This window comes from Tamandua tetradactyla, chromosome 14 (genome assembly GCF_023851605.1).
Source record: "Tamandua tetradactyla isolate mTamTet1 chromosome 14, mTamTet1.pri, whole genome shotgun sequence".
Taxonomy (NCBI): domain Eukaryota; kingdom Metazoa; phylum Chordata; class Mammalia; order Pilosa; family Myrmecophagidae; genus Tamandua; species Tamandua tetradactyla.
The window spans coordinates 39,267,771-39,411,949 of record NC_135340.1 but is presented as its reverse complement, the minus strand read 5'-3'; the positions used below and the strand labels follow the sequence as shown (position 1 = coordinate 39,411,949).

At 34.6% G+C, this 144,179-nt stretch overlaps 2 protein-coding genes and 4 pseudogenes across 2 annotated transcripts; 5 read left to right on the top strand and 1 right to left on the bottom strand.

Moving 5' to 3' along the window:
• Positions 1-11,957: 11,957 nt before the first annotated feature.
• On the bottom strand, positions 11,958-12,896 carry LOC143654978 (olfactory receptor 4F6-like). Its single transcript, XM_077126569.1, has one exon. The coding sequence runs from the start codon at positions 12,894-12,896 to the stop codon at positions 11,958-11,960; it is 939 nt and encodes a 312-aa protein (XP_076982684.1).
• A 21,501-nt stretch (positions 12,897-34,397) lies between these two features.
• Positions 34,398-35,297, top strand: LOC143654977 (olfactory receptor 4F15-like; annotated as a pseudogene).
• A 14,458-nt stretch (positions 35,298-49,755) lies between these two features.
• On the top strand, positions 49,756-50,691 carry LOC143655341 (olfactory receptor 4F17-like; annotated as a pseudogene).
• Positions 50,692-53,057: 2,366 nt separating this feature from the next.
• Positions 53,058-98,955, top strand: LOC143655340 (olfactory receptor 4F15-like; annotated as a pseudogene).
• A 21,711-nt stretch (positions 98,956-120,666) lies between these two features.
• Positions 120,667-130,250, top strand: LOC143655339 (importin subunit alpha-4 pseudogene; annotated as a pseudogene).
• Positions 122,565-123,500, top strand: LOC143654976 (olfactory receptor 4F15-like). The gene has a single exon (XM_077126568.1). The coding sequence runs from the start codon at positions 122,565-122,567 to the stop codon at positions 123,498-123,500; it is 936 nt and encodes a 311-aa protein (XP_076982683.1).
• Positions 130,251-144,179: the final 13,929 nt, after the last annotated feature.

Sequence of the window (144,179 nt, the reverse complement as noted above, 5' to 3'; positions counted from 1 at the left end):
GAGTTAGGAGTCTTCCATTTTCCTCAAATATTTGGGAAAGTTTGAGCAGGTTTTGTATTAGGGTTTTTTGGAATGGTTGATAAAATTCTCCTGTGAAGCCATCTGGCCCTGGGCTTTCTTTGTAGAAGTATTTTTGATGACTGCTTGAATCTCTTTTCTTATGATTGCTTCATTCAGATCTTGAATGAAGATCTTCTTGAGTCTCACTTCTTCTTGAGTCAGTGTAGCTTGTTTGTGTGTTTCCAGGAATTTTTCCAGTTGTTCATATTTATCCATTTATGATTTTTTTAATTCTTCAAGATATGTGGTAATGACCTCTCTCTCATTTCTGATTTTCTTTGTTTGCATACTCTATCTTTTCTTCTTTGTCAGCCTTGCTAGTGGTCCATCAATTTTATTGAATCTCTCAAAGAACCAACTTTTGGTTTTACTGATTCTTTCTGTTATTCTTTCTTAAGTTCCTGTAGGTAAGCATTAATGCCTGTATTACTGATTGCTCTTTCTTTCTTTCTTTTTTTCTTTTGCATGGGCAGGCCCCGGGAATCGAACCCAGGTCTCTGACATGGCAGGCGAGTACTCTTCCACTGAGTCATGGTTGCCCACTGTTCTAGTTTGCTAGCTGCCAGAATGCAGCACACCAGAGACGGATTGGCTTTTAATAAAAGGGGATTTATTTTGTTGGTTCTTCAGAGAAAAGGCAGCTAACTTTCCACTGAGGTTCTTTCTTACGTGGAAGGCACAAGATGGTCTCTGCTGATCTTCTCTCCAGGCCCTTGGGTTCCAACAACTTTCCCCGGGGTGATTTTTTTCTCCATCTCCAAAGGCATGGGCTGAGCTGCAAGTGCTGAGATGAGGAATGCCAAGCGGCTAGCTGTGCTACGTTGCGATCTCTCATTTAAGCACCAGCCAATGAAGTCAAATGCCACTCATTGCAGCAGACACGCCTCCTAGCTGACTGCAGATGTAATTAGCAGCAGATGAGGTTCATGTACCATTGGCTTGTGTCCAGAGCAACAGAACTAGGTATGCTCACCTGGCCAAGTTGACAACTGAATCTAACTAACACATGTCCATCCCTTGTCAACTTGGCAACTTCAAGCATCACCTTAAGCAGATGCAAAAAGTAATTCTGTTCTTGCTGTGGACCTGTGAATCTCAAAACAAGTTGTCTGGTGTCAAGATGCAAAGGAGGATATTTGCAGGATATAGATTGTCATTTCCATAGGGAGAAATTGGAAGAAACACAGATGTAAAACCTGCAGGGCAAGCACCATGGGATCTCAAAGTCTGAAAGTCATTTATCCTTTGGCTTTAGAAAGTGGCAGTCCCACCCCTTCCAAGGGCCTATGCAGTGGCCTGCCTCTTTCCAAATCAACCTTGGGGAACATCGAGAAGACCACCTCTGGGCTCCACTCTCTCCAGGCATCAGGGCGACCCCTGGGCTCTCTGCCATTTCTGGGGCACATGCTCAACCCCTCCACATGGTGGCAGCCAGGCTCTCCCAGTCCCCCAGGGAGCGTGCTATGCCTTTTCAAAGGCCTGAGGCTGCACAACTCTTCCACTGCAATGAGAGGGGAGACTCATCCTCGCCCTTCACGGTAAACTCACCCTCTCCATGTTTATGGGTGGGTCCACTCTCCTGGCCTGAGGCTTCTTGACTTCAGACCTGAGCTTCCATGGTTCTTACTCTGAAAACTTCAATTTTTCCCTTTTGTGTCCTTCTTTGCCAAGATTGGCAGTGGTTCCATTTACACCAACAGTCCCTTCATGCACTCCAGGTCTTCTCCATCATTCTCTTCACAATTCCTCCAAAATCTTCCCCTTAGCCATCCAAAACATTGTTCAAACATATCTGGCTTTTGCAAACCACAGCAGCACCCCACGTTCTGGTACCAAAATCTGTTCTAGTTTGTTAGCTGCCAGAATGCAACACACCAAAGATGGATTGGCTTTTAATAAAAAGGGGATTTATTTTGTTAGTTCTTCAGAGGAAAGGCAGCTAACTTTCCACTGAGGTTCTTTCTTACGTGGAATGCACAAGATGGTCTCTGCTGATCTTCTCTCCAGGCCCTTGGATTCCAACAACTTTCCCCAGGGTGATTTTTTTCTCCATCTCCAAAGGCCTGGACTGAGCTGCATGTGCTGAGATGAGGAATGCCAAGCGGCTAGCTGTGCTATGTTGTGATCTCTCATTTAAGCACCAGCCAATTAAGTCAAACATCACTCATTGCAGCAGACACGCCTCCTAGCTGACTGCAGATGTAAATAGCAACAGATGAGGTTCACGTACCATTGGCTTGTGTCCAGAGCAACAGAACTAGGTATGCTCACCTGGCCAAGTTGACAACTGAGTCTAACTAACACACCCACCCTCTTCTTTTGTTAATATAGACATTCAGGGCAATAAATTTCCCTCTTATCACAGTCTTTTCTGCATTCTATAAGTTCTGATATGCTGTATTCTCATTTTCATTCATCTCTTGATAGATACTGATTTCCCCAGCAATTTTTTCTTTGATCCACTGGTTATTTAAGAGTGTGTTATGTAATCTCCATATATTTGTGAAAGTTTTCATTCTTTGGTAGGTGTTGATTTCCAGCTTCATTCCATTGTGATCAGAGAAAATTATTTGAATAATTTCAGTTTTTTAAATTTATAGAGACCTGTTTTCTTTCCCAGCATATGATCTATCTTGGAGAATGTCTCATGAGCACTAAAGAAGCATGTATAACCTGAAGTTTTGGGGATATAATGACCTATATATGTCTGTTAGGTTAGGTCTAATTAATTTTCCAAGTTGTCAAATTCTCTATTTTCTATTTGATCCTCTCTCTGTTTGTTCTATCTATAGAGGACAATGATGTATTGGTGAATCCTACCATTGTTGTTGAAACATCCATTGCTCTCTTCAGTTTTGCCAGTGGCTGCCTTATGTACTTTGGAGCTCCCTTATTGGGAGCAGAAACTTTTATGATTGTTATTTCTTTTTGGTTAATTGTTCCTTTTACAAGTATATAGTGCCCTTCTTTGTCACTTATGTCTTTACATGTAAAGTCTATTTTGTCTGATATTAGTATTGGTACCCCTGCTTTCTTTTGGTTACAGCTTTCTTGGAACATCTTATTCCATCTGTATTTTGAAAGCAAAATAAAGAGTGCAGTAAAAAGAATTTTAAATTTTTTTCAAATTACTTTAAATATGGCTTAATAGAGGCAGTTGAGTTCTCTTAATCTATTTCAGGAGCAGTTTGTTGCATAATGTTGTTTTGATAGAAGTATATGAAGATCATCTAGGCTTAAAAATATATGTAGGTGAATAAGATCTGAGCATTTTGATTTTGATGTATTAGCAATGGTGATAAAACTTCAGAAACTGCTTAGCAAAAATCTAGGCATTGCCATCAAATGGCTGTAGTTATGGTATTCCTTATCACTACAAACTCACACAACAAAATGAAAAGGTAAAAAATTACTAACTTTTTCAATCATTACTGCAAACATTAAAACACTATAATTTATTGTCTTTTTTGTTGTTATTGTATATGTTGTCTTAAACATCAATATTCTTTTATATTAATCCTTTTTGGAAATTTTCATTCTTTATTCAATCTGGGATGTTTTTTTTTCCAGGCTGAAGATCATTCCCTGGATTTCTTGTGATAACAGTACTCTCAGCTGTTGTTTATCTGCAAACATCTTCATTTTTTCTTCACATTAAATTTGTATTTTTGCTGGATATAAAATTCTAGAAAGCAATTTTTTCTCCGTACCTTAAGCTATTATATTATTGTCTTATGGCTTTCACATTGTCTGTTGATTATTCAGGCATCAGTCATGTAGTTCCTTTTAAGATAATGTTTCTTTTCTCTATTTTATTGATGATATTCTCTTTATTGTTCAACAAAATGACTTTGATGTATCTATAATCACGCTTTCTCTATGTTTATCCTTTTTTCTGTTAACTGCATTGTGTGAATTCCTAGATCAAAGACTTTCAACAATTTTGGAAAATCTGCAAACACCATTTTTCATTTGATGCCCCAATCCTTTCTGTGGAGTTCATTTACACATGTGTTCCAGAATGTCATATTGTCCCATCTGTCTCACACACTCATATTCTGTTCTCTTAATTACTGTTACTATCATTATTGTTACTCTGATCAGTACTACTGAAATATATCTCTGTGCTTCAGTTTTGATAATTTTAATGATCTACCTTATCAGTCCACAGATCCTTTCTTATGTTCTCTTCTGTATGCCTTTAAGCCTATCCTAAATTAATATTTTCATATTTTTCAGTTGTAAAATATCTCTGGGTACCTTCTTTCAGTTTCCATTTCCAATTAAAATTATTCACCTTTACATCCATTTACTCAATTTTTCCTCTTAAAAACCTTTCCTTATTTTAAAATGCATGATGCGTGTTTTAAATTTGTTAATTTCAAAAATGAATCATCTGAAAAAAATGAGTCATCTGTGACCTGATTCTCTCACAATTTGAATTATTGGTCATATATTACTGATTATTATTATCTTTCATATTTTATGTGTATTACACATCTTGTATAAAGGGGATTTTACCTCATATATTTCTGTAGCGGTTATTTCTTTTTCTGTTAGGCACATAGGAATAACAACACAATCTAATCAGATATGGGCTGATTTGAATTTGGATTGCCATTTTTATAAAACTCAATTCACTTCTGTTAGATGCTGCCCTCTGATTATATATATTGGGTTCTGATTGTGGCTCTGACAGCTCTATTTCTTCTCAGCTTGAAAGATTGTGGAATTTAATTTTGTCATTCAGAATTTTTGAGCTTGAAACTCTAAGTATCTCATCTCTTCTTTCCCTTAGTTTTGAAAATATGGTGTATTCCTCAAATAGAAAATGAGTGCTATGTTTGTAACTGATATTTTAATACAAATAACTAAAATCCTTTACAATTAAAAATTTCAAGCAACAAAATAATCATGAACTGGGAAAAAATATAAAATATTGCTGAACATATAATCCAGAAAGAATTTCAGATTATAGATACTCAGGTCAAAGAGTCATCTCAATGTTAGCCAGTGATTTGTCCCAGTTTTCCAGATACAAAGCAAAAGATAAATCAAATTATTTTCCTAATGTATATGGATGAACTATTATCATATACAGGCTTACTTCATTTTATTGTGCTTTACTTCATTGCACTTTGCAGGTACTGTGTTTACAAATTAAAGATTTTGTGGCAAACCTGCATCAAGGAAGTCTTTGGCACCCTTTTTCCAATAGCACATGTGCTCACCTCATGTCTCTGTTATATTTTGGTAATTCTCACATTTCAAACTTTTTCATTATTATTATATCTCCAATGGCGATCTGTGATCTTTGCAGTTACTTTGTTTTGGGAAGCCATAAAGTGCTCCCATATAAGATAGAAGACAATCAGTAAATGTGTGCATTCTGACTGTTCCACCAATCAGCCATTTCCCCATCTCTCTCCCTCTTCTCAGGCCCCCGTTCCCAAAATACAGCAATATTTTAATTAGTCTAATCAATAATCCTACAATGGCTTCTAAGTGTTCATGTGAAGGGATGACTTATACATCTCAAACTTTAAATCAAAAGGAAGAAATGATTAAGCTTAGTGAGAAAGGCACATCAAAAGCAAAGATAAGGCAAAAAGTAGGCTTCTTGTGCCAAACAGGTAGCCAAGATGTGAATGCAAAGTAAAAGTTTTTGAAGGAAATTAAAAGTGCTATACTAGTGAACACATAAATTATTAGAAAATGAAACAGCCTTATTGCTAATATGGAGGATGTTTTTGTTGACTGGGTAGATCAAACCAGCTATGACATCTCCATAAGCCAAAGCCTAATCCACAACAAGGCCCTAACTCTATTTAATTTTATGAAGGCTAAGAGAGGGGAGGAAGCTTCAGAAGAAAATTCTGAATCTAGAAACATTTTTTTCATGAGACTTAAAGAAAAACCCACTTCCATAACACAAAAATGCAAGATTAAGCAGCAAGTGCTGATGTAGAAGCTGCAAGAGGTTATTCTGAGGACCTAGCTAAGATAGTTAATGAAGGTGGCTACACTAAACAACAGGCTTTCAGTGTTGAGAAAACAGTCTTCTTTCCTTTTGATAATGTGTCTGGTCACCCAAGAGCTCTGACGGGGATGTACACTGAGATGAATGTTGTTTTCATGACTACTAACACTATAACCATTATGCAGCTTATGGATTAAGGAGTCATTTGTACTTCTAAGTTCAAATCTTTAAGAAACACAATTTGTAAGACTATAGCTACCTTAGATACTGATTCCTCTCATGAATCTTTCCAAAGTAAATTGAAAACCTTAAAAAGAATTCAGTCTTCTTGATGCCGTTAAGAACCTCTGTGATTCATGGGAGTAGGTCAAAATATCATCATTAAGAGGAATTTGGAAGAAATTGATTCCAGCCCTCTTGGATGAATTTGGGGGCTTCAAAATTTCAATAGAAGAAGTAACTGCAGATGTGGTATAAATAGGAGGAGAACTAGAATAAGAAGTGGAGCCTAAAGACATGACTGAATTTTTGCAGTCTCATGATAAAACTTTCACAGATGAGAGATTGCTTTTTATAGATGAAAAAGAAAGTGGTTTCTTGAAATGGAAACTATTCCTGGTGAAGATGCTGTGAACATTGCTGAAATGAGAACAAAGGATTTAAAATGTTAATGAAATTTAGTTGTTAAAACAGCAGCAGAATTTGAGAGTATTGGTTACAACTTTGTAAAAAGTTCTACCGTGGGTAAAATGCTATCAAACAGCACATCATGTGAGAGAGAAATTAGGCGAATTTCACTGTTGTCTTATTTTCTGAAATAGCCACAGCCACCTCAACCTTCAGCAACAACCATCCTGATCAACCAGCAGCCATCAAATCAAGGAAAGACCCTGCACTAGTAAAAGGTTATGAGCCTCCACTAGCAAAAAGTTTATCTCTGAAAGCTCAGATGATGGTTAGCATTTTTAAGCAACAAAATATTTTTAATTAAGGGATAAGCATTGTTTTTTAAGACATGATGCTAATGCACACTTAATAAACTACAGTGTAGCATAAACATAACTTTTATATGCACTGGGAAACAAAAAATTCACATGACCCAATTTATTGTGATAACCACTTCATTGTGCTAGTCCAGAAGAGAAGCCAGAAGTAAGGATTCTGATGTATGCCATTTATCACATGATAAATGTTTGGAACACATATCATGAGAAATAAGAGAGATATGCTCTATAGTTGAGAAAACTAAAGTAAACAGTTGGGTACTGTAGTTTCTGGATAATAATAATACCATGAAATGATCAAAGATCTAAACCCAAGTTCAAAGAATATTCATTAATGAATTAATTTATAAGCATTTGGTCACAATTTCAAAAGTAGTGAAACAAGTCACAGAAATGTAAATATGGCTATAGCCCTGCTCCAGATTAACTGGGTAAAGGTCCTGAGTCAAGTAGAAATAAGACAAGGAAAAGTGAGAGCATTAGTCATCCATCAAACACAGGAAATACACTGTCTCTGCAGCTCTTCTTGTTTCTTCTCCTACCATTAGTCAAACTCCCCTCATACATCACTATCAACGTCTGTTTACTCTTCTCCTACTGATCTCTGCTCTTCCTTCCTCCAGGTTTTAAGTCCTTCTCTTGCAATTCTTTATTTGAAAATTTCTGTACAATATATGTGTTTAAATTATTCACACATAGGTTTAAATAGGAGGGTTGAATATTTTATAGTGTCATCTAAGATTGAATACATTGCTTTTTTTCTATACAAGGCATTTATTTGAAATGCCAGCAATATGTAGAACATAATCAGTGTTACATGTGACTCAGCAACAATAGAAAAATAGAAACAGTGAAAACCTTTGTACAACTGTAATGGTACACAAACAGAAATGTACCATTTTACAATGCTTCACACAGAGGAACTCAAGTTTGGAGGTACCTTAATAAAAATACTATATATTTCTTTAAAAAACTCTATGGACAATTGAAGATAAACAAGTTTTATAAAGTACTTTTCATGCAGGTACATGCAGGTAGAAAACACTCGCATAGGACATGATATCAGTTTAAGAAAAAATTTTGCACCTTTAGCATTGAAGGCACTTGATTTTAGACCAGTAACAGCACAACCACAAGAAATGTAGTGTTGTAGAAGATACCACCTCTCTTTAGTACAGATGTGATACATAAACAGCAAGTAGAGTTCAGGAATATTTATCTTCCATTTAAAGATTCGATCCAAGAGCAGGATGCCCAGTCATGTGCAGGTGTACACAATAAAGCTTCTAAAACTTTTCTGATCTCTTAAACAAAATCCACGTAAGCTCACAAACACAAAAGGTTACTTTCAAGTCACATGCTTGTAAGTGTTCTTTCTATAGAAACAGCCACAGTATTTATAATATTCAAGAAATGGAAAGTTGATACACAGTCTTAGGATTTTCTAGAGAAAAAAAATCAAGAATTGCCAATATATAGGACAAAAAGACAACTTAACATTTCATAAAACATTGTTTGCTAATGGAAAACAGTAAAATACCTTTTAACAGCATGCACAGTAACTTTTAGTTATGATTAGCTGAAATAATGTTTGAAAGTAAATTACTTAGCAGACAGTGTAAACAACTGCAGAGCAAGGAATAGCACCTGTTGCTGCTATTTTAATAACTTAAGAAAGTTGGAAGTTAACCAAATAATTTAAACAGTGAAATAAATCAAATTTAAATTTGATTTAATTTTGGTTCTAAGATAACTTTGTGCTAAAATAAAAATTTGGCACTTTAAATTTGGTCCTAAGATAAAAACATTAATACCTTACAACTGCAAAACAAGTGTCCTACAAGTGTTTCGTGAAATGAGTTTTTCCCTAAAAAGCAAAAAAAAAATTATGAAAATGCATCTTTTGCCTTGTATAGTTACTGAGAAATGTTTCTCCTTCCCCTCTAAAGAACACATGGAATGTCAGGTCTGAGTTTCATTCTGCTACTGCATTCGTGGTTTTCCCCTTTACATTCTGCATCACCATCTTAATTCAAGCGCATATGTAGTTTGTCCATTGCTAGAACTTCAACATAGAATCAAAGGAAAAGCCAATAAAGGATGAAAATTGTAATTTAAAAAAAAAGATTTTTTAGGAAGCTCAAATAAAAACACAAACACAGCTGAAGCATTTAGAAATAAAAGACTTTTTGAATATGTTCTCATATGAAAGATGTTTGGAAAGTCTTTCCCATGTCAATATATATAAATATGGTCACTCACATTCACTCTGAAACTATACAGGTCCAGGAGCCTTTACAAGCTACTATATAAATTAGTTACATGCACTTTTTTTTTTGCATGGACAGGCTCCAGCAATCAAACCACGTCTTCGGCATGGCAGGCAACAACTCCACCAGCTGAGTCACTGTGGCCTGCCTCATGCATTTTTAAACAAATAGATTTCTTTTAGGTGTCAACATCCTTGTTTTCTCACGAAATGGTAATTTCTCGTACAGTCTTTTCCTACTTTACCCTGTGGATATGGAATCAAGGATAATCTGGCATTAAAAAAAAACCGAACAGTAGATAGTCTCAAAAATGGAAAACGTCAGTATATCTATGCACACGGCAAACTGCTTGCTGACTGATTAGCTGCTGCTAGTGCATCTGTTGACATGGATGATGCTGTTGCTATGGGTGATGCTGCATGCTGAGCTCCAGTCTCTGTAAATGAACCCTGATCACTGCAAGGTGGCTATGCATTGCCTTCAAGACCCCCTTTTTAAAGATTTTATAACTGGATGGGCCATGATAGCAGGCAGAGTTCCTGGTGCCTGCCCATGCCAAAAAAAAAAGGAAAAAGCATAGGACTCTGCTCTTTTTTAGGAGGTTTGACTCTTATAATAGGTGATGGTATCTTCTGAAGCTCAATTGCAGTCTGTTTCTCTTCAGAAACAAGTCATTAATTCATGATGTTCCTTAATGTGAAATTACGTGCTAACATGGATTATTTTGATATAGTTTTAAATTTCTGTCCTGAATCAGACTATACTATCCTGATATTGCAAATAAGAATGAAAGATAATTCAAGTGAGGGAAAAAAAGTTCTCATCTCTGACCTGTTTTTTTAAAATGTTAGAATAGAGCTATTGATCCCACACATTATTTTGTCAGAAATTTCATTGAATATTCTTCATGTCCCCAAAACCTTATAAAAATGGGTGGCCACTGTTCATATTTTCTTTAATTTGTACATTTGCTTTTAATAATTTTGTAGCTTGCCTTTCTAAACTATGTGTGTAAAAGGCAACGGCTTTTATTCATGGGATTGTGGACCAATGTGATTTGCAGAAGGTAAAAATGTGTTTTTGTGGTGTGTGTTAAGGTAGGTGTTAGTGGATTTAAAATATCTTGTGGAGTATGGTTCATATAGGGTAAGTTGAACAGTTATGTGCCTTTGCTTCTTGAACCCATTTAGTAAATCTTTTTTAATGCTGTTAACACAAATCTGAAGACTAAGATTTTTCTCAAAAAAAATCATGTGTAAAATAAAATTTAGGCCACAGGAATTGGCATCTTAACAGGTATAGCCCTTTGATGAGCACCAAATGAGCAAAATACCAGAATTTCTTCTGAGACATTGGACAAACAGGCCATTCAGACAATCACCACTTTTGTGCCCACTGTGTGTTGAGAGAACTACCTTTTAAGTTTCTTAAAGACGCTGTGGTTCCTTTTCTTGCATTTTTGTTTTAGCAGTGTGATTTTGATGAGTAATTTTAAGTTCAAAATCCCCTGTGCCTCCTAATGAAAAAACACAGAAGCATGAAAAGTAAATGTGGTGGTTTGAATTTTTCATGTAACAGCTTTTCTCACAGCCTCACTTTTCATGGGCACAAGGCCCTAGGCCTAAACTATCCTGACAATTTGATAAATAGATTTTAAGGATTTTTAGTGAGAGTTCTGGGTATTTAAGTCTTTCTGCAGAACTCTCTGTAAATAAACTTCAGCTAATTTTTATTTGAGTACAGTACTTCAAAATTAATTAATTTTAATACAGGTTTTCTGACATCTGGCACCATATTTACATCAGATTCAAAAGGTATAGAATCTACACATTTAATCTATTTACATGAACAACTATGGGGAATTGAGTGCAGCTGCCAAAAAGTTTTTAGAATGTTAATGTGATAAACTTGTGCAAGCTAATATTAAACAACCTAGTTTGAAAATTGGAAACTTTTGAAATTTGACAAAAAATATTTAAACCAGCAAAAGTCATTCTTTTGCAATTATTGATTAAAAAATCTTCCAATGTAGGTCATAAGGCAATGGACATGAAACCTAAAATAACATGGAGCATGAAGCTATATTGGCTTGAAGTCAAAATCAAAAGTTAATTTACTTTTCTTTATGATAGAGTTTTCTAACCTACAAAATGAGTAATCTATCAACATACAATATTGTTTTTGTCTTTTTTTTCGCATGGGCAGGTACCAGAAAATGAACGGGGTCTCCGGCATGACAGGTGAGAACTCTGCCTGCTGAGACACAGTGGTCTGCCGCCAATATTATTTTGTGACTGAAATAATTTTGTCTGGAGTTCTAAAATTGTGAGGGATTCCATGATATTTGAAAATCAAAACCACAAAAATAAAATGTTCTCTAAGAATTTAAACTCCTAAGTACATTAAAATATTCCATAAATGGACAATTAAACTATCTAAACATATAAATCATGATTCACTTCCTATGAAATTATAAAAGATTGGTGACTTCCCCAAAGTACAACTATTACCACACTTATTTCAGTAACATGGTCTATATTTCAAGAACGTTGACTGTCTGGGGTAAACTCCTATTTTTGTATAGTTATTTAAGAAATTGTCCTACTTGAAGTGGTTCGGACATGCAACAAGTAACAAAATTACTTAGGAGATGTTCTTCAAGCTCATGAATTGAGTACTCAGTCCCTTCATTGCCATCTTAATGTCCTTGTTCCTTAATGTATAAATGGTAGGATTCAGAATAGGTGTGATCATAAAGTCCAAAATAACAAGAAACTTATCTACTGGCACTGTAGGAAATGGCCACACATAGACAAAGAGGCAGGGTCCAAGGAACAAAACCACTACAGTGATGTGAGCTGACAGAGTAGAGAAGGCCTTAGACAAACTTGCTGAAGAGCATTTCCATACACTGAGCAGGATGAAGATGTAGGAGATAATCAATAAGAAGAAGGTGCCCATGGAAATGAACCCACTATTGGCAGTGACCATGAACTCCAGGGTGCAGTTGTCTGTGCAGGCAAGTTTGATAAACCATGGAAGATCACAGTAAAAGCTGTCTATCTCATTGGGGCCACAAAAAGGCAAATGAACAACAAAAGCTAATTGTGCCATGGAGTGAATGAGACCAATAAGCCAAGCACCAGATAAAAGCAAAATGCACATCTGTGGGTTCATGATGGTCAGATAGTGGAGGGACTTACAGATGGCCACATAACGGACCAAAGCCATGGCTATGAGCAGTACCATCTCAGATCCACCCAGGACATGAAGGACAAATATCTGCAGGACACACCCCTGGAATGATATGGTTCTGTGCCCAGAGTACAAGTTATAAATCATCTTCAGAACTGCTAAAGTAGAAAAACACAAATCAATAAATGAGAGATTAGCTAAGAAGAAGTACATGGGGGTATGTAAATAAGGATCTAAAGTCATTGTAAACCCAACAAGGAGGTTTCCTAGGACAATTGATACATATAATATAGTAGATAAGGCAAGGAGTAAATGCTGCATTGGTCTATAGGAAGAAAGTCCCAAGAACTCAAATTCGGAGATCTCAGAATAATTTTCTTCTTTCATTGGATTTGTGTTATCTGTGGAAGGAACAAAGAAAAGTAATTTTAAGGGAATGTACCACAGATCTGAAGTAAAAAACAACATTTCCAAAATGGAACCAGTAGTATGATTTGGTGTGTGTGTGTATATATATATAAAAACACCATAAAGAAAATGTCCAAACTTTTGAGAATTATTAATCTAGTAAAACATGATAACAGGTAATTTAAACCCGAGAAAGTTATTATTTTTGAATTTTAGTGCATTTTAAAAACCAACATTTATTAATAAAATATATGTATTTTCATATAAAAAGTATATATTCAAGATGGACAGCATGTTACATTAAAAAATACCACACATGCTTGAAGAAAATGAAAGGATGATGTAGTAGGAGGAGAATTACTCTTATTTAAACAAAAATCAAAAGTACCAGAATAGAAACAATTCCCAGAAGGTGTATACCTGAAGGTACAGTCTTCATATTTTTTATTACCATCTTTTTTGTTGTTTTATATAAAAAATGATTGATATATTTCACAGTTGATTAAGGACAGGGTTGGTAAAAAATAGAGGAAAAAGGAGAGAAGAGACAGATACATAAAAATGGGAGAAAAGAAAAATAGAGTAAGCAATTGATAAATTCAAAGAGAGAAGAGAAGGCAGGTAGTCTTTTTGAGAGTAATGATTTTAGTGACAACTCTCTTTAAACTCTCTTGATCTCTACAAATTCAAAACAAAAGTTCACACTCCTTAATATGCATAAGTAATCTGTCCTCTATTTCTCTAGTCTCATATCTTGCTTCTCCCCTACACCACAAAAGTCCAAATTCTAAGTGGGTAATCCAGAGATATCTTTTTGCTTACATGGAGTTTTTTGGTTTCTTTTATATAATTTAACAAAAGTGTGAATTCCTTATGTTCTGCTGAATACCTTTAATTTTATGTCAGATATCATGCATTAATTCTTCAAAGACAGCTTCTTTTTTTCAGTATTTATTTGACCTTTATTTTTATATCTTCTCATGTATATTGTGCCAAAAAGTATCATAATACTTATGATACTACTTTGCAACTGGCATTTGAATGCACTATCTGTCCTACTGAGTTTATGAGCTGCATGAAGACAGAAATATTTTATTCATAGATTCTGAGAAATAGTAAATGTTTAACAAACTGATCAATGGATGATGGAATGGTTAACTAATTGTATATTTTTTCACTTATGTCTGTCCATAGAATGGCTAATTAAATTTGTCAAAAATTAGTTTAGATTAGCAAGGTGAATGAGCCCATCACAATATGCCGGTCACTTAGTCCAAAGCCAAAAAAAGAAAATCCAAAATTTTAAGGAAGTTTCATCCTAAAGCACAATATGAATCCAAAATTTGCTTTTGAAGAATACATGTATCTTTTAAAAAATTCTTTTGAATAACAGATAGCAGCTAATAGTTATTTCTCATTGAATCATGTACAATGATAAATTAGAAAACAAAGAGATGTAACTGTGTGTAGAGCTGTTGAGACACACTCTGCTAAGGCAACTGCCCTCAGGGTCCACTGAATAATTTCTTATGTCTTGGGGGTTTAGGGGGAAAAGAGAATGGGGTTGGACTCTTGGGCCTTGTTACTGATAGTCCATGCAGAAATCTCACTGTCTTGGAGGGGTTTCTTCCATTCCTTATCAGCTACATGTTTGTTTATATAAACATCCAAGTTTTCCCCAAAGTTTTTCTTAGAGCATATACCCCATTGACTTTCTGATCTTTTCACAACAAGTATAATTCTTATTTTACTTCCTAATACAAATGCCATTCTGTAACACTGGAAAATGAGGCTGTTGACACATGAAGTGTGATCTATTCATCTAAAAACATATTTCTTTCAAGTGAGATTCATGCTAAATCATTTTTTTTTTATTTCTGGAGGACTATTTGCTAAACTTGCAAAATCATTGTATTATTCCTTTTAATTCCTTCATGCATTACAATACTCATCATCCACCAATCTTGAAATCCAGAATAGCTCTTGAATCACATTTAAACTGTCTTTCTGACATTAATAATGTCAAGCCTGGTGCAGAAACTGAAGTACTAATTTGAAAATGCCTTAAACAAAAATCGTACTAACAAGCTGGAGAAATCATCGAAATCAAATGGGTGGAAGTAAAAGAAAACATAAAGCTGTAGACTTAATGAGTGTTTGAAAACCTTGAAGGCAAAGACCAATGAGTGCACTTGATAATCAGTAGTACATGTCTCTCTACTTCCTCCTAGAGCACAATATAACCAGACATAGATTGTCCCCCATGAATCAGGATACAACCTAGATATATAAAACAATGTATGGGATCTGAAGTCATACGTTCTTACTTTCCTATGCCAAAAGTTAAAACAAGAAGGTTTTCAGTAAATGTCTGTACAATTGAAGAAGAGAGAAAACCTTATATTACTGTCACTTTCGTAAATGACCAATTTCAGTTTCAACTTATCCACTTACCTGACTTAAAAAGGAAGAGGATAAAAAGATATCAGAAAGAAATGCTTCAGCTATGCTCAGATGCTTATATACTTCAGCTATGCTTAGTGAATAGCCATGCCTGGATCACTTAAAAAATGTTTCCATTCTGATACTCTCTTGTAATTATTTGGATATAGCTAAGGGAAATAATTCTTGCTCCAGCACTAACATCAGTTCTCAGTGTCCACTTGAAGCCTCAGTGACCTAATAGTTCTCAGTATATTTATCTGGGGAATACTCTCTTGTAATCCCCAAGGCCTAGAGAAGAAATGAATACTAGAAGTTTTGTTCAGAGTAAATTTAGGTAAAGGAAAACAAAAAAAATGTTTATAATATAGCAATTCAGAGAAATCTCTTCAAGAAGAATCAACTCTGCCCTCTTTGTCCGCCGGCCTGCCGCGTGGTGCCCACGTCCCACAGCGGCCAACCTGCCCGCACTCCTCTCCCCTCTTCCACCTTCACCGGCTCCTCCACCACTGGCCTCGACAGCCTTGCCACCCTCACCTTTCCTCCTCCAGAACAGCTACTGGGGGAGTGGAGACAATACAGAGCAGCTCCCGGAGCCACGACAGAGATCAAAGGGATGGTGTACCCCATCCTGGAATGACTGACTGTCTAGGAGAACCAGCTCTGGTGAGATCACCGAGGGGCATGGGCTTTCCTGGGTGGGACGGCAAGTGGCTGGAGTCCCTCCCTTCCTCCTTCCCAGGCCAGCTGGCAGAATTGAACAGGCGGTCCCCTTGGGCCACAGTGGCTGGTGCCCCCACCACAAGAGGCCCCCTGGACCAACTGAGAGAGTTGGGTCAGAAATCCCCAGACTGCGGAGAACAGTGACCCAGGGGTCCCTTCCAAACATGTGACTCCCCGGTCCGGCTGGGAACAGTGCACTCTCCCAGGCTGCGACAGTTGGCACCCTCCTGCCACGCTTGGCACCCCGGGCTGATTAGGTAATTCAGCTGGACGCTCTCCCATGCTGCGGCGGCCAGCGACCCTCCCCACGTTTGGAACCCCGGGCTGACTGGCACTCTTCCAAGATGCTTCGGCTGCCAAACCTCCCCTACGGCGAGAATTTTCCAGAGTTAAAGGACCCATAGCAACTTTCACTGGTGGAACCCGTAGACAAACGTGTGCCACCAGCGCCACCTACTGGGCAGGATAAGAAAAACAGAACCCAGAGATTTCACAGAAAAATCTTTCAACCTGTGGGGTCCAACACCCAGGGAAATCTGACTAAATGCCCAGATGCCAGCAGAAGATTGAAAATTGAAAATATGGCCCAGTCAAAGGAACAAACCAATAGTTCAAATGAGATACAGGAGCTGAAACAACTAATGCTGAATATACGAACAGAAATGGAAAACCGCTTCAAAAACGAAATTGATAAATTGAAGGAGGACATGAAGAAGACATGGGCTGATCAAAAAGAAGAAATAGAAAAACTGAAAAAACAAATCACAGAGCTTATGGAAGTGAAGGATAAAGTAGAAAAGATGGAAAAAACAATGGATACCTACAATGACAGATTTAAAGAGACAGAAGATAGAATTAGTGATTTGGAGGATGGAACATCTGAATTCCAAAAAGAAACAGAAACTATCCAGAAAAGAATGGAAAAATTTGAACAGGGTATCAGGGAACTCAAGCACAATGTGAACCGCACAAATATACATGTTGTCGGTGTCCCAGAAGGAGAAGAGAAGGGAAAAGGAGGAGAAAAACTAATGGAAGAAATTATCACTGAAAATTTCCCAACTCTTAGGAAAGACCTAAAATTACAGATCCAAGAAGTGCAGTGCACCCCAAAGAGATTAGACCCAAATAGGCGTTCCCCAAGACACTTACTGTTAGAATGTCAGAGGTCAAAGAGAAAGAGAGGATCTTGAAAGCAGTGAGAGAGAAACAATCCATCACATACAAGGGAAACCCAATAAGACTATGTGTAGATTTCTCAGCAGAAACCATGGAAGCTAGAAGACAGTGGGATGATATATTTAAGTTACTAAAAGAGAAAAACTACCAACCAAGACTCCTATATCCAGAAAAATTGTCCTCCAAAAATGAGGGCGAAATTAAAACATTCTCAGACAAAAAGTCACTCAGAGAATTTGTGACCAAGAGACCAGCTCTGCAAGAAATACTAAAGGGAGCACTAGAGTCAGATACAAAAAGACAGAAGAGAGAGGAATGGAGAAGAGTGTAGAAAGAAGGAAAGTCAGATATGATATATATAATACAAAAGGCAAAATGGTAGAGGAAAATATTATCCAAACAGTAATAACTCTAAATGTTAATGGATTGAATTCCCCAATCAAAAGACATAGATTGGCAGAATGGATGAAAAAACAGGATCCTTCTATATGCTGTCTACAGGAAACACATCTTAGACCCAAAGATAAATATAGGTTGAAAGTGAAAGGTTAGGAAAAGATATTTCATGCAAATAACAACCAGAAAAGAGCAGGAGTGGCTATACTAATATCCAACAAATTAGACTTCAAATGTAAAACAGTTAAAAGAGACAAAGAAGGACACTATATACTAATAAAAGGAACAATTAAACAAGAAGACATAACAATCATAAATATTTATTCACCAAACCAGAATGCCCCAAAATATGTGACGAATACACTGCAAACACTGAAAAGGGAAATAGACACATCTACCATAATAGTTGGAGACTTCAATTCACCACTCTCATCAATGGACAGAACATCTACACAGAGGATCAATAAAGAAATAGAGAATCTGAATATTACTATAAATGAGCTTGACTTAACAGACATTTATAGGACATTACATCCCACAACAGCAGGATACACCTTTTTTCAAGTGCTCATGGATCATTCTCAAAGATAGACCATATGCTGGGTCACAAAGCAAGTCTTAACAAATTTAAAAAGATTGAAATCATACACAACACTTTCTCGGATCATAAAGAAATGAAGTTGGAAATCAATAATAGGCAGAGTGCCAGAAAATTCACAAATACATGGAGGCTCAACAACACACTCTTAAACAACAAGTGGGTCAAAGAAGAAATTGCAAGAGAAATTAGTAAATACCTAGAGGCAAATGAAAATGAAGACACAACATATCAAAACTTATGCGACGCAGCAAAGGCAGTGCTAAGAGGGAAATTCATTGCCCTAAATGCCTTTATCAGAAAAGAAGAAAAGGCAAAAATGCAGGAATTAACCGTCCACTTGGAACAACTGGAGAAAGAACAGCAAACTAATCCCAAAGCAAGCAAAAGGAAAGAAATAACAAAGATTAGAGCAGAAATAAATGAAATTGAAAACAATAGAGAAAATCAATAAGCCCAGAAGTTGGTTCTATGAGAAAATCAATAAGATTGATGGGCCCTTAGCAAGATTGACAAAAAGAAGGAGAGGATGCAAATAAATAAGATCAGAAATGGAAGAGGAGACATAACTATTGACCTCACAGAAATAAAGGAGGTAATAACAGGACACTATGAACAACCTTACGCTAATAAATACAACAATTTAGATGAAATGGACGGGTTCCTGGAAAGACATGAACAACCAACTTTGACTCAAGAAGAAATAGATGACCTCAACAAATCAATCACAGGTAAAGAGATTGAATTAGTCATTCAAAAGCTCCCTAAAAAGAAAAGTCCAGGACCAGACGGCTTCACTTGTGAATTCTATCAAACATTCCAGAAAGAATTAGTACCAACTCTCCTCAAACTCTTCAACATAATCGAATGTATGTTGTATCATATGTATACACCATCATTTGCCAATTCAATTCTCAGTCAGCGCATTCTTCAGACAACTGCATTCATTAGGCATCGTATATAAAGCCCACAGTCTACAGTCCATTGACACTCTCAATTTCAGATAATTTCATTATTCCCAAGAGAAGGATAACTAATGACACACCCTCACCAAATTGGAACTCTAAACTTCCCTTAACTCTTGTTCCTCCCTGCATTATTTATCCCTGGTGGTGCTGTGGTACTGCTGATGTTTTCCTGTTAAACATAGCCCATAGCATGTAATAGCAGCTTTCCCCCATGCTTTGAACTTAAACATTCTTTGTATTTGAATAATACCTTTGAAGTAGTACTTACAAGAACATATTTATATTTCTAGTGTTAATCAGTGGGACACATAGGCCTATATAAACTTTTTCAATCATGTTCAATTTCAATACGGTAATATTATTTATGGATGCACTAGAGAACTTCCTTCACTTCCATCTTCTCCCTTACATTTGAGTTCAACCTGATTAACTAATTGCTCACCCATCTGTAGCTTCTACGTATCTCTAAATCCCATATATTCTGTATTATAAGACTCTGATTTTACCTTTACCATGGTAATAAAAGAGGAATCATAAAACATCTATACTTTTGTGTCTGACTTATTTAATTCTGTATTATGGAACCTGTTTTCTTATAATCATTTCCTTAAGGAGACCACAAAATAATTGCTCTCAAGGCTCATCACTCTTGTCATGTGTGTCAGGATGCCATTTCATCTTACTGCTGCATAATATTCCATTGCATGTATATACCAAAGAGTGCTATTGGTAGGTCATAAGGCAATTTGATATTTAATTTCCTAAGGAGTTGCCAAACTGTCTTCCATAGCAGTTCTACCATTATACATTCTCCCCAACAGCACATAAGTGTCCCAATTTCTTCATTTCCTCTCTAATATTTTCAGTTTCCTCTATTTTTAATAGCAGACATTCTTACAGGTTTAAGGTGGTATCTCATTGTAGTCTTGGCCTGCATTTCCTTTATAGTTAATGAAAATGAGCATTTCTTCATGAACTTTTTTTCAATTATTATATGGGCAGGCACCACGAATTGAACCTAGGTTTCCAGCATGGCAGGTGAGAACTCTGCCTGCTGAGCTGTGGTGGCCCACCCTCTTCATGTGCTTTTGAGCCATCTGTATTTGCTCTTCAGAAAAATGCCTATTCATATCATTAGCCCATTTTATAATTGGGTTGTTTGTTCTTTTGTTGTTGAGTTGTAAAATTTCTTCATGTATCTGGGATATCTTTATGTCCCCAATGTGTGATTTCCAAATATTTTCTCCCATCTCTTCATCTTTTTAATAAAGTCTTTTGAGGTGCAAAAGCATTTTATTTTGAGGAGCTCCCATTTATCTATTTTTTTCCTTTTGATGCTTGTGCTTTGGGTAGAAAAATTAGAAGCTGACTCCTATTACTAGGCCTTGAAGATGTTTCCCTACATTTTCTTCTAGAAGCTTTATGGTGCTAGTTATTAAATTTAGTTGTTTGATCCACTTTTAATTAATTTATTTTGTATAGAGTGTAAGATAGAGGCCCTCTTTTATTCTTTTGGCTATTGATATCCAGTTCTCCCATGCCCATTTATTGAAAAAACTATTTTGTTCCAGTTCAGTGGATTTGGGGGCCCTGGAAAAAAATCAGTTCACTATAAATTTGGTTGTCTCTTTCTGCATTCTCAATTCAATTTCATTGGCCAATACTTCTATCTTTGTGCCAGTACTATGCTGTTTTGACCACTGTGACTTTATAGTAAATTTTAAAGTCAGGAAGTGTTAATCCTCCCATTTTGTTCTTCTTTTTCAGGATGTTACTCAGGGTCTCTTTTCTTTCCCAACAAATTTGGTAACTAGCTTTCCCAAGTCTTCAAAGTAAGTTTTTGAACTTTTGATTGGTTCTATGCTGAATCTGTAGATGAATTTGGGTAGAATTGGCATCTTAACTATATTTAACCTTCTTATCCATGAGGAAGGAATGTCTTTCCATCTATTTAGAACTCCTTTGATTTCTTTTCACAATGTTATGTAGTTTTATGTGTACAAGTCCTTTACATTCCTAGTTAAGTTCATTCTTAGGTACTTGGTTCTTTTAGTTGTTATTTTGAATAGATTTTTTTTCATTAACTGACTCCTCTGTTAGGTTCTTGCATGTGTATAGAAATGTAACTGATTTTTGTGCGTTAATTTTATATCCTTCCACCTTGGTGTCCCAGAAGGAGAAGAGAAGAGTAGAGAGTTAGGAACATTAATTGAAGGCATATGGGAAAAACTTCCCAACTCTTATGAAAGACATAAATATGCAAATCAAAAGAACTCCAAATACAATAAATCCAAATAGGCCTTCCCTAAGACACATACTAATCTGTCCATCAAATATTGAAGAGCAGCAGAAAATACTGAAAGTGAAAAGATAAAAACAATCTACTTCATACAAGGGTTACTACATAAAATTGAGTTTAGACTACTCAACTGGCACTATGGAAGTGAGGAGGCAGTGGTATGATATATTTAAGATCTTGAAAGAGAAAGACTTCCAGACGAGAACTCTGTACCCAGCCAAATTGTCCCTCAAAACTGAGGGAGAGATTAAAGTTTCCTCAAATTTTTGGAAGAATTTGAGCAGGATTGGTGTTAGTTCTTTTTGCAATGTTTTATAAAGTTCCTCTGTGAAGCCTTCTGACCCTGGGCTTTTATTTGTAGGAAGATTTTTGATGACTGATTGAATCTCTTTACTTGTTATTGGTTTGTTGAAATCTATTTCTTCTCAAATCAATGTAGCTTGTTCATTTGTCTTAAGAAATTTGTCCATTTCATCTAAGCTGTCTAGTTTGTTGGCATATAGCTGTTCATAGTAACCTCTTGTGATTTTTTTTTCTTTCTTCAGTGTCTGTGCAAACAACCATTTTTCTTTTCTAATTTTGTTTATTTACATCCTCACACTTTCTCTTTGTCAGTTTAGCTACCAATCCATCAATTTTATTGATTTTCTTGAAGAACCAATTTTTCATTTCATTGATTCTATTTATTTTTGTTTTCCAATTCATTTATTTCTGCTTTAATCTTTGTTATTTCTTGTCTTTTATTTGTATAGGTGTTAGCTAGCTGTTCTTTCTCAAGTTCTTCTAGATGAACAGTTAACTCCTCGATTTTTCCTCTTTCCTTTTTTTAAATATAGACATTTAGGACATAAACTTCCATCTCAGCACAGCTTTTGCCACATCCCATAAATTCTGGTGCTTTGAATTCTCATTTTCATTCACCTTCAGAAATTCAGTTATTTATCTAGTAATTTCTTCTTTGATCCAATGATAGTTTAAATGTGCATTATTTAATCTCCATACATTTCTGGTTCTATGGCTTTGTTGACTTCCAGTTTCATTCCATTATCATGAGAGAAAAATGATTTGAATGGGTTCATTTTTTTTAATTTATAAAGACCTGTTTTGTGCCCTAGCATATAATCTATCATGAAGAATGTTCCATGAGTCCTAGAGAAAAATGTATATCCTGATATTTTAGGGTATAACACTCTACATATGTCTGTTAGGCCTAATTAATTTATCAAATTGTTAAGTTCTCTATTTCCTTGTTGATCCTCTGTCTGGTTGTTCTATTTGTAGAGAAGAGTGACATATTGAAGTCTCCCACTATTATATCATATTATCTATTGATAGACAAAATGCATCTTTATAAATTTAAAAACATTGAAATTACTCAAAATGTTTTCTCTGATCACAATGTAATGGAACTATAGTAATATAGATAAAAAATGCCTTTACAGTAATAACTTTGAATGTTAATGGCCCAAACTTACGAATTAAAAAATACAGATTGGCAGAATAGATTAAAAAATATAACCCCAGCTATATGCTGCTTACAAGAGAACCATCTTAGACATAAGGATGTAAATATATTGAAAGTGAAAAGATGGAAAAAGATGTTCTATGCAAGCTGTAATCAAAAGAAAGCAGGAGAAGCAATAATAATATCAGACAAAGTAGAGTTTAAATGTAAAGATGATGATGGGAGACAAAGAAACACATTATATATTCATGAAAGGAAAAATTCACCAAGAAGAAATAACAATCATAAATGATTATGTTCCCAACCAGGAAGCTCCAAAGTATATGAGATATACATTAGGAAAAACAGAATGGAGAAATAGATGTTGCATCAATAATACCTGGAGACCTTAATACACCACTCTTCTCTAGAGATAGAGTAACTGGACAATGGATTAATAAGGAAATAGAGAAGTTAAACAATTTGATAACTGAATTAGACCTACCAGACATATATGGATTGTTACAGCTCAAAACACAAGGATATACATTCTCCTCTAGTGCTTTTGAAACATTCTCTGGGATAGAGTATACGCTGGAGCACAAATGGGTCTTTATAAATTTAAAACAATTGAAATTCTTAAAAGCCCTTTCTCTGATTCTAATGTAATGGAGCTGGAAATCAGTAACACCAAGGAATAAGTGCTTGCACAAATATAGGGCAATTAAATAACATGCTCTTAAACAACGAGTGGGTCAAAGAAGAAGTTGCTAGAAAAATTGGTGGCTATGTTGAGATGAATGAAAATGATAATACAACATATCAGACCTTATGGGATGCAGCAAAGGCTATGCTGAGAGGGAAATTTATTGCCCTAAATGTCTGTATTGAAGAAGAAGAAAATGCAAAAATCGAGGACTTAACTGCTCACCTGGAGGAACCTGAGAAAGAACAGCAAACTAACCCCAAAGCAAATATAAGAAGAGAAACAACAATGATTAAAGCAGAGTCAAATGAATGGGAGAGCAAAAGAACAAGAGAAAGAATTGATGAAATCAAAACCTGGTTCTTTGAGAAAACCAATAAAATCGATGGTTTTCCACTAGCCATTTTCCACTAGGCTACAAATCGATGGTAGCCGCTAGCAAGGTTGCAAAGAAAAAAGAGAGAAGATCCAAATTTTAGAAATCAGAAATGAGAGGGGGTCATTATCAGAGACATTGAAGAAATAAAAAAAATTATAAGAGTATACTATGAACAACTGCATGCCAAAAATCTAGACAACTTACATGAAATGGACAAATTCCTGGAAACATGCAAAACTACACAGAATCAAGAGAAATAGAAGATCTCAACAAAAAAATCACAAGTAAAGAGGTTCAATCAGTCACCAAAAATCTTCCTACAAAGAAAATCCCATGGTCAGATGGTTTCACAGGAGAATTTTATCAAACATTCCAAAAAGAACTAACAGCAATCTTGTTCAAACTTTTCCAAAAAATCGAGGGAAAAGGAACACTACCTAACTCATTTTATGGAGTTGACATCATTTTAATGCCAAAATCGGATAATGATGCTGTAAGAAAGGAAGACTACAGGTCAATATCCCTAATGAACATAGATACAAAAATCCTCAACAAAAGACTAGCAAATTGAATCCAAGCACACAACCATAACTAAAGTTAGTTCAACACAAGAAAATCAATTAATGTAATATAACACATTGACAAATTGAAAGGAAAAAAATCACATGATCAATTTGATTGATGCTGAAAAAAACATTCAACAAAATTGCACATCTTTTTCTGATAAAAGCACATCAAAGGTAATAACCAAAGGTAACCTCATCAATATGATAAAGGGCATATATATAGCAAACTGATATGCAGCATCATATTCAATAGAAAGAAACTGAAAGCTTTCCCCCTAAAATCAAGAACTAGTCAAGGATATCCTCCGTCACCACTATTATTCAACATTGTACTATAAGTTTTAGTACAATAGAGATGGCTAAAAAGCACATGAAGATATATCATTTTCATTAGGTATATGGGAAATGCAAGCAAGACCATAATGGGGTACTACCTCACACCTATAAGAATGGCCGTTCTAAAACAAACAGGAAATTACAAATATGGGAGAAGATGTGGGGAAATTGGACACTTCTATGCACTGCTGGTGGGAATGTACAATGGTACAGCCACTATGGAATACAGTCTTGCATTTCCTCAGAAAACTAAATATTGAGTTGCCCTATGACATGACAATACTACTATTTGGAATACCCCCTAAGAGTGGAAAGCAGTGAGACAAATAGACATTTGCACATCAATGTTTATAACAGCATTATTCACAATCACCAAAAGAGGGAAACAATCCAAATGTTCATCAACAGACGAGTGGATTAACAAAATGTGGTATATACATATGATGGAATATTATGCAGCAGTAAGATGAAATAACATCCTGAAGCACATGTTAAGTTAGATGAGCCTTGAGAACATAATGCTGAGGGAGGTAAGCCAGACAGAAAAGGATAGATACTGTATGATTCCATTTTATGACCATGATAAAGGTAAAATGAGAGGCTTATAATATAGAAGATAAGGGCCCTAGAGATACAAGAAATCTAGTGATAGGTGAACAGTTAGCTAATGGGGAATTCAAATGTAAGGGAGTAGACAGAATTGAAGGAAGGCCACTAATGGGTCTATAAGTAATACTACCATACTGAAGGTGAACATGATTGAAAGGCATTGTATGGACCCATATGTCCCACTGATTTATACTACAAATATAAATAAGTTCTTGCAAGAACTACTTCAAAGGTATGAATCTTGTGCAAAGAATGTATAAGTTTGAGGTATAGGAGGAAAACTACTATTGCATGCTATGGGCTATGTGTAACAGGAAAACATCAACAGTACCACAGCAACACCAGGGGTAAATATTGGGGGGAAGGACAAGAGTTAAGGGAAGGTTTAGATTTTCTATTTGGTGAGGGTGTGTTTATCAGTTATTTTTCTCTTGGGAACAATTAAATTATCTAAAATTGAGACTGTAAATGAACTGTTGACTTTGGACATTATACATGATGTTAATTAATGGGGTGGCTGAAGGATGTGAGAAGTAGATTGGCAAATCATAGTATATACATATATTGAATATGGTGCTGGTACAAAAAGGCACGAAGTTGTGAGGCATGCAGCATTGCGAATGAACTTGTGGGACATTTGGTGAGGCAAAATAAGCCAGAAACAAATGAGAAATTTTTGTATGGTTTCAATTAGAAAATACTTATAAGAAAACAGACGCCTAGATTGTAAACTGTTACAGCAGTTACTTAGTCCAGAGTGATAATTATTATTTCTGGATTTTGAGAGGCTGTTTTATTTTTGTATAACCTGGATTTTAAAGATAAGAAGGAGGCCAATCAGGTTGGGATTAAAGTAATTCAGAACACAGGAGTAAGGAAGACACTGTCTATGTTTTAGAAGCTCATCTACTCTCTAAGACCAAAGAAAGAAAGGCTTATTTTGTCCAGACCCTAAATTTTCTGTAGCACATAATCTAATTCAAACTGTCTAGATTAATCATTTAAACAATCCAAACACAGGGAGACTAGAATAAGAATGAGGACCTTATTCCTGTATAGCTTAATGTGATGCCTAGATATGTCCCAGAGTACATTAAACAGATAATCAAAAAGTATTGGCAAAGCCCCTTGAGAGATGGGAAAAAGTATGGAACTATTAAACTTTATCCCCAGGGAAATCCCTGATACTGTGTCAAACTTTAGAGACACCCAAATCAATAGGCCAAGCTCTTGATCCTGAGGCTTGCTCTTGTGAAGTTTATGTGCACAACGGAGAAGCTTAGCTTACCTATAGGCATGCTTAAGAGTCACTTCTGGAGGAGCTCTTCTGTTGCTCAGATGTGGACTCTCTCTCTCTCTAAGTCCAACTCTGCAAGTGAAACCTTTGTCCTCCCCCCTACATGGGTCATGATATCCAGGGGTGAAAGTCTCCCGGGTAGTAGAGTCTGACCCTGGAATGCTGGGATTAACAATGCCATCCTGACCAACAGGGGGAAAAGAAATGTAACAAATAAGGTATCAGGGTCTGAGAGAGGTTAAATAGAGTTGAGAGGCTACTCTGGTCGTCACCCATATGTAAGCTTCAGTTAGACATTGCTATACACCATAACTTGCCAAACCCCAACTAAACCCATTCCAGCCAATCCTAAAGAATGCATAGGGCATTATAAAACATTCTAAAAAGTTTCCATGCATTAGGGTAGCTTTCCAAAAACCTATAACCACCAGATGGATCCTTGGACAAGTTCTGAAATGCAGAGAAATCAGCCTCTCCTGGACATCAACCAGCTCCGTCTCCCTATCCAATATTATCTACAGCCCCTTCCAACATGAAAAAGTTAGAATGAGCATATCCCAAATACTTCTAAAGAGTGGGAGAAAAATTAAAAGTGATAGTGGAGCTCTACAGAAAATGTTAGGTTTAAGAAACGAGTATGATTGCTGAATCATTATATTGATATTTCTATTAGTCTTTGGTATCTTAGAGAAGTTAGAAGTAAAAACTGAACATTGTGGAATTGTAGCCCATACTAATCTCTGAAATCTGATGTACAGCTAATTACTGTGATATGCTTTGAAATTTCTTGCTTTTTTGTATATATGTTATTTTTCACACATGCATAACATTTATTCTAGTCTCCTGTGTTTTGGAGTATCTAGAAAGAGAAATCTGAAAGAGTGGACTGGTAACCCAAAATAAACTCTGAAATCTGTTCTGTACCTACTTGTTGAAGTATTAGAAAATCATTGCTTTTTCTTTCTTTCCTTTGTATATATGTTATATTTACAATAAAAAAATTTAAAGTGGGGGAAAAAACAAATAGGTATTAACAAGGAAAAATGGTCTCTGTCCAGTGAAAATCCAAATATGCCAGATCAATGAATCCTCATATGAAAACTTCAAATGAAATGAAGTCTGCTCTATCAGAGAAAGAGAATATTTAGCCAGACCGAACTACTCAGACATCCCTTTTAAGAGAGGTCTTGTATTGAAAATTGTCCTTAGCTGACAGTTTCCTGTTGTTTTAACTTCAGTTTCCAGTTCAGTATCTACACTAAAATTTCACTTCCCAGGGTGCTCCCAGTTTATGATTGACATGTGTAAGGGTAACAGAACCAGGCTATTCCTGCCCAATGTGGGATTCCTCCCATGGGTAATCTTTACTCTGGGATTCCCTATTAACCTAGTTCAGTCTTCCTTAGAGCTGCACTATGCTCTGGGGCCACTCTGGCCAGGTCTCCTTCTCCTTCGTTCTTTCTCTCCTTTGACTGGGGCGTATTGACACCTCATTCTGAAGGCTTTCACTTTCTACTTCTACTCCATTTCTCCTTTCCCTCCAAAAAAGAAATATCATATAATTTGCACATGACTGCTGCTTTACAGAACATTTAAATTTCATTAATACTTGTTTTTGTATCACAAATATATTTTTAAAAGGATTTGTGATTAAAATATGAGAGGTACAAGATTTTTAAAGGTTCTCACCCAAAATTTACTGACCATGCATCAATCAAATTTTCCTCCAGCATAAAATCATTTCCCCCCCTCCTTTACAATGATATAGTAAAGAAATTTGTATAAGTATGGGCTATTAATTTTTTATAGAAGTCAACACTATAAATATACTAGTAATATATGAATCCATGCTTTAGTATTTCTAAACTGCTAGCCAAAGGAAATCTATCATGTCTCCTTCTGACTTTAGGTAATAAATTATGAAACTACATGTTCACAACAAAGGTCCTGTGAATGGAGTTTGTTTTACCAAGACAGGAAGAAGAAAAAGTAATCAATAGGAATAAGAACTGTTTGTATCTTTAGCACTGAACTCAATATTTGGCAAGCACACATGCTTACACAAACATGCACACGTGCACAATAAGTATAAAATAATTATTTTGAATGACTGAATGACACTTATCTATATTTGCTCTCCAATCTATGAATTAAACCTGACTGGGAACAATAAATATTTATGGATTTATTTTTACAAATAAGACATGGTCTTGCTTTCATACATTGCTTAAGCATTATTTTCTTCATTTTTCTTTCCTAAACATGGCACACTTTGTACATTGCATACATTTTCATTATTCTTGCACCCATTATGTGCTCATTATTATATAATCCACTTTTTCTTACTCTTCATATACGGAGTTGCCAATATATCTGTCATTAAAATGCCTTGTCATTCTGGCCATAATGTACTGATATCCAAGAAGCTATCACCCCCAGGAAACACATCCATCTTAATTAAGTAACTTCTGTTTCCTTTAAATGATAACTGAATCATTCTTCACACTAAAGGAACTCCAAGTTAGAGTTGTACACATGGAATTCAGAGCAATCCTGCAATAATACTCAGGATAAGTCATTCTTTGTATTCAGTAGTTTCTGGAAGCTGAAAATACCACTTTAATATATTTAACTCATGAACATAACTGATCTTTTTACAAAAAAAACATTGTCTCTCGTGTTAAATATGTAATTATCAGTATTAAAACCCAAAGTGAAATTTCTGAATCTACATTTACACTTCTTGGAGGTTCTATAATTTGTTCAACTATCAGCTCATTAATTTTAAATATTCTAAGTGAATTAGCAGTTATTTGCTTCCTACTGGTAGTCAATTTTGAACACAATATTGATGATAAATGGATATCATCAATGGTTCCTTTATCTATAAATAATTCAATAAATAGCTAAAATTCTTAAATTAGATAAAATATTGGCACAGCCACAAAATTAGCTATCATCATACTGAATTTCTCAATTCCCCTATTATCCTTTTCTGCAAGACATGTGGCCCTTGGGAAATCTAACATGCTTCAAAGGACTAGTGTCTATAGAAATTCAATAATAAAGTTGATATCAGTCAATAATACCCAGTCCTGCTAATTGGTTTCATTCATTATGGTGGGAACTATTTATAGCTCTTAGTTTTGAAAAATGATGGTGAATCTAAAAAGAAATCAGTCTTCCTGTGTTTCTCAGTCTTTGAAATAGCTGCAGATGAATCTGAGCCTAAGTAAATAAGTAGGAAACCCATTTTTTAGTTCTGTATGGTTGCATAATTGTCTATTGCTTTTTTTTGCTCCTCCTATTCTATTTCTCTTTCTGCATTCCTCTCACTTTAGTTAACTTTCTTTATTTGAATGATTCTCATGAATGTTATTTTATATACTTGTGATCTTATTTACCTAGTTTTTTTATACTTTACCAAGCATAAATATTGATGCTTCATGAAATAATATTATTTTCTTTGATCTATTCTTTGTGTGTGTGCGTGTGTGTGTGTGTGTGTGTGTGTGTGCATGCATGCATGCTTATGTGTATGCCTGGAATTAGCTATTAAAAAAAGTTTGATACTGAAAATATTCAACATTGCATAAAAAAAATTAATCTATGTGCATACCTCAATATATGATTATGGAATAAATATTAAGACATTTGTAGAATTCTAATACCGTATTTAGAAATCCCCTTTAAAACTTACCAAAGACAGTTTATCTAATGCTTACCTTTTGCCTTTAGTTAAAATCATCTTATTTTGAAGCAAACATAATATGACAGGAAGCACAGAATAGTGAGAAAAACACAATCTCCAGAGTTATCTACATTTGCCTTTAGATCCCAGTTTTACCACTTGATAGCTAGCTCAGAAAATTTACAAGACCACTTTCTGCATCGGCTTTTCCACATGTAGAATGGGGATCCTAGTGATAACCACTTCTTAGGTATGATCTTGATGTGAGAATCAGATGAAATACTGTCTGTCAGGAGCCCATGAGATAAATAGGTACATTGAATTCCACAGCAAATGCTAGTACTTTTTATTCTCATCCCAAAGATAGTAAACAGATCTTTCTGAAATTTGAAAGACTTGAAATCTTGAATTTGGCTACATGATTGGATTGCAGAGTGTAAAAACTATTAGGGAGAAGTGGGGATATGGTATCTCCTCCATTTGTTTTGGCCTGGCCTCAAGGTTGCTGAAAAGAATGCCATTTTCCACAAGCAGGCATCTAGCCTCCTATCTTGTTTCTCTCTTCCCCATTTTGGTCAAGAAGTTTTTCTCATTGCCCTGATGCTGAGTTTTGGCTCATGCCAGATGTAGGGAGATGTACACCTCTGGGAGTCAAGACCCATGTGTGGAGGAAGGGCAGTGAATTCACCAAAAGCTTTTCTTTTTTGCTTGGGTGCAGGGTCCAGGAACCGAACCCAGGTCTCCTGCATGGCAAGTGAGAATTCTACCACTGAGCTACCCTTACACCAACCCTACATCTTTATCTTAACTTCTGTGTAATTCAGTCTTATTTCACCACTTACAACCAATCATTTTTTTCTATAAATTAAACTATTTTTGAGGTCCAGCAACATAACTTGCTAATTAGTGCTTTAATCATCTTTTATACTGGATTTTTACTAAATAAAAGATATTACTAGTGATGTCTTGGCCACTACTTTTAATATAAGAAATTCACTTTGATAAAAAAGATTTGGTGGAACAAATAGGCTAAAGATCTTGAACACCAGGTGCTCCAGCCCTAATGTCAAGAAATATATGTTTGATAAACTTTTGCTTTGGTCCATATGGAAGACAATAAGTAAGTAATTGGCCACCTTCCTTTCCCCCAAGGGCCCTCCCCGTACTTGGGAACCATTATTAAATCATTTTCCTTTGCATTTTCTTGGTTAAATCACAGTGACATATTTTTCTTTCTTTTTTCCTTGAAAGGTAATCTTCAATATTTAAAAATCTGTAAATGTGATCCGGATTTGACCATATGTTTTAACAATTTTTTCCTCTTTATATAGACACACATATTGAGAAATAACATGATTGGAATGATTCTTTCTAAAGTTCATATTATTTAATGCCATTTATCACTTAATAACATGGTATAACATGATGATTTCTATTTACAGTAACAATGAAAAATGCAGTAGTAAATGTGAATGCAACTCTAACTCATGTAGCCTTATCTATTTGAGGAAAAAGATGTCTTCAAATTAATACATTGTGTTACCACCCCTCATCACAGAAATTTAAGTCAAACAAAAGTACAATAAAGTTTTAGATTTTAATCAGTTCCACTCTGAGGCACAAAAATATAGATCAGGTGTATTTTTCTTAAAGTAAGAAGGAAGCCTCTAAAAAAGACTTATTTTTTTTCCATTACCATGCTTTAATTGTCCATTTTATTCAGGGTTTACAATATATCAGGAAAATTTATATCTTTTCCAATAGATTACACATCTTTCACATTTATTTATAAATGAGATCACTTTATCATATTTAAGATGTAAATACTGACTGTATTTATTAAATGATTTTATTACCTTTAATGCTTTCCATTTAATTATATTAAATTTTAGGTAGACGTTTGTGTGAATGGCAAATGATGGCAGCTTTGCTAACACCTTTTCAATGTAATTGCTTTATTTAATCTTTTGTCTTCTTCATAAGGTGTTGTTGAATTACAGTATGAACTGTTTTTTTTTGTAGTTTTTGTTTGTTTGTTGTATTCTTAATCATGACCAAGGAAAATGGAATTGTATTAAGGTTTGAAAAAAATCAGGTATCATTTACTTAGGATGAGTTAGGAATACTTACTCAAAAAATGGAGAGATCTTTTACCCATTGCCTAAATAAATAGAATTTCTTGTCAAAAAAAGGGAAGAAAATGACTTTATAAAAGTCATGTCCCAACTGAGTTCAGAAGCAAGGTCATGATAAACTGTGTCACATCCTGAAGAGAGATCAAGAAAATTAATGATTAAGAAGCAATTATTATATCAGGTATGAGAATTGAGTCCATTTTGCCAAAAAAAATCTGTGAAAATGAGATCATTTGGTTTATTAAATCAACTTTTTAATGAGTATGAGCTTACCAATGAAGGTTTATAGAGGAAATGAGCAATTATTAAGATTCCGATATTTGTATGTTTTAAAGGAGATGTCAGTGTGTTAATAGGTCAAGGGTTGTAAGAGCTGAAGAAGATTTACTGATGGATACTTGGGTAGGATGCAGGGCATGCTTGAAGGACTCGTTCTTGAAGAGCATGGTGCCAGGGTTTACAGCATAGGCTATGGTGTCCTACAGATCTGGAGTCAAGCTTTGGTTCTGTTACTTGGTATCTACACAACAGAGTTTTTCATTTATAAACTGATTCTAATAAAATTGTACCTATCTTAGAGAATTTTTCTGGGATTTAAATGAGATAATGTGTTTTGTAAATGCTTTTCCAGGAGGAAGCTCTTAATAAATGTGATCTATTATTAACATATTTGTTTATCATTTGTTTCACCTATTAACAGGAGTTCAAATTCTCATGTACAATATTTTATTGGATATAATTGTCCAATAATAAAATGAGTGAAGAGCCAAACACTATGAATAATCTGGGTTTGTATACTTGACTTATATTGCAAATTGTGAAAAACAACAAAAGGCAAAAAATATTCACTATTTTCAATCTAGTGACATCTATTTGCCCAATAAAATAAATAATTCAGCTAAGAGAATTTGGAGGTTATTGTGAGAGTGTTAATATCTAGGTGACAAAAAGTGCTTAAGGTAATTCATTTGTGAAAATACCAGGAAAAAAAAATCTCATAATCTAAGAAGGAAGTGTTTCAGTTTTTTAGCTACTAATGTCACACAATGAAAATTTATTGGCTCACAGCTTTGACACTAGAAGTCTAAACACAAGGCTTCAAAAGGTGATACTTTCTCCAAGAAGACAGTGGCATTCTGGGCCTGAGTGCCAGTGGATCTTTGTCCTTGGCTTCCCTGACAGATGACAAGGCTCATGGTGGCCTCTGCTGGCCTCCCTTTGTTCTTGCAGATTTATTTGACTTCAACTTCTGTCTGCTCCCGTGTCTTCCTCCTTTGAGGCCTTTTTTGTAAAGATTCCAGTAATAGAATCAATCTTGATTCATTGGGCCATGATTTAAATGAAGTAACCTCAATCAAAAAGTCCTTTTTAGAAAAGTTCACATCCACAGGAATGGATTAGCATTACAAACATGTTTCAGAGTTGGGGTGTAGGGGGTGCAATAGCTTCAAGCTCCCACAATAAGTTTACATATATAAGAATTTAAATTTCCTTTCTCATTTATGTATTCACTGTTCTGAAAACTTTCATGCTTCCATTTGCTTGATGTCATAGCATAGGACATGAGTAGAAATACTTATAGATCTAATACAAGTAATATATAGAAAAAATAGTATTGCAAATATGTAATAGATTTTACTATCACTGATATTAAATCTACCTTCATTTTCTACCCTCAGATAATTTGAAAATCAATTCTTCTACCCAGATCAATGGATAACATAAATGACTCTGTGGTTTCTGAGTTTGTGTTGCTGGGACTTTCCAGTTCTTCAGAAATGAGAGTTTTTCTCACATTGATATTCTCCTTGATCTATGTATGCATCATCCTGGGAAACCTTTTTATCTTGTTTTAGTGATTTTTGATGTTCACTTACATTCCCCCATGTACTTCCTGCTGGACAACCTTTCCCTCATTGATGTGGGCTTTTCCTCAACCACAGTTCCCAAGATGATCATAGACTTTAACGTGAACACAAAGTAATTTCTTTTCAAGACTGTATGGCATAGATATGCTCAATTCACATCACAGGAGGAGTGGAGATGGTGCTCCTCATAGCCATGGAATTTGACAGGTACACAGCCATCTGCAAGCCTCTTCACTACTTGAAAATCATGAGCCTTAAATATGTGTTTCATTGGTGATCATTGCCTGGGTGACTGGGGGGATCCATGCTTTGTCTCAATTTATTTTTATTATTCACTTGCCCTTTTGTGGCCCTAATGAAATAGACAGCTTTTACTGTGACTTCCCCAGGATCATAAAACTTGCATGCACAGATGGAGCCAAATATGAGTTTATTGTTGCTGCCAACAGTGGGTTCATGACCATGGGCACCTTTCTCCTGCTGATCCTTTCCTATGTCTTCATTTTGGTCACTGTCTGGAAACGTTCTTCAGGAGACTTATTCAAAGCATTTGTCACTTTGTCAGCTCATATCATTGTGGTTGTACTTTATTTGACTCCATGTATGTTTCTTTATATGTGGCATTTCTCCACATCATCACTTGACAAATACCTGTTTATTGTTGACTTTGCTTTTACCCCTGTATTTAATCCTGCCATCTATCCATTGAGGAACAAAGACATGAAGACAGCAATGAAAAAATGATCAAACAGGCATATTATGCCCAATTTTGTTTACCAAAGCTGTCTTTGGAATTCTAAAACTGTATATCCAATTTCCTGTTTGACATCTACAATTGGACATTCTATATTTAACATGTGCAAAATTCAGCAAATCATCCACTTGTGTATAACTGTTTCTACTAATTCTATAAAGAATTTATTCAATATTGTATTATCATGGGAAATGTGAATCCACCATGCTCAGAGATGATGTTAACAGCCAAAAGCAATAGCTGCCAAATATTAACTTATGATTGAACTTGTGCTTACTTTGCCAATAATAAATAATGACATCTTTCTGATTTCAATAAGGACTAAAAATAAACTAGATTCTAGTTTATTAAAGAAATCCCAAAGATAAAATCTGTTTGAAGAAAATTTATGTAGAAAGTAGTTCTTGGAATTCCCAGTTATGAGGTGTGGTAGTGAGACAGAAAAGGACAGATGGTTGTATTGGTAAGCATAATTGGGAAAAAAACCCACTGAGACCTGCAGAGACACATTAAAGATTTTGTGGCATAAATGTTTCTATTATGGGACAGGAAGCTGGGCACTTCTCCAGTTTTAGAGGGCTTATCTGGAACATTAAGCTTCTGGTACTTTGATCCAACCAAAGACATAGCATGTTAGGGAACTAGAGACAGACAATCAGAAAAATTACTTAGGCACTGACAGTGAATAATCATGTTCCTGCCTGGAAACAATAAAGGCAGAAGAATATGGGTTTGGCAATGTCAGGGACAACTGAGAGCTCTTCCATTTCTTTAATACTTGGGCCCAGTTCATTTCTCTTGATAATAGTCCATATCCTTCAAGTGATGACTGTCTATGATTTCATAAAAGATGGCTTAGAAAAAGAGGGGTACTAGGACATCTGGGCCACCAATATTTTTGCTCCTATTCCCAATATTTTAATTGATACTCATCATCTCCCACTTCTACCACTCATTCTAGATTTCCCTCACTCTCTAATACCACTTTTGTTGGTCTATGTTGCTTACTCAGTGAGGTGACTCAGGTTATCATTCGTGAGCAATTATACATCCCTGGTTAAAATATTCTTGTGTTGAGAAAAGAACTATTGAAAGAATAAAATGTGAGCCATTAACTGGGAGATAATTTCAAAACATATAGTTGGCAAAATACTTGTATCCAAAATACATAAAGACACCTTAAAACTCAACAAAAAGAAAATAACTCAAAAATGGCACATGATCTGAATAGACTCCTCAACAAAAAAAGATACACAGGTGATAGAAAAATATATGAAAATGTTCTCACCATAATATGTTGTAAGTGAATTTTAGACTAAAACAATGAGTATAACTGCACATCTATTACAATGTCTAAAATCCAAAAAACTAAGAATAACGAATGCTGGTGAAGATGTGGAACAACAGGACTCTCATTCATTGTGGGTGGAATGTGAAATAGTAGAGCCACTTTGGAAAATATTTTTTCAGTTTCTTATAATACTAAGGAAAATCTTACCATATGACCATAGGTATCTACCTGGATGAGTTGAAAACACACATCCATACCAAATATTTATAGCAGCTTTATTCATAGTTGCCAAAACTGGCAGCAACCAATATTTCCTTCAATTGGCAAATGAGTAGAAAAACTGTGGTATAGCCACACAATAGAAAATTATTAAGCAGTGAACAGAAATTAGCTGTTCAGCCATAGCAACACAGGGAGGAAAATTAAAAGCATATTGTCAACTGAATGAGGCTGGTCTGAAATAGCAATGCACTGTGTGATTCCTTTGATATGCCATTTTTGAAAAAGAAAAACCACAGAGATAATAATAATATCAATGGTACCCAGTGGTTCAGTAAGATGGAGGAAGTTTAACAGGGGGAGCACAGGGCATTTTTCTAAGTGAGAAACTTCTGTATAATGCTGGCAGAGTGGATCATTGGTTTTATAAATATGTCAAAACACATAGAATTCTAAAACACAAAAACTGAGAACTTTAATCTTAACTGTGAATTTTAATCAATAATATATCAATATTAGTTCATCAATTTTTTTTTTTTTTTTTTTTAAAGGAAAGACAGAGAGAAGGAAGGAAGGATAGAAGGAAGGAAGGAAGGAAGAAAGGGAAACATTTTTAAACATTTTCTTGTTTTATTGTATTCTGTTTCTCCGTTTTTGTTACATGGGCTGGGGCCGGGAATCGAACCGAGGTCCTCCGGCATAGCAGGCAAGCACTTTGCCCGCTGAGCCACCGCGGCCCGCCTTAGTTCATCAATTTTAACAAATATCTCACACTAGTGTTCATCTATGGATTTTTTTCTATCAAGAATAATGGGCAGACAACATTTCATGAAAAAGAAAAATATCAAGAAATTTAAACTGTATGGTAGAAGGCTATAGCTAAAAGTAGAATGTTTTTTAGAAGTGACATGAAAACTTGATTACAAGGAAAGAAAGGAACAAAGAAAAGCCGATCTACAAATATACTTCCATTCATAGACACATTTTGTTGAAAATTTTGGGTGAACTTTGACAAAAATGTGTTTTGTGACTCTGCCCCCTTTCAGTAAGACAGTAATATTTTACATGGTTTTCATCCTAAAACTAGCTGGCATATGCAGACTGTAGCACCTGAATAAAATAGTTTATTAGTGGTCTATCCATGATTATTTCTCTTAAACATAATAAGTTAAATTTTTATTTGGATTTGTGATGGGACAATTTCTTAAACACTGGCCACTCTCCCAGATACCTTCTCTTCAGCTTGACTGATAAGTGGACACTCACTCATTGACACAAAGTGTTAAGTCCCTAATTTCACCCATCCATATTGTGATCTCATATTTGCTCTCCATATTCTAATAATCAATTTCAAAGGTATAAAGGAGCAGTGCAAAAAAATTATCTATACTTTCCAACAACCTCACAGCTCTGTTTTATAGCCCGTTTTTTTTTTTTTTTTTATGAGCAGACACTGTGAATTGAACCCAGGTCTCTGGCATGTCAGGCGAGAATTCTGCCACTGAGCCACCATTGCACCACCCTATATCCCCCAATTTTTAACATTTTAAAAAATTTAACTAACTATAGGAAACTTAAAAAACCCTAATAAGCAACTAACAAATTTTATTAAATATAAAATTTATATACTAAAACAATTAAAATGTAAATGCAGCCTTTTATATCTTATCTACACAAAACCAAACAGTATGCCCCCAAATTATATTTGGTGGAATTTATAATAAAGTTATATAATTGTTTAGAAAGAAGACTGAATCAATACATTGAAAACTGTGAACACCTGTTATTTTTTAAAGCACAGGAAGAAGGGAAAGATTTAAGAAGAGTTTTATATGTGCCTTGTATACATCTATTTTTTTTAATTTGTACAATTTGCATGAAGTTCCCAAAATTTTCTAAAAGTAAACTAAATGGGAGCTTGATGAAATATTTATCAAACAGTTTCACTCTTAAGGAACCAACTATCATTAATATACTGTGATTTTTTTTACTTTCTACAATCACCACAAAATCACCAGATCAAGATATGTCATTCCGTGATGGCCATGTTCTGAGTCAGTGACCAGCCTATGAGATCATTTCCCCCAGCTGGCCATGACCTTCCACTCACACAAGGAATCTGCCTTCTGCTGGGACTAGTAGTGACTGCTTAGTTCCAATACACAAACTGTAGCAATAGGCCAAAGCAAGAAAGATGGTACACACACACACACACACACACACAGAGACATACACACATACACAAAGCCATATTCAATCAAATGTAACTAAGAACATTTCATGACTTTACTTCCATCTCTTGAATCTTTATAATTGATTTCATGCTATATCTTTTCACACAGAATTAGGGAAAAGACATACTATCAACTGACCCTCTCAATTTAAGGAAACCCAAAAACTGAGAGTTTCCCAAGAAACCCCCTCTATTGATGTCTTCCTTCACCTATGACATAGAACTCTAAAGTTTTCCACCTCAGAATCCATTCTCTGCAAGAAATATATCCCACACAAAGAATAACACTTTCCCATAAAATCTTGTTAGAAAAAAAAAATATATATATATATATATATATTATGTGTTTCATTGCATTTCTACTCTACTTGAGGCTTTGGAAGAATTTGGAGTAGGCTTTATTATAAAGAAGAACCTAATCACAGATAAAGGTATTATATATATATATATATGTTATATTCCATAACAATTTCTTAATTTCTTTAATTCTCTTCACCTCACACATTTAAAACTACTTTCATGATGTTAAAATTCAACTTTCCATAAATACTGGGAGTTCTGGGAAGTTTTGCACAGTTTCAAAAATATTGAATGTTTATTTTCCTGACTGCATCCTCGTGCTTCTAGAGTTCCTAAAGCAAAGACTATTGGGCATCAAATGTAATGCCTTCTATAGTCTCAGAGCCCACAGGTATCCAGTTTAGGGAAGTCCTGCTCTTCCCAGCCCACAGTTCTCAGGGTCCCCAGTTCTCCTGAATTAAGGGACAGCCTCAGGAATATATATGTGTCTACACTTCACAGGAACTTTCTCATAAGAATTAGTTGTTAAAAGTATTAATCACTATAAACTTACGTCAGTAAGAACCTGAATGAATGAGCACAGGTGGTGGGGTTGGGTGTGGATGTCTCCAGAACCTATTCACTTGTTATGGAGAGAGAGTTAAGGTGGTAAAATTTAACAGAGGCAAAGAGACACCAGAAACAGACAAGCTAGTCAGAGAACCTTGAATGTGAGCCTCAGTCACTCTGATTCCTTACTCTTTGGTTTCTAACAAGTAAGAATGTTATATAACTTTTCAACCATATGATATTAGGTTATTATGAAGATTAAGTCAGACAATGTGAATGGAGGCTCTTGAAATGTGGGATGTGCCATAAGCCATTTGATGATAAAATTATAAACTTTTTGTACTTGGGAATTCACTTATCCCAACTTGAACAACATGTACTTTGAAAATTATCACAGTGCTATTATTCTGGTTATTAACATGAATTAATCATCATGTTACTTGTTTAAAAAGTCAAACTCAAAGGTTAGTATAGTATATAATTCCATTTCATGATTTTCTGGAAAAGGAAAACCATAAAACAGATCATTGGTGTACAGAGATTGGGGTATGGGACAACTATAGGTGGCAAAAAATGATATTGGGAAATGGAACTATTCTATATTCTCATGGTGTGGTGCTTACCCAGATGTATAACTGCAGAACTGTATACTTAAAAGCATAAATTCTACTACGCAAAAATTATACTTAATGTAAACAATGAAATAATTTATATTATAAAATATTATAAAATATTTGCAAAATGAAAATTTAAATTTATTGCAATACTAGTCTAGGCTAGTGCAGAGTTAAAGTAACAGATCAAGTGAAGGAGATAATTCCCTAAAAGGTGTATCTTCCCCAAGAAAAGGGAAGACATGGTCCAGCTCAAATTGCAGCCCTCCTTCAAAGTCACCAGGGGCTGAGAATCGGAATCAGAAAGCACTTAAGCTTGCCATCCACCTCAACCTATGTCTAAACCATGTTCATGGTGGGCTGGGAATTAAGTAAACTGCACCACTTTATGCTGTTTGGAAGCTGCAGGCTGACAAGCGCTATCTACTGGGAAGGGTAGGAAGATCACAGCATCTAGTGGCTTCACGGGAATGTCGCCCAACCTGCTGGGTCTCATCTTCAGGGAAAGTTGATATCTATTGCACCTTACTCTTGAGACTTGTCTGTGAAAATCTGATCAAATCTGGGGAACCATATGTGATCCATATAGGTTCCATATAAACAAAACTTCTAAAAGGTTCCATATAGGTAGGGCACAAACTAGAAAAACGAGAGCTGAAAAATTCAGAACAGTTAAATAGAAGCTATGCTAGGGGTCTAAAACAAGTTGAACTGAATACCAAAAATGAAATAAAATAAAAAAAAACAGAAAGTGAAAAAATCCAAAATTAAGAAAACCCTACATAAAAGAGTAAAAGTAACCTCCAGAATAAACTAATCAAAGAAATCAGCTAAAAAATATGAGTCATATTAGGAAAAACAAAAATATGGCCAAGGCAAAGGACCAAACAAACACTTCAAATGAGATATAGGATTTGAAACAACTAATTAATGTTCAATCAAATAGGTTAAAACAAGTCAAAAATCAAATCAACAACTTAAGGGAAGATTTGGCAAAAGAGATGAAGAATGTAAAGAAAGTATTGGGCAAATATGAAGAAGAACTCAAAAGCTTGAGAAAACAAATGGCAGAATATATGGGAATGAAAGATACAATAGAAAAGATAAAAAAACAGGTTTAAAACAGCATATTTGAAAAGATAGAAGAAAGAATTGGTAAACTAGAGGACAGGATGTCTGAAATCCTATACACAAAAGAACAGATAGGGAAAAGAACAGAAAACTATGAGCAGGGACACAGGTAAATAAATAACCACATGAAGCATGCAAATATATACATATGTATTATGGGAGTTCCAGAAGAAGGGAAGAGGAATGGAGCAGAAAATTTATGGAAGAACTTATCACTGAAAATTTCCAATTTGTAATGAAAGAAATAAAATTACAGATCCAAGAAGTGCAGTGTACCCCAAACAGAATAGATCTCCATAAACCTACTCCTAGACACCTACTAGTCAGATTGTCATATATCAAAGATAATGAGAATTCTGAAAGCAGCAAAAGAAAACTGATCCATTACACACAAGGGAAGCTCTATAACACAGTATGTGTATACTTCAGCAGAAACCATGGAGGTGAGAAGAAGTGGTAGGATATATTTCAGGTAGTGAAAGTGAAAAGCTGCCACTCAAAAATTCTATATCTAGCAAAACTTTCCTTCAAAAGTGAGGGAGAGATTAAAATATTTTCAACAATCACTGAAAGAGTTTGTGAAAAAGCGACCAGCTCTACGAGGAAACTAAAGGTAGCATTATAGGCTGATAAGAAAAGACAGGAAAGAGAGGTTTGGAAAACAATGCAGAAATGAAAACTATCATTAAGGGTTAAAAAAGAAAACTATCATTAATGGTTAAAAAAAGAAAAAATCAAGATATGACATATAAATTAAAAGAAAAAATAGTAGAAGAAAGTTCTGCCTTTTTAGTAATAATATCAAATGTTAATGGATTAAACAATACAGTCAAAAGATATAGACTAGCAAAATGAATTAAAAGATGGTAACCATCTACATGCTATCTACAAGAGGCTCAGTTTAGACACAAGGACAAAAGTAGATTGAAAGTGAAAGGTTGGTAAAATATATTTCATGTAACTAGCAACAGGAATACAGTCTCATTATCTATAGCAATAATAGACAAATTATACATCAAATGTAAAAGAACTAAAAGAGACAAAGAAGGACAAAAGGTATTAATAAAAGGAGCAATTCATTAAGAAGATAAAACTATCATAAATATTTATGCACTAAGCCAGAGTGCCCAAAAGTACATGTGGCACACACACTGATGCATTTATTTTGAATAATTCAATAAATGAATAAGACTTGATAAATATTTATAGAACATTGAAGCCCACAATAGCAGGATACACGTTTTTCTCAAGTGCTCATGGATTATTCCCCAAGATGGATCACATGGTGGGTCACAAAGCAAGCCTCAATAAATTTCAAAAGATTGAAATTATGCAAAACACTTTCTCAGCTCACAATGGAATGAAGGTGGAAATCAATAACAGTGGAAGAATAGGAAATTCATAAATATATGGAGGCTAAATAATGTACCCTTAAACCACTATTGGGTCAAGTAAGAAATTACAAGAGAAATCAGAACAAATCTGAAGGCAAATGAAAATTAAACAGAGCATGTAAAAATTTATGGGATGAAGTAAAGCAGTGCTGAGACAGAAATTTATTGCCCTAAATGCTGATAATATAAAAGAAGAGTAAGCAAAAATTGAAGAATTAACTGTATACATGGAGGAACTAGAGGAAGAAAAGCAAACTAACTCCAAAGCAAAGCAAAGGAAAGGAATAAAGAAGATAAGGATATAAATAAATGAAATTGAGAATATGAAAACAATAGAGCGAATCAACAAAGCCAGAAGTTAGTTTTTTTTTAGTAAATCAATAAAATTGATGGGTCCTTATCTAGGCTGACAAAAAAAAAGAAAGAGAGAATGTAAATATTACATCAGAAATGGGAGGGGGTCATAATTAGTGATCCTACAGAAATAAAGGAGATAATGAGAGGATACTATGAGAACTTTATGCTAATAAACTAGACAACATGGATGAAATGGACAACTTCCTAGAAAAAATATGAACAACCAACATTGACTCGAAAAGAAATAAATGACCTCAACAAACCAATTACAAGTAGAGATTGAAAAGCTTCACCAAGAAGCTACCAAAAGAGAAATGTACAAGACCAGATGGTTTCACATGTGAATTCTACCAAGCAGTCAAGAAAGAATTAGGACCAATCATGCTCAAACTCTTCAAAAAAATTGAAGAGGAGGGAAAGCTACCTAACTCATTCTATGAAACCAACATCACCTTGACACCAAAGCCAGACAAAGATACTACAGGGAAAGAAAATTACTGACCAATCTCCTTAATGAATATGGATGCAAAAATCTTCAACAAAGTACTCACAAATTGAATCCAGCAGCATATTAAAGAATTATACACCATGAACAAAGGAATTCATTCCAGGTAAATAAGGCTGAATCAACACAAGAAAACCAATTAATGTAAAATATCACATCAACCACACAATCATATCAATTCATGCAAAAAAGGCATTTGACACAATTTAACATCGTTTCTTGATGCGAACACTTAAAATATAGGAATAGAAGTGATCTTCTTCAACATGATAAAGTGAATGTATGGATAATAACACAGATATCTATCAGCCTCTTTCAGGTTATAGGCAGTGGGCGAATTGGTGCATTTCCACCTCTTGCCAAGACTGTTGCTGTAGTCTCACCATGTCCCCAGACCCTGATCTATCTACCACCTTGTTCTTGGGTGATTAGGAATTCTCAGACTCACAGTTTAATGTATTCCTGCAGCTCCACGTCTCCACAAAAGAATGACACACAAATGCTTCCTGAGGCAATCCCTTCTGCTCCCTTCCTTGCCCCATCTTCCACTGCTACTATTAACACACATGCTCTACCTCAGCCACTTATGTTCAGATCCCACATACCAGTGACTTCATGCCATTGCACTTTCTTCAACATCTTCCTGGAGTGTTATTCCTTCACTCCCACACCTGCTTTTACTTAAAGAACTTCTTAACTCTTATGAGGCTTACCTTGGGCCTCCTTATAGAGGAAACCTTCCAAGTGGCACCATCCCTACTTCTTCCACCTTTTTACCTGGTATTTCAATCAGGGTTCTCCAGGGAACAGAAGTGACAAAATGAAGATAGAAACAGATATAGATTGAGATATAGATATGGATACAGATATATAGATATATTGTAAGTATATATGAACAATATAATATTATGAGATTTACTATAGGAATTGATTCTCATGACTATGGCAAGTCCAAATTCCATAGGGCAGGCTAAGAGCTGGGAGCTCCAGTGAAATTTTCAATGAATCCCTTGGAGAAGCTAGATGGCTGAAATATAGGTGGAAATTCTCCCTTCTGATTACTGACACCATCACCTCTTTTAAGGTCCTTGACTGGTTGGATGAGATACCTGTCATTTTTGAAGGTGGTATCTTTAGTTGATTATAGATATAATCAGCCATAGATGCAATATAGGTGCAATAAACACAATAACCACATAATAACAACTGATTGATGATTTAAATCCATGAAATATGCTGACAGTAACTATCAGGTTAGTGCAACAGAGCACCATAACCAGGCCAAGATGATACATGAACTTCATCATCACACATGCTAATACCTATAGCACTGTATTTTTTACCCTATGCTGCAACATTCATCTGCCTGCCTAACTCTCCTAGGGGGCTTGAGAACAGCGACCTTGTCTACTTCATCTTTGCATCTCAGCATCTAGGATGACCTGGCACATAGTAGGTGCTCAATAGATTGTAGTTAAATGATTGAACAAAGCAAGATAACTTCTCCCAGTAGCCTTAAAAGCTGATCAACAGCTGTCTTGGACTCTGTCTCTTGTTCTAGACATGGAGAAGAACATGCATATACTCCACATATGTGCACAGCACACATACCCTACAAATTCACACCCACATGCGCACACATACCATACACATGCACGCAAACGTGTACATACCCCGCAAGCACACACCCATACACACCCCAACTCATACAACCACCACACACACATAACCCACTCACACCCCACAAACATACACCCAAAAGTACAGATGCACACACATACACACACAAATGTATGCATGGCTGCGCTCCCCTTTGCCTTCAACCCCTAGCTCTGAACTGCCCAATATGATAGCCTCTAAGCACATACAGCTGTTGAGCAGTTGAAATGTGGTTGGTCTACATTGCAATGTGTTTAAATGTAAAATAATACACCAGTTCTCGTCCAGTTTTCTAGCTGCTGGAATGCAACACACCAGAGATGGATTGGCTTTTAATAAAAGAGGATTTATTTAGTTAAAAACTTATAGTTCTTCAGAAGAATGGCAGCTAACTTTCAACTGAGGTTCTTTCTCACACGGGAAGGCACAGGGCGATCTCTGCTGGCCTTCTCTCCAGGCCTCTGGGTTCCAACAACTTTTCTCAGGGTGATTCCTTTATGCATCTCCAAATTCCTGGGCTGAGCTGCAAGTGCTGAATTGAAGTATGCTGAGTTGCTTGGGCTGTGCTACCTTAAGCTCTCTTGTTTAAGCTTCCAGCCAATTAAATCAAACACCATTCATTCCAACAGGAGCACCTTCTAGCTGACTGCAGGTATAATCCACAACAGATGAGGTTCACATGCCATTGGCTCATGTCCATAGCAATAGAACTAGGCACCTTCACCTGGCCAAGTTGACACCTGAACTTAACTACTACAAGTTAAAGAAAGGAATATAAAATAATTCAATTTTTATATTGATGACTTGTTGAAATGACAATGGTTTACATATATATTGATTTAGAGAAAATATATTATTGAAATAAAAATAATTTTAAAAAGGGAATATATGAAAAATAAACAGCTAACATCATACTCAATGAGGAAAGACTGAAAACTTTCCCTCTAAGATCAGACAAGGATGTCCACAGTCACCACTGTTATTCAATATTGTGCTGGAAGTTCTACCTAGAGCAATGAGACAAGAGAAAGAGATAGAAGTCATCCAAATTGGATATCATAGGATATCACTCAACTAAAACAAACACTCATCTAGAGCAACATCTTTCCTCAGTTACTACTCCCTATAATTCGTTCATTTATCAATTATGCAACTTGAACAAAACCCTTAGCCTCTTCTCATTTGTAAGCGGATAAAACTATTACGATTTATATGAGATACTCTGAAAAGGATTTTGAGGCAGGCAAACAAGAAAATAAGCATTAAGTCTTTATTACAAACTAAGGTGGTTATAGACACTTGCTCCAAAGTCACTATAATGGCTGGTAGAGTGAACAAATTTAAATGCTTTGAAATCTAGAAACAAAATGGATAGACAATGACTGAGAGGAAAACAGGGAGACAAAGAGGGAGGGGAAGGTGAAAAACTTAAAAGGACATGAGAAAACAAAGAAATGAGAATTTCCAGTAGTGTTTTATATATAATTTATTCAACATTAAAACAGAAAACAAACAAAAAATGAAATTCTCCAACCATATGTTGATGTCTGTACTCATCACTATCAATAGGAATGGTAGGAAGATGCACTTAAAGATGTTGATCATTTTTAATTCCAGGAAGTAGATAAGAATGGCAGAGGACAGATGAAGGGGGCCCTCAATATTTGCTCCAAATATGCTTAAATTTTTTGAATATTATTAAATTTATTATTTTAAAATAAAGTAGTAAATTAAAATGTATCTTCCCATTATTTTTTCATTACTCTGAGAAGAGCTCATAATATTACTACAATCAAATGGATAACTTTTGGGATTCTGCTCAAGAGATCAAAGTGAGTGCTGAGACTTAAATGTTCCTCTGAAGTCCCAAGAACAATAAGTATAAGGTTGACCATAAGTCCTGGGCATAGTTGCAATGAGCCAGTGATCAGATGGCTGTCACCTGCTCATCTATAAAATTCATATAACTCTAGCCGGGACTAGAATTGACATCTCAGTCTTTCTGTATTATATGGTTAATGCAGATCAAAAGGAAGAAAGTTATATCCTGTTGCTTTGAAAAGGGTGTATTACCAGAGGATGCTTTCAGTTCAGGGAACTTTGGAAGCTAAGGGATTGCCAAGGAGTATGAGATGAAAACTCTCCAAATACTTGGTTCTATTTAAAATACAGAACTGGAAAGTTTCCCACTCAAGAGGCTACTATTTAGAGTTTTTATACACCGTGCTGAGGAGGACTCACTCACACCGGCATTGTTCATAGTAGTACATAAGTTGGGCTTCATTTCAGATTTAACGTAGAATCCAGAGAACTTTATCAGTGAAGAGAAGTCTGGTTTCACAGATGATCTCTGAAGGGTAAGCATATCCCAAACTGAATTTGGAATTTTCATTTCTAATCTATGCACCTCCTCCACTAATTTAGGACTAAAATTTCGTTTTGTCCTGTACCATTTTTTTTCCACAAACTCATTGAGTTTCACATTCTGAATGTATTATTAGTTGATATGCTTACAGAAAAATTAACAATTTTCTCTTCCAACTAATCCCTGAAATTTCAAGACTCCTTAAAGTAGAGTTTCACCCATTAACAAAAAATACTGTCTTTCTACTATCTTAAAAGCTCTCAGATGTTCAGTTTGGATATTTGTGTTCACAGGACCTCTATCTTATCCTGACATTTTGTTATTCATTTTAGATTTTGCTCATTTTTACCATTTGACCAAAATGTTAAATGGAGAAAAACCATAGTCATTAATTTCAATAGGATTAGGTCTAGTTAAGTTTGAAGATAATAAAGTCGAAGTTGCTTTCATATAAATCTGAACATCTTTTTCCGTCATCATTGGCCATTCACATTTGCCTATGGATAACTTCTTAATAGAACAAAATGTCTTCTTTCAGAAATCTAATGCTCTTGCTTTCTCAACATCAACACTCTTACCAGAAGCCATCTCAACCAGGGAGGCTATATGAGAGACTTTGTTGTAAAATAGACCTCTGATTATATTCCATCTCTGCCACTTTACAGATGTATTACTTGGGAAAGTAAAGCTTTCTCATATATACAATGACAATGTGTTGTAATTTTAAAATTAGATAATGTTTTTAAAGTATTTATCATAGCATTTGGTACAAAGTATGTGCTACTTAGTCAACTTTTAATCTCTCAATTTCTAACCTGAAAAGAATTATAGTAAAAATATAGAGATGGAGAGATGCAGCAAGAAACAGAAGAAGAGAAGGAAGGAGGGAAACAGAAAAGGAAGAAAAATATTGCTTTCTGACTTAGGGAAAATATATGTATTTCCAGATATCTCAATTTAATTAATAGAGATGAATACTTTGAGGATAAAGGATCACAAAAATTATATTTTCTCCCATTACAGTAAGTGATAAAAGAAACATTTAATATATTCCTGAAAAAAAAGAAATTATTATTTTCAGTGAAATACAAGGGCCAGCCAATTTATGTTAGCAATAAGTAATTTTCAAGGAGTAGGTAGTTTTCTGGAAATATCTTCCATGAGGATATTCAAAATGCAGGAAAATATCTAATACTAGAAATGTGCAGTCAGCTTGAAAATCTTCTTTGGACCATATCATTTTGTGGAAACTTTTCCTATAGCTTGCAGTAGACTTTGGTTCAATTCAGTCTACCCTTGCAATGCAGATTAGCAGTAGCTAATCTTAGAAAAAAATATATACTTCATTTCTAAGAAGTGTATTTTGAATCAAAACGTAGCTGCAGATTATGGACTAGGATCATCTCTGGTAAAATAAAGGAATGCCATATATGTTTTAGAGCTGTACATTCAAGACATTTCCTTCTATTTCTTGCAGGAGAGATATATTCAAGGCTTAGAGAGGTTGTGTATGGATTGTATTTCCTTACATTTTAAATTAGAGTAATTATCTTTGAGATGCATAAGAATTGAACTTCTTTGGGGTAATGTTTTGGTCTTCCTTTCCTATACCTAGGTCAGCTTCCATTCTTGAACATACAATTGTGCATTTTTATAAATTCGTGAAACATTTATTTTCAATTTTGAGCTTAGTACAATGCTAAGAATTAAATTTTGCATATGAGAAGTATTGATCTGCTCTCTAATACTTGATTATTAAATTCTGCTTCCCATTCTAGAAGTGCTTAGATCTTCTCTTTCTCTTTTTGACACATTGAAACCAACTGGATTAATGGAAGAAGCAAACCTATTTGTGGTGACTGAGTTTATTTTTCGTGGATTTCATAACTCAAAGGAACTACAGACCTTCCTCTTATTGCCATTTTCTATATTCTACCTGATGACCATGGTGGGCAACTTTCTTGTTGTGTTTTTAATCATAACTGACCCCCATCTCCATTCCTCTACGTATTTCCTCTTAGCCAACCTCTCTTTATTGACCTTCACTTTTCTTCAGTCACCATCCCTAAACCTACCACAGACTTCCTAAAAGATAATAAAACCATCTCATTTGGAGGCTGCATGAGTCAGATCCTCTGTGTACATTTCCTTGGAGGAATGGAGATGGTGCTGCTCATATTAATGGCCTATGACTGTTATGTGGCTGTAGGCAAGCCACTCCACTACTCCATCATCATGGACAGGAAAAAGTGCATCTGGCTAGTTTTAAAATTGTGGATTATTGGTTTTGGGCATTCCATGAGTCAACTGCCTATGATTTTGGATCTCCCTTTCTGTGGACCCAGAGTAGTGGACAGCTTCTTCTGTGATATCCCTTTGGTGATCAAACTAGCCTGCATGGATATTCACACTGGGAATATGGATAAATGTTGACAGTGGGTTCTTGGCCACAACTTGTTTCATCCTCTTGCTAATCTCCTACACCTACACCCTATTAACTGTGCACCTTAAGTCTAAGGACAGGGCCTCCAAGGCTCTCTCCACCTACACTTCCCACATCACCGTGGTGGTGCTGTTGTTTGGTCCCTGCATCTTCATCTATCTGTGGCCACTGAGCATTATCTGGGTGGACAAGTCTCTTACTGTGTTCTATACAGTAATCACACCTCTCCTAAACCCAGTCATTTACACACTGAGAAATAAAGAGACTAAGAATGTTATAAAGCAATTGATAAACCATCATATATATTCAAGGAATGTTTTTTAGATGGCCCATTTAACAGAAAATCCTTGTGCAATTTGGCCACACTTTGACTTTTAAACTGAAATGGAGCCATGCCTTCTTAAACTTTAAGTGTTGACAAATGCAGTTTCTCTTTTCTGCTATAAAATTACATCCAAAAAAAGGCAACCCTTGTTTTATTGCACCCTAGAGAGAATAATAATGCAGAACACATATTCCTTTGCTCATGTTCAAAGATTACCAGATAAAATTATTATTATAATGATAATTACTACCAGTTATTACACATTACCTATGTTTGTGCATCCTGGTAAGCCTTTTACCTAGATCATATCTTTCTTAAAAATAATTTAGAATTATTGATTATTATTCTCATTTTTTATAAAAATGCCTGAATTTTCCACCCTAACCATAGCTTAGCTAGAGAGAATACTAATCATTTGAATGATTTTTTCATTAGAAAAAAAGATAAATGAATCTAACTGTTACACTGTTGCCCCACTACTCCACAAGCTTATTCCTTTTAATTCATGCTTTCAAGATTTGAACACTTATTTAAAGGTACAGTTACCACTGAATACCTTTCTTCAAAGACAGAGGTAGAAATTTGCAATCTTTTGAAATTCCTCTCTTCTCTCTTGGTAATAAATATTTTTTATTATTGTAGCTTTATTTTAAGACAAGAGAGCAATGAGAATTGGGAAGAATGTTTTGCTTCAAAGCAAAAGAAATTATGCTTATGAGACAAAAGCCAAAGAGAAACCATCAATAACCACAGTATGATAGTACTGCTCATTCAATTTCTGCAAGGCTCAGATAAGCTGCATGCCTTTGGATTATATACCTAACCAATTTTCTGCCTTTTAGAGAAGCCATCACCTCACATCAAAAATCAACTATACATGCACACACACACACACAAACACACACACACACATACGTAATATTTGAGGATTTTCAGAAGGAAATGAATGCAGTTGGTATTACTCTTAATGAAGTGATTAAAGAAAGCTAGTTATATCAGCATTATAAGATCTTTTAAAATAAAAGTGTCTTTGCAATATTGCATAGTCTATATTCTTTGATGATGTATGGCATTTTCTGAATAAAATTTTACATATAAACTGTATTTGTCAGGACTCCCCAGAGAAAAAGGAGAGGATATTTTGAGATGTTTTATAATAATTGCTCATGGAGCCATGGGGATTGGCAAGCCGAAACACTGAAGATTGAGAACTCTGATGAAGGTTTCAGTGAATTCTCAGGAAAAGCTGTCTGGCAGTTGCAGCTATGAAAATTCTTTTTTCTGTTTGCTGGAATGATTAGTTCTCCAGTTAAGACCTTCAACCAATTGGATGTGACATCTTTCATTGCAGAAGGCAATCTTCTTTGTTGATTGTAGATATAATCAGTCATAGATACAATAATTTAAATCCACAAAATACCATCACAGTACCATCAGGCCAGTGCATGAACAACTGGATACCATAATCTGGCCAAGCTGACATATGAAATTAGAAATCACATGAACTTTTAAAATCTTAAGTTCTAGTTTGTTCTCATGAACAGAAGAAAATCATGATTTCTTGTGGTTTAGTCCCTATACAAACTGCTAAAAATTTAATAATAACAAATTAACTTTTATTTCTATGACAATAAATTAAAAAGGCTCATAGTGACAAAATAACTAAAGTAACAAATATGTTTAAATAATAATAGTCATTTTTAATTTTCTAAAATACAAAAAAAATTCAGACTTAAGAAGCTTTCAGAAAGCTATGTTTCCTGTACCAGATTGACACAGAGGCATATTTAAGATCCATCTACAGACATACAATGGCTATATGGTGACTTCTCAGAATATTTTCTGTTGAAGTTTTCTGAATAGCATTCCTTGAGGCATACCTTTAATTATATTAGCCACTATTTTTTTCATAAGTGATTTGAAGCCTACATATTAGTTCCTGTCACATTTCTCAATGAATTTGAATAACAGCATCTCTCCTTTATTGAGAACTTGCAAGATTGGATAATTGGTACTCATAAACTATAAAAATTATCATCTATCTAGTTTCTAAGTATATTAATTTGATTTACCTCATCAGCAAATCAGTATAATTCACATCAAAGTAAACCATGATTCAAAGCCAATCACAATGCAAAGTAAGAAAATATTTTGAACTGAATGCGAATAAAAATACAATTTATAGAGAATATGGAAGGTTTAGCTAAAACCTATTTACAGGAACTGTATTATAAATGCATTTTTTTAAAAAGAAAAACTGCATACTTCCGGGAAGATGGCCAACTCGAGTAGCCCCAGATTAGCCCTACTCCACAGAAAAGTTAAAGAAGGGACAAGAGGGTGACTGAAATAGCAATTTGGGAGTATGGCTGACCTGAGAGAGCCTTCTGTACCACATATGGAAACGCTTGTTGCTGAGGCTGAGGAACTGAGAGGCAGAAAGCTGGAGCCTGGTCTGTAGATATGGAGCCATGGAGCCCGAGAGAGTGCATGGATGGAAATATGGGACTAGGAAGTAAGCCAGGCTGTGGCCTTGGACTTGCTACCTTCGCCAGCACAGCCTCATTACTGACGACTCACCCTACACCCCACACACCTGAACCCCATCACCCACATCCATTCTGGGTGCTCCAGGCACCCCCACCCTACCATCCCACAGTACATGTACCTGCCCCACACCCCACCCCAAGTGCAACCCCACCCACCTCTCCTGCATCTCTTCCAAGCATTACCTCCCTGTCCCTGTTCCCTGCAGCCTTTTCCTAGCCCATAAAGGTTGCTGCCAATGACCTCCATACCTAGACTACCTGCACCCCCACCCATAGTGTCACACAGCCCCACCCCACCCTCCCTGAGCTCAGTGCATCCATTTCAGCACTTCCAGGCCCATGCACTGGCCCACAATCACATCATGGCTCTGGGAACCACACTGTACAGCAATCCTAGAACCATCCATGCACACAACCCTCAGCCTCACTTCCCAGCTCTGAGAAAGTGCCGACCTGCACAGTTAGGTCACATCTACCCCCAATCCAGGAAGGCGTAATGCCAACTTGCTGCCACTACTTTAAGCATAAACACAAAGTGCCTCATGCCTGAGACTAAGGCATACCAGGGCTACACCCCCCAGACCCATGCACCTGCACAGCTTCATCTTCCCTGGCCACTGTGTGCCTATGTTCACAAGCATCAGTGTAAATTCCCCGAACTGCACCCATACCTGATCTGAAACAAATCACCATAATGAGTGCTCAACCGTGTACCCTGCTCCCTGCTGTACAACCATCTCATGAGCACAAGGTCTTAGACTGCTGAAAGCAATCAACTCCCAAAATAAATCAATCAAGATATTTACATGTGACAAAGACAGCAGAAGATCACTAAGCATATCATAATGCAGACAGATATAACCCTACTTAATCATAAAGTTAAAATACCAGAGAAGACACAGACGTTGGAGCAACTAATCAAAGATGTTCATACAACTCTACTTAATAAAATAAGTGGGATAGCAAACGACATAAAAGAGACAATAGAAGAACACAAAGAGGAATTTGAAAGAATAAATAGAAAAATAGCAAAAATCACAGAGATTAAAGACTTTGTTGAGCAAATAAAAGTTATACTAGAGGCGCACAATACCAGATTTGAAGAAACAGAGGAAAGAATAAGTGATATAGAGGACAGGATAACTGACTTCAAAGACTCAAAACAGCAAATGGCAAAAAAGATGGAAAAATATTGAATGGGAACTCAGGGAAATGATAGACAAAACAAAGCATGCAAATATAAGAATCTCCCAGAAGCAGAAGACAGGAGTAAAGAACTAGGAACAGTAGTTGAGGATATAATGGGGGAAAACTTCCCAACCCTCATAAAGAACATAAATATACAAATCAAAGAAACCCAAAGAACTCCAAACAGAATAAATCCAAATAAGCCTTCCCCAAGGCACATATTAATCAGTCTGTCATATGTTGAAGAGAAACAGAAAATCCTGAAAGCAGCAAGAGAAAAACAATCTACTACATACAAGGAAAATAAAATAAGACTGGGTTTATTCTACTCAACTAGCACCCTGGAGGCAAGAAGGTAGTGATATGACATATTCAAGATCCTGAAAGAGAAAGACTTCCAGCCAAGAGTTCTGTACCCAGCCATATTGTCCTTCAGGACTGAGGGAGAGACTAAAGTTTTCACAGACAAAAGAGTCCTGAAAGAATTTGTCAACAAGAGACTGGCCCTACAAGAAATACTGAAAGGAGTTCTGCCAGCTGAAACAAAAAAATAGGAAAGGAAGGTCTGGAGGAGGGCACAGAATTGAACAGTACCACTGAGGGTAATTTCAATAAAACAAAGAGAAAGGGGAAAAAGAATATATAGCTCTGACAAAAAAAATTAAAAGATAAGATGACAGAATCAAGAAATGTCTTTTCAGTAATAACTGAATGTTAACAGACTAAATTTATCCGTTAAAATATACAGATTTGTAGAATGGATTAAGATACATAATCCAGCTATATGCTGCTTACAAGAAACTCATCTTAGACACAAAGATACAAACAGCTTGAAAGTGAAAGGATGGAAAAAGATTAACCAAAACAAAGCTGGAGTGGCTATACTACTATTGGACAAAAGAGACTTTAAATGTAAAGACATCATAAGGGAAAAAGAAGGCTGCTACGAAAAGGAACAGTGTCAGGAGACGTGTAACGATGTGAATGAACATGTGGGACATTTGGTGAGACAAAATAAGCCAGGAACAAAAAAAAAAGAAACAAACAAACAAACAAAACAATGGTATGGCCAACTTCAGAAAATGCTTAATAGGGGCCTAGATAGTAAGCCTTTAGAGCAGACACATTAAGTTCAGAGTGGTGATAATTATTCTGGAATTTGAGAGGTGATTTTATATATACAACCAAGTATTTACAGATAAGAACAGAACCGAACAGGTTGGGGTTAAAATAATTCAGAACACGGGGTACAGAAGACAGTGTCTATATTTTAGAACCACACATACTCTTTGAGACCAATGGAAGAAAAGTTTATTTGATCTGGAACTGAAATTTTCTATAACGTATAATGTAATCCAACCTATCTGCATAACTCATTTGAACAATTGAAAAACAGGAAGCACAGAATTAGAAAGAGATCCTTTAATCCTGTATAGATTATTGTAAGGCCTGGAAACATCCTAGAGTGTATTAATCAGATATTCAGAATATATTAGCAAAATCCCCAGAGGGAGGGGAGAAAGACTATAGAACTAGTAAACCTTACAATCAGGGATTCTCTTGAAACTGTCAAAATTTAGGGACACCGAAATCAATAGGCCATACCCTCAATCACAGGCTTACTCTTGTGAAGCTTATGTAGGTAGTGGAGAAGCTTAGACTACCTATAGGCATGCCTAAGAGTTACTTCTGGAGCACCACTGTTGTTACTTAGATGTGACCTCAGTCTCTCTAAGCCCAACTCTGCAAGTGAAATCATTGTCCCCCCTCCATGTGGGACATGACATCCCGAGGAGAAAGTCTCCCTGGTGACATGGGAAATGACTCCCAGTGGTGAATCCACACCTGGCACCATGGGATCAACAATTGCATCCTGACCAAAAGGGGTAAAATGTAATTAATAAAGTATCAACGGGAGAGAGGGTTCAAACAGAGTCAAGAAGCTACTCTGGAGGTTGCTCTTATGCAAGCTTCAGGCAGACCTTGCTACCTATCATAACCTGCCAACACCCAACCAGGACCATTTCTGCCAACCCTAAAGAGCATCTAGGGCAATATATAAGATTCCACAAGGGTTTCCGGCACTAGAATAACTTTCCAGAAACCTACAACCTCCAGATGGGTCCCTGGTGCAGATAATTCCTGAAACCTAGCCCAGTCTCTCCAGAACATCATATAGTTCCATCTCCCTACCAAATATTAGTGACAGACCCTTCCAATATAAAAAATTTAGAATTGTCATTGCCCAAACAGCCCCAATGAGAGGTATGGAAAGATCAAAAGTGATGGTGGAATTATGCATAGAAAATAGGACTTAACAAATAAATGTGTGTGCTGAATCACTAAATTGATATCTCTTTTAGTCTCCAGTATTTTAGAGCAGCTAGAAGTAAAAACCTAAAATTGTGAAATTGTAACTCACGTCAAAGTCTGAAATACGTTCTACAACTAATTGTGGTCCTGTGCTTTGAAATTTGTAGCTTTTTTGTATATAGGTTATTGTTCACAAAAAGAAGAAGGGAAAAAAGTCAATTGTAATGATAAAAAAGTATTTAAGTCCTCTAACTTCCTATATTCTGGAGCAGCTAGAAGGAAATATATGAATGGATTGTATGGTAGCCCATGACAAACTTTGGGATCTATTCTGTAACTATTCTTTGAAGAGTGCTTTGAAAACTATTGCTTTTTCATTTCTTTGCTTTGTATATATGTTATACTATACAATAAAAAAAGCTAAAAAAAAAAAAAGGTGGCATGGGCATAGCCCAAATCTCCTACAGACTATGAGAAAGATCAGAGATGATGGTGGAGTTGTACAGAGAAAGTTGGGTTTAACTAGTGAATGCTGAGTCATTTTACTGACATTTCATTTAGCCTCCAGTACCTTTGAGCAGCTAGAAATTAAAATCCAATATTGAGGAATTGTAACTCATACCAAACTGTGAAATTTGTTCTACAACTATTTGCTGTGATGTAGTTTGAAATGTATTGCTTTTAGGTGTATATGTTATTTAAAGAGAAGAATTATAGCAGAGAAGATATGATTTAGCAAGTAAGTATGACTGCTGAACCAATATATTGACATTTCTGTCAGTCTCCTGTGTCTTGGAGATGCTAGAAGGAAAAACCTGAAATTGTGGAACTGTAACCCATACTAAGCAGTTACATATGTTCCATACCTTCTTCTTAAAATGTACATTGAAATTTATTGATTTTTTGTATATATTTTACAATTAAAAATGTTAAAAAAAACTGCATGTAAGTGATTCATATATCTATTTTATGATAATTAACTTGAAGGATGTCAAAGAAAGAAAATAAGAATGAAAAAATAATGAAATAAAACTCATTATAGAAAGGATCAACAAAATTAAAGTTGGTTTTCTCAGAAGTCTTATGAAATTGATTACAGCTAAGGAAACTGATCAAAAAGAAAATTTAAAAACTCATAAATAACAAATGTCAGAAATGAAAAATGATGCATCTCTATAGAGACTATAAGAATTATTCTATAAAAACTTTGTATCAACAAATTTTAAAATTTACATGAAATTGGAAAATCTCTATATAAACACTAGTTACTGAAAAGGAAAAAGAAAATCTTAATGGTGTTATATGTATTAAAGAAGCTGTCCCCATAATTAAAACATTCTCTGTTCCATTCAGTGTGTTTTCATTCAAAACCTTCTACTCTGCTTTCTGATGTTGGAGCTGGGACTTTGCAAGTCACAATTCTGTTTTTTATCTTGTTAGGCTCTGATAATAGGGATGCTAGAGGGAAACTGCAAAGTTGGAGAAGAAGGACGGGACACTTCTTTCTGTTTGTTTCTTGTGGACTTCCTGTGTGATTTTTTGTGCCTCTGAGGATCGCCACATCCACCCCTTAGCAATCCTTCCTTCCTATGTCAGCAGCTGAATCAAGGTTGCATTTTTAGCAACAGTTGCAGAACCAGCTTCATTATGCCCCCTTAAGATGAAAGCACCAATGAACTGGTAACTTATTTTCAAAAACCTGCATCCTGGGTCTATGATGACCACTCTGATTCAGAGAAACATGCAGTAGCCAAGCTGCATTCCTTCCAAAGAGATGGAAATTTCAGCTTCACAGCCACTTTCCTCTAAATTACCAAGTTTCATGATTTCCAACTAATTCCCTTTGTTTCCCAAGCCCTAGGTGTGGTACTGTTCCTATAATCATTGCCACTGTAATAATTTGGAATTCTCATTTACATTTTCAAATACCTAGTCAGAAACTTTGTAGCTTTTAGCTCTTCATAACAAATGCTGCTATTCATTTAATTGGTGCAGTTCCTCATTGCTAAGAATGTTGACTGATACAACTGAGCACAAAGAAAAGTGCAGGATTACATGGGTACAATAGTGAGTATTGTAAAATATCTAAGAAAGAAAAAAGTATTTTTAAACTAACCCCTTTCAGAGGAAGAAAAAGGACTTTTTCTTGCTAAAATAATGTACAAAATTAGGTTATCAGAAATATTACCTAGCATCAAACTTTTTTGGCAATTCAAAGGATACAGGGAGCTACAAGAGAGTAAAATAATTAAGACCCATCTTAATTCATTGAGACACACTTTAACTGAAGTAACCTCATAAAAAATTCTATTTTACAAGGGTTCACACCCACAGGAATGTTTTTGGCAGGTTCATAGCTGCAAGGCAGCACAATTATCTTACATATATAAGAATGTAAATTTCTTTTCTCTTTTATGTATTCACTGTTTGGGTCATTTTAATTCTTACATTTTCTTTATGTCCATTTCATTGAATGGGACATCAAGAAATAATTCCACAAGTAATCCATTGAAAAAATTAGCACTACAAATATGCGGTTGATTTTAGTATCATTGATGTTATATATACTTCATTTTATAGCCTCAGATAATTTAAAAATCAATTGTTCTTCCAGATCAATGGATAAAATAAATGACTCTGGTTTCTAAGTTTTTGTTGCCAGGGGCATTCCAATTCTTCAGAAAAAAAGAGTTTTCTCAGATTGATATTCTCCTTGCTCTATTTAAGCATTATCTTAGGAAACCACTTTATCTTGTCTTTGGAGATTTTTTATTCACAGTTACATTTCCCTGTATACTTCCTTCTGGCCAACTTGTCCCTCATTGATGTGGACTTTTTCCCAACTAGAGTCCAATGATGATCACAGACATTTATGTGAATAGAAATTGATTTGTGCAGTGAAGATGGTGCTCCTCATAGTCATGGCCTTTGATACACAGCAACCTGCAAGCATCTTCTCTACTTGAAAATCATGAGCCTTAAAATATGTGTTTCAATTGTGGTCACTGCCTGGGTAACTGGGGTGATCCATGCCATGTCTCAATTTGCTTTTGTCATAAACTTGCCATTTTGTGTCCCTAATGAAATAGACAGCTTTTAGTGTCACTTTCCCAGGATCATAAAACTTGCATGCACAGATGGAGCCAAATATGAGTTTATTATTGTTACCATCAGTGAGATCAAGTCCCTGGGCACCTTCTTCCTGCTGATCCTTTCCTATGTCTTCATTTTGGTAACCATCTGGAAACGTTCTTCAGGAGACTTACCCAAGGCATTTGTCCCTTTGTCAGCTCACATCACTGTCATCACTGTGGTTGTTTTTTTTATTCCACGTGTATTTATCTATGTGTGCCATTTCTCCACATCATCATTGGCAAACACTTGTTTATTGTTGACTTTGCTATTACCACTGCCTTCGATCCTGCCATGTATACATTAAAAACAAAGGCATGAAGAAACAATTAAAAAATTGAACCAGAAAAAAAACTTGATTTAAGGCAGTTTATATAGAAACAATTTCTTGGAATACCAGTTGAGACAGAAAAGGGACAAGTGTGGGTACAATAATATCAGGGATAACTGAGAGGTATTACATTTCTTTAATGCCTAAGCCCAGTTAATTTCTGTTGATAATACCCCATATTCTGAAAGTGATGAATGTTCATTATTTCAGAAATAAAGGCTTTGAAAAAGGACAGTAGTATGACAAGCTATACTCACGTTTTTGTTCTTAGTCCCAAAACTTTAATTGATACTCGTATCAGGCAGGGTTCTCTAGAAAAACAAAACCAAAAGGAGATATCAGTAAATATGAGCTTTATAAAGGTGTCTTACCCAGTAGTGGAAATGGGAGAGTCCAAAATCCATACGATAGGCTATGAAGCTGGCAGCTCCAATGAAGGGTCTGGAAGAAAACTGATGGCTGAAGAAGCAATAAAAGAATTTCTCTTCTCCCTTAAAAGTGTTCAACTGATGGAATTATCTCAATGGTGGTAGTCACCTCCCTGTTGCTTGCAGATGTAATCAGCCACACATGCAATCAACTGACTAATGATTTAATAAACCAGCCTCCTGGTTTATCAACCAGCTATGAAATATTCTTGCAGCAACTGTCAAGCCAGTACTAGCCTGACCAGACAACTGGTCATCACCACTTGACCAATTTGACACCACAACCTGACCATCACAGTCAACATCTCCCACTTCTACCACTCATGCTAGATTTTCCTCACCCTCTGACATCATTTTTGTTGGTCTGTGTTGCTTATTCAGTGAGGTGACTCAGGTTATCATTCATGAATACTTCATGAATCCCTGGATAAAATATTCTTGTTCCGCAAAAGGAACTATTAAAAGAATAAAATATGAGCCACTAACTAATATGAGAAAATAATTGCAACCCATATATTTGAAAGAAGAATTGTATCCAAAATACATAAAGATATCTTAAATCTGAGCAATAAGAAAACAAACAACTCAATTAAAAATGAGCATATGATCTGAATAAACTCCACACCAAAAAGATATACAGATGATAAAAAATATATGAAAAGGTGCTCACCATCATATGCTGCAAGTGAATTTCAGATCAAAGCAATGAATATTACTACACATCTATTAGGATGCCTAAAATCTCAAACACTAAATGCTGGTGAGAAGGTGGAACAACAGATCTCTCATTCATTGTGGGTAGGAATGTGAAATGGTACTGCCATTTTGGGAAATACTTTGGAAATTTCATACAAAGCTAAAGATAGTCTTACCACACAACTCTAGGTATCTACCTGAATGTGTTGAAAACATATATCTATGCCAAACCCTGTATGCAACTATTTGCAGCAGATTTATTCATAACTGCCAAAACTTGAAGCAACCAAGATTTCCTTCAATAGGCAAATGAATCAACAAACTGTGGTACATCCACACAATGGAAAATTATTAAGTGATGAACAAAAATGGGCTGCCCAACTATGGCAATACATGGAGGAAACTTAAATACATACTGTCAAATGAAAGAGGCCAATCTGAAAAGGCTACATAATCTGTATATTTTAACTGATAAATTTAGTCTGTTAACATTCAGTTATTACTGATTCCAATGATATGACATTCTGGAAAAGGCAAAACTACAGAGATAATGAAAATATCAATATTACTGAGTGGTTCAGTAAGAGGGAGGGAGATGAATAGGTGGATCACAGGGCATTTTGATAGCAGTGAAACTATTCTGTATGATACTACGAGGGTGGGTCAATGGTATAAATTTGTCAAAACCCATAGAATTTTAAAACAAAAGGACTGGGTCCTAATCTAAACTGTGGGCTTTAATCAATAATACATCAATATTGGTTTATCAATTTTAAGAAACGTTTCATATTAATGTTTTTCTATGCACTTTTTTCTATTAAGAATCAAGGGAGGACAATATTTCATGAAAAATAAAAATATTGAGAAATTTAAAATATATGGTAGAAGAGTATAGCAAAATCCACAGTGGCTATAACTTGACTCCAGACCTAGTAGAATTTTTTTTGAATGATTTGAAAACTTAATTACAAGGAAAAGAAAGGAACAAAGAAAAGCCAGCCTACAAATATACTTCCATTCATGAAAGGCTTTTCTTGAAAATCTTGGGTAGAGTTTGACAAAAGGTGTTATGTGACTTTGCCCCCTTTCAGTATAATAGCTATAATTTGCATGTTTTCCTTCCTCACATTTTCTGGCATATTCAGTCAGTGGCTCCTGAATAAAACAGCTTATTTAGTGGTCTATCCATAGTTCTTTCTTTTAAACATGATAAACTAAATTTTTATGTAAATTGGAACTGGGGCAATTCCCAAAACCCTGGCTATTCTCCCCAGACAAGGCCTTATCTTCACCCTGACTGCCCAGCAGATGCTCACTCATTGACACAAAATGTTAAGCCCCAAATTTCACCCCTGCCCCTTATTGTGATCTCACATTTGGCCTCCAAATTCTAATAATCAATTTCAAAAGAGAAGTGGAGAAATGCAAAAAAAAAATTCTCTGTACTTTATAAGAACCCTCATTTTTGCTTTATATGCCCCCAAATACATAAAATATAGAGACCTATATTTAACTATTTTTTATTTATATAACTGTAGGAAACTTAAAATACTCTAACATGCAACCACTATATTTGATTAAATGTAAAACTTTGATATTAAAAATAGAATTTAAATGCAGCCTTCCATGTCTTTTCTACACAAAAACAAACTGGAAATGTATCATTTAGCACATTTGTGATATAGAATCTCAGAGTGAAACTGCTTCAAATTATTTAGGGTGGTATGTAAACATAAAGTTATACAATTATTTAGAAATTAGACTGAATAAATACATTCAGAACTGTGGACACCTGTTATTTACTTTGATTTGAGTAAGTAGAATAGGATTTATGATGAGTTTTATATTTGTCTTGTATACATATATTATTTTTTAATTTGCACAATTGTTACAAAATTCATGTAACATTAGTAAGCATAAAATAAATGAGAACTTTTCAATATTACTTTGTTAAAGATATACTCATGAGGCAATTAAGAAGAAAAAAATAAGATATGACATATGAATTAAAAGGCAAAATGGTAGAAGAAGGTATTGCCTTTTCAGAGATAACATTAAATGTTAATGAATTAAAATTCCCAATCAAAAGAAATAGACTGGCAAAATGATTAAAAAACAGCACCTACCTATATACTATCTATTTGAGACTCAAGGACAAAAATAGACTGAAAGTGAAAGGTTCCTAAAAGATATTTCAGGCAAACACCAACCAGAATAGAGTAGGGGTAGCTATTCTAATATCAGACAAATTAGACATCAAATGTAAAACAGTTAAAACAAAGGACACTAGGTATTATTAAAAGGAACAATTAATTAAGAAGACACAACAATCACAAAAAATAATAAATATTTTTGCACTGAGCCAGAGAACCCCCAAATACTATGGCTCACACTGACACATTTATTTGAATAATTCAATAAACAAACTAGACTTAATAGACATTTACAGAACATTATACCCCACAGCAGCTTGCACATATTTTTCTCAATTACTCATGGACCATTCTCCAATACAGACCACATGTTGGAGGTGACAAATAAAATCTCAACAAATTTCAAAAGAGTGGAATTATACAAAACCTTTGTTTAAGCCACAATGAAATAGACTTGGAAATCAATAACATGGGAAGGCTAGAAAATTCACAAATACCTGAAGGTTAAGAATATACGCTTAAACAACCACTAAGTCAAAAAAGAAATTAAGTAATAAATCAGTATGTACTCAAGGCAAATGAAAATTAAACAGAACACATCAAAATTTATGGAAAGCAGCAAAGGCAGTACTGAGTCAGAAATTTATTTTATAATGTCTATATTAAAATGTCTATATTATAGACATTATAAAAGAAGAGTGAGCAAAAATCAAGGAATTAACTTTATACCTGGAGGAACTAGAGAAAGAACAGCAAACTAACTCTGAAGCCAAACAAAAGAAAGGAATAAAGAAGATAATAACATAAATAAATGAAATTGAGAATATGAAAATAATAGAGTCAACAAAACTGGAAGTTGGTACTTGAAGTCAATAAAATTGATGGACTCTTGTCTAGACTGGAAGAGAGAGAGAGAGGATGCAAAAAAAAATTATATCAGAATTGGGAGAGGAGACATAATTAGTGACCCCATAGGTATAAAGGAGATAATGTGAGGGTACTATGCACAACTTTATGCTAATAAACTAGACAACATGGATGAAATGGACAATGTCCTAGAGAAATATGAATGACCAAATTGACTTGAAAAGAAATATATGACCTCAACAAACCAATCACAAGTAAATGAAATTGAATCAATCACCAAGAAGCTTCCAAAAAGGAAATGCCCAAGACCCGATGGTTTCACATGTGAATTCTACCAAGCATTCAGGAAATAATTAAGACCAACACTTTTCAAAATCTTCAAAATAATTAAAGAGGAGGGAAAGCAACTTACCTCATTCTTTGAAGCCAAAATCAATGATACCAAAGCCGGACAAAGATACTACAAGAAAAGAAATTACAGACCAATAATTTTAATGACTATGGATGCAAAATATTCTGCAAGACACTCACAAATTAAGTCCATCAGCATATTAAATGAATTATTCACCACGACCAAGGGAAATTATTCCAGGTAAGCTACACTTATTTCACACAAGAAAATCAATTAATGTAAAACACAACATCAATAAATCAAAGTGGAAAAACCATGTGATCATCTTTATTTATGCAGAACAGGCATTTGATGAAATTCAACATCATTTCTTGATGCAAACACTTCAAATATAGTAATTATAATCGAATTTCCTCAACATGATAACAGGGACTATATGTGCTGTTACTGAGAGAACTGGTGTATCCCCTTTTCATGTTACTGTTGTCTTGCTTCATACCTGGTCACCTGATAAATGCCGCCTTCTTTTTGGGTTGAATGGAAATATGAAGAAATCCTCAGACTCACACCATAATGTGTTCCTGTGGCTCCCTATTGTCCACAAAAGAATTACACACAAACCCTTCATGAGGCAATTAGCTCTTACCCCTCTCCCACCCTATCTTCCACCACTGCCACCTGCAACACCTCAGTCACTGATTTTCAGTATTCCACATGCCAATGAATTCATTCCTTTGTGCTTTCCTCACCATCTGCTGGAGATTTCTTCCTTACCTCCACACTTGCTTTATCTAAAGAAATCCTTTTCAACTTATGAGACTTATATTGGGCCTTATAGAGGAAATCTGCCAACGGCCCCATTCACACTTCTTCCAACTTTTCTTGCTTTTTTTATTGTATAGTGTAACATATATACAAAGAAAAGGAAGAAAAAAGCAATAGTTTTCAAAGCACTCTTCAACCAGTAGTTACAAGACAGATTCCAGAGTTTGTCATGGGCTACCATATGACCCTCTAAGATTTTTCCTTCTAGCTACTCCAGAATATAGGATAGAAGGTTTAATACTATTTTATCACCACAGTCAGCTTTTTTTTCTCTTTTGTGAAAAATAACATATACACAAAAAAAGCAATAAATTTCAAAGCACAGCACTGCATTTAGATGTAGAACAGATTTCAGAGTTTGGCATGGGTTACAATTCTACAACTTAAGATTTTTAATTCTAGCTGCTCTAAGACACTGGAGACTAAAATGTATCAACTTAATGATTAAGCAATCATATTCATTTGTTAAACCATATCTTCTCTGTATAACTCCACTATCACCTTTGGTCTTTCTAGTCCTCTCTTTAGCAGTGTTTGGGCTATGGCCATTCTAAATTCTGGAGAGGCTGGGCCTTGTGTTTCAGGACTTATCTAGTCCAGGGACCCATCTGGATGTTGTAGGTTTCTGGAAAGTTACCCTAGTGCATGGAACCCTTGTGGAATCTTATATATTGCCTGATGTATTCTCTAGGATTGGCAGGATTGGTGCTGGTTGGGGGTTGGCAACTTATGACAGGCAGCAACATTTAACTGAAGCTTGTGTAAGAGCAACTCCCAGAGTAGCCTCTCAACTCTATCGAACTCTCTCTGTCACAGAAAATTTATTAGTTACCCATTTTTCTCCCTTTTGGTCAGAATGGAATTGTTGCTCTCACAGTGCCAGGGCCATATTCATCCCTGAAAGTCATCTCCCACATTGCCAGGGAGACTTTTACCCCTGAATGTCATGTCCTATGTAGTGGGGAGGACAATGATTTCACTTCCAAAATTGGGCTTAGAGAGACGGAGGCCACATCTGAGCAACAAAAGAGGTCCTCCAGAAGTAACTCTTAGGCATAGCTATAGCTAGTTTAAGCTTCTCCACTACCAAAATAATCTTCACAAGAGTAAGCTTCAAGATCAAGGCCTTGTTCTATTGATTTCGGTGTCCCTAATGTTTGACATAATATCAGGGGATACCCTGATGGTAAAGTTTAATAGTTCCATATTTTTCTCACATTCCTCAAGGGACTTTGCCAATATTTTTTATTATCTGCTTTTGTAATGATATATCCACAAGTTACATAAAGTTATATAGGATTAAAAGATCTCTTTCTTATCCTGGGTTCCCTGTGTTTCCATTGTTCAAATGAGCTATCCAGACAGGTTGAGTTAGATTGTGTATTACAGAAAATTTAGGTTCTAGACTAAGTAAACCTTTCTTCCTTTGGTCTCAAAGAGTATGTGTGGTTCTAAAATATAGACAATATCTTCCTTATTCTTGCATTTGAATTACTTTAACCCCGACATTATCAGCTTCATTCTTATCTCTAATATATATACAAAACAGCTTCTCCAAATCCAGAAATAATAATTACCACTACAGACAAAATGTGTCTGCTATAAGAGATACAGTCTAGGCCCCTGTTTTGTTATAAGCATTTTCTAAAGGAGACCATGCCAGAATTGCTCTTTCTTTTCTGGCTCATTTTGCTTCACCAAATGTCCCACAAATTCATTCACATTGTTGCATGCCTCAAGACTTCGTTCCTTTTTGTAGCAGCACAATGTTCAATCATATGTATATAACATCATTCACCAATCTACTTCTCAGTCATAAGAAGTGCCTGAAGGATGCCTGCAGCCACAGTGGTCAAAAGAGCATGGTACTGACAGAAAGATAGAAGTATTGACTTACAACTAGGTCTTGTAGGAGGTAACTTCCTAAATTTTACACCCAAAGCACAAGCAACAAAAAAAGAAAATAGACAAATGAGAACTCCTCAAAATCAAATGCTTCTGCACCTCAAAAGGCTGTCCAAAAAGTTAAGAGGCAGTTAACTCAAAGGGAGAAAATATTTGGAAATCACATATCAGACAAAGGTTTGATATCCTTTATATATAATGAAATCATACAAATCAACAACAAAAGAACAGACAACCCAATTATAGAATGGATTATGTATTAAATATATGAATATGTATTTTTCTGAAAAGCAAATACAGATGACTCAAAAACACATGAAGAGATGCTCATTTTCATTGGCTATAAAGGAAATGCAGTTCAAGACTACAATGAGATACCACCTCAAAGCTATAAAAATGATTGCTGTTAAGGAAACAGGAAACTATAAATGTTGGAGAGGATATGGAGAAATTGGGACACTTAAGCACAGCTGGTGGGCATATATAATGGTGCAGCCACTTTGGAAGAGAGTTTGGCCATTCCTTAGCAAACTAAATATTGAGATGCCTTCTGACTCAGCAATGGCACTAATTGGTATATACCCAGAAAAGTTTAAAGCAATAAAATAAACATACATTTGCACACCAATGTTCATAGCAGCATTATTCACAATCAACAAAATATGGAAACAAACCAAATGTCCATCAACAGATGAGTGGATTAACAAAATGTGATATATACATACAATGGAATATTGTGCAGCAGTAAGACAAAATGATGTCCTGAAGAACATGACACGATGTATGAACCTGGAGGACATATGCTGAGAGAAATAAACCATACACAAAAGGAAAGATACTCTGACTTCACTTTTGTGACCATGGTAAAGGTAAAATTAAAGGCTTATAATACAGAATATAGGGAACTTAGAGATACATAGAAGCTAGAGATGGGTGAACAGTTACTTAATGAAGTTGAACTCTTTCCCCTTTTTGTCCTGTATATCAATCACTGCTCTCTAGGGGAACAGACCTGACAAGAAATAGATACAGATATGATACAGGTATATATATAGACACTGTAAGTATATAGACAGAATGCAATTATTATGAGATTTATTATAGGAATTGGTTCAAATTCCATATAGTTATAAACTGGGAGCTCTAATGAAGTTTTTCAATTATTTGAAAACCTGGGAGACACTGGTTGTCTGAAATAGAGATGGAAATTCTTCCTTCTGACTGCTGGCAGCCTCATTTCTCCTTTTTAGGCCTTCAACTGGTTGGACAAAACATCTTTCATTGTTGAAAGCAGTATCCTCAGTTGATTACAGGTGTAATCAGCCATAGATGCAATAAGCACAAAAAAACTACAAAATAACACCAACCCACCAATTATTTAAATCCATGAAATATTCTGAGTAAATATCAGGCCAATGCTTGCTTGATCAAAAAACAGAATACCATAACTAGGCCAAGCTGACATGTGAATGTCACCATTACACCTGCTAATGCCTTCAGTGCTGTATTATTTACCCTGTATTGCAACCATTTGTTTTTCTGCCTGACTCTCCTAGGACCCTAGCAAATGCCTTGAGAGCAGGGACCGTGTCTTCTTTATCTTTGCACCCAACATCTAGGAGAGGCCTGGCATATAGCAGGCATTCAGCAGATTTTTGTTAAATGATTGAACAAAGCAAAGTGACTTCTCCAGTGGCCCTAAATGCTGATAAACAGCTGTTTTATAACTCTGTATTTCTAGGTTCCTAGCTTTCCATTTGTCCTAGACATGGATAAGAACATGCATATACTCCACATACATGCACAACACAAATATCTGCAAGCACACACCCACATACACACACACATTATACACAAACATGTAAACACGTACACACCCCACAAGCACACACCCATATACACACCAACTCACTCATGTATGCAAACATCACCAGATACAACTCACACACAACTCACAAACATAAACCCAAAAGCACACATACACACATACATGCACAAATGCATGCATGGCTGTGCTCCCCTCTGCTCTCACCTCTAGCTCTGCACTACCCGATAGAGTAGCCTCTAACTACATGTGGCTGTTGAGCAGTTGAAATGTTGCAGGTCTGTTTTGCAATGTGCTTAAATGTAAAATAATGCACTAGCTCAAAGAAAAGAATATAAAATAACTCAGTTTTTATACTGATCATTTGTTGAAATGACAATAGTTTACATATACATATATACATTTAAATAAAATATAATATTGAAGAAAAAATACTAAAAAAAATTAAAGGTAATATATGAAAACAAACAGTAACATCATACTCAATGGGGAAAGGCTAAAAGTTTTCCCTCTAAGATCAGGAACAAGATGGGCGTCCACAGTCACAGTTGTTATTCAGCACTGTACTGGAAGTTCTAGCTAGAGCAATTAGATAAGAAAAGCAGTATAAGGCATTCAAATTGGAAAGAAAAAATTAAACTTTCAGGCTTTGCATATGATGTGATATTATATGTTAAAAATTCTGAAAAATCTACAGTGAAGCTATTAGAGCTGGAAATGAAGTACGACGAAGTTGCAGTGCAAGATCTACACCTAAAAATAAGCAGTGTTTATATATAATAACAATGAGAATTCTGAGAAGGAAATGAAGAAAAAATTCCATTTACAATAGCAACCAAAAGAATTAAATACATAGGAATCAATTTTACAAAGGTTACAGAACACGTATACACAGAAAACTACAAGAAATTGCTAAGAGAAATCAAAAGAGACCTAAATAAATGAAAGGGCATACCGTGTTCATAAATTGGAAAACTAAATACAGTTCAGATGTCAATTCCACTAAAATGATTTATGGTTTCAATGAAATACCAATTGAAATCACAACAAATTGCTTTGCAGAAATAGAAAAAAACAATGACAAAATTTATTTGGAACATCAGGATGCCCCAAATATCTAAATTATCTTGAGAAAGAGGAATGATATATGAGGTTTCATACTATTTGATGTAAACGCATATTACAAAGCTATAGAGTTCAAAACAGAATGGTACTTACCTAAAGGATAGATATATTGACCAAAGGAATAGAGTGGAGTGTGCAGAAATAGACTCACACATCTACAGACAATTGATCTTTGATAAGGTGGTCAAGCTAACAACTGTGGCAGAGAGTCATCTTCAATAAATGGTGTTTGGAGAACTGGATATCCATAATGAGGAGAATGAAAAGGACCCATATCTCAATCTTATTGAAAAGTAACTCAAAATGAATCATATTGACTTTGTTACATTTAATCACTTAGCTATGCTTAGAGTGAACAATGATAGTGGTTAAATGTACAAACATAAGAATATTTTCACATGCAGGAGAAGAAATGAATGTCAACATTGCAAGCTACTGAAAGTGGAATGGTACCTGGGAAAAATACAATCAATACAAACTAGAGTCTATTTATAGTATACTTTCATTGAATGTAACAAAGACAATATGCCAAAGCCAAATGTTATAAGCTGGAGATATGGAGTAGGGGGTAGGGTATGGGATTCTTTGCAAAAGAAATGGAAATGTCCTCATACAGATTGTGAAGTCATGGCTATGTGACTAAACTGGGAAGCCTTAATTATTTTTACTTCTGTTGGATTTTATGATGTGAGAATTAAGCCATTTAAAAATGAACAGAGGGCAGGCCATTGTGGTTCAGCAGGCAGTGTTCTCCCCTGACATGCTTGAGACACAGGTTCAATTTCCCGTGCCTGCTCATGCAACAAACAAACAAACAAACAAAAAAAAACAGAGACTGCCCCCTGAAATGGGACATGACATTCAGGGGTATAAATCTCCCTGGCACTGTGGGATTGACAATGCCATCAAACCAAAAGGGAGAACAGAAGTGTAACAAATAAGGTATCAGTTGCTGAGAGAGTTCAAATAGATTCGAGAGGCTACTCTGGGTGCAACATTTATGCAAGCTTCAGCTAGAGAATGCTACCTGTTATAGTTTGCCAAACCCCAGCCAAAACCATTTCTGCCAACCCTAAAGAACACCTAGGATTTTATCTTAGATTCTACAAAGGTTCCATGCACTATGATTACTTTCCAGAAACCTACAACTTTTAGATGAGTTCCTAGGCTAGATAAGTCCTAAATCCCAGAGGGGCCAACCTCTCCAGAACTCAGCTACTTACATCCTCCATCCTTATTATTGACAGCACCTTCCTATGTGAAAAAGTTAGAATGGACATAGCTCAATAACCCTAAAGATTGGGAGAAAGCTCAAAGGAGATGGTAGAGTTATACAGAGAAGGTCGGTTTTAACCATAGAGTATGATTGCTGAAAAATTACATTGATATTTCCTTAAGTGTCTAGTGTCTTGGAGCAGCTGAAAATAAAAACCTAAAATTGTGGAATTGCAATCCACTTCAACTCTGAAATCTGTTCTATGACTAATTGTTGGAGTGTGCTTTGAAATGTACTGCTTTTTTGTATGTATGTTATTTTCACAACTTAAAAAATGAACAGAGAGACACAAGTGCTGGAGAAAAGATGGAGAAAGTACTGTACCTACACACTGTCAGGAAGCAGAGAGGTGTGGCTGCTTGGGAGGGCAGTGTGGTGGCACCACAGAAGGCTAGGTCTGGGGTTGCTGTATGATCTTGTAACCCTGTAGTTAAAAGGTTTGCAATTGGAGAACCTAAGAGCAGGGGCACAAATGGTAATGAACACATTGTGGCCTACGGTGGCATTGTTCATGATCTGCAATAGTTGGGGGGGTGTCCTAATGGTACATCTACTGATGATGTAAGTGGGAACTGTGGTGTATACATACAATGGAATATTAAGTGGCTGAAAGAAGAAATGAAGTTATGAGGCATGCAACATCTTAGCTTAGCTCTTTGTGTATTACCTGGTCATTCCCTGGAACTATGGGTATTTGTGTGAGATCTGAGACATAAACCTAGAGTTTTGAAGCTATGAAAGTCAACATTACTCGATATTCAGCAGCAGTTACAAACACAGAAAAAGTGATCAGACTTGAATAGAGGCATGAATGAAGCTGATCTGGGTAGAACAAAGGTAAATCAGATTAAAAAATGAACTTCAGTGAGGTATTTTAAAACCTCAACTTCAGTGTGAGACCAAAGAAGAGATGCTTATTTGGTGCAATATTTAAATTATTGGTAGCACACTATCTAATTTAACTTATATGGTCATCTTATTCAAGCACTATAATTCCATGGGACCTGCAATAGGGAGGAAGGCCTTGTCAGTTTTTACAAGTTGATATGATGCCCTGATAAATCCCAGTGTAATCAGGGCAGATATTTTAAAAGTATTTGCAAAGTCCCCTTGAGGGACTGGGGAAATAAGTGGAAATATTAAATTTCCCCACCTGGGGAATTCCTGATATTCTCACAAGCATTGGGTACTGCAAATTTGACAGGCCAGGCTCTCGATCTTGGGGCTTGCCCTTAAGAAACTTATTCGTGCAGAGAAGAACCTAAGCTTACTTAAAATTAGGCCTAAGTATCACCCCAGAGAACTTCTTCTGTTGCTCAGATGTGCCCTTTCTCTCTAAGCCAACTTGGCAGGTGAACTCACTGCCCATTTCCCTACCTGGGACATGAATTACAGGGATGTAAATCTCCCTGGCAGTGTTGGACATGACTCCCAGAGATGAGACTAGCCCTGGCAATATAGAAGTGAAAAGCCTTCTTGACCAAAAGGAGTAAGAGAAATAAAACAAAACAAAGTTTCAGTAACAGGGATTTCAAATGGAATTGAGAGGTCATTCTGGAAGTTTTTCATATGCAGTATATAGATATCCCTTTTCAGTTTTTGGTTAATTGTATCAGCTAGAGGGAAATATCTGAAACTGTTGAGCTGTAATTCAATAGGCTTGATTTTTGTTGATGATTGAATGACTACAGGGTTTTTTAACGTGTGTCCATGTGATGCTGAAAACTTTGTGACTGACACTGCTTTTATCCACCATATAGACAGAAGAGAAAGAAAAGGAAGACAAAAATAAATAAATAATAAGGCAGATCAGGGGTATATGATCTTTTTTGTTTGTTTGTTTTGTTTTTTAAAAAAATATTTTTATTAATAAAACTACATACAAACACAAAAACATTCTTAACACATAAACATTCCATACATAGTATAAAATCAATGGCTCACACTATCATCACACAGTTGTGTATTCATCACCATGATTATTTTTTTTGAACATTTGCATCACCCCAGAAAAAGAAATAAAAAAGAAAAAAGAAATAACTCATACATACCATACCCCTCACTCCTCCCTCTCATAAACCACTAGTATTTCCATCTACCAAATGTATTTTAACCTTTGTTCCCCATATTATTTGTTTATTTTTTACCCATATTTTTTACTCATCTGTTCATTCCCTAGTTAAAAGGAGCATCAGACACAAGATTTTCACAGTCACACAGTCATATGGTAAATCTATATGATTTATACAATTATCTTCAAGAAACAAGGCTTCTGGAACACAGCTCTATGGTTCAGGTACTTCCCTCCAGTCACTCCAATATACCATAAACTAAAATGGGGATATCTATATAATGCATAAGAATAACCTCTAGGATAATCTTTCGACTCTGTTTGAAATCTCTAAGCCACTGACACTTTATTTTGTCTCATTTCTTTCTTCCCCCTTTTGGTCAAGAAGGCTTTCTCAATCCCCTCATGTCAGGTCCCATCTCATCATAGGATTTCTGTCCCCTGTGGCCAGGGAAGTTTACACTCATGGGAGTCATGTCCTACACAGAGGGAGAGAGCAATGTGTTCACTTGCCATGTCAGCTTAGAGAGAGGCCACATCTGAGTAACAAAAGAGGTTCTCTGGGGGTGACTCTTAGGCCTAATTTTAAGTGGACTTAGGCTATCCTTTGCAGGAATAAGTTTCATTAAGGTGACCTCCAAGATCAAGGGCTTGGCCTATTGATTTGACTGTACCCACTCCTTTTTTATTTATTTATTTTATTGATTATTTTATGTATTTGTAACTAGGGGTTTAGATTCTTTTTAAAACTTTTTCTGACTTTTTTCTTTTTTTGTGAAAAATAACATACAAAAAAGATCTTTTTTAACATTTGCTTTTCTTATTATTTTTTTGGAGTAATGAAAATGTTAAAAAATCAACTGTGATGAATGCACAGCTATTTGATGATATTATAAAACACTGTATATTTTGGATGATTCTATGGTATGTGAATACATAATAATCTCAATTGAAAGTCATATAGGTATTAGCAAAGAAAATACTAATTTTTATGAAAAACCAAAAGAACCATCAAAGGAAATATAAAATGAAGGCTTCAAAAGAAATAAAATGTGCTCACTAAGAGGAAGGGAATATCTAGCACTGTAATAACCACCAGGCAGCACAGGTTATTGGTCCATGCTGGTTGTTAGACTTGAGCCTCAGGTTGATGATAAACATATTTTCAGTGGTTTCTATAAGTATAAGTAATTTAATGAACATCTAAAATGAACAGCTAATATACTGAAATTGGAGGAAATATTGTCACAGCAATAAAATCAATAACCATCCACTAAATTGCTCAGTTTCACTATTACTCTATTCTGCATGACACATGTCCCATTCAAAAAACTGGTGTGTATCAAAGACATAAAGTCTGTAGAAAGCAAATAATGGAGTAAGACAGTGGTCATTAATACCGATTCTCACTAATTGGTTTCATTCCCAATTGTGGGAACTATTTAAAACTCTTAGTCTTGAGCAATGATAGTGAATGTATAAAGGAATCAACACCTCAGTTTCTCAATCCTCGTCATGTTGCAGTGGCGCCTTAGCCTGAGCAGACAGGTGAAAAACCCACTCTTCAATTCCCCAGCACCGATTTGCATAATTACCCACCTTTTTTTTTACTGCTCCCCACAAGCATTCTATTTATCTTTAGTCTTCCTCTTGCTCTCATTAGTTCTCTTTATTTGAATGATTTTTATGCATGTCATTTTATATCCTTGGTCTGTCTCTCCTCATTTTCATTGAATATAAAATATTCTTCAAAATGCTCATCTCTTTGTTAAAGTGGGATGTGTTGTGAGATATCATGAATAGTTTATCCTTTTTCTCTCTGAAAACAAGAACCATAAAAGAGTAATGCTTATTGTCATTTCATTCCAACTGAATATAACATGAAGAAGTATGCTAGCTTTATATTTGCCAGGAGAATATAAAATCTATTCCCAATCTGAAGATTTCTAGATCTGTTTCCTAAAAATCATCAAAGTAATCTTAACAGATTACACTTTGAGCAATTACACTACATGCCGGAACATTTTGTGATAATGTTTTCTTATTTAAAATCATTTAGAACTGAACACAAACATGTGGGGCAGATGCTCTTATGTTTTTCTTTTACCAATGAAGAAAGTGAGGTACCAGGTAAGTTAAGTAACTCACACTAGAAGGATGTGGGATTTAAACACTTTGGCCACAGTGTCTATGCAAGAAACCATTATACTACAAATTGAAAATAGTTTACATATGAATTTTCCTATTCCTTTCATTAATTTTGATATTATCTTGTTTTTAAATTAGAAAAACAATTAATAACCTCTAAAAATACAGTAATCAAGTTGAAGATAAAATTATTGAAAATCCCTCCACCTATAGCACTTTTGGCTAAATCCTAAATATTTGCTCATATGAAATGCCATGTGACACTACTAAAAATTAAGAAATGAAATGATTTAATTATATTTCCATGACTTATTAATATCTTTCCATGCTTGCTAATATAGACTTGCATAATAACTTTATAGTACTTTTAGTTATTTAATAATTCCCTTATCCTTGGTGAGATAATTTTTTTCTAAAAAGTTAGTAATATAAAAATTAGTGACAAGTAAAAGTACTTTGCAAACATACTTTGTCCATTATTTAAATACATCCCTATAATTACTTCTTAAAACAGGATTCCAGTGCCACAGTTAAAAGATATTTCACTTCTATAACCAAACTGTAGTCTGGATAATTGGACTACCTTCCATTCTCGACAGCTGAGAATTAGAGGAGTGCCTCCCAGTTGCTCAGCATTCACTGGGAAGAAAAACATATAAAAGAAATAGAGTTTTGAACTTAGGGTAAATTTAGAAAAGCTATTAAATCTCAAGTTAATTAATATATATTTTATTAAGTTTTTAAATATTACTTTTACATTTAAATCTTTGAATCATCCTTCTAATATAATATATATGGTAGGGTACTTTCAATTTTATATTTCTAATACAAATTTTGAGTGTTATGAGCTTATTTTATAATCTTTCATTTACCTACATAATTTTAGTGTCCTCTTTAACATATACTAAATTTTAAAAAATGTATTTAATTCTTAACTCTGTGTTCTTTCCATTTATTTGTTCAATTTCAGTGAAATTAAATCAGTGATTAATTAACTGTACATTTTTGATATGTTCTAATATCTGTTATGGAAAACTATAAATCCTTAGCCTTAAAACCAACTATATCTCCTTTTCAAAAACATCCCTGGTTATTGAAATACTCTCCTGAATCATGTTATATGGGTGGGAAAATATTCACTGGACTTTGATGAGCGCTAGAGTTATTGTTTAGATTAGTTCAGTCAGAATTGATATTTTTTATGTAATTTTGAGGGTTCTTTTCCATTAGTTTAGTTTGATCTCTTTATTTAAGGCTTCAAATATAATAAAAACAATTTATATAATTTTCAATAAGTTCTACTCATATTTCTATATAGTGCTAGTATATGAGATCTCTATCATATTTTAAGAGGTTAAAACTGTGTATTAAAATGTTTTCAGCAAATAATATTTTCCATGAAAGTATCTTAGGTTTCTCAAATAGATAATTGTGTGATTGATATATTTTGGCAGCTTTGCTATCACATTTCAATAATATTACTTTATTTAATTTTGTAGTCTACATTATAGTGCATTTTTAAACCATAGTACTCCAGACATTGTGGTGCCCTTAATTTTTGTTGTTGTTATTGTTTTAAATTTTATAGAGGTCCTTTACTTTTATTGTGTTATATATATTCAGTAATAAAATATAAATGAAACATAAAATTTGCCATTTTAACCATTCTTAAGTGTACAATTCTATGGAATTAATTACATTCACATTATTGTGCAACCATCACTACCATCCATTGCCAAACTTTTTCATCACCTTAAACAGAAACTCTATCCCTTAACCAATAATTCCTGATTTCATCCTTCCCCCATACCAAGTAACCTATAATCCACTTTCCACTTCTCCAAATTTGCTTATTTTCCATAGCATTTTAAATAATTTTATTGATAAAACAACATACAAACACAAACATTCTTAACATGTAAACATTCCATACATGGTGTGCAATTGGTGGCTTACAATATCATCACATAATTGTGTATTCATCACCAAGATCATTTTTTGGAACATTTGCATTTCTCCAGAAAGAGCAAAAAAAGAGGTTCACTGGGGGTTTTTTTCAGGCCTAATTTTAAGTAAGCTTAACTTATCTTTGCAAGAATAAGTTTTATAGGGATGAACCCCAAAATTGAGGGCTTAGCCTTTGGATTTGGTTGTCCCCACTGCCTGTGAGAGTATCAAAAATTCTCCAAATGGGGAGTTAAATTTTTCCCTTTCTCCCCATTTCCTTAAGGGATCTTTGCAAATGCTTCTTTATTTACTGTCCAAATCACTCTTGGATTTATCAGGGCATCATGCTGACCTGGACAAACCAACAAAATCTCATGCTCTATTTCAGATTCCCTGTATTTACAATGTTTGACTGAACTGACCATACAAGTGAATTTAGGAAATGTGTTACCTAAAATACAAATTTTGCACCAAATAAACATCTCTCCTTTTAGTCTCACATGGAAGTTGAAGTTTTAAAACATGGACAATATCATTTTTTACCCTGTATATTGATATTCATTAGTCGTATCCAGATCAGCTTCATTCATATCTCTACTTGAAGTTTGATCACTTTTTCAACTTTTTAAACAGTTCCTGTATGGGGTACTGCTGACTTTTATAGCTTCAGAGCACTAACTCTGAGCCTCAGATATACATAAATACTTGAAGTTTCTGGGAAAGACGTTGTTATATACAAATAACTCAGTATCTCAGAATTTAGAATTAACAGTTAGACCTCCTGTGTATATGTGACTGCTAGAAGAGCTTACCAATTTAAGACCCTTTACAATAAGCCCCAACCTGCTAACCCATACTCTGGACTTTAGTTCACAGATTTTTACATTATAGTTAGTCAATATGATCAAGACATGATAATATTCATCTTTTTTTCCTGACATTTCATTCAACATACATCTCTCAGGGTTCATGAATCTAGTTCCATGCCTCACACCTTCATTCCTTCTTGCAACTGCTCAATAGTCTGTTATATGTATACACCAAAGTTCCCCCTTCCATTCCTCTGTCCTTGCATCCTTAGGCCACCTCATTCACTATGGATCATGAACACTCCACCAGAAATAGCAGTTTGCAAATGTCCATTCATATCTCCACATTCATCCTCTCCAGGTATACACTGAGCAAAGGGGTTTCAGGATCATATGGGAAACCTACCCCTTGCCTCCTGTGGAACCACCACACTGTTTTCCAAGGGGCTGCACCTCTCATTTTCCTACAAACAGTGAATAGGTACATCTCCTTTTCAGCAATTTCTCTAGCACTTCTTTCTCTCTGATCATCTTAAAATAGTTTTATTCACACCTCATACAATCCAGCTTAAGTGTGTAGATATGCCCTCGCCACCATACTCTGTGTGAAGACATTTCCTTCTCTTCTACAAAGAATCCATACCCCTTTCCCAATCTCTTGCCTGTTCACATTTAATTTTGGCATAATGTTTTTGTTACATTCAGTGGAAGCATATTACAATGTTACTGTTGACTACAGACTACAGATGCTAGCTTACATTTATTGTACTTTTTCCCATATACCATCTATTTTCAACACCCTGCAATATTGACATCCCTTTGTCTTTCCTTCTGCAAAAACATTTTTTAATTTGTATATTTAATCACCATTATTGTACACTTCAGGCATTCATAAATTATATTATCTAAGTTTTTATCTTTATCTTACCTTCTGATTTCATACGGACCCCCAGCCCTTCTCCCTCATACTCACTCTCAGATTTATTCAGGGTATTTACATTATTGTGCTACAATCAGGTAGTACTGTGCTATTCAGTTCTGAATTTTTACAATCAGTCTTACTGTACAATCAGTATACCTTCAGCACCAATTGTCCAATCTCTATCCTATTTCTATCTCCTGATAACCTATGTTCTTAACTTAAATTCTCCAAGTTAGTCATTATTGTTAGCTTGTATCAGTGTTTTTATTGTATACAAATACAGTATTTGTATTTTTGTTTCTGGATAATTTTGCTCAGCATAATGTTCTCAAGGCCCATCCATGTGTCTACATGCTACATGATTTTATTCTGTCTTCCATTTGTGTAATAGTTCATCATATGTATATAATGCAGTTTGTTTAGGCACTTATCAATTGATGGAAATTTGGGCTGTTTCCATCTCTTGTGTGCTCTTGATTTTAATTTCTCATCTATAATCACATGCTACTGCTGGTTTAAAATTCTGTTTTAAAAAAAGGAGTATGTTCAGAAAGGTCTGATCCTTCCTAACAATTTCCTTAATTTATCCAATAAATATTCAGTACATCCCTTCCCTAAATTTTAAGGAAATTCCCTCTGAAATCAAATATTGTGGATTTCCTCCAGTGTCTTATATGATATGCCATGAAATTTCATCAGTTTTCGTTTGACAGATCCAATAATGGTGTAAAGTTGGAACATCAAAAAGTTATATTTTGTCATTAGTTAGACAATTCTGGAAGCAAAATATATTGGGCTGCATTTCGTTAAGGTTGGAACCAGTAAGATGTTATAGAAGTCTCAGGAATTGTCAATGTGAAAAGTTTGTAGCTGGTGAGCAAGAAAAAAACAAACAGAAAAAAAATGAAGGAATTTTAATGTTTGAGAGTGAGTACTGTGCAGCTAGACATGGAAGGTAAAGGAGGAAGAAGATTGCACCATAAGCGTCTATACTTAGCATCTGGGAGTTTGGTAATTATATTCATTAAGGATTTGGAATAGATTATGAGTCCAGTTTTGAAATATTAACCTGAAGTGGAGGTAGAATTTTATTTCGGTGTACCACATTCAGCACTGGATATATTCCTCTGAATTTCAAAAATAAAGTTCCAACTATATGTTGTCTACAAGAAATCCCCTTAAAATAAAAAGACATAAGGGAATAAGAAATTGGATAAGAAAAGATATACCATGATAGCATTAATTTTAAAAAAATTGATGTAGCTATATTAATTCAAGAATAGGCAGATTTCAGAGCAAGTAATATTGCAAGGTAAAGAGGGCCTTTACATAATGATGAAGAATTTAATTTGCTAAGATGATATGACAGTCTTAAATTTATATGTACCAAACCTGGGCATCAAAATATGTGAGACAAAAGCTGATAAAACTACAAGGAGAAATTATCAAATCCAATATTTCAATTGGAGACTTCAATTTCCTTCAAGCAGGAGTTGACAGATCCAGCAGGCAGAAATACATGAGAATATAGTTGAACTGAACTGGACTATCAACCAACTGTGTGTTTACAGAATACTTCATCCAACAATGATAGAAAAAAACATTCTTCTTTAATTCATGTGGAGTATTCACCAAGACAGACCAAATCCTGCTCCGTGTAATACACTTTAAATACTTAAAAAATATAAGTCATGCATAGCACAATCTCAGACAATAATTCAATTAAACTAGAAATTAATAAGGGAAAGACAACTGAAAACCCCAGGGATATTTGAAGATCTTAAAATTCACTTCTTAATAACACAAGGGTAAAAGAAAAACTCTCAATAAAAATTTAAAACTATGTTTAACTGCAAAATAGAATACAAATTTTCAAAATTTCTGAGCTTCAGCAAAGCTAAGCAGTGCTTAGAGGGAAATATAGAGCGTTGGGTGTATGTATTACCAAAAAACACATATCTAAAATCAATAACATAAGCTTCCACATTAGCACACTAGAAAAATTAGACCAAATCAAATCCAGTTTAAGCATAAGAAAAAAGAGAGTGGCAATCAAAGCATAAATCAATGAAGTGAACTACAGGAAATACTAGAAAAAATTAATGAAACCAAAATCCGGTTCTTTGAAGTGATCAACAATACTGCTAAACATCCACCCAACTTAACTAACCCTTAAAAATGAAGTATACAGAAATTGGGATCAGAAATGAAAGAGGGACATCACTATAATCCCAAGAAAATTATAAAGATAGCAAAAAAATATTATGGGTCAGGCTATGCTCACAAGTTTGGTAACTTAATTTAAATGGACAATGCCCTTGAACAACCAATCTATAAAAACACATGCAAGAAAGAATAAATACTACAAAAATTTAATCCACAATTAATAATATACTAAAGAAGATATTACCAGGTCCACTTCATTTCACTTGTGAGTTCTAGCAAACATTTAAAGAAGAAACAATACCAATTTTCTGATATTTCTCACAGTAAATAGAAGCAGAGAGAATATTTCTTAATTCATTTTATGAGGTAAGCATGTCACTATTACCAAACTCAGAAAATAATATTAGGAAAAAATTCAAAACGGATATCTCTCAAAAAACAAAATTTGGAAGAAAGAAAGAAAACTCTATTCACAGAGGATAGGTCAGTTCTTTATTGACAATCATCAAATTCCTGGAACTAAAATTTGATAGCAAATGTAATAAAATATGGACAAAAACTGTATGAGGAAAACTATGAAATCTGATGAAAGAAACAACAAAAAAAACCTAAATAAATGGAGAGAAAATCCATATCCATAGATAAGAAATATAGATATTAAGATACCAATTCTTCCTAACCTGATGTATACATTTAAAGCAATATCAATAAAAACACCAAAAAGTTATTTGTGGATTTCAACAAACTGATTCTAAAGTTCATTTGCAAAGGCAAAAGAATTATAGTAATCAACAAAATGCAACAAAGAAAGAGTACTGACATCATTGGCTTCAAGATTTAACTATAAAGCTTCAATGATCAAGCACTTTGGCAAATATCAATGGAACAGAACAGAGATCCCAAAACAGACCCACACAAATATACTCAACTGATCTTGATAAGAAACAGAGCAATTCATGGAGAAAAGAAATTCTATTATTAAATTATCCTTTCATTCATTTATTCTTTAATGTAATTTTCTGAGATATATTTGTACATTATACAATCCATTCAAATATACAATGGCTCACAGTATCATTACACAGTTGTGCATTCATCACCACAATAAATTTTAGAACATTTCACTACTCCAGGAAACAACAGCAACAAAAAAGAGCACACCCAAAATATCCTGTGCTTCTTACATACTCACTGTCATAATTGAACCCTGGCATTGGTTAAGTACATTTGTTACTGTTGATGAATAAATATTAAGTATTACTGTTAACTAGAGTCCATAGTTTGTAGTTGGTTCATTTTTCCACATATACCACTCTATTATTAACTGTTTGTTAAAGTTTCATACATTTGTTCTAGTTCATGTAAGAAATATTTATATTTGTACTGTTAAACACAGTTGTCATACAGCACAATATTTACTAAGTTATACATTCCCATGTTCTAACCTCTGGCTTCCCTTCTGTTGACATATATGATTCTCATTTCCCCAATCAACCACATTCACTCACAGTTCAGTACTATTAGTTATACTCACAATAAAATGCTACCATCACCTCTATCCATTTCCACTCATTTAAATTCCACTTAGTTAAAATTTGGCATATTTTAAATAACTTCTCCCCATTCTCTAGCCTCATTCTATCTCCTAGTAATCTATAGTCAAGATTCTACATCTGTCAATCCAATTAATATAATTATTTCATATTAGGGAGATCAAATCATACACTATTTTTGCTTATACATTTGACCTATTTCACTCAATGTCCTCAAAGTTCCTATAAGTTGTCACATACTTCAGGACTTCATCATTTCTCATTGTAGAATAGTTCCACTGTATGTTTATAACAGATGTTATTCATCCTTTCCACAGTTGATTGACACTGAGACTGTTTCCATATTTTGGAAATTGTGAATAAGTCCACAGTGACCATCTGTATACAAATGCCTGTACCAATCCCTTCTTTCAGTTCTTTAGGATAATTACCAAGTAGCAGGACAATTCTATACTTAACTTTCTGAGGAACCATTGAACTACCTTCCATAGTGGCTATAGAATTTTACATTCCTACCAGCAATAAATAAGTGTCCCAATTTCTCCAAATCTTCTTCAACATTTGTAGTTTTCTGTTTGTTTAGTAGTAGCCATTCTAGTAGATATCTCAATGTGGTTTTTCTTTGAATTTCCATAATAGCTAAGTGAAAATTAGCATCTTTTCATATGCTTTTTAGCCATTTGTTATTTTGTCATCGAAAAACTATATATTCACACACAATACAAATCATCCAAAGTACAGGACTGTTTATCAATATCATCACATAGTTTTGCATACATCCCATGATCAATTTTAGAACATTTTCATGATTTCAGAAAAGATATAAAAATTAAAAAAAAACAAATCTTGTTGGATGTATTTTGATGACTGATTCAACCCCTTTACTTGTGATTGGATTGTTGAGGTATTCTGTTTCTTCTAAAGTCAGTGACAGTTGTACATGTGTTTCTAGGAAATTAACCATTTCATCTCAGTGGTCTAGCTTGTTGATGTGCAGCTGTAGTATCCTTTTACAGCATATTTTACTTCCTTGGGGTTTTTGGTAATGCCCCCTCACATTTCTGTTTTTATCTATTTGTATCTTTTCTCTCTTTGTCTTTGTCAGTCTAGCCAAGGGCTTGTCAATTTTATTAATTCCTCAAAAAAGCCAACATTTGTTTTCATCGATTGTCTCTATTATTTTTTATTTCTTTGTTTCATTTATTTCCATTTTTAATTTATTTCCATTTCAATCTTTGCTATTTCTTTCCTTCTGCTTGCTTTGGGATTAGTTTGCTGTTCTTTCTCTAGTTTCTCAGTGTGTACAGTAGGGCCTTTGATTTTAGCTCTTTCCTCCTTTCTAATGCAGATGTTTAGGGCTATAAATTTCCTTCTCTGCACTGCCTTCATTGGATCTCATAAGTTTGATATGTTAGGTCCTCACTTTCATTCATCTCAAGATACCTGTTGAGGCTTCTTGCAATATCTCCTTTGACTCACAGAATGTTTAAGACCAAGTCCTTTGTATAATTTCAATCTTTTAAAATTTATTAGTATCAGTTTTGTGCCCCAGTATGTAGTCTATCCTGGAAAATGTTTTATGAGCATTTGAGAAGAATATATATCTTGTTGTTTTAGAGTGTGATGTCTATATATGACTGTCAGGCCTAGTTCATTTATCAATTTATTTAGAGTTTGTTTTTCCTTATGGATTCTCTCCAACTATTACTGTAGAGATGTCTATTATGCCCATCAGATTTGCCAGTGTTTGCTTCATGTACTTTGAGACATCTTGATTAGGTGCATTGATAGTTATAATCATTATTTCTTGTTGGTTAAATGCCTATTTTAATGTAGAGTGCTTTTCTTTGACTCATACAACACTTTTGCATTTAAATTCAATTTTGTCTGATATTAGTATAACTACTCCAGCTATTTTTGGTTACCGCTTGCATGGAAAGTGTTTTCTGCCACTTCACCTTCAATGTTTTGTACCTGTTCTATCTAAAATGTGTCTCTTGTAAACAACATATAGATGGATAATATTTTATCCATTCTTTCAATCTTTCAATTGGGAGTGTAGTTCATTAATATTCAATGCCATTACTGTAAAAGCAATCCTTGCTTTGACTATTTTATTTTGGCTTTATTTGTCAGATCTGTTGTTTCTATTTTTTTCTCCTTTTAGTTGCACTTACTGATTTTCTTTATTTCTATACTCTTCTTTGAGTGTCTCTTTCTTGTCTTCATTTTTATACTGGCAGAACTTCCATTAGTATTTCTTGCATGGCAGATCTGTTGTTAACAAATTCTTTCATCTCTTTTTTAACTGTGAGTATTTTAAACTATCCTTTACTTTTTAAACAAAAGTTTGCTGGATATAGAATTCTTAACTAGTAATTTTTCTCTTTCAAGATATTAAATATATCATACCTATACCTTCTTGCCTCCATAGAAACATTTTCCCCATAGCTCTAAAGTGGTAAAAAAAATTTGACTCTCTGTCTGTTTCTGAGGCAGATGGAAATAATGGGAAGTCAGCACTTAAACTTATGTGGGTTCTTTTGTATGTGTTGAATAGCTTTCCTCTTGCTGCTTTTAAAATTATCCTCCTCCCTTTTTCTCGGCATTTGGCAGTCTGATTACTATGTGTCATGGAGTGGATCTATTTGGATTTATTCTTTTAGACTATGTAAGCTCCTTCAATTTGCATATATATGTGTTTTTTTATAAGGACTAGGAAATTTTCAGCTGTTATTTCCTAAGATATTCTTCCTTGATGTTTTCCTTTCTCTTCACCTTCTCATACACCTATGATGCATATGTTTGTGTACACTTCAGGTTGTCAATCATTTCTGTGACACAAAGTTCAAATTTTTCATTTTCCTCTATTTGTTCTTTAGTGCATTCAAATTCAGTTCCTTAGTCTTCTAGTTTGTTATTCCTTTATTCTGCCTCTTCAAATTTGCTGTTGTTTGCCTCTTACATTTAATTTCATCTACAATGTCTTTCATTTCCATAATACCTGCTATTTTTCTATATATTATTTCAAATTCCCCTTTATGCTCTCTTAGTATCTTCTTAGGATCTTTTATTCCTTTGCCATCTCATTGAAATTATTTAGATTTGTTTGAACATCTTTGGTTAGTTTCAATTTCTGTATCTCCTCTGACTTTTTCATTTGATCATTTGGCTTGGCCATATCTTTATTTTTACTTGTTGTGCCTTGTAACTTTTTGTTGTATTTGTGTATGTGATTATCTTGATATGATTATTTTGAAAGCTGTTTTCCCCTTCTTGTATAAGATTTGTTATTGAATGTTTTCAGGTTAGAAGTCTTCTTTGGCACTTGGTTTGATTGCATTTCTCAGCCAAAACAGACCAGAGTCCAATGCATGGGGTGCAGATGCATGCACATCCAAAATGTCCTAGAGGAAAGGTCAGGAAAGTAGCTTCCCAAAAATGCACTTTTCCAGACTTCCCAGTACATGGTATACTTTGGCAACATATTCCCTACAGTCCTAAAATGGTAAAATTTTTTGCTCTCTGGCCCTCTGTTTCTGAGGTAGCTTGGAATTGTGACCCCAAAGTGCTATTCTGTCTAGCTAGAAAGAACTAACGCTGTAGGACCCGATTGCCCAATTTTACTTGTCAAGAGTTACATCAGGACTGTGCTACACTCCTTTTTTCCCTAATGGGGGAGACTCTCAATCTTTTCCAGACTGCAACAATTACCCAGGTAAAAACCAGGTGGGCACGAATCTGCCAGCAGCTATAATGGCTGTCAGCCACTTGCTACAGGTTCTCTGTCTGTGGATATAGTGAGACACAAGTGATTTGGGCTCCTGTGTAGAATGGTTCAAAGCTGCAGGACCCAGAGGCTGAGAAACAGTTAGATAAGAACAGTATCGTTTCCCCTCTTTCCCAAGGGGAGGCCTCCATATCTATCCCAGATCACAGGTGTCAGCCAGGTGGGAATTAAACAAGATCACAGCTGCCAGCCTTGGGGTGGAAGGTATACACTGGAGCCACAGGGAGATCAGTCACTGGCCTCTCTCTTGTTGTTTGTGAAATAATGGAGCTCTGAGCACCCCAGGCTCCTGAATGGAAATGATTAAGTCTCTGAGACCCAGTAGGTTAACTTTGCTGGCCAACAGTTGGATCAGGACTCATACATATATCATCAGCTGGGTGATAACTAGGCCAATGCACAACTCCCAGCCTCATGGGTGAAGATGGGCAGGGGGAGCCATAGTTGAATTCATGCAGCACAATTTCTTAGTCATAGTTTCTTTATTTCTTCAACCTTCTTTTTATGTTGCAATGGTCCTCCCATGGTCCCTAGACCCAGAGCCACAGCTTTGGACAGTTTTGTCCTGTACTCTTGGTGTTTTTCATGAAGATGTGGGACCTGCTTTGCTTTATGCCACCACCTTCCCAAAAGTCTGACTAACTCTTTTTAGTAAATGATGCTGGAACAACTGGACATCTGCATTCAAATATATGTCTAGTCACAGACATCATACATCTCAAAATCATTGACTCTAATTGGAACACAGATCTAAATGTAAAATACAAAACTATAAAATCACTAGAGGATAACAGAAAATCTAGACAAACTTCACCTTGGTGATGATTTCCTATATACAACATCAAAACATGATCCTTGACAGAAAAGCATTGATGAATCTGACTTCATTAACATTAAAATTTTATGCTATGTGAAAAATACTGTTAAGAGAATGAAAAAAAATCCACATATTAAGAGAAATATTTGTTAACAGATCTATCAGATAGACTTGTATCCAAAAATACCCCACAAATAATTCTTAATATTATACAAGATAAAAACAAACAATCCAATTTTTTAGTGGGCAAAAGACCTGAGCAGACACCTCAATAAAAATACATACAGATAAGAGTAGGCTATAAAAGGTGCTCTAGAATGACTGAAATTCAAAGCAGAAACTGTTCCAAATTCTTGTGAGGATATGAAGCAACAGAGACTCATTCATTGTAAGTAGGAATGTAAAATAGTAAAGTACTTTGGAAGAGTTTTTCAATTTCTTAGAAAGGTAAGATCCAGCAATCATGCTTCTAGGTATTTACCCAAAGGAGATGAAAATGCATATCTATGCATAAAAACCAAATATTGTAATAGATTTATTCATAAATTTTATTTCTGTGGAAGCAAATAAGATGTCCTTATGCTATACCAAAGATGAATGTCAATAACAGGAGAATACAGGAGTCTGTGATTTTTTGTTTGTCTCAGAAGAAATGAGAATATTCTTCTGTTGACTATTGTGGTGAATGTATATGAAGATGGATTGTACAGTGTGTGGATAACACTGTGTAAATAATAATTAAATAAAAACATGAAATACAGAAAGAAACAAATACATAAATAATAAGATGCCCTAAAATAGGTGAATTTGTAAACAAAGTTCGGTGCAACTGTAGAATGAAATATTATTTTAACAATAAAATTTTAACCCTTATACCATGGATATACATGGAGAAATCACGAATTCATACATTTAAATGAAAGAAGCTACTTTGCAAATAGTAAATATTATATAGTTACAATGAAATCTGATTTTGGAAAAGGAAAAATTCTACAGAGATAATATAAACACCAGTCATTTGAGGCAATTCAAGAAGAAGGTAGAGAAGAACATGTGGAGCACAAGGCATTTTCACAGCAGGGAATCTACTCTGCATTATATTTTCATGATGGACAATATGCATGGGTCAAATCCCATAGTACTCTATAACACAAAGACTGAACTTTAACATAAATTATGGACTTTAATCAATTATAATGTGTCAATATTATAATCAAATATAATGAATGCATCATACGAAAACAATATGTTAATACTGGAGGAAACAGTGTGTGCAGGAAAAGGGGGTTCAGGGGAACTTTCCATATTATTTGCACAATTTTTCAGTACATCTAAACTGTTCTTTTAAACAAGTGTATTTTTTTAACTGGGAGTATAATGGACACATCATCAAGTAGATCCAGTCTTACCCTCATTCAAAGGGGCTTTATGTTGTAAACTGAACCAAGTATAACAATTGTTTGTGGGGCCACAACTCTCTGTTATAGTGACTGAGGTTAGCCTTATGTTGACCAGACCTAGAAATTTCCTGCTTGTATAAATTGGCAAGACTTTAAATCTGCACCTCCATTTCAGTTCTAGGAACATTCTGAACATCAAGCCAGTGACAAATATCTCAGTACCTCAGACCATTCTGATTACTGCTAAAGTGTTATTTCTGTTACAAGAAACCATGGCTAACTTGCCATTGCACTTAAGTATCACTACTTGGACCCTGTCACTCTGGAAATCCTATTAGATTCAAAGAGATAAGGATAATTGAACAAATCTCACGGTAATTTCTGACCATCTCAGAGCCCTTCATGGATGCCAGGATTTTCCTTAAGAATTTATTTCTGGAAGTCTAGGAGAAGGGAATGTTATCTAGACTCGCTAATGACACATGGAAAAGTTGGAGGGTGAATAGATCTCATGTTTAAATCCATTCTAGCATTCCAGTATTTATAAGCATTTCAGTATCATCTTCAAGAGTATAACAATGGGGCGGGCCACAGTGGCTCAGCAGGTAAGAGTGCTTGCCTGCCATGCCCGAGGACCCAGGTTCGATTCCCAGTGCCTGCCCATGTTAAAAAAAGAAAAAGAAAAAAAAAGAGTATAACAAAAGTTTAAAATTTCACTTCAATTTTGGTAGTCCACCTTTGCACCCAGATTGTAGTAGATCAGCCAAGCAAATCAATTCAGGTAATTCCAAACCTCTGAGATAAAACAGAGTCTAGAATCTCTGCCCAGAGATTCCAAATAAAAATTTCAGCTTAATACAACTTTGTATTTCTTCTACCCTGATACCACCTCCTTAAAATTCCCATACATGTTTGCCAGTTTTCTACTGATATATTTTGACAAAAATGTGGTTCTTTGGTATTGCACTTTCTCATGAGTCACACCCTGCATCTCACCCTATGAGGCATATTTTAAGTCTGGATATAGGTCTAGAAGTGATGAGAGATGATGAAGGTAGAACCTTAGAATTTGATTGCAAGTGTCTACATTAAAATTTTAGTACCTACTTTGACAAAACATTTTATAAACAACCAATGTCTTTGTTAATATGAAAATATGATTATTGATACCTTTGTAGCTAAATAGTATTCCAGCATTGAGTGCATAACCTAAAAATAAGCATAAGGAGATATCAGACAAACACCAAATGAAGATGTTCTATTAAAAAAGGGATGCTAATATTCAGAATATATGAATAACTCATATAGCTCAACAATACAAAAAGAAAAACAATAGAATTAAAAATGCCCAAAGGACTTTATAGACATTTCTATAGGGAAGGTATACAATTTGTCAATGAGTTAATGTAAAGATCCTCAACATCATTTTCCATTATATAAATGCAAATTAAAACCATAAAACCATTTCATACCAACTAAATGACAAATACTTAAAAAATAGAATGCAACAAGTGCTGGAAAGGATATGGAGAAATAAGAAGATCTGTTAATTATTCATCAGCATAAAAAATGCTGCAGCACCTATGGAAAACAGCTAGGCAAACCTTTTAAAATTAACAGTAGTATTCCAATATGATCCAGCAATGCCACTTTTAGGTATTTTCTCAAAAGAATTGAAAGCAGGAACTTGAAAGATATTTGTAGACCAATGTTCATAGCCCCATTTTTACAATTATTAAAAATAGAAAAAAAAATGGAAGCAAGCCAAGTGTCAATCAACTAATAAGTGGATAAACAAAATGCATTATAAATTTACAATGGAAATTATTCAGCCATAAATAGGTATGAAGTTCTTATACATGCTACAACATGGATGAACCTTGAAGGCATTGTGTTGAGTGAAATAATCCGTATGCAAGTGGACAAATATTATATGATCACACATATGAAATAATTAAAATGTGAACATTCATAGAATCAGAACTTAGAATACAGGTTGCTAGTGGCAGGGGTAGTATATGGAAAGGGGATTCAACGCTTAATTGGCACAGATTTTTGTTTGGGGTCATGGAGACATTTGGTAAGGGATCAAATAGTTCATTACACAACAGTATGAATATAATTGATACTATTGAATTGTACATTTAAAAGTCTTTAAAATAGGCAGTTTAATCTTGTATGTATGTTACAAGAACAGCAATTTTAAAAACCATAACATTGAACACAAACAGTGAACCCTAATGTAAACTATGGACTATATACAATAGTGCTATTATAACATTGTTTCATCCATTGTAACAAAGTGTCAAACCAACAGAAACTGTTAATAATATGGAAAACTGTACATGTAAGCAGGTGTCATATTGTAATTTTATTCTTTCTGCATCAGTTTTCCATAAACTTACACTTTATCTAATTAAAAACATATATTAAAAATGAGATACCACCTCATACTAAAATGGACAGTATCAAAAATCAGGTCAACGAATATTGTTGATGAAGAGTTGGAGGTATCAGAACTTTCACATTACTAGTAAGAATGAAAATATGCAGCTACTTTGGAAAACAGTCTAGCAGTTTCTCAAACGATTTAATGGAGACTTACCATATGATGCAGCATTTCCACTCATATGTATATACATAAAGAATTGAAAATAGAGACATAAACAGATACTTCTACTCAAATGGTAATAATAGCATTATTCACAGTAGTCAAAGTACACACAAGCCATAGTTCTATCAACAGCTGAGCAGATGAACAAAATTGGAAACACATATAATTAAATATTATACAGCCATTAAAAGGACCAAAATACTGATAAATACTACAGCACGCTATTGGTCCATGCTAGTTCATGGGCTTGAATCTGATATTGATGATAAACAGATATTAGTAGTTCCTATACCTATAATTTAATAGATGTCTAAAATGAGCACCTAATATTCTTAAATTGAAAAAGAATATTGTCACAGCTACAAAACTAATCACCATCACACTCGGTTACTCAATTTCCCTCTTGCTCTTTTCAGCAGGACACTTGGCCCTTGGGAAATCCAGGGTGCATCAAAGACCCAGTTTCAGTAAAAAGTTAATAATGGAGTAAAGCATTGGTCATTATTGATACCCAGCATTGCTAATTGGTTTCATTCCTAATGGTAGGAACTATTTATAACTCAATCTTGAGCAATGTTGATAAATCTAAAGAGGAATCAATATCTCTGCCTTTCAATCCTTGATGCTGTAGCAGTTCAACCTGAGCCCGAGCAGCTAGGTAGGAAACCCACTCTTTCATTCTCTAGCACTTACTTGGATAATTAACCACTTCTTGTTTTTTGTTTTTTAACTCCCAACACACATTCTATTCCTTTTTGTTTTTTCTCTTACTCTAATTAATTCTCATGTTTTAGCAATTTTCATGCATGTTATTTTACATTCCAGGTCTATCTGTCCTTAGTTTTCATTGAACATAAAATAGTCTTCAAAGCACGAGTCTCTTTGTTAAAGTGGAATATAAGATATCTTGAATAGTCTATCCTTTTCTCTCTGAAAAACAGGGTCATAAAAAAGTAATGTTTATGTCCTTGCTAAAGCTGAGCACAACATAATAATGTGGGTTAGCTTTAGTTTTGCCAGAAGAATGCAAAAACTACTCCTAATCTGAAAAAATTCTAGACCTGTTTCTTAAAAATCATCAAAATGATCATAACAGATTACAATTTGCACACTTACTATTTGCCAGAGCATTTTCTGATATTTTTTCTTGTTTCACACATTTAGCCCTGAAAACAACTATATCAGGTAGATACACCTCATCTGTCTTTTACAGATAAGAAACTGAAGCACCAGGCTGTTAGTAACTCAGCCCAGGAGGACCTGGGGATTCAAACACTTTGGCCCCACTGTCTATACATGAAACCATTATATTGCATATTAAAAATAGTTTTAATGCAAATTTTATAATCTTCTCCATTAATTTTGATGTATCTCATTCTTTACAAGAAACAATAAATAATACCTCTAAAAATATAGCAACACAGTTTTAATTAAATAACATTGTTGAAACTCCCTCTACCTATAGCACTTTTGGATAAATCCTAAACGTTTACTCAAATGAGATACCATTTGGCACATTCAAAAATTAAAAATCAAAAGATTTATACTCAACATCTGTTTCCTTGGCTAATTAATATCTTTCCATGCTGGTATTAGTAATATAAACTTACAGAAGAACCTTAGAGTCCACAGGCATTACTGTGTGTACTTTTAGTTATTTTGTAATTTCCTTATTGTTGGACAGTTAAGTTTTTCTCTTCAGTTAATATTATAAGAAATAGTGATAAGTAAAATAACTTTGCAAACATATTTTGTCCATTGGCCAAATTACTTCCTTATATTTAATTCCTGAAATACGATTCCAGTGTCAGAGCTAAAATTTTTTTACTTATATTTCCAAACTGCTCTATGGAGTGATGGGCCCACCTACCATGCCTAACAGCTGAGAATGAGAAGTGCTGCTTCCTCCAATTGTTTAATGGGAGGAAAATATGAAAAAGAAATCTAGTATCTAAATTCAGGGTAAACTTAAAAAGGCCTTCTTAATGTCAAGTTTTTATAATTCAATACATATTTCTCTTATTAAAATATGTAATTTTACCTCTATATTTAAATCTTCAAATCATCCAGAGTTTATTTTTCTGTAATATGTATGGTAGGATACTTACAATTTTATATTTCTAATTGGGTTCCCTGATTAACAATTTTGAATATTAATAATTTATCTTATAATCATGCATTTTCCTACATAATTTTAATGTCTTCTTTATCATATACAATATTTCCTAATATGAATCTAATTCTTAACTCTATGTTTCATGTATTTGTTCAAATTCTAGTAAATTAATCAGTAATTAGTGGAAGTTTTTGATATATTCTAATGCCTTTTAAGAAAACATTGTATTCTCTCCTTTAACTACAATTACGTCCCCTTTTCAAAATTTCACTGCTTATTGACATATTCTTTTGAATCACATTTTTTGGTTCCAAAAATATTCACCAAACTTTGATGAGTGCTGCAATTGTTTAGATTAGTTCTGTCAGAAGTAACACTTTTGTTTTTATAATTTTGAGGATTTTTTCCCATTAGCATGGCTTGATCTTCCATTTTCTTAAGGGTTTCAAATATTTCATACAAATTTATTTCTTTTTCAATAGATTCATGCATCCTTTTATATCTGTTTTAATTGTAAGTAAAATTCCTTTATTATACTGTAAAAGTTACAACATTGTTTATCAAAATGCTTAGATTAGATTTAAAACTTTCTGTTAATTACCTTAAGGTTTTCAATTAGTTAATTCTATTATTGGCAAATGATAGTAGCTCTTCTACCTCATTTTTAATAATGTTTACAGTGCATTTATGAATCATAGTACTAGCAAATTTGGTTGTATACTTGATTTTAATGCTTTATCATATAATCATGTTGATTAAAATTTCTTAAAAGCAGAATGTTTAAAGATGTTGTCTTATTCTTCCTGACAGTTTCTTTAATTTTCCAATAAATGTTCAGTACATCCATAACCTATTTTTTATTAATTAAAAAAGTTAATTAACACAACATTTAGAAATCATTCCATTCTACATATGCAATCAGTAATTCTTAATATCATCACATAGATGTATGATCATCATTTCTTAGTACATTTGCATCAATTTAGAAAAAGAAATAGCAAGACAACAGAAAAAGAAATAAAGTGATAATATAGAGAAAAATAAAAATAAAAATACAAAAATATATATATATAAAACAAACAAACAAAAACTGTAGCTCAGATGCAGCTTCATTAAGTGTTTTAACATAATTACATTACAATTAGGTTGTATTGTGCTGTCCATTTTTGAGTTTTTGTATCTAGTCCTGTTGCACAGTCTGTATCCCTTCAGCTCCAATTACCCATTATCTTACCCTGTTTCTAACTCCTGATGGTCTCTGTTACCAATGGCATATTCCAAGTTTATTCTCTAATGTCGGTTCACATCAGTGGGACCATACAGTATTTGTCCTTTAGTTTTTGGCTAGTCTCACTCAGCATAATGTTCTCTAGGTCTTTCCATGTTATTACATGCTTCATAAGTTTATTCTGTCTTAAAGCTGCATAATATTCCATTGTATGTATATACCACAGTTTGTTTAGCCACTCGTCTTTAATTCTCTCTGAAATAAAATATTGCTAATCTTCTCTGCTAAGTGTCTTGAATGATAAACTATAAGATAGCATCAGTTCTCTTTTGATAGAACCACCAAGGATTTAAAGTTGGAGTATCACTATATTTTATCATTGGATAGACAGATCTTGAAGGAAAATATGATGAGCTACACTGGATAAGGTTGGAGGCAGAGATATATTTCAGAAGCCTTTGAAATTGCCAATATGAAAAGAATGTACCAGGAGAGCAGGAAAAACACAATGGAAAAAAGAAGAGGAAACTATAGGAAATATTTGGAATGTGTAGTCAGGGATGGAAGGTGAAGTAGAAACAAGATTTCACCAAAAGTGTCTATAGTTAGCATGTGGGAGATTGGTAATGATATTCATTTAGGCATTGGAATAGATTATATGAGTGCAATTTTGAAATACTAATCTACAGTGGAGGTGAGATATTCATTTGGGTATACCACATTCAGCTTTGGACATAATACTCTGAATTTCAAAGATAATCTATGTAGTTAGAAATCATCCCCTGTAGGTACTAGTTAAAATGAGCAAACTGGAACTTAATAAAAGCAAATACTTAGTCAGAAGCATGAGTCACACAAAAAACTAGGGGTGATAGAAGATAAACGATCATTATGTCAGTGAGAAACATAAAGAAGAAGTAATAAATTTGGAGAATAACTCAGGCAGTACTGTTGTAGAACTGCTAAGAATGAATTCACCTTCAACTGCAAGTAACATTAAACCTGATTGACAGTGGCTTAAACAAATGAGAGTTAATTTTTCACACATTACAAAAATTGGAAGGGAGAAAATGACTGGCTTTTCTTGGATGGCTCAAAATGCCCTTTAGGTCCTAATCCTTTCTAACATTTCACTTTATCATTTTAAACATGTGAGTTGTAGAATATCATGATTACTGCATTGTAGATAAAACATTAATATTAAATGCCAGAGAAAGGGTTTGGGGAAAAGTACTTCTACATGAAGCTTTGTTCTTTTATTTGGAAAGGAAATCTCCCAATAGCTCACACTGTTTTCCAGCTCATTAAACAGCTCTGAATCACAGTTCCATTTTTTTTTTTTAACAATTCATAGCCAAATGAAATGGAATTGTACTACCTGGTTCAGAAAAATCATGCTATGTCCCTTTGGGCTGAAATACGGGTACTTACTGCTAAAATGGAAAAAATTTTAATCTTATACCTACACAAATATAATTCATTGAAAGAATTTGGAAGGGGAATGACTTGATAGATGGCAAAGAGAAAGGGAGTTACAGAAACAAAACAATGATAAACAGTGTCAAATCATGGAGAGAGAACAAAGAAAATGATTGTGAAGCAATTTTTGAATTAGATCGTCAGAATCCAGAGTTGCTTCTCAAAAAAGAAAAACAAAAATATCTGTGGAAACCAGAATAATTTCTGGTTGAATGAATAAAATGTGAGAAAAGCTCATCACTGTAGGGTTTTACAAAGAAATGAAATTGTAAAATAAATTGTAAAGTAACAAAGATTTAGAGACTAGATTTTTTTGACTATTAGAAGGTCAAGTCTTGAAAAATAGTTCAGGAAAATTAAATTGATAGAATCTTGAGGAAGATTCAAGGATACTTGAAGGAATTATTCTTGAAAATCATACTTCTGGGGATAAAACAAAGATTAACTACAAATTCGGGCTCTGATACTGGATGCTTCTTAGACTCAGTTTTTAATTTGTAAAATGAGTCTAATGAAACTATTTATATCCTTAGAGTTTTTGTAAATTTGAAATGAAATGATTTCATTTGAGATACCCAAATGAAAATCTCACTTCCACTGTAGGTTAGTATTTCAAAACTGAACTCATTTCAAAATTAACTCTCATTTGTTTAAGCCACAAGTAACTACCTTTTGTAAGAAGGAAGCATTTAGTACATGTTATCTATTATTACTATCTTTCTGTTATTATCATCTATACTTACAAAAAAGTATTCAATCCCTTGCATCCAATGTGCTATTAGAGGTGACATAGCAATAATAAAATGTGCCATGAGCTGTGCAATATGAATACTCTTAAATTTATATACCAGAATTCCACTGAAATTTTTTTAAAGCAAAATATTAAACACTTTTGGCCTGATAATCTCTATTTAGCAAGTGCAGTAATATATTCAGTCAAAGAGAAACTGAAGTTGAGTGTGACTGTTAGTGTGAAGGCAACCAAAAGTGCCTCGGCTTAAAGAGATGGGAAAAACTTATATAAAGGACCACCGAAAAGTTCTTAGAATTTCTGGAAAGATTAAAAACAGATCTCATAATCATATAGAAAGAGTAAAAGTCTTATTAAACTTCATCTGTAATATTCATGATAACCATTTATTTTTCTTCTTGTCCTGCTCAAATACATAAAATGATATTACATTTAGTATTTGGGAAAAAATAACAAAGTAAACAGGAAATGTACTTTAGTGTCACTGATACTAACTCTACCACAATTTCTACCTCCAGATCATTTGAAATCCAGACCTTCTGTACGAGACAATAGATGGACTAAATGACACTGTGGTTTCTGAATTTGTGTTGCTGGGACTCTCTACATCTTGGGAAACTAAAGTTTTTCTCACATTGATATTCTCCTTACTCTATTTAGGAATAATTCTAGGAAACCTTTCCATTTTGATATTGGTGATATTTGATGCTCACTTGCATTCCCCCATGTACTTCTTACTGGCCAACCTGTCCCTCATTGACGTGGGGGTATCCTCTACCACAGTCCCCAAGATGATCACAAGCCTTCTGAATGAATACAAAGTGATATCTTTTCAAGGTTGTTTAACACAGATATGCTTCATTCATATCACAGGAGAAGTGGAGATGCTTCTCCTCATAGCCATGGCATTTGACAGGTACACGGCAATCTGCAAGCCTCTTCACTACTTGAAAATCATGAGCCCTAAAACATGTGTTTCATTTGTAGTCACTGACTGAGTAACTGGGGTGAGACATGCCATGTCTCAGTTTGTTTTTGTTATAAACTTGCCATTTTGTGGCCCTAATGAAATAGACAGCTTTTACTGTGACTTCCCCAGGATCATAAAACTTGCATGCACAGATGGAGTCAAATACGAGTTTATTGTTTCTGCCAACAGTGGGTTCATATCCATGGGCACCTTTCTCCTGTTGATCCTTTCCTATGTCTTCATTTTGGTCACTGTCTGGAAACGCTCTTCAGGAGACTTATCCAAGGCATTTGTCACTTTGTCAGCTCACATCAATGGGGTTGTTCTTTTCTTTACTCCTTGTGTATTTCTCTATGTGTGGCCTTTCCCAACATCATCACTTGACAAATACCTGTTTATTGTTGACTTTGCTATCACACCTGCCTTGAATCCTGCCATCTATACATTAAGGAACAAAGACATGATGATAGTAATGAAAAGATTGAGCAAACACATATATTGTGTCCAATTTTGTTGACCAGAATTCTTTTTGGAGTTCTAAAACTATACATCCACTGCCTGTTTGATATCTTCACTAAGCATGCTTAATTTCACATATCCAGAACTGAACATTTTATCTACCTCCATTAAACTACTTCTACTACTTTTATATAACATTTATTTAGTGCCTTTATTAACCTGGGAATTGTGAGTCCACTGTTTATGAGTTCATATGATGGCAGCCAGCAGAGATATCTACTAATTATTGTCATATGGTTAAAAGTGTGAAAACTTTTACAATAATAGGTACAGTGAAATCCTTTCTGATTTTGATTGGGTCTGAAAACAAACTGGAATCCTGCTTTGGTGAATGCTAGGAATCTTCACTTTGAATGGTTACAGCATGGAAAAGTTACAGCACTACTTAACTATTGAGTAGGTTGCATTGCCACAAAGGAGAGCCAAACACAAATTTTCACTGAAGGTAGTTTATAAACAAGCTGTTTCTTGGAAGCATCAACTAGTAGGTGAGGAAGCAAGACAGACAATGGAAGTTTGCTCATCTTGATGAGTATAACTGGATGAAAGCTTACTGTGGCCTACTGAGAGATTATATATGCTCTGTGACATACAGTTGCCTTAATCAAAGCGCAGCAAGCTGGGGTATTTCTTCAGTTTTAAAGGACTGATCTGCAGCATTAGTCCCTTGCATATCCAGCCTTCACATTCTGAAGATTTAGCATATTAGAAAGGTGAAAAAAATCTATCAAACAGATGCCCTGATCCTGACAGCAGAGAACCATATCGTTTGATGAAAACAATAAATGATGATATATGCAAGTGAAATGAATGTTGATAACTAAATGTACTCCCAAATCTTAAAATCACACAGGCTCTATTAATCTCACTCAAATGCATCATTTATTCTTTGAAGTACTAGCTGTTCACTGCTTCAAAGAACAAATATTCAGAAAAAGAGGGATAGAAGGACAAGTGATACACACACTTTTACTTCTTGTCCCAAAATGCTGATTAATACTTACCTACCTCTCCAACCACTTATTATAGATTTCCCTCACCCTCAAATGTCACATTTTGGTGGTCAAAATTATTTACTCAGTGAGGTGAGAAAGGTTTTCATTCATAAGCAGTATAAGCCCCTGTTTAAATGCTCTTGCCAGTCTGTTATTGATATAATTACACTTTTGAAATTATTATCAATGATGAAACCACCATATGGTATCCCAATGTCCCCTAACTTGTAGATAAACTTTTCTTCATCACCTGTTATGAAGCAGCAATTCCTTCTCTTCGTGTTAATGAGTATAATTATACCTGACATTGAGGTAACCAAGTAACACATTCAATCAGTATTATATCATCAATGTAATGGATCTTAATGATTTGAAGTGAAGAATGAGAGAGTTGGTAAAAACCTGAGATAGACCAGTGAATATATATTGCTAAGCATGACAGCTGAAAGTAAATTGATTCTGAAAGTCTTTATAACAAATATAGAAGGAAAAAAAGGCATTCTTTTGGTCAATAACTGAATACTCATCAGAAGTGTTGATTTCCTCCAGCAATAAATTAATATCTAGAAATAAATATGAGAATCACAATATGATAAAGTTTAACAATCATTCTAAAAGATCCACCAATTTTCTGACAGGTCAAATAGGTAAGTGGGAAAATATGCCTTAGGAATCAAACTCTCTGCATCTTTCATGCCTGTAATGGTAGTGAAATTCTGCACAATTCCTTGTGAAATTCAGTGTAACTTTGATTTGTTATTTTGGAAAGTAGAGTACTGGTTTCCATTTGCCTTTCATGTCATTCCTGCCATTGCTTGGCTCAGGTAACCGATGTGAAAATTTTGCATCTGGGTAAGTCCATTCCAATTATGTATTATGAAATTATGGATATAATTGATGGGGACCCACACAGTCAACTGTCAGATGAATGTAGCCAAAACTACATTGTGTTTCTGAGCTCCACAAGCTCCTACTTTTCACTGGTGGGCCCCCAAATCTTGTTGGCTTGACAGAAATGATTGATACTTCAGAGACACTGTGCCATTGTGCTCTCAATGTCTGATTACTCTGGAGTCCCTTTAGCAAAAGATAAGAGGAAGATTTCTAGGAAAATTTGGAAGGGTTTCTGGGTTTCCACTCAGAGACAAAATATCTTGGACATCAACACTCCTATTCTAACAAAAGGAAGATTCATGAACTGACTGGGAAGCTCAACTTTTCTGACATTCATGATAGGATTGAAGTCTTAACGTGATAGAGCCAGCTGTTTACCCAAAAGTAGAAAGAGAGTCAGGGACAGAACCACAGCTTATTTGGTGCAGATACCCAGGATCAGAAACCCTTCCTAGAAATAATTTCCCTAATACCATTTAAATTGTAATTGATGAGTGCTCGAGGCTCAGTGTGAACTACTATGGGAAATAAAATTTCCATGTGTTTTTGACTGGGGTTGTCCCCCACTTTCCTGACATTTGCTTTCAGGAATCCTAGGTTAATACTAAGATTTGAGAACAACTTCAGTATCTTTCTAACTGGAAAGATGATAAGTAATCATCTTAAAACATGCCAAAGAGCTGTCTTTCTCTTTAACCAGGAACAAATCAATTTCATCAAAGTCCAATTAACCTCAGGTAAGGAAGCACCCAAACACAAGCCATTTTAAACTTTGAAGAGGAGATAAAACCAAATTCCAGGCATCCTAGCCTTCTGTGTGAAGGAAACGATTCCTTTACTCTTTAAGACATATCTAAGTGTTTGGTGGGTGTAGCTGAGAAATCCTTGTGCGTTTCACAGCCTAAGAGTGATCACTAAAAGATTGAGACATAATGATAAGATTATAAAGCACTTCTTAGCTCCCTACACTTTACCTCTGCTTCAATAGAGATCCTGTATTTTACAGGAGAATGCAATTGAAAGATCAGAAGGTTTTATATACCAATTAAGATGTTCTATGAAAATGACAGTGTAAGATCAAAGTAAAGACACTGAAGAATTTTTAACCTTGATTGTGAATTTAAAATAACTATGATTTATATGCTAAGAACCATAAATGGAAAAAGTGGCCAATATGCAAGAACAGATAGGTAATGTATGCAAAGACATAGAAACTCTAAAATGAATCAAGATGAAAAGCTAGAAATTAAAAACTCTGTAATTACAATATGGATTTCCTGTGCTGGGTTCACCAGTAAAGAAAAATAGTCAAAGGAAGTATCACTAAACTTAAAAATAAGTCACTAGAATTTTCCAAACTAAAAAACAAAGAGAAAAAAAACACTAAAACTAAGACACAGACTATCTAAGAACTGTTGGGCACTTACAAAAAGTATAATAAATGCATAATAAAAGGAGTTGAAACACAAAGGAGCAGAAACAGTAGTTGAAGTAACAATGATTGAAGGTTTTCCAAAATTAATGACAGACATAAAACTACAGATGCAAGAAGTGCAAAGAGTACGGGACATGTTATATACCAAAAATAAAAAAATAAAAAAAAAACTATGCATTAGTATATCATATTCTAATTGCAGAAAATTATTGAAAATCTTCAAAGAGGAAAAGGGGTACATTTTACCCATGAGCACCATTTAATCTCTTTACACCTGATGAAATGAACTTCTCTCTAGAAACAATGCATGCAAAAAAATGAGTTGAGTTCAATATTTAAAGTGAAGAAATAAAAAACCCTGGATTATAATTCTGAATTCTCAGACTATAATTCTGAAATTTTCTTCAAAACTGAAGAACTAAAGTATTACTCTGACAAACAAATTTGAGAGTATTTGCCACCAGTAGACAAATGTCCTGAAAGAAATATTAACAGAAATTTTTCAAAAAGATGGAAAATGATATAGGTAAGCAAATCATAGATACATAAACAAAGGAAGAGAATTACACAAGGAATAAATGAAGGTAAAATAAAATCTTTTATTTTTATTTTTCTAAAGTGGTATAACAGATAATGCTTTGTTTGAAGTAATTATAGCAAAAGCATATTGGATAACTATAGCTTACAGATATTTGTAATAAATGACATTTGTAATAAAGGTTAAAAAGAACAAGAAGGAACCAGAGCTCTCTGTTACAAACGTTACTTGTATCTCTGTTAAATGTATGGATATGTTACTTTCCACAAGCAGCTTGGTTTTAATTAAAAGTAGATATAAGTTAGTTATGAACGTATGTTGCAATATCTAGAAAAACAGCTAAAGGTAGTCTAAAAGAACTATCATTAATATGTAAAGAAAAATGTAATAATATGAAATGCTAAACTAAACCTAAAGAGGGCATCAAAGAGCAGAAGGCAATAAAAGAAGCAAAGAAAAATATAAAGAATAGAAAAAAGTCACAATATGGAAAATACTAACAGATTCATCAATAATCACTTTAAAGAGAGTAGTCTTAATGCACCAATTAAAAGACAGACTGAAAGTGGATTTTAAGAAAAAGATCCTATTATGTGGTGGCCACAAGAAATCCCCTTTAAGTAAAAAGACACATAAGAGAAAAGTAAATGGAAAAGGAAAGACATACCATGATAACATTAACTTAAAAACCTGATGTACTACATTAATTCAAGGAAAGATTTCAAAGCAAGAAATATTGTCAAAGGATAAAAAGAGGCTTTGCATAATGATGAAGAGGTCAATTTTCCCAGCTGGCATGACAGTCTTGAATTTATATGTACCAAGCCAAAGCATCAAAGCACATGAAGCAAAAGCTTATAAAACTACAAGAAGAAATAAACAAATGCTATATTTTAGTTGTAGCCTTCGTAGTTATTGGCAGTACTGTAGTTATTGGCAGTACTGTAGTTATTGGCAGTAGCCTGATCCAGTAGGCAGGAAATCCACAAGAATATAGTTGAACTGAAATGAACCATCAATTAACTGAATCATATAGAATACTTGATCCACCAATGATAGAAGCAACATACTTCTTCATTCATGTGGAATATTCACTAAGATAGATCAAACCCTGCCCCATATAATGTACCCTAACTACTCTAAAAGAATATAAACCATGCATAGTACAATCTTAAAAAAATAATTCAATTAAATTAGAGATCAATAAACAGAAAGACAGCTAAAAACACTGTAAATATTTGGAGATCATATAACACACTTCTTAACAACACAAGGGTCAAAGAAAGAGTTTCAATAAAAATTTTAAAATATGTTTACTAGTTTGAAACTCTTATGTACCCCAGAAAAGACTTTGTATTTTTTGTTATTCAACTTTGTAAAGGCAGACCTATTGTTTAGGGTAGGGCCCTTTGATTAAATTGTTCCATGGGGATGTGAGCCACATAATTGTGGTTGGGATTTTTTGGATTAATTCATTTTTATGGAGATGTGGTCAACACAGCTATAAATGGGACTTTTTGATTAGGTGGCTTCCATGCAGAAGTGCCTCCACCCATTCAAAATGGGTCTTAATCCATTTACTGGAGTTCGTTAAGAGGGAACCATTTTGGAAAAAGCTCAGAGTCAACACATACAGATACATTTGGAGAAAGAAAACACCCTGGGGAAGCTATTTGAAACCAGAAGCCAATAGACCAGCAGATGCCATCACGTGACTTCTCAGATGAAAAAGAGTTTTCCAGATGTCATTGGCCTTCTTTTAGTCAAGGTATCTTTCTCCAGATGACTCAGTTTGGACATTTTTCTGGCCTTAGAACTGTAAACTTGTAACTTAATAAATTCGCTTTATAAATACTAACCTGTCCCAGAGTATATTAAGCAGGTAATCAAAAAGTAGTGGCAAAGTTCCTTGAGGTATGGAAAAAATATATATGAACTATTAAACTTTACTACCAGGGAAGTCCCTGACACTATGTCAAATATTAGGAACACCCAAATCAATAGGCTAAGCCATTGATCTGGAGGTTTGCCCTTGTGATGTTTATGTATGTGGTGGAGAAACTTAGCCTACATGTAGGTATGTTGCTCAGTTGTGGCCTCATTCTCTTTAAGTCCAACTCTACAAGTGAAATCCTTGCCCTCCCCTCTATATTGGACATGATATCCAGGGGTGAACATCTCCCTGGTGGCATGAGAGATGTCTTCCAGGGATGAGTTTGGCCCTGGCATGATAGGATCAACAATACCATCCTGACCAAAAGGGAAAAAAGAAGTGTACCAAATATGGTATCAGTGGCTGAGAGAGTTCAAATAGATTCGAAAGGCTATGCTGGAGGTTGCTGTTATGCAAACTTGAGTTAGACATTGCTACTTATCATAACTTGCCAAACCCCAGCCAAAACCATTCCAGGGAATCCTAAAGAACACTTTGGCAATATACAAGATTCTACAAAGGTTCCATGCACTAGGGTAACTTTCCAGAAACCTACAACCTCCAGATGGGTTCCTGGACCAGATAAGTCCTCAAATCTAGAGGGGCCAGCTTTTATAGAATATCAGCTAGTTCCATCTCCCTACCGTTTACTAGTGACAGCATTTCCAACATGAAAAAGGTACAATGGACATAGTCCCAATAACCCTAGTGAGTCAGAGAAAGATCAAAGGTGATAGTGGAGTTATACAGAGAAGGAAGGGTTTAACAAAACAATTATGATTGCTGAATCATTATATTGATATCTCTTTTAGTCTCCAGTATCTTAGAGCAGCTAGGAGTAAAAACCTAAAATTGCAGAATTGTAATCCATACCAAACTCTGAAATCTGTTCTACAACTAACTGTTGTGCTGTAATTAAAAATTTATTGATATATATGTTATTTTATGTATATATTATTTTCACAAAAAAAGAAAAAGAAGTGATGATAAGGAATATATTGTCCTTCTAGCCTCCAGTGTTCTGGAGCAGCTAGAAAGAAAAATCTAAGATAGTATGGTAGCCCATAACAAACTCTTGAATCTGTCCTATAAGAACAGTGTTTTGAAAACTACTGCTTTTTTCTCTCTTTGCTTTGTATATATGTTACATTATACAACTAAAAAGTTTTTAAAAAATCCAACCTACTTCTCATATATTGCACTCCAGCAGCTTTAGCAAACAAAACAATACATTTAAATGCAAAATAAAATACAACTTTTCAAAATTTGTGAGATGCAGCAAAAGCAAGCAGTGCTTAGAGGGAAATATAGAGCATTGGAGGTATGTATTATCAAAGAAAAAATATCTAAAATCCAAAATATAAACTTCCACATTAGCACACTAGAAAAAGTAGACCAAATAAAATCTTAATTAAGCAAAATAAAAGAAAGAGTTATAATCAGAGCATAAAAAAATGAGATGGACAACAATAAACAATAGAAAAAAATAATGAAACCAAAATCTGTTTTTTTTAAATGATCAATAATAGTGATAAACTTCTAACCAGCTTAAACAACCCTTAAAAATGAAGTATACAGGGTGGACCACTGTGGCTCAGTAGGCAAGAAGGCTCGCCTGCCATGCCAGAGGACCCAGGTTCGATTCCCAGTACCTGTCCATGTTAAAAAAAAATGAAGTAAAAAAAAATGATTAAGATCAGAAATGAAAGTGGACTGGAATATGCCCACAAATTTAGTAACTTATGTTAAATGAGCAAATCTATAAAACAACCAATCTATAAAAACACATAAGAAGAAATAAATATTAAGAAAATCACATCAACAATTAAGAACATACCAAAGTATATATTACCAGGTCTGCTTCATTTCACTGGTGAGTTCTAGCAAACATATAAAGAAGAAATGATACCAATTTTCAGAAATTTCTCCCAGTAAATAGAAGCAGAGAGAATATTTCTTAATTCATTCTATGAGATGAGCATTGCATTATTACCAAATTCAGGCAATAATATACCTGGGGAAAATTCAAAACTAGTATCTTTCAAAAAGCAAAATTAGGAAGAAAAAAATCTATTTACAGAGGATATGGTTCTGTAGAAACAAAAACAAAGGATCAACAAAATAATATTGGAACTAAAATCTGATAATAAATGTAAAAAAATATGTACAAGAACCATTATGAGGAAAATTATGAAATCTGAAGTGAGAAATAAAAAACATAAATAAATGGAGAGATAATCCATATCCATAGATAAGAAGACTCAATATTAATAGGATGCCAATTCTTTCTAACCTGATGTATACATTTACACACTCCCAATCAAAATATCAGCTAGTTATTTGTGGATTTCAACAAACTGATTCTAAAGTTTACTTGCAAAGCAAAAATAATCAGATAGTCAACAAATTACAACAAAGATGGAGGACTGACATTATGTGACTTTAAGGCTTAGCTATAAAGTTTCAATAATAAAGACACTTGGTAAACATCAATGGAACAGAATAGAGATCCCAGAAGCAGATCTGCACAAATATAGTCAACTGATCTTTGATAATAAAACAAAGCAATTCATGGAGAAAGGAAAGTATATTATTAAGTTCTGGATTTATTCATTCATTCATTCCTTAGTTAAAACTTACTGATATGTATTCAGCACACAATACAATCCACCCAAAGTATAAAATCAGTGGTTCACAGTATCATCATATAGTTGTGCATTTATCAACACAATAAAATTTTAGAATATTTTCACTAGTCCAGGAAGAAAAAAAGGAACAGAGAGAACATACAAAACAATTTGAAATTCCTACCCTGCCCCATATTATTGATCTCTAGCATTGGTACACTACATTTGTTAATGTTCATGAAAGAATATTAAGGTATTACTGTTAGCATTAGTCCATAATTTGCAGCAGTTCATTTTTTTCCACATATGTACCACTGTATTATTAATTCCATGTAAAAACGTCATACATTTGTTCCAGTTAATGGAAGAAATACCTATATTTGTAGTGTTAAACACGGTACAAAGATTTACTAAGTTACATATTCCCATGTTTTAACCTCTGACTTTCTTTCTGCTGACATATATGACAATAAATTTCCTCTATCAACCACTCGCACACAGTTCAGTACCATTAATTATACTCACAATAAAGTGCTGCCATCACCTCTATAATTTCCATTTGTTTTAATTCAATTTATTAAAAAATTGCACATCTTAAGCAACTGCTTTCCTCCATTCTCTAGCCTCATTCTTTCTCAAAATGACCTATATTCTAGATTCTTTGTCTATAAATTTGCATAGTATATTTAGTTTAAGTTAGTGAGAACATACAATATTTGTCCTTTTTTGAATGACATTTCACTCAACATAATATCCTCAAGGTCCCTGAATGCTGTCACATGCTTCAGGACTTGGTCACTTTTTCATTGTATAATAATATTCCATCATATATATATATATATATATATATATATGTATATATGCCACGGTCTGCTTATCTGTTCATCAGTTGATGGATACTTGTATGTTTTCATCTTTTGGCAATTGTGAATAACTGTGCTAGGAACATCAGTATGAAAATATCTGTATATGTCTCTTCTTTCAGTTCTCTTGGTATATACCGAGTAACAGGACTGCCAATTCATAGAGCAAATCTACACTTAGTGTGTCAGCTTCACACTGTCATATACCCCAGAAAACCCATGTCTTCATTCAATATTGTGCCTTCCAAGCTGAAAGAGAAACCCTTAATGTCATCAGCCTTCTTGAGCCAAGTTATCCTATCCTGGATGCCTTTGTTTGTATATTTTCACAGCCTTAGAACTGTAAACTTGCAACTTAATAAGTTCTCCTTTTAAAAGCCATTTCATTTCTGGTATATTGCATTCTGGCATCTTAACAAACTAAAACACTTAGGTTTCTGAGGACCACCAGACACCTTCCACAGTGGGTATACTATTTTATATTTCCATCAGCAAGGAACCAATGTTTGGTTTTATTGATTCTCTCTATGACTTATAGTTCACTGATACTTTCCTCTGACTTTCAAATTTTCTGTTGAGTGTCTCCTGCATATTTTTAATTTCATCTACAGTATCTTTCATTTCAATAAGACCTGCTACTTTTCTATGTATTTTTTCAAATTCCCCTTTATGCTCTCCTACTGTCTTCTTAATATTCTTTATCTCTTGCCATCTTATTGAAATATTTAGATTTCTTTGAACATTTTTGATTAGTTCCAAATTCTGTATCTCCTCTGACATTTTAATTTGATCATTTGGTCTGCCCATGTCTTCTTGTTACTTATTGTGACTTGTAATTTTTTGCTGGTATCTGGACATCTGATTATATTGATCAGATTATTATTTTGAAAGTGGTTTTCCTTCTTCTGTCTAAGATTTCTTGTTGATTAGGTTTATATTAAAGGTCTTCTTTGGCATTTAGTTTGTCAGTAATTCCCAGTCAAAATAGGTTCAGGGTCCCAAGAAGGGAGTGCCTTGTAATTGTTTTGTTGGCCTCTGGGTATCTGATGATCTTGATAAGATTACTTTGAAAGCTGTTTTCCCTCTCTTCTTTAAGATATGTTGTTGATTGGTATTTGGTTTGCTAAAGCTGTGAGAATTCAATATATCAGAAATGGGTTCACTTTTACAATGGTAGTTTAGTAGCTTGCAAATTTGAAGTCTTAAATCTATGAAAATATCCAAATTAAAACATAAACAGGGTGATGCCTTTTCTGAAGAGAGGCTGCTAGCATCCAGTGTTCCTCACTCAACTGAGAAGACATATATGGTTATTGTCTGCTGGTTCAGCTTCCATGTATACTTTTTCTTTGTTAGCTCTCTCAAAATTTCTCATTTTTAATCTCTCTGAGATGACTCCAGTAAAGATTTAAGGCACACCTTGAATATAATGGGTCACATATCAATTGTAACAACCTAATCAAAACGTCCCAACAAAAATAGATCTGCCTCCACAGGCATGAATTAAAAAGTCATGATCTTTTCTGGGGAAAATAACAGCTTCAAACCAGCACAATTGAGTTCATGCTAAAGGTCTTCTTTGGCACTTGGTTCAATACCATTTGCCAGCCAAAGCATGACAAATGCATGGTGTGCAGGTCCATCCCAAACTGCCCTAGATAGAGGGTCAGGAAAGCAGCTTGCAAATAATGTGCTTTCCCAATCTTACCAGGAGATGGTACACTTTGGTAATTTATTTCACACGGCCCTGAAACTGTAAGTGATATTTTACTCTCTGTCCCTCCGTTTCTCAGGCAGATGTGTATAGTGTCTCCACAGAGCTATAGGTGCCTGTCATGAAAGGACCAAAACTATGGGACCAACTGCCCCAATTTCCTCAGTCATTATTTGGACCAGGACTGTGCCACATCCCCCTCTTTTCCTGGGGAGAGTGAGGCCTAATATCTTCCAGACTGTAGCAATAAGACAACTGGGAACCAGGAAGGTTCTTCATGGATGCCAGAACTTTCCTTAAGAATGTATTTCTGGAAGTCTAGGAGAAGGAAGTATGTGCTGGACTCACCAATGGCACACGGTAAAGTTGCAGCCAGATAGGCTTTATAAGATAAATTCATACTAATGTGCCAATATTACAAGACTTTCAAAGTCTTCCTCAAGAGCATAGCAATGAAGCTTAAATTTTCAACTTAATTTGGGTAGTCTACCTTCGATCCCAGGTTTTAGTAAATCAGACAAGCAAATCAATCCAGTCAACCCAAGCCTCTGAGGTAAAACACTAAGTCTAAAATCTCTTCCCAGTGATTCCAAGTAAAAGTTTCAGCTTGATACAACTTTGTATTTCTCCTACCCTGATCCCAATTCCTTAAAATCCCCATACATGTTTGCCAGTTTTCTTTTGATACCTTTTGGCAAAACTGTGATTCTCTGGTATTGCACTTCCTCATGGATCACATTCTGTACTCACCCTATGAGTATTTTTAAATTCTGGATATAGGTCTAGAAGTGATGAGAGATAATAGACGTAGGAAATTTGGAGGATCAGGAACCCATCTCAAATCAATTTCCTCAGTAAAAATCATTAGGGATTCTTTGAACAACAGGAGAAAAACCTTATCAGACAATGCTAGAAAGTTTGTTTCCATCAAGAGAAAAGACTCAGAGAAATTCAAATTCAGAGATTAAATTCAGAGGTTAAAGGTTCACAGCTTCATTAGAAACTGCCCATATGTTTCCATTCCACTTTTCAGGATATTACTCCATTATAATCAATGCCCCCAATACAACAGAAGACAACCTGAGAGACTGATAATTAAATTGCTTAGTAATTGAACAACTTACATAGAATTTGTAATTTGTTCTCAGAAATAGCAACTCTCAACCTACAGAGGACAAAGATTTATTTTCAGGCAATCACAGATGCTGTTTGTTCCCTTATATGATCAACAAAAATTGTTGAATTGAAAATAGAGACACAGATATTTCTACTCAAATGTTAATGACAACATTATTCACAATAGCCAAAGTGCAAAAAAAATGGGTCTATCAACAGTTGAATAGATGAATAAAAAGTTGTAAACATAGAATTAAATATTATACAGCCATAAAAGGGAATGAAATACTGATTGTTTTAAATACTGCAGCATAGAGATCCTTGAAAATTTTATGCTGAGTGAAAGAATCTAGTCACAAAAAAAACCACACATATTGCTTCTGTTCATATGAAATGTCCAACAGAACAATCTATAATGGTGGAAAGTAGATTAGTAATTGGGGCTGGGTACAGGTAGGAATCATTAATAACTAAATGATGTAGGGCTTCTTTTCAGGTAAAGTATTCCAATGTAGATTCCAGTAATGGTTGTGCATATACATTAATATATTTAAAACCAATTTTTAAATGGGAGAATTGTCTATTTTAAAACAGTTAAAATGCAAACTCAATTGTGTTTAATGAAATTTCTGTTAATCATTTGGGGTTTAGTAAATATTATATCAAGTTCTTCATAAACCATAAGCTGGGGAGTTTGCGAGTAGCTGGCAAATTTTGTGAGTTAATTATTTAAAAGTCTAGCAGACAGAAGATTCACATAAGTGAGATTCTTTTAAACCATGCTTGTACACAGTGATGAACAAATGTATAATTAACAACAGAAAATAGCCAGTTGCAAAATGATTGAAAATTGTTTTAAAATTAAACAGAAAAATGAATGAGTCTTTTAAGATGGAAGTATTTCTGTCTCATTAGCATAACTTCTCTTTTTGTAGTCTGATTTGGAAGTGCAAGGAATATATTAATTTTCATAATTATCAAGCTATAAACTACAATTCAACACAGTAAATTAAATAATACATTACCAAATCAACTTAGTTGGCACTATCTTATAATGTATCCATCAGTACTAACAGGAACAAGGCAAAAGTAGAAAAGCTGGTCAATAATACAACTCTTTGATTTTCATGACATTAAATCAGATATTCTGATTGAATGAGTAAGTTGGCATGGGATTGTGAATGCAAACCTAACCTTAAACAGAACTGCTTGCCTATGCATTTCAGAATGAGAAATGTCAAAGATCTGAGCACAAGCAATCATGAGAAATAATCAGTGCTATGCTCAAGTGGGAAACATGAAGCCAATATTTTGATTATTAATGTATACTGCAAACCTTTTGATTGTTAAATTAGTAAGAACAGAATTGTTTGGAAGGTTAAACTCTCATACCTTCTTTTTTTCGTTTCCATACCTCCTTTTAAAATGGTGTCAATGAAGGAGGCCAAATCTATGCTTTCATAGTTTGAGGTCTTGAAAACGTTGCCTGCTCAAAATTCTATGGCTTATTGAATTGAAATAAGCCTGATAGTTGTATGATAAAAGTTGGTTCTTTATGGTTTTATGACAAGAATCCAAACTAAAGATATAAGCATATTACTTTGAACATGTCTCTTTTTATTTGATAGTAACTCTTATATGAGAAAAGAATTTCAAGAAGACTGTGTTAAACTCCTTCTCTTTTCCCGGCTCTTTTTCTTTTGCATATATTGAAAATATCCTCTATATGTATACTGTATCCCTTTTAGGCACACATGAAGGATCATAATGTATATGAATTCTAGAATGTATTTTAACAAATTTTTCTAAGAAGCTGACCTTGGTCAAGTTGGGAAACCAGAAATTTGAGGCATGAAATTCTAAGATTCCTTAAAACAGAAACAGAAACATTGTATATTTATCAAGCCCTCAGAATCATATTTGGAACCCATGGTATGGGTAAAGACAATTTTTTAATGTAAAAGCTCTACAGAGGAGATCAAAGTCTCAGCAAACAGCTTTCTAAGTAACTGTATAATAATAGGGGAAGAATAAATAAGTGAAAGATTACTTACAGTCTAGCAGTAAACTTTGAAAGATAGAAGCCTGGGTTATCAAAGAAAACTGTTGGAAATGATGTTGCACTTCATCTACTCCTAAGGCCTTCAGACATGCCTATGTCCCCAAAATGATGGGACAATTTTCTCACTTACAATGGTAGTTTCTGCACATCAGGAATGCCTTGACTTTTCAGTGCTGCTATAATTTATAGAAAATAGATTTGTTAATGTTGTTTTCTCTAGGTTAATGGGTCTGTTTTTTTCTGTTTTAGGAAATGACTTCTAGATTCAGTTTTGGTAATACATATTTTCTTTTATAGTTATCAGTTCAATGTCATACTACTATTTCAATTATTAAATTCTTCATATAATTATCTTAAAATTCATCTATGTCTGACATGATCTGTTAAAATACTGTGGTTTTATTTTCTTATTTAAAAATGCCAGCACTCTTCCATGCAGGAGACTCAGTTTCTCCAGAGGGAACACAGACTATGGGAAACTAGTCAATGATATTTATAAAGAAATAAAGCATATCATATAGACACCAGAAGAGCATAAGAAAGAATTAAAAAGATTAAATAGAAAAATAGTAGATCTCACAGAGATGAAGTATACACTAGACCAAATTAGAAATATACTATAAACATACACTAGCAGATTCAAGGATGCAGAAGAAAGAAAAAGTGATCTAGAAGGCAGAATAATTGAACTAGAGCAAGCAAGAGAAAAAATGGCAAGAAATATGGAAAAAATGAAACTGGATCTTACAGAAATGACGGATGACAAGAGATGCACAAATATAAGACTCACTAGTGTCCCAGAAGGAGAGGAGAAAAGGGCTTGGAAAGTTAGTTGAAGATATAATCGTGGAAAACTTCCCAACCTTTATAAAAGACCTAAATACGCAAATAAGGAGTTCCAGTGAACTCCAAATAGAATAAATCCAAATAGGCCTACTCCAAGACACACACTAATCAAACTGTTAAATATTGAGGAGAAACAGAAAGTCTGAAAGCAGAATGAGCAAAGCAATCTACTACATAAAAAGGAAAACACATAAGTTTGAATTTGGACTACTCAACAGGTACCATGGAAACAAGAAGGCAGTGATTTGATATATTTAAGATCCTGGATGAGAAATCTTTCCATCCAAGAATTATTTATCCAGCCAAGCTGCCCTTAAAAATTGAGGGAGAAATTAAAATTGTCAAAGACACACAAAGACTTAGAGAACTATGTAAACAATAGGCCTGCCCTACAAGAAACACTAAAAGGAGTCCTGTCAGCTGAAAAAAAAAAGGAGAGGGAGGTATGGATGGGGACACAGAATCAATTGAACAGCACCACTAAGTAACTTAAAAGACAAAAAGAAAGAGAGGGAAAAGAATTTATAGATCTGACTATTAACACCTAAGGGTAAGATGGTAGATTTAAAAACTGCTAATACAGTAATAACTTTGAAAGCTTGCAGCCTAAACTCACTAATTAAAAGATACAGATTGGCAGAGTGGATTTTAAAATGTATTCTATCTGTATGTTGTTTACAAGAGATGCACCTTAGATGCAAGGACACTAGTTAATTTAAAGTGAAAGGATGGAAAAAGATGTTCTGTGGAAGCTGTAACCAAAAGAAAGTTGAATAGCTATATAACATCAGGTAAAATAGACTTAAAATGTGAAGATATCATAAGATGCAAAGAAGTATACTACATATTAATAAAATGGGCAACTCTCCAAGGGAAACTAAATATCATAAATATTTATGCTCTCAATCAAGGTGCTCCAAAGTACACAAGACAATATTTGTGAAACTGAAAGGAGCAATAGACATTTCAACAAACCAATTGTCCTAATGAACATGGATGCAGAAATTCTCAAGAAAATACTAGCAAATCAAATTCAACAACACATTAAAATAACTATATGTAAAAACCTAGTGGACTTTATGCCAGTAATGCTGGGGTGGTTCAACATGCACAAAAAAACTCAGTCAAGGTAATGCAGCACATTAACAAGTTGGAAGAGGAAAAATCACGTGATCCTATCAATTGTTGCTGAAAAAGTATTCAACAAAAACTCAGCATCCTTTCCTGATAAAGAAACTTAAAGAGGTAAGAATCAAAGGAAACTTTCTCAATATCATAAAGGGCATATATGAAAAATCCAGAGCCAGCATCATACTTATTGGTAAGAGACTGAAAACATTCCCCCTAAGATTGGGGACAATACAAAGGTACCTATTGTCACCACTATTATTCAACATTGTACTAGAAGTTCTACCTGAAGCAACTGGACAGGAGAAAGAAATAAAGCACATCCAAATCAGAAAAGAAGTAAAACTTTCATTATTTGCGAATGATGTCCCAATTCAAACAAGTCTATAGAAATGTCCAATCAAAAGCATCCATCCAGGGAAAGATACTGTGGTTCAAGAAGGCTAATGAAGTTCAGGATTTCTCTCTCAAATAAGAAGGCACATGGTGAACACAGTCAGGGCTTCTCTCTCAGCTGGAGGGGCACATGGTGAACAAGGCATCATCTGCCAGCTTTCCCTCCTGGCTTCTGGTTTCATGAAGCTCCCTAGGAGGCGTTGTCCTTCTTCATTTCTAAAAGTTGCTGGCTGGTGGACTCTGCTTCTTGGTGCTGCAGCATTCTCTGCTCTCTCCAAATCGCTCATTCTCCAAACTGTTTCTTCTTTTATAAGACTCCAGAAACTTCTCAAGATCGACTCAAATGGGTGGAGACATGTCATCACCTAATCCACCTTAACAACCAGCCTTGATTAAATCGCATCTCCAAGGAGATGATCTGACTACAGTTTCAAACACATGGTATTGAATAAGGATTATTCTGCCTTTATGAAACGGGATTTAAATTAAAACATGGCTTTTCTAGGGGACATACATCCTTTCAAACCAGCACAGTTTGCTTTCCTGAAACCTATAATTCCCAATCTTGCTCAAGATAAGTCCTGAAACTAAGAACTGTAGTCTCTCCAAAATTATGGATTAATTGCATCTCCCTATCCTGTAATGCCTACACTCCTTGCCAATGTGAAGAAGTCAGAATAGGCATTTCCTAAAGACCCCCACAGATGGGGAAAAAGATCAAAGGAGAAATATGAGGTATAACAGAGAAAACAGGATTTAAAAAATGAGTATGACTGCAGCATCATTATATTAATATTCCTTCTTGCATCTAATGTTTTCGAGGAGCAAGAAGGAAAAATTTAAGATGGTAGAATGGTAGCACATGACAAACTCTGTGATCTGTCCTGTAACTACTTGTTGAAGTTTGCTTTGAAAATTATTTTTTTCTTCTTATATATGTTATATTTTATAATAAAAAGTAAAAATCAAATGCATAGACAAAAATATTAGCACTGTAATTTACTTACTGTATTTTCCACAAATAAATAATCCTGGATATATCTATCTATTCTCTTATAAATCTGTCTTAATAGATTAAATTAACAGATATGCATCCTATCAACTTCTCAAGTCTTGGAAACTATCTCCTCATAATAACATCTAATACACTGTTTTGCCTGTTTGATTTATTTTTTCCTCAATAATTGGTGATCTTGAAAAGGGCAAGAATGGTTGGAGAGTTATGGCAATTATAAAGTTAAATTTAATAGTGTTGTAAAAACAAACGAATATTAGCAGAGAAAAAATGAGTCTCTTTCAATTAAAAACCAAAAGAACTATCCAGGATAATATAAAGAAGAATTCAAATGAAATGAAGTATTCCTTTTAAAAGGAAGGGTGTTTACCTAACACCTAACACTGTATTAGCCATTGAACAGCACCACTAATTGGTCTATTCTGGTTTTGGAATTTGTGTTGGTTTGAAATTGTTATGTAGCTCAGAAAAGACTTGTTCTAATCCTGATTCAATATTGCATGGTGGGACCTTTTGATTAGATTACTTCCATGGACAATGACACACCCATTTGGGGGTGTGACCTTTTGCTTAGATGTAGATGTGAATCCACCCATCCAAGATAAGTTTCGATTAGTTTATTGGAGTCCTTCAAAAAGCTGACATAGGGAAATATCTAGGAGAAACCTTAAACACAGATGTTTTGAAAGGCAGAAGTCCCAGGAAATGCCCGGAGTTGAGGGAGCTGACAGAAGCTAGGCATGAAGCAGAGCACAGCATACATATTGCCATGTGCCTTTCCAATAAAATACTAAGAAAATAGACAAAACCCAGAGTTTTGCTCCAGATAAGGTAAGTCAGGACCCACAGATGCCTAAATAGAAAGCCACTGGAATTAGAAGCTAAAAGCAATAGAACCAGGAACAAGGACCAGCAGATACCAGTCATATGTCTTCCCACATGACAGGCATCAGTCTTTCTTTGGAGTTATCTTTCTCTGGATGCCTTAGTTTGGACATTTTTATTGTCTTAGAACTGTGAACCTGTAACTTAATAAATCCCATTTATAAAAGCCACTCCAGAAACATTAACAAATTAAAACAGACTTGAACTTGATATTCAAGTTAAACATATTATCAGTGGTTCCTAATGATAAATAATTTAATGAACATATAAAATGAACAACTAAATTTCTCAAATTGGTAAACATAGAGTCATAGCTACAAAATTAATCAAGGATCACACTGGGTTGCCCAATTTTCCTATTACTCTTTTCAGCATGAAACTTAGCCCCTGGGAAAACTAATGTGCATCTAAGACCTAGTTTTGGTAAGAAGTTAATAATGGAGTTAAATATTTGTCATTAATACCCAGTCCTGCTAATTAGTTTCATTCCTAATGGTAGGAGCTATTTTTAACTGTTAGTCTTGAGCAATGATGATGAATATAAAAAGAAATCAGTATCTGTCTCTCAATCCTTGAAGCTGTTGCAGTTGAGCCTGAGACTGAGCTGATAGGTAGGAAATCCATTCTTTAATTTTCCAGCACCTACTTGCATTATTATTCACCTTTTCTCTTTACTCGCCACATACATTCTAATTCTCTTTTGTCTTCATCTCATTAAGTCTCCTTACTTGAATGATTTTCATGCATGTTATTTTATATCCTTGGTCTGTCTCTCCTAGTTTCATTGACCATAAAATAGTCCTCAAAGTGCTTGTCTCTTTGTTAAAGTGTTATGTGAGATATTTGAGTAGATCCTGGAAATCAGAATCATAAAAAAGTAATGTTTATGTTCTGGCTATACATTCCAACTAGGTACAGCATGAAAAGCATGCTAGATATATTTTTGCTAGAAGAATAGAAGAATGCAAACACTATTCCCAATCTGAAAAATCCTAGACACTTCCTGAAAATCATCAAAATGAACTCAACAGATTACAATTTGAGTATCCACTATATAACAGAGCATTTTCTGACTTTTTTTCCTTTTTCAACTCATTTAGTCCTGAAAACAATCATATGAGGTAGATACCTCTTACATGTCCTTTACAGATAAGAAACTGAGGCAACAGTGAACCAGTTCAGAAGGACCCTCAAACACTTTGGCCCCACTGTCTATGAATAATCCATTATACTTAACATTAAAAATAGCTGCTATGTACATTTTCTTATTACCATCATTAATGTCGATACCTCTTGTTTTTGAAACTACAGAAACAATAAATAATTTCTCTGAAAACATGGCAATCAATTGAAGATAAACAAAATTATTGAAAATTCCTCCATTGGTAGCACTTTTGGATAAATCCTAAGCATTTACTCATATGAAATACCATTTAGCACATCCAAAACTTTAAAAAAAGATTTATACTCTATACCTGTTTGCGTGACATATTAATATATTTCCATGCTGGTTGATATATATTTACATAACAACTTTATGTACATAAAGTACATTACTGTGTATACTTTTAGTTGTTTCATAATTCTTTTATTGTTGGACAGTTAATTTTTCTAATTAATATTATATGAAATAGTTATAAGTAAAATAACTTTGCAAACATATCTTGTCCATTGGTCAAATTAGTTCTGAATAGTTAATTTCTAAAATAGGGTTCTAGTGTCACAATTAAAAACTTTTCACTGCTGTTACCTAACTGCCCTCTGGAGTGTCTTGAACCACCTCCCATTCCTGACAGTTGAGAATGAGAGATGCTGTTTTCCCAGTTGCTCAGAATTCAGTTGGGGTAAAAGTATAAAAAATAATTTTCATTTCTGAATTTAGGGTAGACTAAAAAGGCCTTCTTAATCTCAAGTTTATAAAAGCTAATTCATACATATTTTATTAAAATGTATGATTTTGTTTTTCCATTTAAATCTTCAAAATTACACAATTTATTTTTCTGCATTATGTATGGTATGATACTTATAATTTTATATTTCTAGTTGGGTTCCTTGATGAAGAAGTTTTGAATATTAATGATTTAACTTATAATCATCTGTTTTTCTACATGATTTTAAAATATTTTATCATATAAAGTATTTCCTAATATGAATCTAATTTTAACTGCTTTTATTCCAATATCTGTTCAATTCTAATAAATTTAATCAGTTATTAATTGGTGAAAATTTTTGACGTATTCCCATGCTTTTTTTAGGAAGCATTATATTCACTTCTCTAGATCCCATTAGGTCTCTTTTTCAAAATTTCCATGGTTATTGACACATTCTCTTGAGTCACATTTTATGATTCCAAAACCATTCATGGAACTATAATGAGTACTACAGTTGTTGAGTAGATTAGTTCAATAAGAAATTATTTTTTTTAATAATTTTGAGGTGAGTGCTTTTTTCCATTAGCATGGTTTGATCTTCCATTTTATTAAGGATTTCAAACATATGAGAATGTATACGTTTTTCAACAGATTTCACATACCTTTTTACTTTTGTTTTCTATATAAGTGAGATCTCATTATATTTAAGAGGTTACAACATTGCTAAAAAATGCTTAGATTTGTTTAATATTTCCATTTACTTAAATTTTTCCAAGTGGATAATTGTGTGGTTGGTAAATGATAGTAGCTCTCCTTATTTAATCTTCTTGTCAATTTCATAGTGCTTTTCTTGACCTGTAGGACTAGCAGACTTTGATCTGTTCTTAATTTTAATGTTTCATCATATATTATTGTTGGTTTAAAATTCTCTTAAAAGCAGTATGTTTAAGAATGTTCTCTGATCCTTCCTAGCAATTTACTTAACTCATGTAATAAATGTTCAGTAGCTCATTCCCTAATTTATGGAAGTTACCTCTGAAATAAAATATTGTTGCTCTCTTCCACTCAGCATCTAATATGATATGCTGTGAGATTTAATGATTTTTCTTTTTACAGAGCCACCAAAGGCTTAAAGTTGGAGTATCACTATATTTTCATTATTATGTAGACAGATCTGGAAGCAAAATAGGATGTGCTGCATTTGTAAGATCAAAGGCAGAGAAAACTGAGAAGTCTTTGGAATTGTTAATATAAAAAGTATGTAGCAGGTGTGTGAGCAAAAGATAATGGAAAAAAGAAGAGGAAATTTCAAAAAATATTTGAGAGTTGGTGCTGTTCAGTTCAGGGATGGAAGTTGAAAGAGGAACAAAAAGTAAGTATCTATACTGAGCATGTGGGAGGTTGGTAATGATATTCATCAGGGCACTGCAATAGATTATGTGAGTCAAGTTTTGAAATATTAACCTAAAGTGGAGGTCGAGCACTCATTTGGGTATAAAGCATACAACTTTGGATATATTACTCTGAATTTAAAAGATAAGCCATACAGTTACAAATTGTTCTATGTAGGCACTACTTAAAATGAGTAAACTGGTAACTACATAATAGCAAATATTTAGATAGAAGCATGAGTCACATTAAAAATTAAGGACAATAGATGATAAATAATCATTGTCAGTGAAATATATACAGAAGAATTAAGAAATTAGGAGAATGACCCCCACCTCCACCCTGCCAATAGCTAACAGTGCTTTTTAGCTCCTTAAACAGTTCTGGGTCACACATCCCATCTTAGACTAATTCACAGTCAAAGTCAAATGACACTAACTGGTTCAGAAAAAAATCACCCCCTTGTTGATTTCATTCCCTTGTTCTCATATCCTTGGAGTGAAATAGGGATGTTTACTCTGAAAATGGAGAGATACTTAACCTTCTAAGTAAACAAATATAATTTATTGAAAGAATTGGGAAGTAAAATGACTTCACAGAAGTCAAGAAGCCAAAGGCACAGGGCTTTCCAGAAAAAGGCAATGATATATAGTGTTAAATCATGAAGGGTGATGAAGGAAAAAAATAATGGAGAAGTAATTTATGAATGAGTTGTTAGAACGCAGAGCTTTTCCAAAGGGAAAAAAAAAGGATCTGTCGAAACCAGGTTTTTTTGGTTTACTGAATGAACAAAACATGAGAAAAGCTTAACAATGCAGGGTTGGACAAAGAAATGAGTGATTAGAAAGGAACAAGGAATTCAGAGACTTGATTTTTTTTTAAAAAAAGATATTTGACTGTCTTAATAGTCAAGTTAAAAAGTTGAAGAAAGTTAAATTGATGGATTCTTGGGAAAGGTGCACAGATATATGAAGTAAATGTCTTTGAAGACCATAGTGCTGGGATCAAACCAAAGAATATGAGGTCTTATTAATCTGAAAACAAGTCCTGGCTCTGATACTAGATTTCTCTTAGACTCATTTTTTTTCTACTGAACTCGATGTTTTTGTGGATTTTAAAAGAAAATGTATTTAGTAAAAATCTCTTGCAAGAAGAAACCATTTAATAAATATTACCTATTAGCAGTATCTTTCTTTAACATCTGTTCTTACTAACAGGTATTCAATCTTTTGCATGAAAAATTTTATTACAGATAATTTCTCTTTAATAAAATGTGCCATGAGCTGAGAAAAATGAATAATCTAAATTAAAATACCAGAATTCTGTAGCATATTTCTCAGGGATTGGAGCCTAGTCATACTTAAAAATTGTCAATCATTTCTACCTTCTCTCCCTGTCTCTCATGTCTGTAGCCTAACTCACTGTTCTCCCTTCCCCCCCTCGTCAGAAACCTCCCGTCTCAGTAGCTTATCTCAAAACTACAAGCCTTCTTGTTATTCTGTCCTTGCCTCTAGCTATCTTCTGCCGCCCTTGCCTAGCAACTACCTTTTAGCTTGTGTAATTGGCTCTCCGAACCCCCTACCCTCTCCCCTACTCCCCCTCCCTTGTGCAACTGTATTTAACCTAAGCTCCCTGTAGCCTCGGGGTCTTTAGAGCACTTGAGCCGCTTCGGTACCTAAGCTCTTAGGATGTAACAATAAAAAAGCTTTGTGCTGATTAATTGGCCTTTGGCTCAAGTCCTTCAGTCCCCTAGCTGAGACGGCTAGGTTTCGCTTACCCAGGTTTATTTCCCGCGAGCTCGCCCCCTAATTCACCCAGTGCTCCAGTCGCGCGACCCGGCTGAAGCTATCAGCGGCAGAATTCTGCTGAAATTTGAAATTCAGCTCTTCTGTTCCAGAAAATGGATGGACTAAATGACACTGGGGTTCCTGAATTTGTGTTGCTGGGACTCTCTACATCTTGGGAAACTGAAGCTTTTCTCACGTTCATATTCTCCTTGCTCTATTTAGGAAGCATCCTAGGAAACCTTTCCATTTTGATATTGGTGATATTTGATTCTCACTTGCATTCCCCCATGTACTTCCTGCTGGCCAACCTGTCCATCATTGACGTGGGCCTTTCCTCTACCACAGTTCCCAAGATGATGACAGACCTTTTACGTAAATACAAGGTGATTTCTTTTCAAGGCTGTCTAACCCAGATGTGTTTCATTCATATCACAGGAGGAGTGGAGATGGTGCTCCTCATAGTCATGGCATTTGACAGGTACACGGCAATCTGCAAGCCTCTTCACTACTTGAAAATCATGAATCTTAAAGTATGTGTTTCATTTGTAGTCACTGCCTGGGTAATTGGGGTGATACATGCTATTTTTCAATTGGCTTTTGTTATGAACCTGCCATTTTGTGGCCCTAATGAAATAGACAGCTTTTACTGTGACTTCCCAAGGATCATAAAACTTGCATGCACAGATGGAGCCAAATATGAGTTTATTGTTGCTGCCAACAGTGGGTTCATATCCATGGCCACCTTTCTCTTGCTGATCCTTTCCTATGTCTTCATTCTGGTCACCGTCTGGAAACACTCTTCAGGAGACTTATCCAAGGCATTTGTCACTTTGTCAGCTCACATCACTGTGGTTGTTCTTTTCTTTACTCCATGTATATTTCTCTATGTGTGGCCTTTCCCAACATCGTCACTTGACAAATACCTGTTTATTGTTGACTTTGCTATCACACCTGCCTTGAATCCTGCCATCTATACATTAAGGAACAAAGACATGAAGATAGCAATGAAAAGATTGAGCAAACGCATATATTATGGCCAATTTTGCTGACCAGAATTCTTTTCGGTTTTCAAAAACTTGCACTGCCTACTTGTTATGTTCAACTAGACATCCTAAATCTGACACGTTCAGAACTGAAGACCTCATATACCATCATAAAACAGTTTCTTCTACTACTATACAACCTTTTCTTAGTACCCTTATTAGCTTGGTAAATGTGAGTCTATTGTATAATGGTTCATATGTTGGTAGCTGCCAGAGATATCTACACTTGTAGTTAAAAGTGTGATGACTTTTTTCAATAACAGAGATACTATGACATCCCTTCTGATTTAGGTTAGGTCTGAAAACAAACTGGAACTCTGCTTTGGTGAGTGTTATGGATCTTCCCTTTGAATGATTACACATGTAGAAGTAACAGCACTACTTAACTATTGGATAGATTGGATTGACACAAAGTAGAGTCAGAGACAAATTTCGTTGAAGGTTGTTTATGGCTAAGCTGATTCCTTAAAATATTGCTAAGTAGGCAGGGAAATGAGACAGATAAGGGAAGTTAACTTATCTTGATAAGTAAAATGGGATGAAAGCCTATTGTAGTCCATGGAGAGACTCTGTATGTTCTGAGACATAGAATTATCTCAATTAAATTGAGAAATACCCAGCTATTTCTCAGTATTTAAGGAACAATACATATTGGTATTAAATATGGGTTATTTCTTCACTTTTGAAGTATGAGCTGGAGTATTAGTTCCTGACTTATCCAGCTTGCCCACCCTGAAGATTTAGCATATTAGAAAGGTGCATACAAACCACCAGATAGCCACTCTGACCCTGACAACAGAGAACCATGTCCTCGATTGGAGACAATAAATGCAGATGTATATGGGTGAGATGATATGGATAACTGAAAACATTCCTATCTCTTACAACCACACAGGCACTATTAATTTCACTTAATAATATTGCGCATTCTCTAAAGTAATAGCTGTTCACAGTCAAAAAACAAATTAAGAAAAAGAGGGATAGAAGGACTACTGATACACATGCTTTTGCTCTTAGTCCAAAAATTTTAATTAATACTCCTCATTCCCTTTTAACCACTCAATTTAGATTTCCCTCACTCTCAATTATCACTTTTTGCTGGTCTAAGTTACTTTCTCAGAGAGGTGACATTGGACTTCATTCACAAGCAGTATAAGCCACTGATTAAATGCTTTGGCTTGTCTACTCTTGATACAATTACCCTGTTGAAATTATTACCAATGATGAAACCACCATGTGGTATCTGTGTGTATCCTAACTTGTAGACAAACTTTTCTTCACCACTCATTATGAAGCCAAAATCCTTTCTCTTCATAGCAATGAGTATAGTTATACCTGACATTGAGGTAACTACATACCACATTCAATCAGCTTCATATCCTCAATGTAATGGATCTTAATGATGTGGAATGAATAATGAGAAGGTTGATAAATCCTTGATATAGACCCTTGAATGCATATTGCTAGACATGACAGCTGAAAGTAAACTGCTTCTGGAAGTTTTTGCAACAAATATAGAGGGGAAAAAGAACTTTCTTGGTCAATAACTGTGTACTCATTATCAGGCGAAGTGTTGATTTGCTCCAATAATGAAATAATATCTGGAGATATGCATGATAAAAATTAAGATGTGATTGAGTTTAATATTTTGCAAACATTCTAAAGGATCAATCAGTCTTCTAAACAGGTTAACTAGGCATGAGGATTCTTCTGTTTTAGGAATCAAAACCTCTGCATCTTTTGTGTTTCTAATGGTAGCAAAAATTTCTACAACTCCTTGTGAAATATAGTATAGCTTTGTTTTGTTATTTTGGAAAGTAGAGTACTGGTTTCTATTTGCCTTTAATACCATACCAATCATTATTTGGCTCAGGTAAGTGATGTGAAAATTTTGCATCTGATTAAGTCTATGCCAATTCTGTATTATGGAATTATGGAAATAATGTAGAGAATCCACACAATCCACTGTCAGATGATTACTGATACTTCAGAGACACTGGCCTATAATACTTTCAATATTTGATTACTTTAGAGTTTCTGTGGTGAAAGATAAGAGGAAATTTTACAGGAAAATTTGGAGAGAACTTTTGGTTTCTACTCAGGAATAAAAGGTCTTGGAAGGCATCACTCTTTTTCTTACAAGAGGAAAAAAGATGAACCAACTGAAAACCTTCAACTCTTCTTACATCCATCAGAGTATTGAAATTTTGAAGTCATTTACTCTAAATTGCCTCTCTAAAACTGGAGAGAGAGGCAAGAGCAGAACCACAGTTTACCTGGTACAGAAACCCAGGAGATAAAGCCCTTTCTAGAGTCATTTCCCATAGTATATTGAAATTATAATTGCCGACTTCTAGTGGCTCAGTGTAGTGTATTGTGGGAATTAAAATTTCTGTGGGTTAATGACTGGGGTTGCCCCCACACTTTCCTGACATTTGATTCCAGGGATCCTACCTAGTGAAAAGATTGGAGAGAAAAAATCTGTGTATTTCCCCTTGGTGTGATGATTAGAAATCATCTTAAAACATGTTCAGAGCTATCATTTTTCTTAACCAGGAGCAAACCAATGTTATCAGTGTCCAACTGATCTGAGGGTAAGGAAGCACCAACTATAACCCCTTCTAGACTTCAAAGAGTGGGCATACCCAACTCCAGGCATTCTAACTTTCTGAATGGAAAAAGCACATAACCAACTTCACTTTCTAACCTTCATGACATATCTGATGATCAGGTGGAGATAGCTTAGAAATACTGGTGAAGTTCATGGTCTGAGAGTATAGGCTCACTAAAAATTAAAAGATAATCATAGCACTATAGAACATTTCTACTCTCCCCATAACTTTACCTCTACTTCAATAGGGATTCTGTCTATTACAGTAAAGTACATCCAAAAGACTTTCAAGTCATATATATTATTTAAGATGTGCTATGACAATGTCAGCATGAGAAGACAAAAGTAAAGACACCAGAGGAGATTTTAGCCTTTGTTTGGGAATTAAAAATAGCTATGATTTAGGATGGGCAATTGTGGTGCAGTGGCAGAACTCTTGCCTGTCATGCTGGAGTCCTGCATTTGGTTCTCAGTGCTTGCTTATGCCAAAAAAAGCTATGATTCATATGCCAAGAGCCATAAACCAAAAAGGTGATCAATGTGCAAGAATAGATGGGTAAATGTAAACAGAGAGATAGAATCTCTAAGAATGAATCAAGATGAAATGCTAGAAATTAATAACCCTGTAATTGGAATAAGAATTTCCTGTGGTGGATTCACCAGTAGGTGGACACAGTCAAGGAAAGTATCATTGAGCTTTAAATATGTCAAAAGAACTTCCCAAACTAAAAAGCAAAGAGAAAAAACACTGAAAATTGTAACACAGAATATCTAAGAACGGTTAGACAATTACAAAAGGTATGATAAATCTATAATTAACATAATAAAAGGAGATGAAAGAGAAAGAAGCAAAAGGAATATTTGAAGTAACAATGGTTGAAGGTTTTCCAAAATTAAGGACAGACACAAAACTAGAGATCCAAGAAGCTCAGAAAATGCTGAACAGGATAAATCCTCCACCCCCCCAAAAAAAACCCACAAAAAACCTGCACTTATGTAAGTACATCGTATCATAATTGCAGTAAATTATTGAAAGTCTTGAAACAGCAAGAGGGGGAAACACTTTTCCAACATTGCACTGTTGAAGCTCTTTGTATATGATGTGAACTTCTCTCCAGAAACCATGCTTGCAAGAAGTGAGTGGTGTTAAATATTTAAAGAGATGAAATAAAAAACACAAGATTATAATCCTGAAATTTCTGACTATAATTCTGAAATGTTCTTCAAAAGTGAAGGAGAGGGTGGGCAATGGTGGCTTAGTGGCACTTTTCGCCTGCCATACTGGAGACCTGGGTTTCATTCCCAGAGCCTACCCATGCCAAAAAAAAAAAAAGGAATGGGGAATGAGAGAATTACTCTGACAAACAAATTTGAGAGAATTTTCAGCAAAAGACAAATGTCCTGAAAGACATAAAAGAAATTTTTCACAGAGATGGAAAGTGTTATGAGTGAGCAAATCATACATACATAAATGAAGAGAATTATAGAAGGAATAAATGAAGGTAAAATAAAATATTTTATTTTTGTTTTTCTAAACTGAAAAAGCAGATAACTATTTATTGTGAGGATGTGGACCAACAGGGCCTCTCATTCATTTTTAGTGAGAATATGAGTGGTACAGCCACTTCGGAAGGGTTTGGCAGTTTCTTTAAATCCAAGATCCAGCAGCCATGCTGCTAGGTATTTACCCAAATGAGGTGAAAATGCAAATACACACACACACACACACAAACACACACACAAAATATGTTTACACTACTTTTATTCATATTGACAAAAGGTGGAAGCAAATATGATACCCTTAAATAGGTGAATGGAAAAACCACAGTACGTCCATACAAAGGAATATTATTCAGCAATAAAAAATGAGCTAGGGAACCATAAAAATGCATGGAGAAACCATTAATGCATGTTTTAAATGAAAGACACCAATCTGAAAAGGCTAAATACGGTATAATTACAATGGTACAACATTCTGGAAAAGGCAAAACTATAGCGCTAATAAAAACAACAGTGGTTTCAAGTGATTCAAGAGGAGGGAGAAAGGGATTAATAAACGGTGCACAATGCGTAGTCAAGGCAGCAAAACTACTCTTTATTATATTCTAATGATGGATACGTGATGTTATGCTTTTGTCAAATCCTGTACAACTCCACAAGACAAAAACCAAATCTGAATGTCAACAAAGGACTTTAAAAAATTATAATGTGTCATTATTGGTTAATCAAATGTAACAAATGTACAACAGCAATACAAGATATTAGTACTAGAGGAAGCAATGGCTTGGGGAAAAGAGGATATATGGGGACTCTCACTACTATTTGCACAGATTTTCTGTAAATCTAAATCTAAATATTATGCTAAGTTTTTCATAAACTTTAATCTGGGGAGTTGAAAAGTACCTAAGAAATTTTATGAGTTAATTATTTGAAGTCTAACAGGGACCCTGGTCTCCACTACCCCCACCCCGACCCAGCCACTCTATGCTGAGGCTCTCCACCACTGCAGGAGGACCCACTGCAGGAGTCTGGTGCTGCCAAGAATCTTGGCTTACCACCACATCAAGAACTTCAAGAAGCAGGGGGGCAATTTGGAGACAATGCGAAGACAGAGAAATTAAGTGACAGTTGAACTGTGGTAGAAGAAAAAGGGATAAGCACTTATTCAAAAAGAGAAATGTTCCCCAACGAGAAAGTGTAGAAGATTCAGGTTTTGATACCAACTTTAACCCACAAAATGTTACACTAGAGGCTACATTGCAGAAAGACACAAGTGATAACCCAGTGGTCCAGTTCAGTGTCGTCCAGGCTGCAAGAAAGCTTTTATCCAGTGACAGAAACATACTGGTTGATGACCTAATAAAATCTGGGATTTTACCAATTCCAGTCAAATGTCTTGAAAGGGATGATAATCCTTTACTGATGTTTGAAGCTGCTTGGGTGTTAATTAAAATAGTATCAGGAAATTCCTACACAGATTTAAGCTATTGTACAGACTAATCCAGTGTCTCTTTTTCTGAGACTTCTCCATTCACCACATCAGAATGTTTGGGAACAAGCAGTATGGGCTTCGGGAAATATCATAGGTGATGGTCCTCAGTAGGGAGATTATGTCATATCACTGGGAGTTGTCAAGCCTCTTCTGTCCTTTATCAATCCTTCCATTCCCATCATCTTCCTTCAGATGTCGCATGGGTCATTGTCAATTTCTGCAGGAATAAGGACACTCCATCACTTATGGAGACAGTTGAAGAGATTTTGCCAACATTATGTGTCCTCATATACCATACAGACATGCCCGTTCTTTAGACACTGTTTGGGTCCTGTCAAACCTGACAAGTGGAGGCAGTGAGCAGAAACAGATGGTAATTGATTCAGAGGTTGTGCCATTTCTCATACCCTTTCTGAGCCACAAGAAAGTGACAGTTCAAACAGCAGTACTCAGGGTCACTAGCAACATAGTGACAGGCAACGATGAGCAGTCTTGGGCCATTCTCAATGGTGACATCCTGTCCATATCTCAAATCTCCTATCACACCCCTAGGGAAAGTAAGAAAGCAGTGGGTTTCTTTCCAATATAACAGCAGGAAACCAGCAACAAGTTCAAGCTGCAATAGATGCTGGATAAATCTCTATGATTATTCATCAGCTTGTTAAGGGGAATTTTGGAACACAGAAAGAGCTGCTTGGGCAATGAGCAACTTGACAATAAATGATGGAAAAAATTAGGTTATTTTTGAACAGCAGAATGTAATATCCCCATTCTGTAATTTACTCTCAAGTAAAAGATTCTCAAGTTGTTCAGGTGGTTCTAAATAGTCTGAAAAACATTTTGATAATGGTTAGTGACAAAGCATAGCACAATAACTGAAATAATAGAAGACTGTGGCAATGTGGGGAAAAAATCAAAGTTTTACAGTAACATGAAAATGAAGACATATAAATTAGCATTTGAAACCATAGATCAGTATTTCTCTGGTGATGATGTCAATGAAGATCCAAACCTCATTCCTGAAGCAACACAAGGAGGTACTTAAAATTTTGACCCAACAGCCAACCCTCAAACAAAACAATTTCAAAATTCAATTGAGTGCAGCATTTTTCCCACATTCTATATGAAGTCCCACCAGATGGCTACCAAATGAGAACAACCACAACAGCAAAAGGCTCTAAACACACAAGCCTCTTTGTTTCCATGCTTCTAATGCAAGCCACTTCTCAGACACTTTGCAATTGCCAGAAGTCACTCTCACATGGACTTTAAATGCATCTGCATGACTTCCTAAACTGTTTTAGAATTTCCCTTATCAATCTTAACCACCCCTTTTCTCCTGCCCCTGGTGGCACACATTGATGACTGCAGTCACCAGTTGAGAATGTCCCACGACAGTGGCATGTCTGTGCCAATTAGTACTCCTGTGGAAACCGGTGCATGGTGGATCAGGACAGTATGATGTGACACATACACATGTATGAAGATTTCAGAGAGGTGCAGTCTGGTCTAAACCTAATCATTGTCCTGTACAAACATATTTTCATACTTTGTATGTGGAAGAATTGATTTTAAAGTACAAGCCAAATGACTTTCATTTGGGACTGACACAAAAAATAACAACGAAATTTTTTTAAAACTGCCTTTTAAAAACTATCTTTCATCAACCAGTCATTGATGTGGTTATTGTCTGCCTCAGAAGCCAGGGTTGAAGGTAGAAGTTTTAGCTATGGATCATAATACTTTCACCATTATACCTAATTTTTGAAAGCAGCAAGCCTTCTTTCACCACTCATTCCAGACTGTGTGCTCCTGCTATTAAAGTAATCGAAAGTTGTACATGCGATTTTACCTGAGCTGCAACCTGTAAGGACCTGAACTTATGTTTAAGTTGAAAGCAAGAGTCCCTGACTATAAAGGAAAACAATGCAAAGGTCTAAAACACCCATTGATGATGTAAAACAAAACAAACTCACTTTCAATACTCAATATTTTTCTTTTTACCTTTTTTTTTTCACATGGGCAGGCACTGGGAATAGAACCTGGGTTTCCAGCATGGAGAGAAGGTTCCACTGAGCCACTGTTACACCACTGTAATTTTTCTTTTAAATCAATAATTGGATATGGTTGATATAAGTTAAGTTTAAATTGCAGAGCTTTCATGTTTACTGTAATTTAGTCTTAAAATATATCTACTTAACCAGAGCTTTTGATAATGTGGTTGGCAACAAAACAGCAACTCTTTAGAAGTGTCATGAAACTTCATTCTTTGAGTATTGGAAAAGTTTGTTCAAATACTACTCTAAAAGCAGATTAACATTTTAAAATATTCTGCCAAGGATCTATGTAAAGGTATAAATTTCAGTTGTTTCACATAAACTGATTTGCACTGATTTTTAAACAATTCTGCAAAATATGATATTACTATGTAAAGTCATGGCTTTTTGTAGCTTGTCTGATCAGTTATTAATGAAAGAATATGGATTTGAACATATTTAAACTAAACAACTTATGCTGTCACAAAAAAATGGTTTTGGTGTTATAATTTATTGGGTATAATTTCACAGTGCATTGGTGTGTACGGATACAAAATCAAAACTAATTCAGTTACCAGGTAGGACATATATTTCCTGTGATAAAGATGAGATAGAGGTCATTGAGCTTTGTGAACCAGCTGAGATTTTTACACTGATAAATAAAACATAGCAGATATGCATTCATTAGAAATATAAGTATCTGCCAAAGTGGAGCTACTTTAAAGGGATAGTTTTGTCTTATATCTAAATTGGATAAAAGCATATGTTTAAACTGTAAGATTTTTACAAACTGTAGAATATGTTTTAGTACAGTGGTTTGGCCTGTAATTGTTTATGGGCTATATAAATTTTAAAATCAATTTCTCTTTAAGGTGGCTCCAAATTTTCACCTCTGGTGTACATAAAATTGAGCTGAAGTTCCTTGTGCCTTTTTTCTTTATCCAGTTTTTGAGTTAAAGCTTCATATGGTAACTGCATTCTGTTCTAAAAGCATAGTCTACATTTTTGAAAGTAGGTGGTATTCACTAAAAGTAGGAATAACAAAGTCAAAACTAATAAGTCACAAACTTTGGTAAGACCATTAAATTCCCAATCTTCTTGATGTTGTGAATTGTACCCCTTCCAATTTCATTTCTACTGGTCTCTCCATGCTTACTCATAGATACCCTTAAGATTTCTCACACACTAAGGTAAAACTTGGCCTGTGTTGTGAGATTCACCTTTACTCTTGCATTCTCGATGCAGACGGACATTTTTAGTTGAACATCAGCATCACGTAGTACAGACTTGTGTGTACATTCGCTTGATTCAGTTTGATGTGACCTTATCAGTTTTGAATTGGAATTGAGCCATTTCATAGATAAAGGATGCCATATTGGTGCACTTCTACATTTTCAAAAGTGTTAAAAATTGCGTTGTTTGTATTTTTTCTAATTCAGTTAAATAAAGACTAAAACATTCTTTAAAAAGAGGCATCTAAATGTGTTCCTAATATTGTATATGCATTTAGGTTGTGTAACCAATAAAAAAAAGCTGCTATCAAAGCAAAAGAGTCTAGCAAGCACTAAGAAGACACATAAGTGAGATTTTTTAAAAAATGCTTGTCCACAGTGACAAACAAATGTATAAAAATAGTAGAAAATAGTGCCCCCCAAATGGTTAAAAAACCTATCTTAAAATTAAATTAAAAAAACCTTTGATAGCTGAAAGAATAGAGTGTATGTATTCAGCGGCAAAAGTAATATGATTACGTGACAACTGAGTGTTTAGGGAGTGAGCCTTCTACCACTACAAGAAAACACAAAAATGGATCATCATCTGTCTGAATTGCCATAGGAAAAATTATATTCCATCAATTTGTAAAGTCCTTTCATATGGAAGAATTTTTAACTCATTAATATAACTTCCTTTCTGAAATCTGATTTTGAAGTTCTAAGAGTCTATTCATTTCCTTCTTATAAAACTGCAAACTACCTTTCAAAACTCAGTAATTTAAATAAAACTTTGCCAAATTAATTTAATTGGCACTGTCGTATAATGCATCCATCAATACTAAAAGGAACAAGGCAAAAGTGGAAAAGCTAGTCAATAATGCAACTCTTTGATTTCCATGACATTAAATCAGATATTCTGAATGAATGAATAAATTGGCATGGGATTGTGAGGGCAAACCTAATCTTACAGTGGAATACATGCTTATGCATTTCAGACTGATAAATGTCACATCAAAGAGCTGAGCACAACCAACCATGAGCAATAATCAGTGCCATTCATGCATGGGCAACATGAGGTCATTATTTTAATCATTAATGGTTTTTGACTACCTTCTATTTGTTAGTTAGTGAGAAGAAAACTGTTTGGAAGGCTAAAACTCTCAAACCCCCTTTAAAAGGGTGCTCATGAAGGAGACCAAATCTGTGCTTTCATGGTTTGAGGTCCTGCTCAAAACTATGGCCTGTTGAACTGAAAAGATGCCTGATATTTCTATGATAAACGTTGCTTCTTTATAGTTTTATCACAAGTACCCAAACTAAAAATCTGAGCATGTTACTTTGAAACATGTCTTTTTTTACTCTATAGTAACACCTATATGACAAAGGAATTTCAAGAAATATAAGTGTTAAACTCCCTCTCTTTCCCCATCTTCCCTGAAGTACCCACTATGAAATATTTTATTTTGCATCTATAGAAAATGTCCTCTGTATATATAATATATCCCTTTTGTAAACACATAAAGGATATTAATATACATAAACTCTAGAATTTATTCTAAGAAATTTATCTAACAGACTGATCCTTGTCAATATGGGAAACCAGCAGCGTGAGACATTAAAGTCTAAGATCCCTGAAAACATGAGGGTAAACACTGTATGTGTGATAAGGTCTCAGCATCGTATTTGAGACCCAAACTAAAACAAAACTATACAGAGGAGAATAAAGTCTTAGCACCCAGCTTTCTAAGGAAATATTAATAATAGAGGAAGTAGAAATAAGGGAATGATTACTTATAGTCCAGCAGTAAACTGTGAAAGACAGGAACCTGGATTATCAAGGAAGACAGTTGGAAATGAAGTTGCACCTTATCTACTTCCAAGATCTTCAGACATTTATATATCCCTGGAATGAGGGAACAATTGTCTCACTTAAACGAGTGCTCACTACAGGCCAGGAATGCCTTGATTTTTCAGTAATGCCGTACTTTAAAAAATATTGGTTTGTTGATTTTTTTATAGAATAAGGGTTTGTTCTGTTGTTTTTGTAAATAATTTCTAGAGTTGGATTTGGTAATACATATTTTCCTTAAAGTTATGAATTTAATATCATATTACTATTTTAATTTTGACACTAATTATGTAATTATTTAAAAAATTCCTTCTGTGCCTGGGATGATTTATTCATCCTCAATTAAAATACTTTAAAAATATTTTTTCTTTTTTTTTTTTTTTACATGGGAAGGCACTGGGAATCGAACCCGGGTCCTCTGGCATGGCAGGCAAGCATTCTTGCCTGCTGAGCCACTATGGCCCGCCCATTTTTTTCTTTATTTAGAAACACTAGCACTGTATTTTACTTTCCATTATACAGAAAGAAATAATTTTGGATTTATCAATTTTATGTAGGTGTCTTAATTGATAATATCTAATTTTCTATATATCATTTGCTGCCATTTTGCTTGAATTTAATATATTTTTATTAAATAAGTTTAAAAACTGATAAAAATTATAATAGCTTTTCATTCTTATTTGGTGGGTTAAAATCTAAGTCTATAAAACTTTCACTGAATTTCTTTTCAACTATAAACTAATAAAAGTTCTGATTTCTATTATCATTATTTTATACTAGATTACTAGAAATTTTTAATTTGATTTCACTCCAACTAAACTTTGAAAGAATATTTTCTTTGTATTATTTTAACAAGTAGTTTTTTTCATTTTCTATGTATTCAGTATTTATTTATTTTAGGTCATTATTAATAAACAATATGGCCAATAGTATTTCTACACTTAGATTTTTGATAATCTGATATATGAGAACATCTGTCCTTTTCAGGATCCTATAAATGACTTTTAAGGACTGGTAAATGATTAGGATTTTTAAATAGTCAGTGGTTTATGAACAGAGTTTCTGTTTTTAAAGGCCAAATATTCAACTTTATTAGATATGTCAAGCTGCAATGTTCATTTTGACTTTGGCATGTTTGTACACTTCTGTATCAGGGGCTGAAGGAAATAATTAAATTCTAATACTAATGCATTACCATCTATTCCATTCATTATCTCCTGTAGTTTATATTTTAGGTATTTTGGTTGTAAATTATTTAGTACATAATTCATGACAAATTTTCACTGTGGATAGCATTTTTTATCACAATGAAACACATTTCTTATTGTCTTTTAGTGTGTTTTAGGAGGTTATTAACTATTGATTCAATTATTTTAATTGGTACAAAGCTACTTGAGTCATCTTTTCTCCTTGTATGAGTTTTGCCATTTTGTGTCTTTCAAGGCATGGGTCCATTTCACACCTAAGTTATATTTGCGGGCATTATACTTTTAAGCTACATGGGTACAATATTGACAACCTTTTAAAATTTCTGATGTTGGCCATTTATGTTTTCTTCCCTTTCTGGTTAGCCTACTTAGAGGTTTGTAAAGTTTATTGGTCTTTTTAAAGACTTAGCTTTTGGTTTCATTTTCTCTTGATTTCAAATTTCAATTTTATTGATTCAGCTTGAATTATTATTTCTTCACTAGACATAATTTTCTTTATCTAACTACCTAAGGTGGCAACATACTTTCTGGTTTTATTTTTTATTCTTTCTAAGATATGCATTTAAAACTATGAAATTCTAAACTTTAGCTGCATCCCACAAATTTTGATAAATTTTAGCTTCATATTCAGTTAATTCAAATTATTTTTAATATTTTTGAGACTTCCTCTTTGACACATTGTCTTTTTAGAAGTGTGTTGTTTGATTTCCAAATATTTTGGAATTTACTGGATATCTTTTGTTTATTAGTTTTCAGTTTAATTTCATTGTGGTTTGAAAACATACCTTGTGAATTTCTATTACTTTCAAATTTGTTATACTTTTGTTTTTAAGGGGCTATGATGTGGACTACCTTGGTGACTGTTCTATGTGACCTTAGGAAGAGTGTATTTTGCTATTTTTGTATGTAGTATTCTATAAATGTCTTTTAGATCCAGTTGATTGAAAGTGATATTCAAATGATTTGTATCCTTACTGATTGACTTCCTTGATAAATCTATCACTATAAGACATTTGGGTGTTGAACTCTCCTTTCAGTTATATCAGTTTTTGGCTCATGTATTCTGCTGTTCTGTTATTAGATCTATATATATTCAGAATTGCAATGTTTTGGAGAGAATGGAGTCATTTCCTTGTGTTGAACTGAAAATGGAATTTTAAGTGATGACCTTGCATATATATCTGAGGATATTTCTAAGCTAAGAGTAGAAGGTGCAGCTGCTTCTCCTTGCAGCTTATAGTAACATATGACAGGGAAGGGATAAGTTGAGAATCAATTTCTAAAGCACAAAAGAATCAGAAAATGATAATGTAGAAAATTCTCAGCATGCCCAGATAGCAGGCTCTGAAACTAGGGACAGAAGTATTTCCCTTAGAGCTCTCCTTGAACTTATGGGAAGTGAGCTCATAAACCACCATGCTCCATTTGTCGGTTTATCTAAATAACTTTTTGGTAAGAGGGTGTGGCTGAATATGAATCCATAGGAAGGCAAGCTGGAAGTGAGTTAACCATAAAGGAACTGGAGAAAAGCCTTTTATCGGATGGTTCAGACCCCCTTGAGCTATACACAGAGCTGACAAGGTTTTCACAAAATTTGTATAAGCAGAACCACTTGCAGACTGGGCTTAAAGGAAAAATTACTTCAAAGGCAGAACCATGGAAGCAAAGGTCATGACCAAAAAAAAACTCCTCCGACTAAGAGACAGGATCCTCTCATGTGTATGGAAAGGGCAGATCCACCCTTGCCCTTGGGCGGGGAGGTCAAGCCAACAGCACTGGGACTTGGAGGGAGCATGGCTCCCATTCCATTGGAGAGTTTGTCCACACCACAGTGCTCAAAGAGCATGTGACCTATGCCCAAGTGTATTAGTAGAGTCCTACTCCTGTCCTGCCATTGCATTTTGGAAGCAGGTAATTTGTTTTCTAGGTTTCACAGGACCGCTAGTGGAGAGGAATGTTGCCCAGATGGACCACGACCATAATTCATTTTGGTGAGACCTTTTTTAAAAAATATTTTTATTGACAAAACAATATACAAAAATGTTCTTAACATATGTAGATTCCATACTTTGTATACAATCAAAGAATCACAATATCATCACATAGTTGTATATTCATCACCATGATCATTTCTTAGAACATTCGCATCAATCCAGAAAAAGAAATAAAAAGAAAAAAAACTCATAAATACCATACCCCTTACACTTCCCTCTCATTGACCACTATTATTTCCATCTACCCAATATATTTTAATCTTTGTTCCCCATTTTTTTCCTGTACCCCGTCCCACTCCTTTTCATTGATCACTAATATTTCAATCTACTCAATTTATCTTAACATTTGTTCCCCCATTATTTATTTTTTATCCATATTTTTTACTCATCTGTCCACACTATAGATAAAAGGAGCATCAGACACAAAGTTTTCACAATCACACAGTCACATTGTGAAAGCTATACAATCATCTTCAAGAAATATGGCTACTGGAACATTCTCTACAGTTTCAGGCACTTCCCTCTAGCCTAATACATCTTAAACTAAAAAGGGGGTGTCTATATAATATGTAAGAATAACCTCCAAGATAATCTCTCAACTCTGTTTCAAATCTCTCAGCCACTGACACCCTGTTTTGTCTCATTTCTGTCTTCCCCCTTTAGGTCGAGAAGGTTTTCTTAATCCTCTATGCTGAGTCCCAGCTCATTCTAGGATTTCTGTCCCATGTTTTCAGGGAGGTTTAAACCCCTGGGAGTCAAGTCCCACATAGAGATAGGAATAGCAGTGAATTTGCTTGTCATATTGGCTGAGAGAGCGTGAAGCCACACCTAAGCAACCAAAGAGGTTCTCTGGGGGTGGCTCTTAGGCTTAATTTTAAGTAAGCCTAGCCTATCCTTTACAGGGATAAGTTTCATCTGAGCAAACCCCAAGATTGAGGGCTCGACCTATTGATTTGGTTTTCCCCACTACTTGCAAAAATATCAGGAATTGTCCAAATGGGAAAGTTGAATTTTCCCCCTTTCTTGACATTTTCCCAAGGGGACTTTGCAAATACTTCTTTATTCACTGTTCAAATCATTCTGGGATTTAATGGGGCATCACACTGACCTGGACAAATCTCGTGCCCTATTTAAAGTTCCATGTACTTATGATGTTCAATTAAAAAGATTCAAGGTTGGCCCTTGCATTCTGTGCAGAGATGCAATGAGCCAGTCAGTAATCAATTGACTGACAGGTGCTCATCTATAAAACTCATTGAACTTCTGTTGGGATTGGAAAAATCATTTTAATTCAACTTAATGATGTGATAGATACAGACCAGAAGGAAGAAATCTGTATCCTTCTAGCACACCCGACGATAGAAATATATTTTCCTTTTACATTGTTATTTACCTTTTTTAGTTGCATTTTTCTGGTTGAATTAGAATCTATCTTTGAAAAGGCTTCATTCTTAGATGATACTCTCGGTTCAGGGAATATTGGACATTAAGGACTCTCCAAGGAGTTTATGAAAACTCTTTCCACATACTTTGCTCTATTTTAAGGACAGACTGGAAAATTGCCAACTGAGAGGTTATTCCTTATAACATATATATATATTCCTGTAATATATGTATGCCACACTGAGGAGGATGAACTCACACCTATATGGGACACAGTGGAAAATAGGTTTCATCTCAAATTTAAGTTACAATCTAGAGAAAGCCTTACAAGTGAAGCAGGATCTAGTTTCAGAGATGTTTTCCTTAGGGTAAGTATACCCCAAACTATATAATCTTTGAATTTTTAAATGTAATCGATCCCTTCCCTACTATAAGAGGAAATTGTTTTTGTTGCTATTTTTCATTCTGTAACATTTTTTCCATATGTGCTTATTAATGTATCATTGAGCTGCTATGCTTACAGGGAAGATTAAGAGTTTTCTCCCCAACTAATCCCTGGCAGAACTCCCTACAGTACAGTTGTAAACATTGTCCTCTACTATCTGAGAATTTCCCAGATGCCAAGTTTGGGGAATATCAGTTTTTACAGACCCTTCACCTCTTCTTGTTTTCTAAATACTTTTGAGTTTCTTGTTCTACCATTTTTATCAAAGTAGTAAATGCAGAAAACCTTCAGTCATTAATATTAACAAGGCTAAGACTAGTCAAATTTGAAGACAATGAAACTGCAAAGATTGTAATACAAGCATGAATATTTTTTCTTATTTGTATTGTTCATTTATATTTATTTCTAAATACCTTATCTTAGAATAAGATTTCTTATTTCTAAAGTCTGATTTATTATGTCAGTCTTCTCAAAATCAACATTTTTACCAGATGTTCCAGTAAGAAAATTATATTGTCGCTTTGATGTCAAATAGACCTAATTTATATTCAAGCTCTGCCAGTTTCTAACTCTATGACTTGAAACATTCAATCTTTCTCACCTATGAAAGAGCAATACATGTAGTAATTATTAAAATAGATAATGTTTGTAAAGTGCTTCAATAGCATCTTCTACAAAATATGTGCTAGTTAGTGAAATTTCATTATCTCACTTTTCAGCCTGGAAGAATTATAGGAATTAAATATAGAAATGGAGAGATAAAGAGAGATGAGAAAGAAATTAAGGGGTAGAAGGAGGGAGGGGAAGGATAGAGGGAGAGAGAAAAGAAAAGATAAAAGGAGGCAAGGAAGGAGAAAGGGATAAAGAAAGGAAGGAAGGAAGAAGGAAGGAAGGTAAATAAACTGAAAGGGAGAAAGTAAAAGAAAGAGAAGGAAAGGAAGGGATAGAGGGAGGAAGGGAGGGAGGGAAAGAATTCATCAGAATTTCTGACTTTGGGAAAACATATTTTATAGCAGTCAACTTAATATAGATGCATAGTTGAAGAAAAAACAAAAGAGCCTTAATCATATATTTCTTCTCACTGGAAATTAGGAATGAAATTAACTTACATGTATCTGTCATTTAAGCTAGTCTCAAAAATGAAATCGTTCTCAGCAAAACCAGTCACTGTATGTAAACAATTCACGTTTCTGGGTGAAGAAATATCCTCTCACAAGGTGATTTAAAAATGCAGGGAAATATCTAATACTAGAAATGTGCAGTCAACACCTGGGGTCTCCTATTGAGTATAAACAGCCTTTCTCAAACCATTTGGTGAGCATATTAAGACTTCACAATAGACTTTGCTTCAATCTACTCTACTCATACATTTCCACTTACAAATAGATATATTTCAGATAAGTATGTTTTGTATCAGAAATTTCACATGAGATTATGATCTTGGATCAACTCTGATTAAATAAGATCTTTCAAATATGTTTTAGATCTCTGAATCCATGACATTTCCCTCTGATTCACACCAAGAGATGGAGATTCAAGGTTGGAGAAATTATTTATGATGTACATTGCCTCTCACATTTTTAACTGACTATTTATTATTGATATACATAAGAAATGTACTTCTTATGGGTAATGCATTTGACCTGTCCTACATTTAATTAACTCCCATTCTTGATCACATGGCTGTGTGCTTTTGTGAATTCAAGAAAGTTACCTTCCATTTTGAGCTTTGTACAATACTGCAATTTACATTTTGCATTCTAGAGGTATTTGTCTGCTCTCTAGTGCCTGAATATTAAGTTTCCCTTTCCCTTCTAGAAATGTTTAAATCATCACTTTCTCTTTGAGTCACATTGGAAGCAACTAGGCTAAATGGAAGAAGCAAACCTGTCTGTGGTGCCTGAGTTTATTTTTCATGGACTTTGTAATTCAAAGGAGCTGCAGACCTACCTATTAGCACATTTTCTATACTCTACCTGATGACCGTTGTGGGCAACTTTCTTGTTGTGTTCTTAATCATGACTGATCACCATCTGCATTCCCCATGTACTTCCCCTTAGCCAACCTCTTCTTTATTGACCTTTGCCTTGCCTCAGTCACTACCCCAAAACTTACTAGAGATATCCTAAAGGATAATAAAACCATCTCTTTTGGAGGCTGCATGAGTCAGATTCTCTGTGCATTTATTTTCAGGAGGTGAGATGATGTTCCTTGTGACAATGACCTATGACCATTATGTGGCTATATGCAAACCACTCCACTACTCCATCATCATGGACAAAAAAAAGTGCATCTAGCTAGTTTTACTATCATGGATCATTGGCTTTGGGCATGCCATGAGTCAACTGGTTTTGATTTTGTATCTACCTTTCTGTGGACCTAGAGTAGTAAACCATTTTTTCTGTGTTATCCCTTTGATGATCAAACTAGCCTGCATGGATACTCACACTCTGAAAATATGGATAAATACTGACAGTGGGTTCTTGGCCATATCCTGCTTCATTCTCTTGCTGATTTCCTACACCTATATCCTATCAACCATGCACCTTAAGTCTAAGGACGGAGCCTCCAAGGCTCTCTCCACCTGCACTTCCCACATCACCTTGGTGGTGCTGTTCTTTGGTCCCTGCATCTTCATCTGTGACCACTCAACAACTCCTCAGTGGACAAGTTTCTTGCTGTGTTTTATACAGTAATTACCTCTCCTGAGTCCAGCCATTTACACACTGAGAAATAAAGAGATTAAGAATGCCATAATGAGACTTGTAAACCAGCATAGAGGTTAAGGAAAAACATTTTAGATCTCTCTTACAATCAGAAAACTACTGTGTACACTAAAATTTGGACACACATTGACCTGTAAACTGAACTGAAAATGTGCCCTTTTCCTAAGTAAACTAAGAGCATTCCCAGATATATGGTTTGTATTTATTCTCTTATTAAAATATGTTCAAAAATCCAATGCTTATGTTACTCCCTTTTAGAGAGAATCATAACCTGCATACATATTCATTTGTATATGTTCCAAGATTACCAGATAATAACAATAATGATAAAATGATAATTGCTACCATTTGTTAAACACATTTTCCCAGATTATGGATTTCTTGAAAAATCACTTTGAATTTCTTCTCATTATTCCCATTTTTAAATACATGATTTATCAACCCTAATCCTTGCTTAGGTAGAAAGAGTAGTAAAGATATTTGAATGATATTCACCCACATAGAAAAAATAATAAATGTATCTAACTATTATATATTGCTTCTGTACTCCTCAAGCTCAATTCCTTTAATTGAAACTTTCAGGTTTTCTCCGTTTATTTAAAGGTTGAGTCATCCTTGAAAATCTTTCCCTAAATACACAGGTAATAATGTTTGCAGCCCTTTGAAATATTATTTCTTCTCCTATGTTAATAAAGAAGTTTCATTATTATAGATTAATCTTAAAATAAAGAAATAAGGAAGGGGAACCATGAGAGTGGGAAAGTATGGCTTACTTCAAAGCAAAAATAATATGTATTGATGAAAAGAAAGCCAAGTGGAATCCATCAATAACAAAAAAATAAAATTGAATTTTCCATTCCTTCAATGCTCAAATAATCTGCATGTTGCTGGTCTTTATACCAAATCAATTTTCTGCTTTCTAAGGAAGTTCTCACCTCATTCTAAAAGCAAAAGATGTATAAATATTTATTCATAAGTATATCCACACACATATCTTAACATGTTTAAAATATTGTGTATGTGCATTTAGGGCTATTGTTATCAGCCTGAGAGAAGGTGTAGGGCCAGTTATATCAGCATTGTGCTGTCTTTCAAGGAAAGTCGCCTTTGTAATGTAATATATTCTACACCATTCGATGATGCATATATTTTTCTGAATAAAATTATACTTGTGCACCTTGACAGTATGCTAATATCTTTTTCACATTTGTGAACAGAAGAATGTCATGATTTCTTGGGATTTGGACACTATACTTCACCCTAAAAATTAAGACAGAAAAATTCGTATTTACTTCTACACTAACAAATAAAGGGCTTATAATGACAATATTCCTAATCCAAGATGGTTCAGGAATTACCTTTATGGTTTTTAATTTTCTAAAATGTATAAAGCAAGAAATGCAAACTAGTTTCTAAACATATGAGTTTGATTCAACTCATAACCAATTCAATATAATTCACTTCTAAGTAATACATATTTTAAAAAGAATCACACTGCATTTTTTAAGTTTAAAATGAATGTTAATAAAAATATAATACATGGAACATATGAAATGCAGGTAAAGCTATGATAGCAGGGACAAATGTGTACATATTTTATAAAAGAAAAACTGCACATGTGCAATCCAAGCACGTGTCTCAAAAATTTAACCTATGGAGAGTAGAAGGAAGAAATATTAATGCGACCAAAATTAATCAAATAAAAACGAGTTAGAATTGAATCAACAAAATCCAAGTTGATTGTCTCACAAAACTACTAAAATCAACAGTAAAATTGCAAGTTAGAAGAAGAAGAAAATACAAGTTGCACATTTAAGCAATGCCTGGAAGGAGAAAGGAAGCATCTCTGTAACTGCTAGAGTCCCTCAAAAGAATATAAAAGGAATTTTATACAACTTTATTCAAATAGATTTAAAAATTTGCATGACATGGAAAAATTCCTAAAAACTGGTTACAAATGTAAGAAAATCTTAATGGTACTATATTTATTAACGAAATTGAATCTGTAATTAAAACATTTTCAGTCCCAGTCATTATTGTCACAGCTAAAAATCCACCCTTTTATACTCTGCTTGTAGATGTTGGAGCTGAGGCTCTGCAAACCGGACTTCTGTTTCCTACTTGGCTCCATCTTATGTGCTAACAGGGCTACCAGCAGGAAATCACAGAGTTGGTGAAGAGGAAAGTACACTCTGACCTGTTTGTTCTTGTGGGCTTGCTGTGAGAT

Bases quoted from the DNA above. Each gene is read 5' to 3' on its own strand.
- LOC143654978 (XM_077126569.1), bottom strand. From the start codon at position 12,896: ATGAAAGAAGAAAATTATTCTGAGATCTCCGAATTTGAGTTCTTGGGA.
- LOC143654976 (XM_077126568.1), top strand. From the start codon at position 122,565: ATGGATGGACTAAATGACACTGGGGTTCCTGAATTTGTGTTGCTGGGA.